The following is a 144179-nucleotide window of genomic DNA, read 5'->3' as shown; positions in this document are numbered from 1 at the left end:
TCCGGAATAAATGATTTCTATCTATTTTCGTGTTAAGCTTTTGCCTTAACCTGTGCCCCTGTAAAATTTTCGTCTATACGTTTAAGGGGTTAGGGGTAGTCAGAATTTTCAAAAAATTGGATTTTGTTTTGCATTTTATTAAAGTATAGTATCTTAAAAATATTGTGTGAAAATTTGAAATGAATCTGACAAATACTTTTCGAGTTATTCAACAATTAACAAAGGGCGCTTGGGCGCTCCGGAGCGTTCGAGAGCAAGTAACTAGGCAGCAGCTGTAAGCAACCGACTTCTCGGGTTTTATTGTTACGAATGTCCATTTTGATGTACATATAAGTATACCTAAATATATATATTCCCTATATGTACCCTATTATATATACCTATTTACAATTTCTAGGTAGTACAATTGTTGAAAAATATTTTTTTAAAACTATTTTTTAAGTAATTTACCATCGGACGTGATTCTAGAAAGGTTTCAAGACAACTTCGGACTTGTGAAAATATTAATAAGTAGCGTTCAGTGAAAGGAAAGAATGTGTTTAATCCGAAAACAGCGGAACGCGATGAAAGTATTCAGAGTACATCTTCTAAAAAATTGAAATAAAACACTGAAGATGATGTACCTGAAGACAGCAGTACTGAATTTCGAATAATAAATTTTATTATAGTATTCACTGCTATTTCTGTTATTTTATGGTAATCTATGTTGCTACGTCATCATGAATCCCTTGGACGTCCTCTATTTCGTGATCTCTGTGGATTCTCGTCTAAAGCAGCTCTGCTGCCTTCGTGCGTTGGTTTGCGCAGAGTATACCCTATCCAGCGCCAATTTCTTTGCCAAATCTCAATATTTCGCTAGCAGAAGTACTATTAAAATAATTTTAAAGTGAAAGCTTTATTAGTGAAAGGTAAGCCAAAAAAATTAAATGCTTAAGTCCCAATATAAAGGGTGGTTAAATTTTAAGGGCCGATGTTGAATGTGAACCACACCTAAACGTCAACGACACCGTTGGACTTCTTTCTTTGGAGTTATTTGAAAGAAAAGGTGTACGTCGATAGGCCAGCAACAATTCAAGAGCTAAACGATGAGATAATTTGGTGTATTAACGGCATAGAACCTCAATTATGCCTCAGCGTCATCGAAAATTTGGACCATCAGAACGACATTTTGTTCCATACGTAATTGAGCCATACCAGTATTAACATAATAAAGAGAAATGACAATAATTTCCTAAAAAAATTGTATTTTATTCAAAGTCAACACCGGCCCTTAAAACTTAATCATCCTTTATTAAATAAAGGATAGGAATCTGTTGAAGATGAATCAATCACTAGCACAATTAGTTACTAGTGAAATGAAATAACTGAAAGTTTCACTAATTCACAGTGATGGACAAAAGTCTACATACACCCCTTATTTTCGTTGTTTGGAAAGTCCAAAACGTTTATTGAAAAATAAATTGATACAGTTTTGTTTGAAACCTTTACCTAATCGCAATAAACAGAAAAAAAATCTATTCTTAAACATAAAATAACAAAGTTATGGGGGAACAGTTGAGAAAAGTCTATCTACTCTGCTGTTCACTATTTAGTTGGTCCAACGTTAGCGTCAATAACTGCTTGAAGCCAACGTGGCATCGGGACAACTATACCGATGTTATGCTGTTCCAGGCTTCTGAGTTCTTTGAGTATGGCAGCGCTAGAAACCTGATTTTTTCTAATTTTGTACCAAGCTCCGAATTATCCACTGAAGGTTTTAGATGCTCCAGTTAAGATTTGTATTTATAAGGATGCATGTTACCCTCAATGAATGCTACGTTGATTTTCGTAAGCAATTTTACGATTTGTAAACATTGTTGAGGCATACGTCTTTCCAGGATGAAATGCCGATGAATACTGAAAAAAGCTCATGCATTAGGTTGGGGAATAAGTTCGTAGCGTTTTTACCGATGACTTATTTAAGCAAAAAACAATAATTATATTAATAAGTTAATCAATTATACATTCGCCGTTGTTGTTTACAACCAATTTGTTGATGCCGATTCGCCAAAAACCGCCTGGTCTGGTGTCAAAGAAGTTGTTGAGCCAGTTTTTAAGGACCTCTTTGCTATCGAAGGTAAAACGCCCTTCATGTGGCTTGACATGGAGCAGAAAAGGTGGTAATCGGTCAGTGCAGGGTCCGGAGAATACGGCAGATGCTGAAAGACCTTCCATTCGAGCTCTTGGATTGCGGTTTGGAGTTCTCTGTTTCTCGGCTTTGGTTCTCTGTTTATGACCGCGAGTTGCTCGATGACGGGCGAGATGTTGAGAAGCAATTTGAAGGTGACTTTCTTTGAATTTTTCGTTGAGCTCGTGAGTCTCCCAGGCTCCCAAGCTACATTCCATTGAATGAAGGTGATTGAGAATCATTTCGCAGTTAATTTTTTTCGACAATTCACGCCTGGTTGGCGACTGTTCTTCTTCAAAAGTGATTTGAGACGTTCTTCATCGAATTCAGAAGTCCTTCCGCTGCGGAACGTGTCATCAACGTCAAAGTCGCCATTTTTGAACTTTGCAAACCATTTCCGTGCTGCAGACTCGCCTATGACACCTCCTCCATACACGTCGCAAATGTCCCGCTCGCTGCTTCGGCAGATTTTTGGCCTCGATGAAAAGCAAAGAAGAGCAGGTGTCGATAATGTTGATTTTCCCTGCTGGGTATTCCATTTCTGAGTACTTACCCTTCGCCAAACAGCAAACAAATCATTGTAAAATAAAAGAAAATATAAAAGCACTATGAACTTATCCCCCAACTTATTTCTCAGGAAAGCGCAGAAAAGATGGAGCTCAATTTCTTCATGTGCTATTTCGAAAACCCTTTGGCCCCAGTACAATATACGGAGGACTCAGAAAGTCCTTTGGACTCCTCGCCATTCAATTTCCAAACTCGTAGCTGTGTTTACCGGTCATTGAACGATCGGCACACACGCGAAAAAGCTAGGTTTACCATTTAACCCTCATTGCAGAAGCTGTGTGGACCTTTCAGAGAAGAAGACTGTGGACCCTGTAAATGTCCGGGTTTGGCAACTAGACGACTAAGTCACTGGGTGCTCCTTTCTTCGACAGCCTGAGGCAGTCCGCCAACCTAAATCCCATCAATCTTCTCCATTGTATCAACAGTTCTGGCTGGCTGTAGATATCTGCCTGTCGGAAGTTTCATAATGGTATCCAAACGGCACTTTAGTGCTACTTGAGGAGTGCCAGACTGGGACTTCAACCATTTAACCTACCTACCTCACCTACCTATTCCCCAACCAATATATGAATGTGGCTTGCTCGTGACGTTTATAAGAATGGACAACAATTTGAAGGCAAAAATGCTTTAATTCGAAACATTAAAACGACCTGGTCTGAAATTCCATAGGCTATCTGGAGAACAACCTATTAAGCTTTAAATAATAAATATAAAAAAAATGCCTATATTAATTATTGTTATTTTTTTAATTAGTGCCTCTATTCAAGTAAACCAATAAATCGAGCGCAACAATACAGCTGCTGAAGTTTTATTGCTGGGAAATGCCGTTATTTGGAATAATATTTTAATACATATTTATTTTCGAGCAAAGTACAGTCCTCACTTGAATTATCAGAAAACCTTGGATGATTAGATCAGATACAGCTGCTTTCATAACCATTTTTTCCATAAAAATGATTGCCTTTAATCAAGTGAATCGCGCTGTACTTTAAATCTTGCATTGCTCAATATTTGATTAATTTTGAAATGTAAATCAAAACTTAATAATATTTTAACTGCTCAATTGCTTAAGATTTTTTTGTAAATTTTTTTTTCTAGCATGTAAGGTACTTTGTACTGCATATTAACAAATAAATACATGAAATAAATAATTAAATAATTTGTTTAATATAGCAATTAGGTTTATTCGAGTATCCGCACTTCGCTGATATATAGCCATAATAGTTAAAAGCGGCATTGTGCAGCGTTGTCTGGTGGTCTAATTAAAAAAAGACAATAACTTTCAAGCAAATGTTTACTGTTCAATTCATTCATGACAATAAATTCAATGTAGAACTCAACTCTAAAGCAAATCAGTAGTGGGCCACTTCAGGTTGAAGTCTACCATTGAATGCGTGAATGCGGTTAGTGATATTTTAATACTTTCTAAAAGCTATTTTTTGTTTCTATTAAAATTTTAATTTTTACTATTTACAATTTTTAAAATATTCTTACTTACAAACTTACACTCATGCGACATTTGGGAAATAAATAAATATGCATCTCAAAATTGCTGACAGCGCTTAGCGACTCGGCGTGTGTCTAGTCAACTACTTGTATATCCATACTAACCGCATTCAACCAAGGATGATAGATGTAAAATCTTTTCACCATAGTACGAGTATTTAACTGCCTATGCCGAAGTTGATTTGAATTTAAATATCACACCTGATGAATTTCCATAGCTTGAAGTGGTTAATACAAATCTAATTAGCCACTGTGTGTCGTCATCCTCCAATCCAAAGCCCCTTCTTTCATTTTTCCATCCGTTTGGTTCTTTTCCCTCTGTATATCACAACGGACGAATTTTGATTCTTTTTCCAGTGGGTCCACGCATGGCCAGCAATTTATCCTATCCTATAGTATCCTAATTTAAAATTTGCTGGTCTCTTAGATCTGGGTTTCTTTGCCTTTAGATGCTAACCTTAGACGATTGCAGAGATTTTAGCTGCTGCGTCACTCGAAACCACGGTAACTAATTGTTTTCATTCAGGTTTTGATAACTTTACTGCGTTCAATCGCGGCGCCTCGACGTTGTAATTATAGCGAGAGGCAGGTTCGAGAACACTCTTTGCGATACTGCAAAGAGTTTTAAAATTGACAAAAAGATGGTGTGCTGGGCTAGGGCTGGATATAAACCCGTCCAAAGCAGCCATCATCCCTTTCACCAGGAAAAGAGTCTTACCAGAAATGGAGGAGATCAGCATAGACGGGGTTACTATTGATTTGGTCAGCGAAGTTAAGTACTCGTATCTTGGCCTTGTCCTGCATCCCAAGCTTAACTGGAAGAGGCATACTGACGCAACCTTGTCCAAAGCAACAAGAGCTCTCATGACCTGCAAACTGCTAGACGTTGGGATGTAGCCCAAGAATCCTGAGATAGATGTACATCATGATAGTAATACCAATGGTGACATATGGAGCAGTCGCTAGGGCATCGAGAGTCACTCTCTCGACGGTGCGGGCAGTGCATAATATGCATGTGCTTCACGGCTAATTTGGGTCCCAGGACACGGGGGTATCACTGGGAACGAAATTGTGGACCCATTGGCGAGAGAGGCTTGCCTTTAATAGGACTCGCGCCTTTCCTTACTATGGGACACCACATCATCAAGGAGAAGCTCAGTAGTGAAAAGCTAGGGCTAAGGGAGGTTTGGTTTTATATTTCGAAAGTATAGTAAAATTTTTGGAAGGATATTCCCAGTATTCGATTTAGTTAGTAAGATTCGTCACGCGACCATTCTCAAAAGTTTAAACTCATCTACATATCTCAAAACTACTCTTTTCGGCATGGTGATGTCAAAAAAAAAAAAATTCAACCGAATCGTCTGAAATTTTAATAAGTTGATGTTCACAACATCAATGGTTATCGCCTGTACTGGAATCATATAATTATTTCAATTATTACGTTTTTTTTTTATTAAAAAACTGAAAAAATCCGATTTTTAGGGTATCAAATTCAAAACCTCGGAAAAATGTTCAAAACTTTTTTTTTTCAAAATTGCTTTTTTATTCTAGTACGGGACGTAGCTACAGCCATACTGATTAATGCTTTTTGTTTACTTTTGTGTTTCAGATAAATAGAAGAGTCAAAATGGACAACACCGTCCAGGTCCAATTTTTCGGGAGGGTCAACTTCAGTGCTATTATAAAATTAAAAAAAAAAAAATCCACATTTGTATGTAAAATTAGTTAAATAAAAGGCCTTAAAAATTCAAATATCGTTTTTCATTTTTGTATTGTAAAAAAAATTCCTGGAAATACCCTAAATTTTCGAGCTCTAGACCACCGGACCCCTTAAGAAAGAAGAACTGCGTTTTTAATAAGAATTAGTTTTTAATATAAAATATATATAAATTAAACACTCTATTGGAAGATTTATAATTTTTGCAAATGGCATCGTACTTCAATCATATTTGACACCTGTGAACTGGACAGCTGCAGTCTATTTATACACACAGACATGGAATGAAGCTCGTAAAGGTGCAAATAAAGATGCCCATCAATCAAATTATTATTTTTTTTTTAATTCAAACAAAATTTTCTTATTTAGTAAAAAAGTTACTCAAAAACAAAATTTGATGATTAATTTTGCGCCACTTTATATAAAAATGTTATAGTTGCTCACCATTTTCTCTCATCAGTAATCTAACGAGGTTCCCTATAAGTTGCGACTACTGAGTTAAAAATGCTTACATATTTCAAAAAATAAAATAATAATAAATAAATTCGAAAATAATTAAATTTATTTCCTATTTCTAAAATCTTAGTGTTCCCCAACCTCGAAATTTTACAACCACCCTAAGACATTCTTTAAGGACCGTAAAAAGCAAAAGTTCCAAGTATATCTAATATTTTCTAATGACCCAATTAAGATAAAAAAAGTATTTTCTAAAGATTGATTGCCAGCAAATGTGAGCAATACTCGCACGTTAACATTGTGATTGGTAAAGAAAATCATCGAAAAATTTGTGCCATGTTTATCTTTTGTGTTAATTAATCATATTTTGTATTGGTTTTATTTTCAAATATCTTTTCATTTTACGAGCCTGACGGCTGGCCGCCGGCAATTAACTCTATAAATATGTACACATAGTAGAAAAAGTCTGCGTTCACCTATGCAAATATTCTGTGCATTAGAAAAATTTCAAAACAATAAATATTTCAGAAATTTTTTTTAATGAGTTTTATTAAGTTCACTTAAACGTAACTATCACACATATTTCGCTACCAATAACAAAATCAAATTTAAAATGAGATCACATAAAATTAAAAAGGCCATTCAAACTAAACGGAAAAAGTTTGCGTTCACTTCAATAATAATAAAATAAAAGGCTTAGGATCATAGAAATGTTTTAAAATTAATAGCTAGTTGGATATCCCCGGCTTTTTATGACTTCTAGGAGGCGTCTTTTCATTGATCCAACTAGGTTGGCTGTTATTTCTGGACTTATGGGTACCCATTCCTCTTTAAGCGCGTTCTTAAGCATTTCCTTGCTAGTTATTGTACGCTCTCGTATTTTTTTTTTCTAGAACGTCCCATAAGTGCTCAATGGGGTTAAGGTCAGGTGATTGTGGGGGTGTGCGAAGTTGTTTTGGAACATTATACAACAACCACAACCTAACAATCTCTGCTGTGTGTTTCGGGTCGTTGTCCTGTTGGAAAACAAATCTTTCACCGAGTCCCAGTTTGATTGCACTTTCTCACAAATTCGTTTTTAAAATATCGAGATAATCATGTCTGTTCATTATCGACTCAAAAAACTGCATATTTCCAACGCCCGAACTAGCCATACACCCCCATATCATGGCACCTCCTCCCCCATGCTTTACCGTAGGTACCAGATTTTGCTTTCCAAGTGCCGTTCCGTTTTTCCTCCAAATAATTTTACGACTTTTTATCCCGAAAATGCAAAACTTGCCCTCATCTGAAAAAATCACACTATTCCAAAACTCAGGTGGCTTGTTTACGTATTCCTTGGCGAAAGCCATCCGCTTAAGTCGATTTACTCGCGATATGAAGGGTTTTTTTCGGGCCACTCTGCCGTGAAATCCGATTCTTTTTCGAATTTTTCTTACTGTATCTGGATGTACTTTCTTTTGGTATTTTACTTCTATGTCTTTTGAAATTCGGCTTGCTGTTAGTCGTGGATTAGAATTCACAAGAATAGTTATGTTGCGTTCTTCTCTTTCCGTCAGTTTTTTTGGACGCCCAGAACGAGGCTTAGACTCCAAACAATTCGTTTGCTTGAAGTTGTTTATCACTCTTTGGACCGAGGAGTATTGCCTCCCAACAATTTTCGCGATTTCCCGATAGCTCATACTATTTTGCCACAAGCTTACAATGATTTTCCTTTCACCAATATCTATTTCTTTTCGCCTTTGGTCCATAGTAACAAAAAATGTATTTCTAATATCAATTTTTCCATCTTTAGATTTGTTCTTAACCGCGTCAACTACATGAATGATTTAAAATTTAATTTAACGTAATTGCCATGCAAATAATCGTCACTATTCGAAATGAACGCACACTTTTTCTGCTTAGCCTATTTAAGTAACTGTACTACAATCCCGTTATCTGAACACGACGCAGCTCAAACTCCAAAAAATTGTGTTCATAACCTCTATGAATAATTTTCTTTGAAATAAGTGAAAAGAAATAACTGAGAGTTTTAAGATAAACACGTTAAATTATTTTAATACTTTATAACAGTGGGTGAACGCAGACTTTTTCTACCATGTGTACGTGTCCACATGAATGTAAGTCCACTGCATACGCACTTGATTTGTGTATTGCGCACAGTTTCAAATTTGCAGCGCAGCGACTGCGTTCACGGCTGCGGCAGTGACTGCGACTATGGCAGCGATGTTGACGTTCACTTCGTAGCGGACAATAACCATATTGCCTTTATGTTTTCCCCCGCACACTAACGTACAAACATACATACATTGTGTAAGTAAATAGTTGGTACGCATCTGTTTTGTGCATTCTTCTGCGATGGCTGAGCGTACACTTGTGTTAAGTGAGAATTTTTTTTTAATTTTCAGGAGCTTTGAGCGGCAGTAGTTTGATAACGGCCACGTTTTTGTCAGCTCTTAGGATTCCGTAAGGGGAATTGGTGCATACGACATTAAGTCTATTTAGATTGTTTTAAAATGCATTATCTTGTAATATTTATTGTGTTAGGTTGAACTACACTACAAGAACCATATGTACTACCATACACTGATTTCAGTGCAAAATTGGGCAAATACAATTTGAAACCAAAAATTTAACTAAAAAAAAGTGCGTGCAGCGTAGTACACATGACAGAAGTGAAACTTTCAAGGCAGACAAAGAAAGAGGGAGAGACCCGAGAGAGAATAAGAGAGAGAGAAAGAGAAGGAATATATATCTAAATAAATTCGCAAAATTTGCAGAGAATATATATATATATATTTATATATTGTATAATTGGCAGGTACACCCTTTTTGGGTGTTTGGCCGAGCTCCTGCTCCTATTTGTGGTGTGCGTCTTGATGTTTCACAAATGGAGGGACCTACAGTTTCAAGCCGACTCCGAACGGCAGATATTTGTATGAGGAAGCACCAAGGAAATATAACACCAAAAAGTAGGCACAAAAATAGATTTCCTACAAGTTTGCACCAACAAACAAGCGCCAAAAATTAGGCAGTGTTATTCCTCTCTAGAAACCTCGAGGAAAAACTCAGGAAGAATAGTCTAAAGTGTATCTAAGATATATATAAGGTATAGCTCTCTCTCTCTATCATTTTAATGTACGTTATATCTTTTTTTTCTCTCGCGGAACGAAAATGCCCAAAACGTTGCATGACCTTGAAATTTTACTCTCCATTCTCGCTCGTCCATCGACGCCTAAGAAGTTTCACTACACAAAAATAAATCTATTTATCTAGTTTTTCTATTCATTTTTCCCTATGCGACATAGCACACGCATTATCTATTCAAGTACGTCTAAAAGCACTTTGATATTACAATGCAGCTACAATTTGCAAAAGTGGTTCAATATTAGGTATTAATTAGCAATTATCTATACCTACAATTTACCGACCATGCAATTTTATCTAGAATCTAATTTAATGGCTTTTATAACTCGGTATCTCTGGATATGACTAAATGATAGCAAAAGTCTTTTCTAGCAGCGGTCGCCGCTCAGCAGGCAATGGCAAACCTCCGAGTGGGTTTCTGCCATGAAAAAAGATCCTCATAAAAAACCATTTGCCGTCCGAAGGTGGTATAAAGCTGTAGGTTCAAATTTGGAGGAGGAGCTAGGCTAAACACGCAAAATGGGCGCGCATTTCACGAATATATCACAGTTTGAACTGTATACTGATATAGCGTCGCTTGGAATGTTTGAGCGAAAGATTCTACGGAAGATTTTTGGACCTTTGCTCGTTGACGACGGTGAATATCGCAGACGATGAGCTGTATGAGCTTTACGACGACATAGACATAGCGCAGCGAATCCAGCGGGTCCGGCTCTGAAAGTATTCGATGCGGTACCAGCTGGTGGTAGCGGAGGAAGAGGAAGGCCTCCTCTGCGTTGGAACGATCAGGTGGAAAAGAACTTGGCTTCTCTTGGTGTGTCCAATTTGGGCCGGTTAGCATGAGAAAGAAACGACTGGCGCGATTTGTTAAACTCGTCCAAAATTGCGTAAGCGGTTATCGCGGCAAATAAGAAGAAGAAGAGTACATTTGATGGTTTTGCATACCATTTAACGTGAACAACTCATTTCTTCATTTTTGTTTGTTTTCTATCTTTTTTGTAAAGGTCCCAAATAATGTTTTTCTTTTCAAGTGAGTAGTGAAGTTAATTTCCCTTTTTCGTGCCCCATAACGATTTTAAAAGAAACATTTATATTTGCAATTACAACAAGCAAGAATTTACCGAAACAATTTGCTTTAATTACACTAGTCTACAAGGAAAAGTATCCGAAATAATTTAAACTAATATCTGCTTCTCTGTCCATGCAAAATTCGGATTGATAACTAAAATTAATTTATTAGTTTGAGTTTTCGAGATATCCTAACCTAAAAGTGCAAAAAACCCCATTTTTGCCCATATTTGAGGTTATGTAGCCTTGCAGATGTTTTCTTTCACCAAAATTAAAGGATGGCATCTTTAAATACAATCCTTCTTTTTTCAAATGGCGTTTTGTTTGCTCAAATATCATTTTTTTTCGCAGAGATATCGCATTTTGAAATTTTCATGTTTCGAAATTTTCCTACACCTGAAAATCGATTAAGATAACATAGACATGATATAGTCGCTTACTAATTTTCTTGGGTTTGAGGGCCTGAAATATATGGATTAATAGTATGTAAATTTGGAGTTTGTGGGAAAGCCTGCTTGCGGTTATGTGGGTTAGCCTGCTCGCGGTATGATAGGGGTGGTTTCTAGGGGTTAGGGCTGTGTGTGACTCGGTACCCAAAGGTTAGATAGTGTAGGGATGTGGTGAGTCAGCACACTTATGGTGTGAGACAAAATTTTAAGAAAAATAAGACTCAATTCAAGAAAATTAGTAATCGAATATATCATGTCTATGTTATCTTAATCGATTTTCAGGTGTAGGAAAATTTCGAAACATGAAAATTTCAAAATGCGATATCTCTGCGAAAAAAAATGATATTTGAGCAAACAAAACGCCATTTGAAAAAAGAAGGATTGTATTTAAAGATGCCATCCTTTAATTTTGGTGAAAGAAAACATCTGCAAGGCTACATAACCTCAAATATGGGCAAAAATGGGGTTTTTTGCACTTTTAGGTTAGGATATCTCGAAAACTCAAACTAATAGAGCAATTCTGAGGCCAGATTTGGATTCAGCGCATCATAAACCTTCGGAAATATATAGTCTGGTTTCTGGGTCTGAATGTTGGTTAAATTTTGTCGGCCTGTGTTATCTTAACTAATAATGGAAATCTAACTTCGCTGCTTAAAAAGAAATTAAATAGTCAACGGGGCTTATTGTCCGATATTAACTTTCCGTAGTCACACTGCAGTGTGAGTCACCCACCAAAATATTTGATGGGTTGTAGTTTTTTTCTTCTAACATCTAGAAATATACCGTTGGCTGTATAGAAACGCCGATTTGACTCTTCGAAATCATGCAGTGGGTCCTCATTAGTTGGTGCGCACCGAATTTATGCAGACCTAGAAATTTATTGGGTGACATTGTACTTAGTATGTACTTAGTCCTGCCATAAGTTCTGTTACAAGTTAAGTCCGTTATAGATGTGAAATGATAATACCTTTTTTAATGGATTTAGTTTTATTTAATCATTTTATTGAATTCATTAAACAAAAATTTTAATTTTCATTCGAAATTTGCCTTTTTTACATGCCTTCAAACGATTAGGCTATTCAGCTCTTGCACCACGCACGATTTCCATAGATATTAACGTCGTTGTTTGAGACTTTTCAAATTTCTGTGAGGTCTTCGAAAGGCCATATTCTCCTATTCTGATCACAAACTGTAGTCCAATGGATTCATATCTGATCTTCCAGACTCCACTCTTCTGCGGCTTTGAACCCAGGAATATTGCTTTTTAGCCACTGCTGGCTGGTTGTTGCCTTCGGGGCTGGAGCGGAATTTTGCTGAAAGATCCAACGCTCTCCATTGAAGAGAGTACGGCTCAACTGCGGAAATGAAGAGATGTAACGCCTTTACAAGACACTGCATCTGTCGAGTCTAATTTTCTTCAAGCGCATTGCCAAAAGATGACCAGTTGAACATCGGAGGGCTTTCACATGGAGATCATTTCTAATTATTGTAGTATTGGCATGGATCTGGTCGATACATTCATTTCCCTGGCCATGATTTTCTGCTTTCTAAGGGGATTTCTGCAAATTCTTTCTCGAACGCCTTTTATGGCTGCACAGGTTCGAACCACGCGAGGACGACCATTTTGTTTTCTGTGTGTCACTTCAGACGTTTGGGAAAAACGATTGATCGTTTCACTGTAATGCGATTTTCCTTAGCTCCCCACTCTATTGTTAACAAGCGAAATTTGCCAAGAAACAGAGTATTTTAATCACAGAATTTATGGCAAGACTAAGTATGTATATTCTAGGTATATATGTATGTAAGTTAGTATATGCACAAGCAACTTATATTTGAAAGAAATAAAAATTTGTTCTAGCAATTAACGCATTTGCCGCACAATATTCAAAAATTTTTCGCTCTCAACACATATTTCGCTTGTATTCTAGGCCGTTAACTAATTTTCGATAAAAAGTGCACTTACACTTGCGCTGAACCATCGATATACATACATAGATATAAGCATACAAAACTCATTTATGTTTGTATGTGTGTGTACATCTGTATTCACAATTTGCTTTCCTCTGCTTGCATTCCAATAAGTTAGCGGAACAAATGTTATCAAACTGTAGCAACAAAAATATGAATAACAAAAATAATAACATTCATAATTACAAAACCAACGAGTGATTGTTCTGAGTCTCAGAAAGCGGAAAACAAATTCCTTCCTATTGTCTTAGTGATAGCAATCGCACAATGCAGTCTTTTAGAAATTTATATATACTTTATTTTACTTATTTATGTGCCTATTGAATATGCATATGTATCATACTAAAACTAATACTAATACTAAAACTAACATACTAATACTAATCTGCCACTCGAAGTGTAACCAACTTCAGACCGCTCCCTCCTATGCATCAGCTGTCTGTTAGTTGACTAAATGACAGTCCAGCTAATTTTTTTTCCAAGCTCGCGGAAACATTTTGCCGAGAGTAAACACGAAAAAAGAAAATTAGTAATGGGTTTCAAACGTAATAGTGGCTGGAAAATCACAACCATCGATTGCTCGTGCGCTCGAGCACCTTAAACTAAGTAAAGTATTTATTTATCGCACCATTACTCGTTACAATGATACTGGTAGCATCGCGAAACGTCATGGAGGTAGACATCTAAAGTCTGCAACGCCACGTGAAACGGTTCAAAAAGTGAAGAAGCGGCTTGAGCGAAATCCCCGACGAAGTGGCGAAAGAACTAAAAATATCTGACCATAGCATCCGCCGCATACTGAAAAATGATCTCAAAGTCAAGTCTTAGAAGATCCAAAGGGCGCATGATCTCACACCAAAGCAGCAAGGAGTTAGGCTTGAGGAAACGAAGGAGTTGCTTCGCTTGGCCGAAAGCGGTCAATTTCCGAACATTGTGTTTACTGACGAGAACATTTTTTAAATTGAGCAATTCGTAAACTCTCAAAGCGATAGGGTTTATTTGACCGACCGTTCATACGAGAATTGGAGTCAACGATTGACCACTAAGAGGTGGCACCCGCCACAGGTAATGGTTTGGGCCGCTGTAACCGCAAATGGGCGCTCTCCATTCGTTTTCATCGAGCCTGGCGTCAAGGTAAATGCGAAATATTGTCGAGAAAGTATTCTGGAAGTTGTTTTGAAGCCGTGGACAGACAAACATTTTGGTGACAGACCAGGGACGTTTCAACAGTACTCGGCACCGTCTCACACAGCTCGAGTGAACCACGTATGGCTAAAAAACACAACGTTCCGAACTTCATAACGTCCACAAAATGGCTCTCAAATTCATCAGACGCGAATCCGATGGATTATTCTTCTTTGGGCCATTTTGGAGATTCAAGGTCCGAACTAAAAGATTCATCAGTCTCGAGGCGCTGAAAAAAGCCATTGTCGACGAGTGGGCTAAAATACCTGCAAGTCACATTCGGGCAGCTTGCGATTCGTTTCTGTACCGTCCCAAGGTCATAGTCAAGGCAAAAGGTGATCATATCGAGCAAAAGTAAATTGATTCTTGATTTTGTATTATTTTTCACATTTTTACTTTGAATTGAATAAAAGTAATTTTCCAAACTAAATTTGTGGTCTTTTTAATTGGTTACACTTCGAGTGCCGGACCCTGTAGTATGGATTCTTTTCAAGCCCAAAGTGATGAAGTTATAAATGAAGCAAAATTACTCAAATTTGGAAAGAGTGATTAACCCAAAATGAAACACAAAAAAAGGTAGACGCTTGAAAATGGACATCGCTACTCCCGGTTTTTGGTATCTCGATAACTACGTAATAAAACTCACACAATCTTGCTATACATGTGCCACCTACCTCAGTTCAGCTCCAAATTCAAGGTTATTAAAATCGGATAAAATTCATGCCCACTTTTTTATGCTAAGACTAAATTTCCGGCCATCCGCCTGATGTTATAAATTATAACTCTCATTGGTGAAATGGTTGAAGTGCCAGTCTGGCACTATAACTCTCATTGTCCATGCGATTGTTTGATTCCAAAAATTAACAGGCAGTCAATATTAAATTTTACTAAATTATGCGTAGATCTATAAAGTTCGGTTCAGGCCATATTAAGCACTTTCTCACTTGTTTCGTGATAAATTTGCCACCATCGCACTTTACAAATGGTTGAAAATTCTTCTCTGGAGTGCAAAGATAATTTATTAAAAAATAAGAATTATTAAATGTTTGGGGAAAAATAAATCCATTATTTTTGTGTTCGGCACTATGCGCCCAAAAACAGCGCGATAGCAACTAATACTAATTTTTGCGTAAAATTTTTGTGCAAATGGGTTAAAGCTCATTTTTGGACGATCTTTAACTTCGATTATTTCTGTGATTTTTTTGACATTTGCTTTAAAATCAAAAATGCCTGACCAGAATCGACGAAACCAAATTTACACGAAATTACATATACAGCATCGGCACCATTCACAATTCACTCATTCAACTTGCATTTTCGCCTTTATCAAAGAAAAACTGTAAAATGTTCCGAATTTTTTAGTATGAAATGTCACCTTGACAACGAGCATGAATTTTAAATTGTTCAGATATCGATCACTACAGCCATCTATCAAGAAAATAATGGATTTCTTTTTCATCATACAATCAGCTGTTTATATGCATTACTTCAAAATAAAAATATTAATGTTCTAATTTTTTTTTTATTTTACATTGCGACTAGTTACAAAGAAAAATTTTATTAACTAACGAGCAATTTGTTTAGAATTTAGAAAATAAGGTATATGCAACAGTTAACGCTAAGGTGTGGTTAGTACATTAAGTCTTTGCGCTTTTTGCACTTCAGTCTTCTTCTCCAATTAGCTGGATTAACAAGAATAGAGGGCTCCGTATTAACGTGGTTTTTTAATCTTTCATCGTGGGCTTTTGCTATCTTTTTTATTGTGTCTGCCACCGAGTCAATATTTAGGTCGCGTTCAAGATCAGAGCTACGGATATACCACGGAGCACCGACTGCACATTTAATAATTTTATTTTGGAGCCTTTGTATGGATTGAATCTTACTTTGGCTGGAGCAGCCCCATAACTGTGCGTCGTAGGACCATACCGGCTTCAGCATTGTTTGTATACAATCATTTTATTATTGGTGGATAGTGCTGATTCCTTTCCCATAAGCCAATACATATTTCTGTATTTTAATTCTATTTCTTCTTTCTCTTTCTTTACAAGGGCGTTCTATCTTAGCTTGGGGTCTCGAGTCATGCCCAGATACTTTGCAGTATTTGAGTATGGAACATGTCTACCATTTAAATATATTGGAACATATTTGATTTTGTTTTGGGTGAAATTTATATGCACAGACTTGCATTCATTTAAATTAATATGCCATTTATTGGTCCAGTCAGATATTTCATTTATGGCTAATGGTAATTGTGATGTCGATATGTTTTCCGTGTTTCCTATCGAAAGAATAGCTGTATCGTCGGCAAAAGTAGCTGTTACGCAGTTTGAAATGCATTTGAAAAGTACGCTTCCCTGGGGAACCCCTGCTTTGATTGGTTTGAGACATGAATATGAATCTTCTTGTTTTACTCTGAAGTAACGGTCGGATAAATACGAATGTAGGATGTTGAAGTACTGCTTGGGTAGCAACGCATTTATTTTCTTCTGCAGCCCATAGTGGCATACTTTGTCGAACGCCTTGGATATATCAAGGAATATGTTCTAATGAGGAATTGGTTTAAATGAAACTATTAAAATTTCCTTTCCATAAAATTTGATTTTCCTTAATTTCGTTTCGCCCGCTTTCCTCTAGAAACGATTTATTTCACTATGATGCTTTTCGTCCTTTTTTACGACATAACCTCCAAATTTATAGGCCCTTTATCGTGTCTGTAAACGCAGTTTTGTTCTCGCAAGCCGTTAATATACTTTTGGGACGATATATTTAAAGGCCAGTTGAAGGCCCTTTAAAATTTTGTAGCCATATTCTGTTAGAGCTTGTTTTTAAACAACAAACCGTTGCTCGTCAATTTGAGTTGAAATTGTAATTGCCAAATAAATTACACGTGCGTTGCCATAGTTTCGTAGTTGACAAAATTTTGTTCGTCGGCGGAGGAAAGTTGTATCTCCTCGGTTAGGAAAGCGAACTCTGTTGGATGAGGATGAGAAAACGGTCGTACATAAGTCAATATTAAAATCTTCATCAAACTCTGTGCCAAACAAAAAGTTCAAGCTCTAATTTCTTTTCATTCATAAAAAATGTTTTGGTTCTGCTACAAGTTAAAGTGTTAAATGCTATAAAACATGTAAATGTGACTAGTTGTGATAAGACTGGTCTGAAACTAGTCAAATTTAACTCAAAGCTTGAAAATACATAAAAGCTGCCACAAAACATAAAAAATTTTAATATGCTGTACTTTCCAGCTAAATGCTATAAAACCTATAAATATGACTAGCTGTGATAAGTCTGGTCCAAAACTAGTGTAACTGAGTTTTAAGTTTAAAGCTGCTCAAAAGCGTGCTGCAAAACATAAACTATTTGTTTCTGCTGTAATTTCTAACTAAATGTTATAAAACACGTATATCTGACTAATTGTGGCAAGACCGGTCCAAAACTAGTCAAATTTAGTTTTAAGTTACAAAAAAGCATGCTGCAAAACATAAAATCATTTTCTTGGCTATAACTAAATGCTAAAAAACCTGTAAATCCGACTAGTTGTAATAAGTCTAGACCGAAACTAGTCAAATTTAACTCTAAGCTTGAAAATACATATACGCTGTAACTTCCAACAAATGTTATAAAATCTGTAAACCTGACTAATTGTAATAACTCTAGTCCGAAACTAGTAACAGTCAAATGTAACAGTAAGCTTGAAAATACATACACAAAAACATTATTTGATGTAACTTCCTACAAATGCTATAAAATCTGTAAATCTGACTAGTTGTGTCAAGTCTGGTCCAAAACTTGTCAAATTTCGTTTTAAAGTAAAGTTATTCAAGAACTGTCAACGTTCAGAAGCTTAAATAAAGACGAGTGACAGCTAATTTTAAGCTGTGGAAATTGTCCACAAATCTTAACAGTCTTATGCCAACAAATCACACACAAAGCATGAATCAAAATATACACTCGAATCACTATTCCAAAATCCATACGACTCTCACTACTATACATACATTTTACTCTATGCATTTATAGCCGCTGCTACGATCGCAGTTGCGGATATCTGCGTTAGCTAATGCTACTACTGCGAAGTCAGCGTCAATTCTGAAAGTGAGCGCACAAGTGTTCGAACAAACGAAAGTACTATTTTCGAGGGCGGTTGACCGGCCGGCTGTCAGGCTAAATTTATTTTAATCATCGTCGTGAGTTGTTTTGCCTGTGCATTCATATGCATGAAAATACGCATATGTATGTATGTATGTATGCAAATATGTGTGCACGTGTTATATACTTGTATGTATGCGTGCGTTTGCTCATTGAAAAGGCGGGCAAAAATAAAAATTAAATCAAATTCAAAACATTGCTCTGGCCTGGCGGTTTTGCATGCGCAGACATACACCCCTACCTACGTTTGTATTAGGGAGGTCAGTCCCGGTGTTTCACAGGTACCGGAAATGCCGGGATTTGCATGCATACGTCTCGGGATACCGAAAATTTTGAAATAGGGAATTGAAAGAAGTAAAAATTTATTTACTACAAAATTATAATGCAATAAAATCTTTTCAATTACCAAGAAACTTGTTTTAATTTACTTTCCCGGTGTTTCACAGGTACCGGAAATGCCGGGATTTGCATGCATACGTCTCGGGATACCGAAAATTTTGAAATAGGGAATTGAAAGAAATAAAAATTTATTTACTACAAAATTATAATGCAATAAAATCTTTTCAATTACCAAGAAACTTGTTTTAATTTACTTTTAAAATATGGTGTCAATCGATTGTGGGAATGTTTAGTAAAATGCCGCACGCTTTGAAAAAAAGAATTAAAGGGGGGATAGAAAGGTGAATTCCCATTCTAAAATAAGAAACCAAACTCTCGGAGGTTTATTCTTTTTAAGTAATTTGAGGTTAAAGTAGTGTAATTTAGCGTCCTAAGCTCCTACTAGGAACGATAATTAGTGCAGAGAGAGATTTTTTCATAGTAATTCTGTAGTTTTTCTTAAAACATCATCCAAAAGTATACATAAGGGTGGTTAAGTTTCAAGGGCCGGTGTTGATTTTAAATAAAATACAATTTTTTTATGAAATTATTGTTATTTCTCTTCATTATGATAATATTGGTATGGCTCAATTACGCGTGGAATAAAATATTGGCCAAATGGCTGCCGCGGTCTCGGCGGCACACTTTCAAGGACCACCAAATGCAATTAGTTCCTTATCTAAAGGGTGGTTAAGTTTTAAGGGCCGGTATTGATTTTGAATAAAATACAATTTTTTAAGAAATTATTGCCATTTTTCTTTATTATGATAATATTGGTACGGCTCAATTACGTGTGGAATAAAATATTGGCCAAATGGCTGCCGCGACCTCGGCGACACACCTCCATCCTATGGTCCAAATTTACGATAACGCTGAGGCATAATTGAGGTTCTATGCCGTTAATGTGCCGAATTATCTCATCCTTTAGCTCTTGAATTATTGTTGGCTCATCGACGTACACCTTTTCTTTCAAATAACCCCAAAGAAAGAAGTCCAACGATGTCGTTGAGGTTTAGGTGTGGTTCACATTCAACATCGGCCCTTGAAATTGAACCACCCTTTGTATTTGACTTGGAAGGAAAGACGTTCGGTTGATGGTCGGTATTATTACCAGGACACAACCCAAGGGGTCAGCAAATGAGTACCATTGGAATCATTGAGGACCCAATGTGCCTGTCGTGTCTGACGGTGTTTGGGTTCCGATGTCGTGAGAATGAGTAATATTTGTTCTCTAAAACTGGAGGATATTTACAGATTTGCCAGAGAATCTGGAAAATTCTCACAGGACTGCCTTTATGTCTGTCTCTATTCTTTCCTATCTCTTTCTCTGATACTTTTCTTCTTCCCTCCTTGACTATCTAACCTCTTTCCAGGGCTCTAAACAAAATGTGTTTTTCGGCCTGAGTGTTTTAGGAGAAACCAATTCTCCTGGTGCTCTTTGGCTCGACCTTTTCAAATTTCAATTTCAATATATTTTCAAGGAATAAAAAAATAAAATCAAATTAGCAAAAAGTAAGTGCTATCAGACACCTGAAAAGGTTCCTTTGAGTTGTCTCAAAAAAAAAAATTGCAATTCTGGAGCAGAAACGTTTGATTACATCAAATAAACTGCTGGAAATAAAAAAAAGAAAATTTGAAAACATTTTGCATAGAAATTCTGATTTAGGTTTTCGCCACAACATTTATTGGCCCTTTGAGCCTCGAAAAAATATGAACAGTGCATGCAAAACCCCAAACGATGTTAATTTTTTGCTGATTCCAACATCGAATGGCATTTCAATTCACTGACGGCGCCTCATACGGTGGTTATTGGGAAATTGGTATAAAACGCATAAAATATCACCTCAAACTAGTTATTGGCGACACCTTACCGTCTCATAAAGAGTTCATCACGCTATTAACTGAAGTAAAGGCCCGCGTAAACTCCTGTTCGCTGTGCGATAACTCTGGCGATGCTTGTGATCTAGAGGTGCTTACTTCTGAGCTTTTTATTGTGGGTGAGCCTCTAAAGTTGTTCCTTATAAGGCTTCTCAATCGCACAGAGTGGACATAGTCGTGATGGAATAACCCGTACAACTTGTGGGTAGCGGGGTGGCAACAAAATGGTACGGAAGGCCTAAGTGGATTATTGGAGAAACACCACTTCAACCAACCAACGAAGTAAGGATTGGATGATTCTAAGGTCAGCACAGGAATACGCAAAATACTGCTTTTTACGCTTAGCGCTGTGGATTGGAGCATTGTTCTGTTGATACGTCTTAGACTCAGCGTAAAATTCTTCAGCCAAATTCAATAAAATATTGCTCAAGATCTCTACGTAATGTTTTGCATTCATTTTATACGAAAATAAAGAAATTGGAGTATTGCCACAATAGCTAAAAATAGCTAAAAGCATCCCACGTAATAAGAAAGCCACCGCGGAAGTATCGAGACTTACGCGTTTGTCGTGATTAAATTTTTATCGAGATAAATTTTTTTTTTTTCACTAAAACTGATGGATTGCCATTCATCATCCAAGTACTTAAAATTATCGGCGAATTCAAGTCTAGCTCTTAGTGGTGTTCGTGTAAGCTTCGGTACAGTTAGTCTATTTCGATACTTTAAATTCGAATCTTTTCTCAAAATTTGCTGCCTTCTTCTCTTCGTAGCATTGAGAGAATGCTCATATCTATAAGAAGTTTGGTTAGAGCTCAGGTTTTAATGATAGCTAACCGTTTTATCTCTCCGTTACACCTGTCATCAATCTTAGGCTTCGGATCAGTTTTAATTTTTCCATATACAGCAGGGGTTTTCAAAAAGTTGAGGATGGTATTTTTATCTCGATTTACTCTTAGTGCTATTTTGCGAACTGAGACTGTCGATTCACTATGAGCTAGAATACTAGTCACAGGACAGATGGCCACGGTATTCCTTACGGAAGTCTATGCCATCTTGAATGGGGCGTACTGGCGAATTGAGAAAAAGTGGCTGGGTAGCAGTATTGGAATTTGTAGTGACAGTCAAGTCATTGAAAGCCTTGCTAACCCACGCTGCTCTTCGAAGTTAGGCGGTGAATGTAAGACAAAACTGAACAAGGATGCAAAACACAAGAAAGTTTGTCTGATTTGGGTGCCTGGACATTTTGGTATTAGAGGCAACGCGTTAGCTGGTAAACTGGTTAATGAAGGCTTTGCAAGAATGCCACTAGGCCACGAACCATTTCTAGGTGTCAATTCCGCATCGATTTAACTATATGGATTGACGACTTCATGAGGTCTACTCATAGAAGACGTTGGTCTGGGTTGAACTCGTGCAGAGTAGCCAAGTACTTTGTGAAAGAACCAAACACGAAAATAGCGACCTTTCTCGTTAAACTCAGCAGAAAGGCCCTAAGAGTACTGGTGGGTGTAATCACAGGGCACAACGCTTGTGGGGGTCGTAGACAGCCCGATATGCCTATCCTGTCTTGTGGTCGACGACACTGCAGAGTATTTTCTCTGTAGCTGTCCGGCGTTTTCCAGAATCAGACTTAGGATATTGGGTTGCGGTATACTGAGTATGGATAAAGTTCATACTCTTGCTCTTCCGGATCTTTCAAGATTCATCATCAATGAATCTAAGAGATTTGTGGGAGAGTGACCTCAAACTAATTTATCCGTCTTACCACCCGTATTTTATCTTTCCTATCTCTTTATTCTTTCTCTGAAATCTATCCGGGTGTGGTACAATGGTCTCCTGGACTTGTCCAACCCCCCACAAATCTAATCTAACTAGCACGCTCCTCGATAGATAGCTGCATTCCTCTTGGTGTAGTGTCTTAAGAAGTTATTTTTGTCGCATTTGTTTTATTATTTTTTAATTATTTATTTGCTAACGGAAACTACTCAACTTACTTTAAGAAACTTTTAAATTGTGAAATGTGCAGAAAAATATCAAGCAATCGCCACTACAAGAACTAAAATCTTAACGAAAGCACTTTTCCCTCATAAATATTTCCTTCAAAAAACTCAAATTTCAAACAACGTTCAAACGTGGCGAGACTTGAAGCAAAATACAAAATAATTTAAAACTACCGCTAGTGATTTCAATTTTAAAAATATTTATTTATTTTGATTTCATATTAAAAAATTCATATCCCAAGGAAAATTTCGAGATCCCGAGACCAAAACTTTTCGCTAATATTGACATCCCTAGTGTGTATAGATTTATTTTCCCCAAGTGCGTGAGTGTATTTCATTTGTTGCTATTTATGTAGTTGCTAGTGGAGCGGCTTCTGCCGCTGCCAATGTAAACAACACTGCTGTTGTAGCTGCTGGCGGGAAGTTCAAATGGCTTCAACCGCTTGCATACATATGTGCATGTGTAAGTGAGCACTGCTCTTTTGGTGCAGTTGTGCGTACGTAGATGGCACTTCAGAATAAATTCGCAAATAAATACATAAATATTTATCTTTTTTCTTTTGATTTTTTGAGAACTCCTTATTAAAGTTTGTAATTTCAATATAGAAAGAGAAAATTTGCTTTTGATTGAAGTATTTTTTTTAAATAATATTAACACAATAACATTTGTGGAACAACATCAAGACGCGCACCACAAATAGGAGGAGGAGCTCGGCCAACACCTAACAGATGTGTACGCGCCAATTATTTATTTTATTTTAACACAATAACAAATAATATTTAACACAAGAGTCATACGTTTGAATTCTCTTATCAGTCATTTTATGTTATATTATTCTGTTCGGTTCACAACGGACCCATTTCGTGGTCTAAGTGACATCGCCGTTTCTATAGGCGACGAGGCTGCTAGAACTATTCTGTTTGACTACATTATTTTCTTGCATGTGCCGGGTCAACAACGCTGGGCAAATCAAAACTCAGTTCGTCAAAATTGTAGAGAGCACTTCGCCGCTGTTGGCTCTGCGTTATCGGAACGACCCGGATTTCTGTATATCTGCTCAATTACTGTCACTTTAGTAGCATTCCCCAGAAATGGATGAGGAATTTTTATGCTGTTGCAACAACAACAGCGCACTTCGTAAATTTCACGCTTCAATGCAATAGATTAAAACGCAGTTCATTTATTATAGGATGATTTGAATTTGTTGCAGATGACGATTTTATACAAAAACTTGGGAATGCATTCGTGTGAAATTCAATTGGATCCAGAATATTCAAAAAATATTTGTCATTTATTTCGTGGCTTCTCAGATCAGACTCTCAAAATGTTCAAAGATTATCTGTTTTTTTATAGAAAAAATTTATTTAGGGGCGAAGGTTTCTCGGATAAATATCTGAGTCAATAAACAAAAACTTCGAATTTGGAGAGAAAATAACATAAAGTTTACGAAACATGGGCCGCTTGCTGCAATCCAGGGCGAATCTAATAAAGGAAATATCGGTAAATCAGCTGATTTGCTTTTTTTTTCGCCGTGTCCATGTGGCTGTCAGCCCAGAATGAAGCAAATCAAATTCAGTTTTTGTTTTCTATTTTGCCAATGATTTGTTTGACAATCAAACGTACAAAACATTGTTGTTGGTCTAGTCCGCCTTGCTGCAATAATTGTACAAAAATATAATTAAAAACACTCTTCTTCTTCCTATTTTTTGACAGGCGCACTTGGACAGGCAGTCAAGTGTGTGATCGTGTGAGTGCTTGGTTTTTTTACTTGAACGTATTGGCGGGCTGGCTATTATGGCAAATTAGAATTTTTATGGTAACTTAAAAAATAATACAAAAAAAGTGCGAGTAGCGTAGAAACAGAAGTGAAACTTTCAAGGCAGACAAAGAAAGAGGGAGAGACCCGAGAGAGAATGACAGAGAGAGAGAGAGAGAGGAAGAATATATGGAATATCTAAATAAATTCACAACTTTTGCAAAGAATACAAATAGACAAAATTTACACAAAAAAGGGGAAGAGTCGGCCGGTGTAGGTAAACGCCGAACACAAACAATACGTGCTACTCCGAGCGTTTATCACCCGCACAAACGCAGCGATTCCAGGACCGCAGCAACGGCACAAATTACAGCAAGACAATACCAATAAATCCGACGCCGGAATGGAAGCACTTTATAGTACGCACAAGCACTAGACAGGAAAGGGAAGTAAGCGCCAAAAAGTAGGCACCAAAAAAAAGCGCCAAAAAAATTGGGACCAAAAAACGCCCCAAGCAGTAGGCACCAAGCAAATATAACGCCAAAAAGTAGGCACCAAAAATATATTTCCTACAAGTTTGCACCAACAAACAAGCGCCAAAAAGTAGGCAGTGTTATTTCTCACTAGAAATTAGCAACCACGAGGAAAAACTCAGGAAAAATAGCCTAAAGTGTATCTAAGATATATATAAGGTATAGCTCTCTCTCTCCTTTCCCTCTTCGTTATATCTTTTTTCTCTCTCGCGGAACGAAAATGCCCAAAACGTTGCATGGCCTTGAAATTTTACTCTCCATTCTCGCTCGTCCATCGCCGCCTAAGAAGTTTCACTTCAAAAATGGAAAATAATATCTTCGAATTGAACAATTTACAATAATAAGCATTTTTAATATATATCTTAGCTATAATTACACTTATTATTAAGAAATATCTTAATTGTTAAGTAATTTTTAAACTTTTTGATACGATATTCTATGAAATTTATTCCATTTTTTGTACAACCATGGAAGAGCGCAACGTATAAAAGATCGTTTCGCAATCAGCTGATCTCAGCTGTGGGCATTTTTTGGCAACCAGCTGAGAGTGTTTTCCCTTATGGATCTGTACAATGGCTGCGATTTACAAGAATGTGCGAGTATCGGGGTCTATACGAATCTATAGAAGGTGGTGTGGTCTCATCTGATTGGCGCCTGATTGGCAATATGAGAGTATTTTATCTTCTATCCGCTCTTATTTCTTCAGCTGAAATTTGATAGTAGATCATCAAATGGTTGTATTTGTAGGATCGATATCACCGTGCATAGATTTGTCCTTATCCGAGACCTTATTTTTTACCTTATATTTTATGTATTTATTAAATCATTAACGCTGCATAGCCAATGATATTTTTTTATCCGTTTGTTTTACGTTATAGTTATACGTCAAAGCGACTCACATTGGTCAGTCAGGGTTAAAGGGGGGTTGGAGAGCACTTAACAGCCAATAGAACACACTTTGGAGCAATGACCAAGGAATATTTAACATTCAACACGAGTGACATTTATGTAGACATGCGAGGATGATAGATTATCAGGTTGGATGGCCTAACTATGGTGACAGACAATTGTTAGAATAATTTCGGTTATCTCTTTAAAAGATCGTTATTCGGCTCTGAGCAAATTTGACCGAATCAGCTGATAGGCTGATGTCACTTGGAATGTATTTACATATAAACTGAGATTGTGTGGGTGATATAGAAAAAGCCTCAACCAATGACAAACCTCTGACGCACACAAATCGGACAATGATGAGGATGCTTCCTGCTGAAGAAAAATTCAATAAGAAGAGACTTCAACGAAAAACTCCAACTGACCTCTTGCAATGTAATAATAAGAATGCAATTTGTGTACTTATCTATTTTATCCCAATAACTAGTTTAAAAATGAATTACATATTCCTAAATGATACCAATGAGCAATGGCCTTACAGTAGCACTTAACTTTCCAAATATCTGTAAAACAAATTACTTATTGTCATATAAACAGGTGTAATTGCACTTCGTTGTCCGTCTGAACAACGACTGATTGGACGAGAGTGTTAAATGATCGTGTAGCATTCGGCTGTTGAATCTCGCAAATGACGTGGCAGCCGAAGTTTCCTTTATAATTTTCTTTTTTACCATAGTTGAAGAGCAAACCTTGTGGCAGAATTCAGCCTGCTCATTTCACAAGCATTCACACACTCGTCTATCCAATCGTAAATAAACCGCTTTCATAGCCCCGGTTAGATCAACTAATCAGCTGATCCTTTCACATTTGTAGAGAGCGGGTTAACGGTCTGACATTGGCCGCACCTTCTGAATTTTTTCCATCATCGGTTACGTCAACCAATCAGCTGATTCTTTCAGATTCATAGCGAGCCGGTTAACGATATGGTGTTCGCCACACCTCTAAAAATCTTTTCACCACGATAAACACATTAAGTTCTTAAAAAAAAGCCGTACGAGCCATACACATTTAGTATCAGAAGCAAACAATTTCTAGCGATCGACAGATTCAGGGATTTTTCGAAAAGATGTTGGTCGATTGGCTGCAAACATATGAGGCAAATTATTTAAGGCAGGGTCAAGGAAATTATTTGGAAGAAATAAATAAATATGCCAACATTAATAATTAAACCTTCAAACAAAAAATAAATAAATAAAAACCAATAAATAAATAAAAAAATAAAAGCATTAAAATAATAAAATAAAAATAAAAAAATTAAAACAAATAAATAAATAAATAAAAATTAAAAACTAAATCATCATCCCTCTATGTTCATTGTTCGTTACTGTTTTGACCTGATTTAGCTCCTAACTATTCAAAAACCGAAAAATATCGCTCCAGGGACACCTTTCTGGTTCTCAGAAGATATTCAACGTATATCGCTTGGTAAATTACAGGTCTCTGAGTTAATTATTCCTTTTGCGTTACCGCTCGAAATGCGCGATGTACTCAAAATACCTTGCGTCGGCAAAACTTTTACTGTTTGTTCTAATGGGAAAGAATGTTAAAGGATTACCAAATTATTTATTGTCCTCAAATTTTAATAAAAAAAATCATTTATTTCGGATTATTCCTTTCTTGGGGATAAGAGAGAGTTTTTGGTCGCGGATTATTCCGTCGAATGATGCAAAAGGGTTAAATTTAGCAACTATAGCGAGAATTGAAAAATGTTGACATAAGTGAATGAAATATATGGGCAGAATAATTTAAAATTGTAAAATTTATAAACGGTAATATTTCAATTGGGGCACAGAGTTATGGATATGTTAGGTTAGGTTAGCCTGGTTGGCAATAAGCCGCGCATAGACCTTTTGGTCCCTAGCGATACCAGATGGAGACCGACCTCTATGAATACATCATGTAGGATGTCAGCGCTTTTGGCGAATCTAGGTAGGGCTGGGAGCTCCGCTTTTGAGAGTTATGGATAAGGGAAACCACATTTTTTAAATTAAGATAACTGAGGAGGGATATCAGTTTCTATATTTTAGACTGACCTGCTTAGAATATCAAATTGCTAAAGTCGCTAAAACTTACTGCTTTGGTTTATTGGGTACATTTGTATTTACACACAAACGCATGTTCTCTGGCTCCTCGTCTCGTGCGGTAAAATTATCAGCGAGGCAGCCAACGCTGTAGCAGTGGCAGCAGCAGCAGTGGTAGCAGCAGCAATGGTAGCAGCAGCAGTAGCAGCGACGGCAACTGTGAACAGCCTGTGGCCGAACAGATGCACGCAAATGCTCGAGTGCTTGACTATAACATTTCACGATCATTAGCCGCTCAGTTTAGTCGGTGAAACGCACTCGCCGTGAATAGTCCGATCATAAATACAAAATTTAAATTACAAAATAACTGAATAAAATTAAATTTGAAACTAAAGTAAAATATAAAAAAAAACTAACACATTTTTTTTTACATATGGTCGAACACCCCTTCTCGATCAGCAATCGCAGAGAACGCAGCTAGCGTAAAGAATATCTCTCCCAGACGCACTGCAATTTTCCGCTAAACTTTTGCTGAATTGTCACCTTTAAAGCTTGTTTTGGTTTCTTTTTTTTTTTTTGTTTTTGGTTTTTGCTCTACATAAGCAGACATAAAACGTGAATGTGAAACGCATGAAAATCGCGTGGTATCGACAAGAAAACTCAGCGGCAGCGAAGGAAAACGAAAGACAAACGCCGCACAACGTAAAAGAGGCTCAGTAGCTAACAAAAGCACGCCAGCTGCTGGCTGGTTGTTAATATTGCCTTTGCAAAGCAAAATTCTAAGTGATGGTTGCAGTGAAAATTTAGGAAAAAGCAGATACCAATACGCTCAGTCGCCCCTGACGTGTTGTGTTTGGGGTCACTACGCACACATACACGCCGCGCTAGTGGCGTCGCTCTGCCTTCACTGTCTTCCACGAAGATTCTCCATCCATCCATTGAAGGAGTTGTTGGTGTGCATTGGGCTATAAAAATATCAAGGCGCCGGTCAGTGCTGAAGTTGTTGGAACGAGATTTACGCATAGTTGTTTTTCGTTGTTGTTTGAGCTATTAAATTTTGTAGTAAATAGCTGTGAAATTGAGCGACAGAAGAGACCGCCACCGCCACCGCCAGTTGGCCGCATTTGGCGCCAATGAAAAATCACAACAGCAACGTAGACGCAGACGCAGAAAGACGAGAAGCAAAAGCCAAAGAGTGGTTCGCATTGAGTGTGAAAAGTGAAAGTGTAATGAAGTGTATTTTCTAATTTGCAACAACAAAGAAACGCGTAAAATCAATGAATAATAAACGGACGGAAAATAAAATCTAAAATAATTCAAATATCAAATTTGAACTAAAATAAAAAACCAAAAAATTTAGAATCTGTGTATATTTTTATACAAAAAAAGAAAACAAAATTAACAAACTGTGTATATTTTAGTCCAAAAAAAATAAATAAAAATAAAATAAAAAAATCGTGCTACAAAAGAAACTTTGTAAATTTTCTACTCAAAGATTATATTTCTTGTTAATAAGAAAAAGGCATCACCGAAAAACATTGCATTTAAATGAACTGAAAGAAAACGAAAATTGTTTTCAAATTTTCAATTGTGTTTAAAAATAAATAATATAGAAATAAATACCTTGCACTACTCAGAAAGCCTCATCAAATTTGACAAATACAAATTTCAGCTACTTGTAGTAAAACGATTGCAACCAGAATTGTCCGAACCAACCAAACAGCCTCATAAATAAAAAAACTTTTTAAGCGAATAGAAACGCAACGATGACAGCAAAAACGAAGCCGGAATGTAATGAGAAGGTGAAGGAGACTATTAGCGAAAAGACTTTCAAAGATATACTCACCGAACAGTTAGAACGCATCGGAACGGGTGGCGCTTATGTTTGGTAATTATTTTCTCCATTCTCTGATATTTTTCTATTCACTCGCAATACAAATATGAGTGAATATGTAAATAGAGCATAAAAACAAATAAGGAAAGCTACATTCGGTTCGGACCGTAATTTATATGCTGGTGCACATATTTGGAAAAATTTAGTTTCGGCTGGGTACTCATTTTTTGAATCAAATAAACTCATAGGCAACGAGAGTTAAGGCTTGTAATTTCAGGCAGATGGACGGAAATTTAAACTTAACATATACTTAGTCCTGCCATAAGTTCTGTTACAAGTTAAGTCCGTTATAGATATGAAATTATAATACTTTCTTTAAGAATTTATTGTATTTTTTGTTAAAAAAAAAAAACCATTTATTGAAGTATAAAAGTGAAAAAATATTTTATTTAATATATTGTCCATCGGAAGCGGCAACTTTTTCCCATCTTTCAGGCAATTTATGGATTCCATTCCAAAAAAAACTTCCCATCTTCTGCGCCGAGAAAGTCATCAAGCCATTTTTTAATACATTTAACATTGGTGAACCGTATTCCAGAAAGGTGATTCGGTATCGACCGAAATAAGTGGTAATCAGAAGAAGCTATGTCTGGGCTATAAGGCGGGTGAGATAGAATTTCTCATCCGGCATTTTTCAAATAATTTTTGACTGGTACTGCAACATGTGGCCGAGCATTGTCATAATGGAAAATCACTTTCTCGTGTCTGGTCACCCATTCTGGTGGATTTTCGGCTATTGCTTGCTTCAAACGTATCAATTGTTGCCTGTATAGCTCTCCCGTGATCGTCTGGCCCGATTTTTCTGATCCCACCACCTTCAAACCATGAATATTCGGCTTGGGTGTCGATTTGGCTGGTTGGCCTGGCTTCATATATACTCTTTTACGCTTTGGGTTGTCGTATTGAATTCACTTTTCATCGCCAGTGACAATACGATGCAAAAACGATTTCTTTTTGTGGCGATTAAGCAGCATTTCAGTCATGCAAAATCGTCTCTCGACTTCAATTCGTGTGGCACCCAATTTCTCTGTTTGTGAATGTATCCGGCTGCTTTTAAACGTTTAGAAATGGCTTGTTGAGTGACTTCCAATGTTTTTCCAAGTTCTTCTTGAGTTTGCCATGGATCTTGCCCTCTGTGTCAAAATCACCAATTTTAAATCGTGCAAACCACGGCTGACATACTTTAACCTCGGGAGTATATTCAGGATAAGCTTCTGAGCGTAAACGATGTGCTTCTGTTGCACTTTTCTTTAAATTGAAGAACAAAAGCAAACCTCCCCGCAAATGCTGTTTTGTTGGAACGTAATTTGACATTTTGACTGTAAAAAAAAATGTGTGTGTTTACAAATATTCACTGTGATATATCAAATTGATTTGATTTTTTGGCGTGCTTTAACATAGAATAGCTGTTACACTACATAAATAGAGATGAGGTTAGTAACAAATACGAATTTATTTAGTTGTACACCGATAGTTCTATTTAATTATGTAAATATTAAAGAACAAATTCATTCAATTTTCGTTCGAATCGATCACCATTTGCTTTTACATAAGCCTCCAAACGATTAGCCCATTCAGCTGTTGCAGCACGCATGGTTTTCATGGATATTGACGTCGCTGCTCGCTGTTCGAACCAAATATTCTTTGAGACTCTCCAAATTTTTGTGAGGTCTTCGCATGGCCATTTTCTCCAATTCTGACCACAAACTGTAGCAAAATGGATTCAGATCTGGACTTCCAGACAAACAATCTTCTGTGAATATTGCAGGATTATTGTTTTTTAGTCATTGCTGGCTGGTGTTTGCCTTTTGGGCTGAAGCGGAATCTTGCTGGAAGATCCAAGCTCTCCATTGAAGAGAGTATTACTGCTCAACTGCTTCACCACGCCTTCTAAGACATCCTCCGGTACACTTTTGCCACGGAAATGAGGAGATGTAATGATTTTACAAGACACTCCCCATCAAACCATTACGGAGGCTGGATGGTAGCCACGCTGAACCCTTGGAACAACATTTTTTGGCGTCTTTGGAAGTTTTTGCATAGATTTTATCGTTTTACTTATTAAAAACTTCTTCAACAGTGAACATTTTCTCAGCTGTGAAAATAATATTTTCATGGCTGTTACCCGCTCGCCACCAAAGAAGCTGCTTGCATCTGTCGAGTTTAATTTTATTCAAGTGTGTTGTCAAAAGATGACCAGTTGAGCGACGGAAGTCTTTCATACGAACAAAAGCAAAAATAACGGAACTTTTTTCTGCGAATTTGTTCTCGCCATATGCATTGTAAAATTTGTCACAGAATTTATGGCAAGACTAAGTAAAGTGGGCGAGGTTTTTAACCGATTACTTCATAATCCATATGGACCAAGTTTGGGCGAGTTTTATTAAGTCCTTTGTAATATTTCTTAACGTTGCTCAACCGTAAATCGATTTAGGTTGTTAGGCTCGGAACTGAATTGTAGCTGGACAGCGGGTATTGGGTGGACGGGTGGGAATCAGCTAATCCACTTCTGTCGAAAAATTCGGTCGGTTAAACAAAATTGCGAGGGCCGGTTTTCAGCTGGCATTTTGTGGTTACAATAAAATTTCTTTTGTAGTAAAATCTTTTCGTTTGCTATATTTCTGAAGCAACTCGTTGAAGCTCATTCTTACAAAAACCAAAAACTTCTTTCTAAATTATTGATAAATTGTACGATTTCTTACGCTAATCGAATATTATTTGCTTTTTATTTGCATACTGTTGGTTCTAAGCAATGAAATTTCATGAAAGAATCAAAAAAGCAACCCTGAGTCCTCAACCCGTAGGAGAAAATAGGGATAGATAATTAGTAGCAAATCCAGGGTAGGTTAGGTTAGGTCGGAATGGTTGCCAAAGGAATAAGCACACTTGGACGAAGATAAACGGATTCGTCCTTTGTGGTACCATTATGAAGGAGGTGAAAGAGGAAGACCGATGGAATACACGGAGAGGGCGGGGAGAGGTGGTGCTGGGATGGTTAGGTGGGTGGGTTTAAAGTGTGTGGATTACGAACAATGACTGTGCTGCGTGCCCAACGTTCACTGAGTTGGCGCGAACTCCATCTTTCCACGAGCAGACCGCAGGTAGTCAGGGGGATCCCAATTCTCTTCCTTCGCGGGGAAATCACCTCACATGTCCCTTGTCTGGCCAGCTCATCCGCCTCCAGGGCAAGTCTAGAGTTTCTTGCATAGTTTCTCAGTTTTATAGATTTCCAAAGTACGTAGGTATTTTGTTCAGTATGCAATGAAATTTTAAAAATAAATATTTTAGTCCTGTAGCAAACAAAAATTTTGAAATAAGATTTATTTTGGAAAATGATGCGAAAATTATTCTGCAAGTGTATTTTTATTTATTTTTTATTTAATATCAATATATGTAAGTGGCCTAATTTTAGCTTAAATATTTGTTTTATTTTTTTCACTTGAAAGTTCGAAAGCCTAAGTGATTAGCGAATCGGAAAATAGCAGTATCCGGTTTTGTTTTCGTTTCGAGTCATCGCCATTACAAAACTAGGCGTAGATATCCTGCATTCGTGCATGCATATCATTTGTATGTTTGTATGTATGTACATATGTATGTGGGCAAATACATAGCAGAAACACATGCACGACAAACAATTTATAAAATGCTTTATTTTCGTCGCTAAAAGTTTTCATTTTTTTTCAAATGTACAATTCATTTCATTTTACTCGCACGCCTATGTATATTTATTCATATTACATGTAGATATGTATGTGCATAATTATATGAATGTGCATACGTAACTTTGTATTCAAAATGTTTTCAAAAGCAAGCTTGTAATACATGAATACTCTTATGAGCAGATATTTTGCCTTTAGTACACAATGCACATTGATTTCTAAACGGTCATAACTCAAAATCAAAATGGGAAATATAATTTTATATTATCGTATTTACATATGTGTGTATGTGTGTGCTTTATGTATGTGTGTGTATAAAGGGACTTTCAAAAGTGATGCCTAGATGTGAGTAGTGAATGTCTTTAACATTTGTCAAGCAGACAGGCGTACAATTTCAAAGTTATTGAAACATTTTAGGAAATCAGACGACCTTTACGAACATCTTAATGCAAAATTCGTGATATTTTTGATGGAAGGTAAAAGAAGAACTGGCAGACCAAACTACACGTTCTGTTGATAATATTTCAGTTGTAGCGCAAAGTGTTGCTCAGCAACCTTCAACATCGTCGATATCTCGACATTCTCAACAATTCGTTCTCAGCATTCATGCATCGACGGTTTGGCTCACTTTACATGTAGACCTGTAGTGCTCTTGGTGGAAATTTAAATGATATCATTTTTCATAAATTTGATGATGGAGAAAATTATTCGCGCCGCCAACACCTCCGGCACTATTTTCTACAAAAGTGCTGTTCGCTTACGCTGATGATATTAACATTGGTGATTTTTTATGAGCTATAGGAAAGTTTAAAAAAAAACACACGTAAAATTCAGAAAAATGCATGAAATTTTTATTTAAATCGATAGTACAGTCCATATAATTTAATGTTTGAAGATTATTTCATGCAAATGTTGACCGCGACTGCGCTTCAAATGATCCATCCGCTTAGTGCAATTTTGGCATACTCTTTCCAATGTTTCGACCGGTATCTCACATGTAAATGCTTTAATGTTGCCTTCCAATGCGTTAATTCAAGCAGGCTTGTCTGAATAGGCATGAGCTTTAACATAGCCCCACAAAAAATAATCTAAAGGCGTTATATCGCACAATCTGGGTGCCTAATTGACAGGTCCCGAACGTGAAATAAACTCTTCTCCGAACTCGCCTCTCAACAAGTCCAATGTTACGCGGGCTGTGTGGCATGTGGCACCGTCTTGCTGAAACCACTAGTCATGCAAGTCAAGCTCTTGCATTTTGGGCAAAAAAAAAGTTGGATATCATTTCACGGTAGCGCTCACCATTGACAGTTACGTTACGATTCGCAGCATCTTTGAAGAAGTACGGTCCAATGATACCTCCAGCCCATAAACCGCACCAAACTGTCACCTTTTCTGGATACATTGGTAGCTCTTGCAATTCTTCTGGCTAATCCTGACTCGAAAATCGACAATTCTGCTTATTTACATACCCATTGATCCAAAAATGAGCTTCGTCGCTGAACACAAATTTTAGACTTTAAACTTAACAGAACACGCATTTTTATAATAAAATTCAATGATTAGGAAACGTTCGTTTGTAAGACGAATCATGGTTAAATTATAGACCAAACTGAAGATGTTTGACAGTGAAACAAAACACGAAACGTGCGTCAGCTGTTTAAACCAACTGTTTAAAAAGATAATAGCTAAAAAACCACCCTTTAGTTAGCGCGCAGTCAGTGCTACTTTCTCCAGTCTTGAAAAAGAATCCCGTCGGATGGGTCTTGCGGTAAATGAGGGCAAGACAAAGTACCTTATGTCTACAACCAAAAAGTCTAAGCGTATTGGACAACAGGTACACAGCGTACACCCTTTTTGGGTGTTTGGCCGAGCTCCTTCTCCTATTTGTGGTGTGCGTCTTGATGTTGTTCGACAAAATGGAGGGACCTACAGTTCCAAGCCGACTCCGAACGGCAGATATTTTTTTATGAGGAGCTTTTTCATGGCAGAAATACACACGGCGGTTTGCCATTGCCTGCCGAGGGGCGACCGCTATTAGAAAAATGTTTTTCTTAATTTTGGTGTTTCAGCGAGATTCGAACTAACGTTCTCTTTGTGAATTCCGAATGGTAATCACGCACCAACCCATTCAGCTACGGCAGACAGCAGGTTGCAATTGACAATTACAAGTTCGGCGTAATCAAGGACTTTGTCTACCAACATCAGCCAAGAGATCCAGTGAACTGAGATAAAGAGATACAGTAAATGAACTCTCCCTAATAGTTGCTACTTTAGGCTGGGTAGGCAATTGAAAAGCAGAACCCTCTCTCGACGCACGAGGAAAAGCTCTTTCAATCACTCATCGTATCGGTCTTTCTGTAGGGCGCTGAGTCCTCGGCATTGACGAACACCGGTTGGACAATTATTAGGAGCTTTCAAGAGAAAAAGTCTTCGCAAGATCTATGGTCCGATTTGCGTGAATTATGCATATCGGAATCACGAGCTGAACGCCGACACCTTCCTCTTTTTCTTGCCACTCTTCTAGCCACCTTTTCTTTGGGCACCCTCTTTTTTTTCTCCAGTTGGGCGAAAATCTAGTGCCTTTCTCCCTTGTCATTCTAGCCACATGTCCCAGCCATCTAAGTCGTTGAGACTTAATAAATCTTATTACAGTTTCTTTCTTAACTATTTTCTTCCAGTTCGGCATTGTGCCTAATGCGATAAGTGCCATCTGTCAGTCTAAGCGGACCATAGATCTTTCGGAGCACTCTTTTTTCAAAGCACATTAGCTGTTTTGTCTCCTTAGCTTTCAGCGTCCATAGTTCACAGCCATATGTAAGCATGGGTCGTATCAGTGCTTTATACAGTCTTAATTTTGCCCACGCGATAATGTTTTAGATTCGATCAATTTTGGATAAGCATTATATGCTTTGTTGGCTGCCGGTATACTGTCATTGATTCCTACCGTCTTGCCTTGGTTGGCTGATAATGTAATGCCCAAGTAGGTACGCCGACATCGACGCATTCAAATTCAGTGGCTGCGTTGACTAGGTCAATGTGAGCAAATGGACAATAACGCTCTAGCAAAGAAGGTGCTCTTTTCGAAATGCACTGGTGGTACTCCGAAAAAAGGCGCCTCATCTACATACGTTGGAAAGACCAAGTCAACGACGACCTGACCGCCTTTGGTGTTTCTAAGTGGCGTCAACGCGCGCAATACAAAGGCGATTGGCGCAACATTTTGGCAGCCGCCAAGACCGACCATCAGTTCTAGTTGCCCGCTAAGTAAGTAAATAGAAAAATAAGAAAAATAATGAAACCTGAAAGAATCGGAAGCTTTATATGTTTTATTCAAAAAAAATCTAGGCGTATCTTTTGAAATACCCTTTACAAACCATATATGTATGTATGTATACGCAACCATCGTCTTTTGTTTTTTTAATATTTACGTAGATATGTTTTGTGCTCATTCTCAACCATTCGAACTTGAAATATTAAAAATTAACAGTTTTTTTAAACAATCAGCTCTAAACAGACTAAGAGTGCGGAACAGAAGAAAAACTTCTTGTATTGTTAGCTTTACAGCGTTCAATATCAAGCCATTCTGATCCATTAACGAGTATTGTACTATACTATAAAATGTTGAGAATCATTACTCGTAAGAGGGGCTACGTCAGCTATAACCAAGGTGAATCTATTAAAGGTGGTGTTGGTAAATTTGATTTGTTTTTTTTTTATTTCGCTGTGTCCTTGTAGCTGTCAGCACAGAATAAAACAAAGCGAATTAATTTTTTATTTTTTACTTTTCCAATACTTTGCCGTGACAAGCAAACGTACAAAATATTGCAGTTGGTCTAGTGCCACCACCTTTAATAAATGCGTCTTGGCTATAGCACAAACAGAATCAAATCGCTGAGCGAACTTCGTCGGACGGAGCGTTACCATCGGGTTATATTCGTCGCAACATTCCGCTCAGTTAAACAGAATCAAAAATTCAAAATCTTTTTTTTTATTTAGTAAAAAATTTATGCAAAAACAAAATGGATGATTAATTCTGCGCCATATTGCACTACTACTCGTAAGAAACAAGTCTCAAAATATTTAATCTATGACAGTGTTTGATGAGATAATAAAGGGTGGTTAAGTTTCAAGGGCCAGTGCTGATTTTGAATAAATAAAATTTTTTTAGGAAATTATTATCATTTCTCTTTATTAAGATAATATTGGTGTGGTTCAATTACGTATGGAACAAAATATCGGCCGATGGTCCAAATTTTCGATGACGCTGAGGCATAATTGAGGTTCTATGCCGTTAATGTGCCGATTTATCTCATCCGTTAGCTCTGGAATTGTTGCTGGCTTATTGACGTACACCTTTTCTTTTAAATAACCTCAAAGAAAGAAGTCCAACGGTGTCAAATCACATAATCTTGGCGGCCAATTGACATCACCGCGACGTGAGATTATTCGGCCATCAAATTTTTCGCGCAAAAGAGCCATTGTTTCGTTAGCTGTGTGACAAGTGGCACCGTCCTGTTGAAATCGCATATCGTCCACATCCATATCTTCCAATTCGGGCCATAAAAAGTTCGTTATCATCTCGCGATAGCGAACACTATTCACAATAACTGCCTGACCGGCCTCATTTTGGAAAAAATACGGTCCAATGATGCCGCAGGCCCATAAACCGCACCAAACAGTCACTCTTTGTGAGTGCATTGGTTTTTCGGCAATCACTCTTGGATTATCATTCGCCCAAATGCGGCAATTCTGCTTATTGACGAATCCACTGAGGTGAAAATGTGCCTCATCACTGAAGATGATTTTCTTCGAAAATTGGTCATTCACTGTTGCCATTTCCTGTCACCATTCTGACCATTAACGACACTTGAAATGGTCAAGAGGCTTTAGTTCTTGAGTCAATTGCACCTTGTAAGCGTGTAAATGCAAGTCTTTATGCATAATAACGACGACGAATTGAGATGGACGGCTCTTCAACCACACTATCGCAAACAGCAGCAATATTTTCTGCGAGCTATACGAGTATGCACTGGTGTTTCCACATCTCCTACAGACCCGGTTTGCTCAAAATTTTGCACAATTTTCCCGATTGTACGCACATTTGGACGATTAAATTGACCGAAAAAATTACGAAGTGTGCGATATGCATTTTGATTTGAACACCCGTTTTCATAATAAGCCTGAATAACTTTAACGCGTTGCTCGATTGTCTATCTTTCCACGGTTCAAATTGAGTTAGTCTGAAATTGAAAAATGTCAAATAAAATGCTGAAAAAACTTGACGTTTAGATGTGGTTCACATTCAAGATCGGCTCTTGAAATTTAACCACCCTTTATATGACAAATACTTGAGCATTTTATAAATAAAAAAATATTTCCCAAAAAATATGTCCTCGTGGGTAAGAAAAACAGGTGTACTACACGACGACCAGATAGCAATGATAATTTTTTAAATTGTTATGTTTCAGCAGCTGTCAAAGTTACCAATGCCATTTAGCTGTCAAAATATTCAGTAAGATTTGCCACGCTTGCTGTGTATGTGGTAATTATTAAAAAATGTAACCGAAATTCTAGGTCAGTTTTAAATACGGAGATTTTTGACAAAAAATCATCTTCCTGGATGAATCATATTTTTGGCTCAGCCGCTAAGTCAACAGTGCAATCAACAAGAGCTCGACTAATTACCAATGCATCCACAAAGATTGGCTGTTTGATGCAGTTTATGGCATGGCGGAATCCATCAACGGATTTTATATCTTTCGAAATGAGGAAAAAACACCGTTACCGTCAATGGTCCTTAGTATAAAGCGATATCAAGCAACTTTTTGCGGACAGAGCTCGACAACTCGATACGTACTATGTATTGTACATATATTCGAGCTATCCAAAAAGAGGGCGCTACATATCATACAAGTGACGCAACACTAGAAGTTATGAAGAAGAAATTTGACAACTGGGGCGTGGCACGGCGAGCGTTAATCTATTACCCGATTTGGCTTGGCGCTTACACACATTGCTTTGAGTTTGGCCGAGCTCCTCCTCCTATTTGTGTTGTGCGTCTTGATGACGGTTCCAAGATGGAATCGGGAGTCGGCTCTGTCAAGGCTCTGACGACACCATGGTGCAGAACGAAATTAGTAAACTGATGTAAGGAAAAGATCAAATCTCTTGGGTGTGCAGATAACATTTCTCTGACCCGGGTTCAAGGACATAGAAAGATAGGAATTAAATTGCTAATGAGCTTGCCAGGAAGGGGACTGAATTGGTCTTAAAGACCTCCTATCCGGTCATTGGCATCTTCTTAACTGTTGTTAAAGGCCAATCGCACATCTTATTTCTCAGAAAAGTGCAGATCAAATTGAGGTTCATTTCCTCATGTGCTATTTCGATAACCATTTTTCCCTAGTACAATATATGAAGGACTCAGAAAGTCCTTTGGACTCCTCGCCATTCAATTTCCAAACTCGTAGCTGTCTTTACCGGTCATTGGACAATCGGCACTCACGCGGAGAGGCTAGGGTTCCCATTTAACCCTGATTGCAGAAGGAGAATGTTGGGCACTTTCTCTGTAAATGTCCGGGTTTGGCAGCTAGACGACTAAGGTCACTGGGTACTCCTTTCTTCGACAGCCTGGGGCAGTGCACTAACCTAAATACTATTAATCTTCTCTATTATATTAACAGCTCTGGCTGGCTATAGATATCTGCCTGTTGGAGTTCTCATAATGGTATCAAAACGGCTATTAGAAAATCATTTTTTTTAATATTCGTTGTTTCATGCTCGAGGTTTCGAACTCGGGCACTACCGAATGGTAGTTACACACCATTAGTCTACGCCTGCATACGATTTAACGCACTTCGATTATTTTCTCTGCGGCTACATCAGGCCCTTACTTTACTAGCCAACCACTTTGGACGAGTTCGAAACGCTATTACCGGATTAACGTCGCACATATTGGACCGAGTCGTCAATAATTCTACCGATCGCTTGAAGCACTGCCAGTGAAATCGAAGTTATCATTTGGAAAAAGGGCTTTTCATACATAATGTTGTGAGCGCTTCATGTATCTTCAAAATAAAGCCAGAATCAATTTCATATCTCATATCAATTAAAATTTCTTTTTCTATCGTTCGATAATTGATTTGTCATAGCGCCACTACTCCTGCGATAAGAAATTAGTTTTTGCAATAAATCAAATATAAGAAATAAAAAATCAATTTGTGCCGGTTTAGAAGTTATCGTGTGGCATGTACAATTTCAAGTGGCTTGTCATTGCGAACAAAAAAAAATATTATTTTTGCCAAATTTTCTTCATCACTTATTTCCACTTTCCCTTTATTTTCGCTCAAAATATTGCCAATCGCCGTGTAAAGCAAATTTCATCACACCTTCTAATTGGCGCAGCAATGCGTCGCTATAAATTATTTAATACACTAAATTCTAGGTGTAAAGTATGCCAAATTAATTGTAAAAGCCAATTTAATCCATATTTACAGATTTAATTTTTTATTTATTTTTATGTAAATTACACGAATTGCCTTCCGATTTTTTCACGATTTATTGTTTCGGTATAGGCACATAAATAATTAATTAAATCGCCTCTTAATTGTTTTATAAATATTCAACAAGGTTGATGCATATAAATTTACATAAAAATGTACTATATCTATATATGCATAAATATTAAGGTGAGCCCATTATTCGTCGTTATGCCAGGTCACAGACAAATGGCATGCCGTGAATGGTATGTCGTGAGTATCTTACCGATTTCAAGCTATCTCCTTAAACTTGTCACCAGCTGCAGGAGCTGTCTTCGGAATGTGACAGTGTAAAAACCAGAAGCAGGGAAAGCCTGGACGTTTACATTATCACCCTTCAGTGCAGACCCGCATAACAAACCAATCTCATTTCCATCATCTGGAGCTCTACGCACTCAAGTACGTCAGTTTGTCTCTTTCTTCACACGTCTCTCGTGACATATTTCGTCGTACAAGTTTTTTCCGGCTGGCTAAAATGCATTTTCCTCTCCGACAGTAGTGCGCAGAGAACGATAAATATGAATCCATTGATCGCTCGCTATATTTTATTCAGCAGAAACCAGAAGCAAGCGTTGAGTTGTTGAGCTTTTCGACATTGAGTTCCCTTCTGACGTCAGATAGGGTGCTTTCTATGTCTTCATTGTATCAGTGAAATATTGATACGTTGGAACCCTGTAGACGTTTTGGATATTTTTTTTTTATTTTAAATATCAAACACAAGATGATTTAGTTTTGAGTTTGTCGAAGCCAGGAGCCTAATTGATATGTTTGTGTTCGAGCCTGGTGTATAATATGGATTAAAGTCGATTCACATAATGGAGATTTAATCAGGAAGGCAAAATTCCGCAACCAAGAAACTTATTGAACAGCCTAGTATACTAAAGGGTGATTTTTTAAGAGCTATAGGAAAGTTTTTCAAAAAAACACACGTAAAATTCAGAAAAATGCTTGAAATTTTTATTTAAATTGATAGTACAATCCATATAATTTAATGTTTGAAGCGTATTTCATGCAAATGTTGACCGCTACTGCGCTTCAAATGGTCCATCCGCTTAGTCCAATTTTGGCATACTCTTTCCAATGTTTAGGCCGGTATCTCACATATAAATGCTTTAATGTTGTCTTCCAATGAATTATTGAAGCAGGCTTGTCGGAATAGACATGAGCTTTAACATATCCCCACAAAAAATAATCTAAACGCGTTATATCGCACGATCTGGGTGGCCAATCGACAGGTCCCGAACGTAAAATAAAATGTTCACCGAACTCGCCTCTTAACAAGTCCATTGTTACGCGTGCTGAGTGGCATGTGGCACAGTCTTGCTGAAATCACATGTCATGCAAGTCAAGCTCTTGCATTTTGGGCAAAAAGAAGTTGGATATCATTTCACGGTAGCGCTCACCATTGACAGTTACGTTACGATTCGCAGCATCTTTGAAGAAGTACGGTCCAATGATACCTCCAGCCCATAAACCGCACCAAACTGTGACCTTTTCTGGATACATTGGTAGCTCTTGCAATTCTTCTGGCTGATCTCTGATCTTCACTCCAAAATCGACAATTCTGCTTATTTACGTACCCATTGATCCAAAAGTGATCTTCGTCGCTGAACACAATTTTTCGATAAAAAAGTGGATCTTCGGCCAACTTTCCAAGAGCCCATTCACCAAAAATTCTGCGTTGCGGTAGGTCGTTCGGCTTCAATTCTTGCACCAGCTGTATTTTGAAAGGCTTCACACCTAAATCCTTTCGCAAAATTTTCCACGTTGTTGAGTAACAGAGGCTCCATTGCTGCGAACGGCGACGAATCGATAATTGATGGTCATCATTAACACTGGCCGATACAGCTGCGATATTTTCTTCAGTTCGCACTCTACGTAAGCGTGTTGGTGGTTTGATGTCCAATAAAGTAAATTTGGTTCTAAATTTAGTCACAATAGCTCGAATAGCCGCTTCAGTGGGTCGATTAAACTGACCATAAAATGGAATAAGCGCGCGGTAAACTTTCTTAACAGAACACGCATTTTTATAATAAAATTCAATGATTTGCAAGCGTTGTTCGTTTGTAAAACGGTACATGGTTAATTTATAGACCAAACTGAAGATGTTTGACAGTGAAACAAAACACGAAACGTGCGTCAGCTGTTTAAAAAGATAATAGCTAAAAAATCACCCATTATAATATGATCTCACGTTTGGCTAAGTACAAAATTTTTGCATTTTTGAAGATTTGTCAATTTTCATCGAAATTCTTAACTTTTTAACCAGAATATTTAGAATTTTCTGGTGCGCAGTTTTATAACCCATTGTTTCGTATAACAAAGTGCAAGTGCGTATAAAAAATGTCAATCATCTACCGTTTATGGAAGAATGAGCGTAACACTTCAGCGAAAAAAATTTCAAAAAAACGAACCTCCCTTACCATCTTTAATTAAGCTCTTTGTTCTGTGCATATCCTATTCATTGAACAAGCCATAAACAGCCAAGTGTGAACAGTCTGTTAAACAAGTAAAATCTCACCTAATTTGAAATTATGCGCTTAATTTGAACATTTCTCTCATATTTAAGGTCAGGAGTGTAAAGTGTGTACATACGACATACAAACATAATTTAATTTTTTGTTTTCCAATTCACTTTTGACAATTGTCAGTAGATATAGCCCGTTAAATGGCATCGACCGTCAGCGCACGTAATCTATTTCACGAAATGCATTTCGATTTAATTGACAATATCTATGGCGTGCCAATAGCTTTCAATAAAAGCTGTGTTTATTTGTTAACTAATCGCTCATCTGTTTTACTGCAATTTTTTTATTTTTTTTATTCGATTATTTTTCTCAGCTATTGAAGCTCATGTGAGTACATACCCGTTAGGGAAAATTAATTCTGTATCAGAATGGAAGTGAGTATAATATTGATATTCCAGACAATATTGCTTTAGTATTTCGCATTTGAGCAATAAATGGAATATATTTTGCAGAATTCCTTCTCTTTGGAGCAATTATACTCAACTTCTTTCTTCTTCTTTTTAAGGATGCGATCCCATTCTGGTAAAGCCTTGTATCTCCTCTTTTTTGACTGTATGGTCAAAACGAACCAGCATCTCTATTTTTGATAAATAATAAATATTTTCATGAAAAATAAAAAAGCCTTTAATGCTCCAAATTAAATGGTCAGCTGCCTCTCATCAACTTTTTCACTGTTTTTTAGGACAGTACACTTTTCCAATGTTATGCTTTTGTCACTTCCATTCGTTTTCGTGAAATTCGGCATACTTCAACTTGCAATGCAATGCGCAGACAGAACTGAGTATCCAGGCCACTGTAGAAATTTCAAAAAATCATTTTCTTTTGGCTTTAAAGATGATCTTATACCTTCAAAGCGGCCGCCGTAGCCGCATGGTTTGGTGCATGACAACTATTTGGGAGTACGTAGGTTCGAATCTCCGTGCATGAAGTAGCAAATAATAGAAACAGTCTTTTCTAATAGCGATCGCCTCTCGGCAGGCGATGGCAAATTTCCGAGTGTATTTTTGCCATGAAAAAGCTCCTCATAAAAAAATATCTGCCGTTCGGAGTCGGCTTGAAACTGTAGGCCCAACTGTAGGCACAATATAAAGACGCACACCACAAATAGGACACCAAACAATTATCAGAAGTTTACGTGCCAATTATTTATTTATTTTTTAATACCTTCAAAATGGATCAAAGGATCAAGCTCCAAAAATATCTAATACATACTACCTCTTCTTTGAATTTTGGCGCAGCTCTAACCAGTCCGATGCGTACCGTACCGAAAGCTTTGAATGCGTTTTCCTTGAAACTACATTTTGAAGTCGGCCGGACTCATAATTTGGACTTAAAACCTTAACTTTTAATAATCACATTCTAGTTATATGGAAATGCTCGTTTTGTTATAAGCAATATTTTGACGATGTTTTGGAAAATTTTGAGCTATAAAAAAAACCGGAAAAAACCTGAAATTAAAAATTCAAAGTTCCAGCTGATTTGGACGTGTGTCCCTCAAAAAACAAGGCCTAATGTTATAAAGCATTTCCGCTACGCACAAACTAAAGGTTTGCGGATTTTGGATTTGAAGGTATTGTCAATTGTTTACCAGATTTGCTATTTAGTTATGGTGAAAAAGAAAATTGTGAAGGGAATTTTGGCTGTCACGTCACTTGAGGAAGCGACAGCCGAATTCTGCACAATCATTTCACATAGATACCAGGTTTGCTTGTTAGGTATGATGAAAAAAATAATGGATTCTACGTCTTGCGTTTTGTGTTTCACTAAGCTAAAGCTAAATTTTGTAAAACACAAAACGAATGACATCGGCATATCTGACAAATTCTCTCAGAGCCGAACAACGGTCTGCTAAGTAGGCGGCCGCCGTAGCCGAATGGGTTGGTGCGTGATTACCATTCGGAATTCACAGAGAGGTCGTTGGTTCGAATCTCGGTGAAAGCAAAGTTAATAAAAACATTTTTCTAATAGCGGTCGCCCCTCGGCAGGCAATGGCAAACCTCTGAGTGTATTTCTGCCATGAAAAAGCTCCTCATAAAAATATCTGCCGTTTGGAGTCGGCTTGGAACTGTAGATCCCTCCATTTGTGGAACAGCATCAAGACGCACACCACAAATAGGAGGAGGAGCTCGGCCAAACACCTAACAATTATTTATTTTTTATTTTTTTTATATGTATCTAAATTTTAGACGCCAGTAACAATCAAATTTGTCATAAAATATTGTTACCCTGTCTCGATAAGAATGGAATAACAAAATAGAAAAAAACCACTCAAATGAACGCTGCAGCCCCCATTTAATATTCAAATGCATGTAAACCCCACATAAAAACGCTGTGAAAGAGGCGTTTGAAATGAGTTTGGGTTATAATATTTGATATATGGAATTTGATAAGTGATTTGGCTGGTATTCGCGCTTAAATACGGTAGTGGCAGCAAACCCAAAGTAAGCTGTGGTGGAAACGTTGTATGAGTCACGCGCAAATCCATTCGACTACTTTGAAAAATTTTATATATAATATGTACATATATGGTTTATGGAATGTACAATAAAGGGCCTTTTGCAGACGTTTTATTTATTTCATCGTCTCGCTGAAAAAAATTTACACAATTTCCCTATTTTTTCCGCCGCCAGACTGGCTAAGCCATAACATATTTTAGTGACATTTAACATACAGGTATTGAGTGCCAATTGGATTTGACGATAACCTTCACATGTGGCCAAGCAGTTCGTTTATTAGAAAGCGGCGCTAAAGTAATATACTATGTATTGATTTCTGAGGGATACCCGATCTGTTTTGTTTTTATTTAGGATTTTCTAAATTTGTATAAGTCGCTTTTTTTAGACATAGTCCTGTATGACGAAGCAGAATCGTAAGAATCATTTGCATTCCGATTCGGTTCGAAAAGTGGATTGATATATAAGCTGGCGCAAAATTAGGTAACTGCAAGGCCAGACTGAGATTTCCATCGCTCAAAAATTTTTTTTCTATTTACTGAGTCCGGCACTCGAAGTGTGATCAATGAAAAAGGCCATACATTTAGTTTGGAAAATTACTTTTATTCACTTCAAAGTAAAAAATTTGTGAAAATAATACAAAATTAAGAATCAATTTACTTTAGCTCGATATTACCACCTTTTGTCTTGACTATAGCCTTGAGACGGTACAGGAACGAATCGCAAACTACTCGAATGTGACTTACAGGTTTTGTGGCCCACTCGCTGACAATGGCTTTTTTCAGCGCCTCGAGACTGATGAACATTTTCGTTCGAACCCTGCTCTCCAAAATGGACCAAAAAGAATAATCCATCGGACGCACGTCTGGTGAATTCGAGAGCCATTGTGTGGATGTTATGAAGTTCGGAACGTTGTTTTTTAGTCATTCTTGATTCACTCGAGCTCTGTGAGACGGTGCAGAGTCCCGTTGAAACGTCCATGGTCTGCCACCGAAATATTTGTCTGCTCACGGCTTCAAAGCAATCTCTAGAATGGTTAGGTTAGGTTAGGTAGTGATGGTTACCCAGAGAGTGCGCCCATTTGGACGAAAGAAGTTTGGTTCATCCTTTGCGATACCATTGCAAGAGGGGGAAAAGAGGTGAAGCAAAAGGACGGTAGGACGAAAGAGAAAGGGGTGGGGAGGGTTGAGTGTTTGTGGATTATGAACTATGGACCCCTTTATGCTGCTGATGAAGTTCATCAGATTTTTGTTATCAAGACCTGCTATATCAGCAAGCGTAGAAAAGAAGTGAGAACCAAGATGCTTAAATCTTAGTCCCGTGAGAGCTGGGCAGCTAAGGAGCAGGTGCTGAGATGATTCCACCTTATCTTCCATACAGCTGACGCTAAAAGGACTCGAAGTAATTTCGAGTCTCACGGCATGTGTACCCCGCGGACAATGCCCCGTAAGGATGCCCACGACATTTGAGAGATGAGATTTTGTCATCCTCAGAATATCCCTCGAACGCCTGCTGTCCAAACGTGGCGAGAAGGACTTCGCGACCTTACACGTTCGTGTACTTACCCAGCGCTCGCTGAGTTGGTGCAAAGCCCATCCTTCCAGTAGTAGAGCACAGGTTGTCAAGGGGATCCCAATCCTCTCCTTTCGCGGGCACACCGCCTCACAGGTCCCTTGTCTGGCCAGCTCGTCGGCTTCGCAGTTTGCAGAAATGCCACTGTGACCAGGTACCCAAATTATCTTTATACCGAAGAATTCTGATGCAATCGAGAGAGAGACCAGGCATTCCTTGACCAGTTTCGAATGCACAATAATAGAGCCTAGGACCCTAATTGCCGCTTGGCTATCGGAGTAAATATTTACCTTCTTAACAGTTATTACGCAAGAAAGTAGCAAGTCGGTCAAAAGAACCCTACCGTTTGGAGAGTTTACAAATTGCTAATTTTGAAAAATCTTTTCGTCAGAAAACACAAAGTTCGGAAATTGACCGCTTTCGGCGAAGTGAAGCAACTCATTTGCTTTCTCAAGTCTAACTTGTTGCTGCTTTGATGTGAGATCATGCGCATTTTGGATCTTGTAAGGCTTGACTTTGAGATCATTGCTTAGTATGCGGCGGATGCTACGGTCAGATATTTTCACTTCTTTCGCCATTTGATTGACACTTCGTCGTGGCTTTCGTTCAAGTCGCTTCTTCAATTTTTGAGCCATTTCACGTGACGCTGCAGTCTATTGATGACCACCTCCATCACGTTTCGCGAAGCTACCAGAGTTATTGTAACGAGAAATGGTACTTTAAGGTGCTCGAGCTCACGAACAATCGCTGGTTGTGATTTTCCAGCCAAATATAGTATAATGCAATCTCACCATTACGTTTGAAACCCATTACTGATTTTCTTTTTTCGCTATGCCATTTTTCGCTGCAGATTCAAATTCAACAACGGTATATTTCACATTAAAACAAGCGTGATTTCATGTGAAATTTCAGCTTTCTATAAATACTTTTGACTAGGGGTGTATGTAAATATTTCTTTTGAGGCTAATGACTTTTTGAATTCCAAATGAGATCAGATCGTTTATTTTTCATTTCAACGACAACTGAAGACAACATTTTGGAAACCAAAATTTTTTATCAGCATCAGAAAAAATGTGCATATGATCCAAATGTGTAATAAACCACTCTTTTCGAAGGTAACTTTTTAATAAATTCCCAAGGTGACACAATTTTTACAGCTAAAGTAACAAATATGAGCTTAAAACGTAGTAGTGAGAGTCAAAATGTACATTGTTTTTGTTGTTAATAGAAAACATCAGTTAGTAAGGCATCAAATTAAGAAACGTGAAGAAGAGATGTGAGAATATAAGTAGCAGAGGTAAGGAGAATGAGTAAGGAAATGTGTACTATATTGTTGTTAGTGGGAGCATGGGTATGCGACTACATGCAATTTTGATAAAATTTCAAATGCAATCGATATATTCCTATATATAAGCTTATGTATTTATATATATTCTAGTATTCTTCACTTGCCTTGCGCGCATCTTGATCATTTTCTGGTTGAATGATTCCGTATTTACGAGAAATATTTTATTTCATTTTCGTTGCCATTGTTGCTAATAAGAAAACAAAATACGGAAGAAAGCGTCAAAAAGAATAAAATAATTTAAATCATATTGTGCATTTCATTCATTCATTCAATTTCATTGATTGCCGTATATGGGAAAAAGTTATTTTTACAGAAACGTAAATGACACCGCGAATTATAGTGACAACCAATTATTAGATAAAAGCCTGTTGTAATTACAATATATGAACGCATGTATGCACAGTAAAACCTCCCATGGACGGACAATCATCGTCAGTCAACTTTTCTCGGCCCAAGAGAGGTGTCCGCTTAAGGGAAGGGCAGGTTATTTCAGAACTTTTTAATTATTTAATATAATTAATAGAATAACATTTCTATCATTCAAACAAAAATGTGTATGTATTTTTTCAATAGTGCATATTTCATAAGCGCGCATTTAAAGTAGTAATGACTGCCAATTGTCGTAACTATTTTTATTTTTTCAAAAGGAATCTATTTGTAGATGACTATTTGTAGGGCACTAAGCCTTTCCTTTAATTCGCCTCCACGCCATACCTCATTTTTAATAGCTAAATTTTTTTTTTAATGCTCTGAAGAAAAGGCTTGTCTCGTCAGCATTATAGGGGTATAGTATTATATATCTGTAGGGATATAGCCGACTAAAACTTGCTGAGCATTTTGCATCTCCACAGCGGGAGTTTCACCAGAAATGCAGCGAAAAGTTATGTTGTGTTTAGTCCGCTGTTTTTGTAGTCGGTCATTAGAAGCTGAAAAATCGTTTACGTTAAGTTTTTCGCCGATTTCTTTTAAATTTGTCTATATTACTGGCCCAGGTATGGGAATATTTTGCTTTCTCACTTTGCGAAACCAATCGCAACACATTTCATCAATTTTTTTTACCATCTACATTCTCAAATGATTGTTTTGTTGCGATATGGCCCCCACAAATCCATTTTCTCCGGGAACCAGAGTGCAGTACAATGGACTTAATGTTGTCTGAGTGTTGTACTTTCCAATTTTTCTCGACAAAAAAAAACATTGATTATTTATTTTGAATGCTTTAGAGTCACCAGCTGGTCTTGCGTGAAGAATCGCAAGCATGGTGGCTCAGTCAATTCGAATTTGGTCCAATCGACTATATAAAAGTAGGAGTCACACTCGACATCATGCCGTTCCTCTCTGCGGGCTGCTACAAGCTTCTCAAGCGATGACAAACTCAGCAACGGAAGGCCTTCTGAATTAGATGAAGAACGTGTAAAATTACTTTTGAAGTAGAACAGTCGCCAACCAGTCGTGAATTGTCGGAAAAAATGAACTACGAAGCGATTCTCAATCACCTTCATTCAATGAAATTTACCAAAAAATTGGGAGTCTGGGAGCCTGGGTGACTCACGAGCTTACCGAAAAAAACAAAGAAAGTCGCCTTTAAATTGCTTCTCAGCATATCGCCCGCCATCAATATGAAGAAAAGAAAGAAGTGGGTGGCTCCAGGAGATACGCCAAAGCCGAGAGTCAAGCCGGGTCATCATCCAACGAAGATCTTGATATGTGTTTGGTGGGACTGGGAGGGCATGGTGCACTGGGAAATGGTCGAAAAGAATGCAACGGTCAACATGGAGCTCTACATTGTGCAGTTACATCGCGTAAATGAGGCTATTCGACTGAAAAGACCTAATTGACATGGTCAAACTATACTCCTTCACGACAACGTCGGGCCACATGTTGCACAAATCGTCAAAGCCGCACTCCAATAGCTCGAATGGGAGGACCTTCAGCATACGCCGTATTCTCCGGATCTTGCACCGAGCGATTGCCATCTTTTTCACTCCATTTTTTAAGCAATTTTATTAAAACCTTTTGGCTTATACAACTAATATTCTTCAAAATAAGACCCTTGAGCATCTATACACCGCGGTCCTTCCACTGCAGGAAACATTTTTTAAACTCATCCGCCGGAATCGCGTTCATTTCGGCTGTCACAGTTTTTTGACAGCCGAATTGATGGAGTCGAAACGCCTCCCCTTCAGCGCCCTCACACTTTTAAAACAGCTTTCACGCGCGGGGCGATGTTGACTGCAGCGCTGTTGCCAGCGAACTGGGACCGGTTTCTAGTGGAAGGGTAAGGTCCAACAATCATTTTCCCCCACCAGCCGATTCGGTTGATCGCTTGGCAGACGCTCTGCGCGGGAAGGCTCATTACTTTTCAATCAAACCCTTTAATTGATAACCTTTTTGATTTAATTATTGTTTTTTGTTTGAATAAAAGTTTTTGGTAAAAACGCTACGAACTTATTCCCCAACCTAATACCAAGCACTTAATTGAAAAGTAAAAACCAATCAATAGAGTTTACATTAAAATTTGCCTCAGTGTGAGTTGGTAATATTTTACCTTTTTCCACAATTCTCACTATCTTCCCAAATTAGTATTTGAGCCAAAGACGTAAAACCTTTCCGCCAAAGGTGTTCCAAAGGTATTATTGGAACCTCAAAGCCCAAGTATTTAATTGAACAACTTCAAAATGAGAAGTATTTATATCAACATTTTTTACATTTTTAATCTAAGTGCGAAAGTTGTTCTGTCAAGTTGTGACAATTTCGTTAAAAAATCAACAGTCTAATCGCTTGAAATGCGAACAATTGTTGGGCACGGTTTAATCAATAAAAGTTGTTGTAAATATTTTCACCATTGTTATGACGGCGTATAACTTTGCGTTTTTTTTTTGTAATTTTAATAACATTTCGTTCCATTTTTAATTAAACTACACTATTACATTCACGTGCTGAACTAATTTCCCAGCAAAATCACCCTGCAGTGAACGCAGCTGGTTCTGAACTAGCAATTCGATGTTAAACTTCGTTGTTCATCACTAGTCCCGCGCCGATCTATGGTACTTTCCTACTGCTTCCACTAGCGCCAAACGTCGATAGCTGTCAAAACTGAATGATGCTGTAAGCGAAATCCCTACTTGACAGACCCTGCATAATATCAAGTTTTATTATGCTATTCTATAATTTCATTGCGCAAATGTTTTCAAAGTGTCTAACTTGCTTTATATCCACTAATAAAGCCAGTGCGAGACCAGCAATTAAACACATGTCGAATCTCGAGCTTCCACATCTCACTTCAACCCGCTACAGTAGTCGACTGGGCTACCTATTGCCTTCATATATGTATCGGGTGTTTTTTTAGCTGCATGCGAACTTTCGATATTATTGCTGTTGTTGTAGCAGCAAAAACATTCCCCATACATGTACGAGGAATGCTGCTGGAGTGATATTCCTTGGCCGAATATATAGTAAATCCAAGTCGTTTCGGTAACGTAGAAGCGACTATCGGGCAACAATCGAAATCGATAACTATGGTTTGACAGCTGAGGGAAACTGTGTTGACATTTCCGTTTAGTAACGTTTGGCAAGTCATCATGAATATCTTAACGCCAGAACAACGCTTCCAAATTGTAGAAACTTTAAAAAAAACAAAAATAAACAAAATCTGTTCGTGAACTTCATAGAGCGAAGTGTTGAAGAAGACGCCGAAATGTCGATTCGCCTGATTCTCGTTCTCAACTTGTTTGCCTTTGTCCTTCGACTAGGTGGGAAATTTCACGTAAGAATCTTGGCTTAGGTTAGGTTAGCCAGGTTGTTTGTCTAAGACAGGACACTCGGTGGCCCTAAGGCCCATTGTAATACCTGCATTTGATTTCCATCCCCTAACTAAGTTGCCTAAACCACTTAGAACTTTTTAAAAATGTAACTAGTCCTTGCAATGAGACATTGTGCAAAAGGTCTTCAAAGAAATAATCGCCAAGATATTTGGCACGGCTTCTTTGAAATGCAGGATATTCACAGTGAAGATGTTGAACCGACTCAAGATCTTCTTCATCTACACAACTCCTGCAGAAGTCATTGTAAGATACACCTATTCCACTGGTTATGGTGCCAACAGTCCAGTGACCCGTTATAACATCGTGAGGACGCTGGTAGTTGAACTGTCGAATCCAAGCAGACATTTTGTCCTTTTAAGATTCAGTTTTGGCCAGAGCGCTTTGGAGACCCTACAAGTGATAGTCAGAGACCACCGTCTATTGGTGTCCATGATTACGCTCAAGTTAATTGCAGTGTATAACTCGTTTAGAGGAATATTTATGCAATCTACCATTCGTTGAAGATCCAGCTCAGAGCTTTTCCTTGCACACTCATCCGCTCTTTCATTTCCCTCCACTCCAGAGTGGCCGGGAACCCATCAAAGTGTGGTGTTGTGTTGTTGGATAAGCGAGAGCAACCTCCCGCGTTCTTTAATACATCTTGAATTGATGCGTGCTGAGGTCAGTGCCTTGATTGCTGCATGACTATCGACAAAAATGGTAAGGTTTGCCGGAGGTAGATAGGTAGGTGAAATGGTTGAAGAGCCAGTCTTGCACTCCTCATGTAGCACTAAAGCGCCGTTATAATACCATTAAGAGACCTCTAACAGGCAGGTATCTACAGTTAGGCAGAGCTATTGATATAATGGAGAAGATTGGTGGGATTTAGGCTGGCGCACTGTCCCAGGCTGTCGAAGAAAGGAGTATCCAGTGACCTTAGTCGTCTAGCTGCCAAACCCGGACATTTACAGAGAAAGTGCTCTACAGTCTCCTTCTCTGAAAGGTCCCAACAGCTTCTGCAATGGGGGTTAAACGGTAAACCTAGCTTTTCCGCGTGTGTGCCGATCGTCCAGCTACGAGTTATGAAATTGAATGGCGAGGAGTCCAAAGGACTTTCTGAGTTCTCCGTTTGTTGTACTGGGGCCAAAGGGTTTTCGAAAAAGCAAATAAAGGAATGAAACTCCATCTTTTCTGCGCTTTCCTGAGAAATAATTTGTGCAGTTCCCCTTTAACAACTGTCGGGGGATGCCGGTGATTTGTCGGAGGTAAGTCCATTAGTCTTATCGTCTTTGCTGCTTTGTCTATAGCGTAGATCTCAGCTTGGAAGACGCTACACTGGTCTAAAGGAACAATTTATGAACCTTTGAAAAACCATATTTACAGCTCCTGCAAGAATTGAAGCCAAATGATCATCGTTTGCGTCGCACTTTTACTTATTGAACTCATTCAGGATTATTATTCAGATTTACTGGAAAATGACGTCTGAAAGTGGACTAATCGCATGGACTACGTAACTCGTAGCTGCGGTGTGAATTTGCTAGATATGATATTTGAAAAAAAAACTGCCATGAAATTATCTACCAGATTAAAATTAAAAAAAAAATTCATTCCAACGCCATTTCTATTTTGTATTATCATGTAAGTTCCCAAGCTCTTAAAAAAACACCCTTTACATATGCACATGAATGAGTACATACTATGACAGCTGATAAATCTATGTCTAAATATAAATCAGCCATTCGAGCACACATAGTAAATGCGGATTCCTCATAAAATGTGATAATATTGATGTACATAAATACTTACGAGTGTGCATACATACATTTGTATGCATGAATATAAAACATACTGGGCTTTTTACTTTACTCTGATGTGGTTTAAAGTGCAAATCCTACATTGATAAGAGGAAAGTTTCCTAAACTCATTCGAACACACTTACATACATATTTACAATTCTATTTGTTGTATGTATGTGCATGTGTGCATATGGTAAACATTCTTTTGCAACATTATATGGCCACATGTCTAGAAAATATTTACTCGACTGCATAACATTGCATATTTCCCCATTTGAGAATGTTTCCGTGCATTGTATTTGGGGCGATGCTCAGACAAGTATTCTCCTATTCATGCGCCTACTTGTTTGTATGTGTGTGTATGTGGCGAAATAAGCTTAACAAATGAGCTCGTGAACGCTGCGATTATTTGATGAAATGTCCATTGCGATGCGATAATTTATCTATTCCCAGAAGTTTGCAAGTTTTAGTATTAACACAAATTGAATACTGAAGGATGCTGGAGTTTTATGAGATAATCCGGAGATGATGTGATATGAGATGATCCTAAAACGGCGATACTTGAAGAGTGGAACCAAATTAGTCCAGAATTCACAAAAAATTGTTTAACTCTATGCCACGTAGACTTCAAGCTGTAATTCATAATGAAGGATACCCAACAAAGAACTAAATACCTTAAGGGGTTAGAGGTAGTCAGAGGCCCGAAAAAATGATGATTTCAAAAAAATTTTTTTTTGCTAATCAATTGCTTTATTTTACAAAAATAAAAACGTAGCATTAAAGTATCATGTTTCGACTTGACTTCAGCAAAATTACAAAAAAAAAAATTAAAAATTGTAAAAGTTATCGCTGTTTGTGTGGAGCCCGTTTCTCCAAAAATCCTTTGCGGCGATCACCACAATTCCTTGGAGATTCATCTAAAATCAATCGGACAACAGAAATTAGTTTTATTAATAGACTAGCTGACCCGGCGAACTTTATTCCGCCCTAGAGGCAATAAAAAAGCAGATTTTTGGTTTTATTAAGTTAATTTTTTTATTAATCAAGTATTTCAATGAAGCTTTAATAGATTTCATTCCTCAGTTAAGCACCTTGTGATATACGACATTTTTTGTTTTATTATCAGGTGCAAGAACAAACAACGCAGATGGTTTCCGACCCGTGAACATGCCACATATTATTGACCATGTGAAAAACATTGATTTTCTAGTTTCAGACCACAAACTTTCAAGGATTGGCCTTGTGATTTGTTAATGATCATAGCGAATGCAAGACGGATCGGAAATTTAAGTCTTTAAAAGATCGGTTGGGATCATCGGGATCCTCGGAAAGAGAACTTCTTCACCTTCGATTTTTCCTTTTAGTATCGTCGCGTAAATCACATTGTTCATCAATTTTTTTAGCACCAAACGCGTAACAAACGCGTACTACGGAGCCAACTTTTAGGCGTAAATTGTGCGGTGGTAAGCCAGGCACATCCAAAGAATTTAAAAATTCAATTGGATAGTTGGTGGCTTCATCTTCATTTGTCCCACAGTCAATGGATTTGAATGAATGCATTGATTCAATGATATCATTTTTAATTATGTTGTTTAGGTCATCTACATCTTAATTCTTAGCCGCTAAAATTGCTCGCTCACTCAACCATTCATTATTTTTGTAGTTATTAATGATGTTTGGGAATACTTTATTGATAAGTTCGTCTTTCGATGAGACAAAGTTACAGAAATTCTGAGAAAATGAAATCAATCCGCTCGATTCGTCGACAGGTACTCGACCATTACCGATAGTCAGTAATTGCTCAGAGAAATCTTCAGTAGATGTATCATTAAGTAATGCAACTCTCATGTTTGTTGTCAGCTGAAGTTTCTTCACATAGCGCCATAGATTCGATGATTGAGGCAAGCGCTTCTTTCGTCAGCAGCCGTTGATCTTGGAATTACTTACTGGCAGTGTTTGGCGTAAGTCGCCAGACAGTAAAATCATTGCGCCTCCAAAAAAGTCAATAATGGTAATTTCACTCTTTCACTAAGGCAGCACAATCCGTGCGTTTCTCCGGAAAACTTCAATGCGCCACAATACTCGCAAACAACGTGTCAAATCAGCACTTGATAATTCTCTTCTTGTGCGTCAAAAATGATCTACTTATTGATCTCTGTTATTCGCTCGACGATTTCGCATTGCCAACCGAGCCGTTCCACGGGCTGCCTCGCTTTGCTCTTGTGGTTGAGAAGCTCGAAGTCGAGCCATACTAACGCGGCGCTCTTCACGGGCAATTGCTTGTGCTTCTTCAGTCGTTTCATTCGCAATGTTTCGTATCCTTCTTGCATTATGGCTTTGTCGGGAAAGATTCGATCGTCTTGGTCGCGGCATTGATAATGATGATTCAAAGAGAATACAAATACTGTCATTATATATTTCTGACAAAATTTATATTATCAAATTTTCTACTTAACCATAGACAAAATTACGTTTAGCTGTCATTTACGTTTTGTTATACCACATTTTATAGTGGCTTCACGGAAACGCGTTCGAATGGGATAAAAAGTATCCTATGTCCGTCTCCTGGTTCTAAGCTATCTCTCCACTTGTGCTTGATCGAAGCTTTTTTTCAAAATTAAGATTTTCGAGAAAAAAACCGACAGTTAATTGTTAAAAAAAAATCGAAATTAAAAAAAAAATCATTCAATCAGGCACGAATTTTTTATGTTTTTCAAAAGCAGTATAAATTTTATTGAAATCTACAAAATTTTAAGTTACAGTGATCACCAATGCAAAAAACATAGTTTTGAGAAAAACGCATTTAAAGTTTTGCCCGAGCCCGAGCGCCCTGTGTTAATTGTTGAATAACTCGAACAATATTTGTCGGATTCACTTCAAATTTTCACACAATATTTTTAAGATATTATTCTTTAAGAAAATGCAAACAACATCAAAAAATCAAATTTTTTGAAATTACTGACTATCCTTAACCCCTTAACTGTATCATTTAAGCTGCGGCGTGAATTCTCTATATTTCAAATTTGTTTTTTGCACAACAATGAAATAAGTGTACACTTTTTTTCTATTTGATGTTGAGAAATGAAATAAAGTAAAGTAAATAAGATTTCTGCATACTCTGTTTTCCCTTTTCGCAAAATATTGTGAAATATACTATAGAACACTTTACAAAAAAATCGTATCTGTATCAAATACATTGTTTTTTTTAGCACACGCATTTAAAAAGCCGAATAGTGTGAAACTTGCCTTTCGGCTCATCCACTAAAAACTCATCCCAGCACCGTTTCCCTCCCACCGCAGGGCAAACCGTCAAGTATCACTTCACGGGCGGGGGAGCGGCCTATTGCCTATTCATGGAGGTCTTAGCTGTTGTTCAGCACGGCGAAGTTTTGTATCAAATAAGGTGTGACTGACTGTATATATGTATGTAATCCAATCGCGTAAAATCGGAAGTTTCTTAATATTTTTTCTCCTTGTTCAGTCCACTCGAGAGCATAGGGCCTCGACAAGGACCAGTCTTGCGTTGGCTTCGTTGGTCTATTTGATTTCTGGCATGGTAGGTGATTAGCCTGCCGCTACTTAATATTTATTTATTTACATATTAATATTCGCGTGATATCAATTATTTGTATTTTTAGGTACTTCCGGCTATGGCTTTTAATTTTTCTTAAATTAGTTTTAATTATTATTAATTTAACTTTTTTTAATTTTATTATTAATTTGATATATGTATGTAAACAAATATTGAAATTTTTGAAACTTGCGTCTTCTGTTTTGGTCTTAAAAAGGGTGTAGACTACGCGACCAATCTTATCACATTTATGTACGCAACAATAGAAGAGTTAAATTGTTTTTATGGTACATTTTATGTACTCATATGAAGTTATTCTAAAAATTTTTATCTTTTAATATTCCATGCCACTTATTTTATAGTCTATGGTAGTTACAGCCTCACAGACTAGATTACATACTGAACAGTGAGTTATATAAATTAAATTTAGAGATTTTATTGAACTCAGTAAGAGTTCTAAACATCGTTGCGTGAGCAAAAAAGTTTGCTTTTATTGAATGTAGATAAAAAAGAGGAGGGCAACGCAAGGCATATTTACTACCATTGTTCCCAAGTTAATCTGTTAAGTGGTTTTTTGTCTTCTCGAAATCTTGTAGTCTGACATTTTTCTTAGCTTTCTTTTTTGTTTTAGTTTTTTGTTTTTCTTGTATGATGCAACAAACGCTTCAAAACGCCAAGATTGAAAATTGCATTGACAGTTTGGCACTTTGGCACGAACTCCTTGTGGACAATTTTCTTGGAATCACACAATTTTATGTGACTTCAAAATTACAAATAGTTTCGAGCTTTTTAAAGCCCTTAGTAACCAACTGAATAAAAACAGTAAACAAATACACAAATACACAAAAAATTCGGGCAGATCTCTCTATCCGCAAACTGAAGATTGAGGGTCGTACCAGGACAATCTTTCCAGTAGGCAGGTTTGAAACGACATAAAAATATGTACCGAGGCTGTTAGTTCTGTCTTCACTGACGACTCTAAGATTGGATCGGGCGTCGGAGGGCGGGTTTTCTCTAAATCAGCCAATTTATCTATTTCCTTTCTACTGCCAAATACTCTTAATGCTTATCATGCAGAAGTTTTGGGATCCAGACATGCAAAATGCTTTGGGAACGTGGGAGCCAGGGAGATATTAACATTTTTTTCGATAGCCAGGCCGCAATCAAGGCTCTGACGACGCCATGGTGCAGATCCAAACTAGTCAACTCCTGTAAGGAGGGTATCAAATTTCTTAGGTGTGCAGGTAACATTTCTCTGACCCGGGTTCAAGGGTATAGGAACATAGAGGGAAATGAAATTGCTGATGAGCTCAAGAGAAAGGGGGCTGAATTGGTCTCAGAGACCTCCTAACCGGTCATCGGCATCGTCTCAACTGTTCTTAACTGTTATTTTTTATTTTAAGGTTAATAGGCAAGAAAAAAAAGAAAGTACCGAAAAGTACAGACCAAATAGAGCTCCATTTCTCCGTGTGTAATTTCGAAAACCCTTTGGCCCCAGTACAATAGACGTAGGAGTCTGAAAGCCTTGGGGCTCCACGTCATTCAATTTCCAAACTCGTAGCTACGTTTACCCATCATTTAACGATCGATACAGACGCGGAAAAGCTAGTTTACCATTTAACCCCCATTGCAAAAGCTTTGGAGGCCTTTCAGAGAAGGAGACTCTTGAGCTATTTCTCTATAAATGTCCAGATTTGGCAGCTAACCGATTAAAGCCACTGGGTGTTCCTTTCTTCGATAGTCTGGGGTAGTGTACCAACCTAAATAGGGTTTCCCAATAACAGGTGTTAGGTGTTAAACAGGAGAGATGATTAACGATTTTTTATGGCCGGAATTGGATGGTATTGATCTGAACAACGTTTATTTTCAACGAGACGGCGCTACGTGCCACACAAGCAACGAAACCATTGAACTTTTACGGGAAAAATTTCCGGACCGTGTCATCTCTCGAAGAGGTGATCACAGTTGGCCACCGAGATCTTGTGATTTAACACCTTGTGACTTTTTTCTTTGGGGCCACATGAAAGAGAAGGTCTACGCCAACAGCCCAGGGTCGATTCAATACCTCAAAGATGGAATTCGTGAGGTTATCGAGGACATACGGCAGCCACTTTGCAATTCGATTATGGAAAATTTCATGAAAAGGATATTGCCCTGTAAGCGTGTTCGTGATAGTCATTTGCTTGATGTTATTTTCCACTATTAACAGCATACCTTCCTCTTTATAATGAAATAAACATCCGATCATTTAATATATATTAAAAAATAACATTTGTCTTTGAATATCAAAAAAACACCTTTTATTAAATAACCCTTCACTATCAATCTTCTCCATTATATCAACAGCTCTGGCTGGCTGTAGATATCTGCCTGTTGGAGGTCTCATAATGATATCAAAACGGCGCGTTAGTGCTACTTGAAGAGTCCCAGATGGGTCATGAACCATTTCACCTACCTACCCACCTACACTCGGCTACGACGGCGGTTAGTTATATGACTTTTCGATGCATTACTTACTATATAAAAAACAGCTGAACATTAGAAAGTCAAAAGAGGCTAACACGTTTATTATATTGGAAGTTTTTTTGTTCAACAACTGCTATTTTTATAGAAATTCGTTTCATTTGTTTTAGTAGCAATAAATGTCATGCCACTGTGCATTTCTCCTTATGTAAATATGTAAGTTAGTATACCAGACACCTATAAATACTTTCAGGAACTGAACTTATGTAAGTGCGTATGCATTTGCATTTTACGTATTGGAAATTATATATGTACATATGTATGTATGTATGTAAGTAAGTTATCTCCAAAATTTAATGGCGACTTGAGAAATACGGGATTGCAAATTGCAAATTGTTGTTGTTTTCGGCTAATAAGCTGTCTTTTGTTTATTTTTTTTTTGGTTTTTGCTCCTCAATACAGTAATTATTCATTAAGGTCTGTCAGCCTGCATACAAATTAATCTTATTATTAAGGCAATCATGTGGCAAACAAATGCTCATTGTCACAACCTTCAAAACCACAAAATGTGCGATTAACCGCAAAACGTAAAATGAAAATATTAAATTTCAGAAAAAGATTTTGTTTACCCATTCGAAATGTAAAAGGTAAGAAAAAAGTAAAAACAGTTGCCTAAGTGAAATGATTTGTAAATTTCCGCAACGATCATTACATACTAATGAGTGCTGAATTGCGTATGAGTGAAATTGTTGCGTATGTATCTATGTACAATAGATATGTATGTATGTACCTATGTACGTCCCAAGAGGGCACGGGTTTTGGGGTGCAAACCAATAAAGGATGTCACTTTTCTCACATTTAGCACGACAAGTTAATTAAAAATGCAATCATTGCTCGAGAATTAGACTCCAAACAATAAAAAATAGTGTCGGCCAAAACATGCAAATTATGCAGTTTGTCGTCGTGTTTTCACACCAGTAACACAAGTGAACTGGTTTACCAGTTATTTACGGCATGACTATATACAATCTGTGCGGTTTAAGAACCTCTTATTACGTGTTTGACGTCTAAGCCAGACAGTTGTTCGAGACCCTCGAACAGCGGTTGCCCAGGGTTAATATTCTGTCCTTCCATAGGGCAGGACATTCACAGAGGAAACTGAAGATTATTTCCTTTTTTCTCCGGTTCTTTACAACTGTGACAGTATGTATTGTGAGATATACCCATTTTGGCCGCTTGTTCTCCGATAGACCAAAAGCCGGTTATGACTGCCGTTAGGCTCCAGGCGTCCCGTCGTTTCATGTTTAACAATGTTGACGATTGCTTGAGGTTGTAGGTGGGCCATAATATTCTGCTAATTTTGCGTGTCGTCTGGTCGCTCCATCTACAATCCGCGATTCGAAGGTATTTTAGGGAAATTGCGTTCTTGACTGCACCTAATGGTGTAAATACCAGTACTGCAAGAACGTTATTCATGGCAGATCCCTCTCTTGCCAGTTCATCTGCTTTTTCGTTACCTTCAATATTCCGATGTCCCGGGATCCAAATTAAGGTAACTTTATGGTTTTCACTCAAGGTGGAAAGGCTATTCCTACTTTGATCCACCACCATAGAGGTCGTTGTAGCTGAATCCAGTGTGTGCAGCTTGGCTATCCGAAAAATAGCGATATTGCCCTTAAAAGAGAAATCTGCGATTAGTAGCCTTCAAGCTTCCCCAATTGCCAGTACTTCCGCCTGAAAGACACTGCAGGCATTAGGACGACACACAGATTTTTTCAATTTTAAGTCTCTGAGAATATATGCCAGCTTCAACACCACAATCCATTTTACTGTCATCTGTATAGGATGTAGTATCGAAGTTGTTTAGTGAGAATCCCTTATTCCATTCCTCTTTAGATGGAGAGAGGGTGGCAAAATTCCTATTGAATGTTACCGACGAGACGATGTAGTCAGTCCTCACCGAGGTTAACTGAGTTTGTCGCAATAATAGGCTGGCATGACCATACGTTTTTTCTTTCCAGCGACCCGCTTCACTTAGCCTAAATGCACTCATGGTTGCCGTCTTCTTAATGTGTAGGTCTATTGGGGTAATGTGTGTCAGGGCGTTGAGTGCCTCCCTAGGACATAAACTGATTGCACCGATCGTTATTGCACAGGCTGATCTTTGTATTCTGCCGAGTAATTTGATGTTGTATTCTGTCTCTAAAGCTTTCCACCAAACCACCATACGTTAAAATAGGTCGAATAACCGCCTTATACAACCATAATGTATGCTTAGGTTGAAGACCCCATCTTCTTCCAAGCATACGTTTATAGGCATATAAAGCAATTTCTGCTTCCCTTACCCGTTCTTCTATGTTTAATTTCCAGTTAAGTTTGGAGTCCAAAATTACCCCTAAGTATCATACTTTGCACTGGATGAAAGTGAGAGGGTTTGTCCGTTAATATTTTGTAGGGTAAAAATTGGTACCTTATATCTGGTCGTAAATAACATGAGTTCTATTTTACGCGCGTTAAAACTTAGGCCACTGCCTGAAGCCCAAGAGTTAAGCTCGCCTAGCGCCCTATGAGTGATCCCACTGATCGCATTGGGAGACAGTCCTGATGCCATTAACACCACATCATCATCGAACGCACGCAACCACTTTTACCCCGCCTGCATTAAGTTTTATTAAGATTTTGCTAATCACACATAACCAAAGAAGTGGAGATAGTACTCCTCCCTGTGGAGTACCCCTATGGACTCTCTTAGTTATCTTGATATTACCCATATTAGCTCGAATGGTCCTGGTTTCTAGCATAGATATGATCCAATTGCTGTTAGAATTTTCCACCCCAAGTCTATTAACGCCCGTTGGTTAGCATCAGTGCTGATGCAGTGCTTACTTTTCTCAGAGGTTGTTTACTCTCTTCGGAAATGGGTGAAACGCAATTCTAGTTTGAAATTTTGTTTCTTGTTTTTGTAGCTAATAATGACCAACTTACGAGAATGAAAGATCATTTTAATTATTGGTCTACCCAAAGCCTACTTAAGAACTACGATGCCTTGCATGAGCTGTATTTTATAAGCACGTAAGCCAAGATCCATGGCGGTCGCCGTAGCCGAATGGGTTGGTGCGTGACTACCATTCGGAATTCACAGAGAGAACGTCGGTTCGAGTCTCGGTGAAACACCAAAATTAAGAAAAACATTTTTCTAATAGCGGTCGCCCCTCGGCAGGCAATGGCAAACCTCCGAGTGTTTTTCTGCCATGAAAAAGCTTTTCATAAAAATATCTGCCGTTCGGAGTCGGCTTGAAACTGTAGGTCCCTCCATTTGTGGAACAACATCAAGACGCACACCACAAATATGAGGAGGAGCTCGGCCAACAACCCAAAAAAGGGTGTACGCGCCAATTATACATACAAGCCAAGATCCTTACGCAAAAATTTCCACGTAGTGGAAACACAAAGGCCAAAAAGTTGAGAACGACGACAAATCGCCGTTTCGGCGTCTTCTTCCACACTTCGCGCTATGAACTTCGCGGAGAGATTTTCAAAGTAAATTTCCATAAATGGAAATATTGTTCTAGCGTTAAAAGAATCATGATGACTTGCCAAATCTCACTGAAGAGAAATGTTGTTGTTGTTAACATCATAGGTAGCCCTGTCAGTGTAGGCATATCATCGTTCGTCTTCGTCTAGCTCATCTAAGGGTAGGCCCAGGAAACATGCTGTTTCGACAGGTTGGGTCCAAAGGGAGAGGGGGTTAGATGAGTCGGTTTGAGGGGGCATGTGAAGAGGTGGTTAGTGTCGTGCGGGGTACCTTCACATGCCGGACATGTGTTTAGTATGTCAGGGTCGATTCTGGATATGTAGGAGTTTAACCTGCTACAGTATCCAGAACGTAGTTGTGCCAGTGTTACACGGGTCTCACGGGGAAGCTGGAGCTCTTCATATGCGATAGGTGGTGGTTGGACTCCGATTACGGCATTCACAGGACGGGAGTTCAAGAAGGTGGTAACGGTCTCCCGGTGAATGTCGTTTATAGACTGTCTAAATACTGTCCGGTCCAGTAGGTTACGGTCAGTCTTGTCCTGGATATCGCCAGCGTAGTCAAGGAGGTGTCTCCTGACGTGCCTGGGAGGCGGTTCGGGCTCAAGCAGGTGTCTGCAGGGGTGAGACCTACGGTAACATCCGAGCAGGAACTGCTTGCTGAGCAATTTGTTGTGCTCCGGAAATGGGAGCATTTGAGGACCTTGTTGCGATTTTGGACTTTAGTGGCAATTGCGGTTGTATGTGCAGAGAAGGAGTGCAAGCTGTCAAAGATTACACCCAAAATTTTGGGGTTATTCACAATCGGAATTGGTGTGTCGTCGACTTTTACCTTAAGGGACAGCTTGACCTCCTTTGTCCAGGTGGTGAAAAGGGTCGCCGTGGACTTGGTGGGGGAAAGTTGGAGATTCCTCGCAGTGAAAAAGCGAGAAAGGTCGGTGAGGTAGTTGTTCACTTTGGAACACAGGCCATCGATGTCATTGCCCGACGCCATTATCGTGCAATCGTCAGCGTATGAGATCAGGGAAACTCCCGCTGGTGGTTGGGGGAGCTTCGAGATGTAGAAGTTAAAAAGCAAAGGTGAAAGGACACCACCCTGCGGTACGCCTTGCTTAATCTTCCTCTGCTTTGACATTTGATCTCGAAAAATCACAGACGAGTGCCGACCGCTCAGGTAGTTCGCGGACCACCTCTTCAGCCCTGGCGGGAGTGTCGACTGATAAATGTCATCTAGTAGCGTGGAATGGCTGACTGTATCGAAAGCCTTCTTTAGGTCCAACGCTACTAGGACAGTCCTCTCGCAGGGGCGGTTTTGGTTAAGCCCGCGATTTATCTGGGCGTTTATGGCGGTGAGTGCAGTGGTGGTGCTGTGCACTCGTCGGAAACCGTGCTGATGTGGGACTGGGGCCAGGTGTTTCGTGTAGAGTGGGAGTAGGTGGGCTTCAAGTGTCTTCACTACTGGGGAAAGGAGAGTTATCGGCCGATAAGACTCCCCTTGGTTGGCGGGTTTCCCAGGTTTCAGTAGTGGGACCACTCTCCCTGCTTTCCACTTGTCAGGGATGATGAGAGTGGCCATGGACAGATTGAAAACCCTTGTGAGAAATCCTACTCCCAGGGGTCCCAGATGCTTCAGCATCAGCGCGTTTAAGCCGTCAGGGCCAATATCTTTCGATGATTTCGACTTGTTGATGGCCCCCTGAACCTCATCACCGGAGAAAGTAAGTGGCGCACTGTTGTTCGTCAGTTTGTGCAGCCTTCTGGTAGCACGACGCTTGGTTCTGTCGCCCGGAGGATGCAATATAAAAAGCCGGCTAAAATAGCTCGCGCATCTCTTCGGGTCCGACGAAGTGCAACCGTTGAAGGTGATAGCCACCTTGTCGTTGTGCTTCGTCGGGTTTGACAGAGACCTAACGGTGGACCAGAGCTTACTCACCCCAGAGGTGAGGTTGCAGGTCTTCAGGTGCTCAACCCATTTAGTCCGCTTATGCTGGTTTACCAGTTGCCGGATCTCCAAATTGAGATCCCTTATGCGGGGATCCCCGGGATCGGCCTGGCGTAGGTGGTCACGCTCGTTTGCTAAACTGGCTGCTTCGGCTGGGAAATGAGGACGAATGTCCTTATAACTTCCAGCTGGAATGAAGCGAGCCGCAGCAGCTGTGAGCACCTTGCGGAATGCGCGTTCGCCTACGCGCACATCAGTGGGGATGGGAAGAGCGGCGAAGGTTTCCTCGGTGAATTCCGTGAAGCCGGCCCAATTAGCTTTTTTAAAGTTAAAATAGGGCCGGTGATTCGCGGAAACGAAGTCGGCAGGTCTCTCGATCGAGACGATAATGGGCAAGTGGTCTGATGCAAGCGATAGCATAGGTCGCCACGTTATGCTATTTATCAGACCAGCGCTAGCAATTGTTAGGTCAGGCGAGCTACTGCAATTGCCCACTACACTAGTGGGGGCGTCGTCGTTCACTGTGCTGAATGTCGAGTCGTCTATCTGTTCTACCAGTTGCTGTCCCCTACGATCATTTGGCAGGCTTGAAAGCCAAAGATCGTGATGCGCATTAAAGTCACCTACAACCAATCGGTTTTCACCTCTGATGAGCGCACCTATATCAGGGTGATATCCTGCCGGGCAGCAGGTGACAGGGGGTATATATATGTTAAATATTTCGAGCTCGGAATCGCCTGACCGGACAGCTATGCCTTGACATTCTAAGGTGCTGTCCCTGCGGTCGATTCCTTCATCGATAATACGATACTTCACAGTGTGGTGGACTATAAACGCTAGGCCGCCACCATTGTCTCGCTCGCGATCGTGTCTGTGCACGTTATAGCCATCCCTGGTGATCAGAGATGACCTAGCGTGCAGCTTTGTTTCTTGGACCGCAGCTATCTTAATACTGTGCCGGCTCATAAAGTCGACTATCTCGTCGACCTTACTCGTAAGTCCGTTGCAGTTGAATTGGAGAAACTTGAAGCTTCTCGGTGAGGTCAGTGTGATTCGGGGGGTGAGGGACGCGTGGTGTTGTCTGCGTTGGGCCTGCTGCGCAATCCACTGTGGCTGTTGCGGCCTAATGGTGGTGGGCGGCCGCGCCTCCGAGGGCGGTAGTGGGTGCAGAGCTCTGCAGCAGGGGGCAACGTAGGCAGTTGTCCACTCACGGGTGGTGCGCAGGTCGGAACATCTCCGAAAATGACACCAGCCATTGCAGGAATTGCACTGGACTGTTACCAGTCAACACCGTCTGCCATTCTCAGCTATCAAACCATAATTATCGATATCGATAGTTCTCATGCAGTTAAAAACACCCGATATTAGAATTATTTCCATAATCTCATAAGTTATATTTTACAACTTTATGAATTATTTACATGCGAGTAGCTGTAAAAGAGTTGAGCATTTAACTCTATCAGACTGACCTCCAATTGGAATAGCAATTTCAGTGTATGAGTGCGTTTGTGTGCATCATTTGTTTCATTATATCTATGAATATTCCTCATAAATCCACTGGGCTTTATGAGCTTTGTTTCTCGACTAAATCAACGTTTTTAATTTATGATAAAATAAGGAAGTTCATACAAATAATTGCTTACCTCTTAATTAATACCTTTATTTGTTCAGTCATACGTACATTGAACTCGGAGGGCTGAACCTACAACTAAATAGGAAATATGTACATACATATATTGCATTTATCACCTAGAAGCTTGTTATTGTTTTTCGTATTACTCAAAAAGCCTATAAAAGTAACTTTGTGTCAGATATTTGATGTTCTTTAGATGATCCATCAAGTAAATATTTTAAGCGCTGATATTATGATTTTTCTGGCTCATGCACTTAAATAAATACCTTTATTGTAAGTACGCAGTATTTGTTGTTTTGAAATGGTTTTGTTGTTGTTAATTTTAACAGTTCACAAAACCCTGCCCAGCACAGTGAAGTCATCGACCGTCGTCGCCATCCATCTCATCTAATGGTAGACCCATGAAACTGGCTGTTTCGATAGGACGAGACTAGAGGGAAAGAGTTGCAAGAATAGTGGATAGTGAAGAGGTGGTTAGTGTCGTGAGGGATAACTTCACACGCTGTGTATATGTATGTATATGGAGTTTGTCTAACTCATTTCTGAATAAGTAGGAGATTAACCTGCTATAATTTTGTGCCAAAATAACGCATGACTCACTACGCAGCTGAAGTTCTTTGTGTGCGATGGGTGGAAGTTGGATTACGATAATGACATTCGTGGAGTGAGAGTTCATAAAAGTAGTAATGTACTCTCGGTGAATGGTCTTTGATGATGGTTAATTTCTATATATACAAGGTGGCGCAAAATTTAATCATCCAGATTTGTTTTTTAATAGCTTTAGGTAGGTGGGTAGGTAAAATGGCAAGAGTGCTGCCACAGGCACACTTCAAGTAGCGTTTATATGCCGTTTTGATATCATAATGTGGACCATTACCTGTGTAAAGACAAATTTTTGGAAATAGAAAACCTTCTACAGCCATCCAGTGCTGTTGTTGTAGCGGAGGAGAGAAAAGGGATCTAGGCTGGAGAATTTCTTCAAGTCATCCCCAAAGGGCACGCTAAGAAATCTCAAGCGCCTAGCCGCCAGAGCCGAACCTTCGCAGATAAAGTGTTCAACAGTCTCTTTCTCTGCAGGATCCCCAAAGCTTCTGCAATAGGGGTTGTATGGAATTCCAAGCTTCTCCGCATGAGTACCGATCACCCAATGAACAGTGAACACCGCAATGAGTTTGGAAAATGAATGGCGGGGGATTCCCATCACCTTAAGCGTTCTGTTTCTATCGTATTGGGACCACAGTGCTTTCGAAATAGCACACGGTGAGACAGACCTCTTTCTGACTTGCGCTTTGTTTTTAGAAAAAATTGTGTAGTTTCCGTTTAACAACACACAAAGGGGGAGAGGTGGACAGCTGAAACCAGTTCTGTCGACCCCTTCCTGGCAAGCTCGTCGGCAATTTTATTTGCCTCTATATTCTTGTGCCCAGGAACACAGGTAAGGGAAACGTTTCAGGCACGTTCAAGACATTTGAGTTCCTCCTTACAGGAGTTCACCAGAAGAGAGCTGCAATACGGCGACGACAGGGCCTTGATCGCAGCTTGGCTATCGGAAAAATATGAATGTCTTCCTCCCAACAGCGATCCCGAAACATTTTGCATGCTTGCAGGATCGCAAAGACCTCTGCTTGAAAAACGCTGCTCGTTTCCGGCAGTTTAAATGAAACCAAATTGCTGGCTGATTTAGAGAAAACCCCCGCTCCCACTCCAGATTCCATCTTGGATCCGCTTTACTACTAAATAAAAAAATGATTTTGAGTGATTAAAATATTTATTTTGACCTTTACGCACCCCATTGCCCGTTTGTTTGCTGTCACATATAATGGACGCACGACGCTATTTGCAAAAATTATAAAGCTTCCAATAGGGTGGTTAATTTTTGTACCTTCTTGCATATTTTTCAGTCAAAATATCTTTGTTTCTTTAAAAAATTACTCAGATTAATTTATGGAGATCAGATACGGTGGTTTAATAAAGAACTCGGACACCCAAGTGATATGGTTTTACTTAAAAAAATAGATATTAAAATTAAAATCGAATGCGTTTATGCGTTACATTAATTTTCGTTCTTCAAGCGTCTTTTTCAAAACTGCAAGAAAACGTAAACAAACTTCAACTCATTCGTACATAGAAAATACAAACATAAAAACTTAGTAAAATATATGAGAAAAAAGAACTGGGACATTTATATAAAGTAGAGTTAGGCAAATAATATTTAAGAAAAAACAACATAATTAGTCGGCAAGCCTTTATTTTCTCGCACAGTATTCAGCCTTCTTTGTATAGATTCGGGCAACTTCTTGCAAATTAAAGGATCCATTTTCCTTCACTCTTCTTTAATAGCATCTTCTGGGCCTTTCTTATTTCTATTAACAAGGTTTTTCAGTTGGTTTTCCAAATCAGCCCACAGATGTTCAATTATATTGATGTCTGCAGATTGTGGAGGTGTTTCAAGTACTTTATTGCAGTTGTGCATAAGCCATAGACGGGAACCAAGTACCTTACGCTTGGGATCGTTGCCTTGATAGTACTGGAAATTGTCCTTCATTCCCAACTTTTCAGCACTTTGGACCAAATTTTCTTTCATAATTGTTAGATATTGTTTGTTATGTACCACACCGTTAATGAAGCTAACATTTCTAGTACCAGCAGGAGACATACAATACCATATCATTAACGACCCACCCCCATGTTTAACCGTCGGACTTAAGTTTTTTTCCAGCAACTCTTCAATAGGACTTCTGTACTAATATGATTTTCCATCTGACCTAAATATGTTAAACTAGCTTTCATCTGGCAATAAAATGTGCTTCCAGCACTCGAAATCCTTATCCCCATGACGCTTTGCGATTTTATTCTTTTGTGTCGGTTAATCTCGCTGATGAAAGGTTTTTTTCGTGCAGCTTTTCCATTATAATTATTCTTTCGCAAAACTATACGTACACGAGGTGTGTTCAAAAAGTATGGCGAATTTTGTGTTTTTTCAAAAATTATTTATTTATTCATAATATCTATTTTGTCCCCTTCAAAGTAATCCCCATGAGATATTATGCACTTGTGCCAACGTTTCTTCCAATCTTCGAAGCACTTCAAAAAATCACTTTTTTATCTTGTTCAGCTCCTCCTTCGATGCCGTCTTTATCTCGTCAATCGTAGCGTAGCGTCGTCCTTTGCTGGGCCTTTTCAGTTTCGGGAACAAGAAAAAGTCACAGGGGGCCAGTTCTGGGGAACACGATGGCTGTGGCATCATTAGTGTGATGTTTTTGGCCAAAAAGTCGCGCACAAGCAACGATGTGTGAGCAGGGGCGTTAACGTGATGTAAGACCCAATTTTTGTTCTTCCACAAATCCGGGCAAATTGCGCATAACTTGCAGGTAATATTCCTTATTGACCGTTTTACCCTGTGGCAAGAACTCACTGTGGTAGAATGCACAACGCCCCTCCAATCGAAGAAAACGGGAAGCAAAACTTTTACATTCGATCGAACTTAGCGCGCTTTTTTCGGTCTTGGTTCGTGCGGCAGCATCCATTGAGATGATTGAGCTTTGGTTTCCACGTCATAACCATAAACCCACGATTCGTCACCAGTTATGACCCTCTGGAGCAAATTAGGGTCGACGCGGAAAGAATCCAACATCTCATTAGGAATGTTCATGCGATGCTGCTTTTGGTCGAAATTGAGCAGTTTTGGTATGAATTTTGCGGCGACCCCTCTCATGTACAAATCATTGAAAAAAATCGAATGGCACGACCCAGTCGATATGTCTAAAATTCAAAATTCGCAATACTTTTTGAACACACCTCCTACTTTGGGGTCGTAGTTAATATTAAGGTGTTGGGTGACTTCTGTTGCGATCTTAGGAGCGTTCAAATTTGTATTTCTCGTAATTTTTTGCACTATCCACCGTTCATCTGCATCCGAAAACATTTTTGATTGTCCCGATTTCTTCCTATTTTCCACGGATTAGGTTTCTTTGAAACATTCACGTCGTATATAGTCGAACGGTGCCTATCCACTATTTCTGCGATTTCTCGAACGATTTTACCCTTTTCATGATGACTAATAATGAATTTTCTGACTTCAATTGAGCTGTCCACGCTGTCTACCCATGTTTATAATTTGGACTTTTATTCCACAAAACACGACTGCAATTTTATTTTAATTTATAGCTTTTGTTTTTTTCTTTGCACTTTTCTACCGAGAGCTAATTGATTGTGGAATTCCCTGTTTTAAAGTGCCAACTAATTGCATTAATCGGACATCTGGCGACTTCTTTTTTGACATGAATTTTGCGAATGCTGCATTATAAATTTTTTATAACAAGGAGGTGATGGATTTGTAAATTATTATTACTATTTTTAAAATCTTATTTGAATACCCAATAGAAAAAAAAAATTAAAAATTTAACTTGCATTTCTTACAAAAACTTTGAATTTGAAGCTGCATGCCATGTATGACTGAGTTCTTTATTGAGCCACTGTACGTTATGAAAGTATACCGGTTGAGGGTTAAATTTTGATCAAAATAAAAGCTAATTAATTTTGCACTCAAGTTGTCCTCCTTAACGGCAGACCTGCCACTATCAAAGAACACATATACAGCCACGTATGCAGATGATAATGTTGTCATGACCAGGAGTACCCTTCCCTCAATTGCTTCTGATTAGCTACAAGAAAACCTTAACAGTGTTAGCGACTGGATGAAAAAATGGCGCATAAAAGCTAACGAAAGCAAATCGGCGCAGATAGCATTCACTTTTCAAAATGGCTCATGTCCTGCCGTATCTCTTAACAACGCTCCTATACCTCAAACAGACAATGCCAAATATTTAGGTATTCTATATATTAGACCGGCGTCTTACTTGGCGATCGCATATGTTTTTACAGCGAAAGCAGCTTGGACTTAAATTGCGATCACTTCACTGGTTAATCGGCTACAATTCAGCACTTACACAAGACAATAAAGTGCTTATCTATAAATCTATTCTGAAACCGGCATGGAGTTCAATTATGAGGCTCAGCTGCAAAATCAAATCTAGAAATCATGCAAAGATTTCAGTCAAAGGTGCTCCGCATGTGTGCCAATGCGCCAAAGTTCTAAAAAACAAAAAAACACCAGTCTAACGGTTAGACGCGATAAAGTGAAACCTAAACCGTAAAACAAACTGAGAGAGAATAAGACGAAAGCAGCATTAGGAGCAAGATAATTATAGGTTCATTATAATATTGCTATAAAGTTCATATTTTATTTTCTTCATTTTATTATTATTCATCCTCAATGTTTTCAATTTCAACAAATGATACGAGTTGCTTATGATAGCTAAAATATGATACAAATGCTTTGGTTTCGATGTTGTCAACATGTCTTTGAAATACCGCGTCAATGGTTGTTTTTGATCGTGTTGTCGATTCAGTGCGATTGTTACACATTTTTAAATTGAATGTTGTATTGAGAACGTCAATTAAAGGAACCGCTGTGCCCAATGCAAAATTTACGTTAAAATCGCCACTTAAAATCATTGGAACTTTATTGTAATCTTTTCTAAGTATCCGCGATACTTCTGGTGTATACTTTATTAAATTTTCGTGAATGAATTCCGTGATGCTATTTATTGATTTTTTTTTTCTGTCGATATTCACGACACTTTTCTGCATTATTTTTCGGCATAATTGCGGTAAATATTTAAAAATGAAAATATTTACGAATATAAAAATACACACGCGGTTGCTATTATGAGTGTCCCCAGCAAAACCTGCGTGACCGAAACTCTAACACAATTACATTTTTTTGAATGTTACAAACACATATGCACGCAGGTTTTGCTGGGGCGTGACCGAAACTCTAACACAATTACACATATGCATTCGTATTTGTTTGAAAATCGACTTTTTTTTGGTTCTCCGTCACCTTTGGAAAATGTGTAAACAGTAAGCAAACTTTATTCATATATTTTTCCTCATTTTTGCATCAGTAAAATTAAACAAACGCCGTAGCCGAATGGGTTGGTGCGTGACTACTATTCAGAATTCACAGAGAGAACGTCAGTTCGAATCTCGGTGAAAACACCAAAATTAAGGAAAACTATTTTTCTTATAGCGCTCACCCCTCAGCAGGCAATGGCAAAACACCGAGTGTATTTCTGCCATGAAAAAAAGCTCCTCATAAACATATCATAAAATAAAATAAAATAACTGTATAAAAGAAAATTTGTTCTTGTGATTCGAACCAAGGATTTTGGATCGGAAGCTCACATTGCTAGCCGCTCGGCTATCGCGCCATGCTGTCGGCGCTGGCCTAAAAGTTATTTAGTTCGTCGCTACGTGTATATGTAATATTCGTAGCCAAGAGTGTCTCTTTTTTCGTTTCACTTTTTCTCAAATCACTCCCAATGATTCTAAAGAAGTTTTCACTTCAAAAAGTTGTCCTGAAATGCCGTACGCACCTTGTATAATTTTATTTTATTAATGCAAATTTTGGTCGAATGCTGTTACACATATTCGAAGTATTTCGAAAGTCAACTACATAGAATAAGGCTATACGTAATAAAAATATTCCAATGCGGAAGTTCAGAAATAATTATTTATTCACACCTCGACAATTTTAAACTTGTACTTATAATATAAAATATTGATTTGTGTGCAAAAAAATTACAAATCTGAGTTGTTTTTGTTGTTGAAATGAAACCCGTAACAACAACCAGCATGAAAATTAAAACATCCAACTTTTTTGCGCAATATTTCAAGTTCACCAGCTGGCGGTGGTGTTTAAGCGCATGATAAATAATTATACAAAAAACTAAAATATAATACAAGTTTTCATATATGTACATACATATGTCAACTATAACTGCGAACTGTCACCGCTAGTCACCCACGTTGTAATTTGTACGTGTTTTCATTTGCATTCCAGTCACGCAGACGCCTGCGGTTAGGAGTGAATATTAAATAATTTGTTTACGCACATAATTTCACATTAATTAAGGATTTCTTCATAGAAGTAATATCGCACTTAAAAAAAACTATAAGCGTAATACACCTGTGTGCAAAATAATAGTAGTGAAATGAATTAACAATTTCAGCCTTGAAATTCAACGGAGAATCTCTCTTGCCAAAAAGTGCTACTTTGGGCTAAGTAGACAATTGAGTAGTAAAGTCCGCTCTCGACGAGCAAAAGTAACACTTTATAAGGCTTTCATCATGCCCGTCTTATCATATGGCGCAGAAGCGTGAACGATGACAACATCCGATGAAGCGACGCTTGGAGTGTTTGAGAAAAAGATGCTGCGGAAGATTTTTGAAACTTTTAACGTTGGCAAGGGCGAGTATCGTAGACGATGGAACAACGAGCTGTATGTGCTTTAGGTAGGTAGGTAAGATGGCAAGAGTACCCTAGGTACACTACAAGTAGCACTTACGTGTCGTATTGATACGATAATGTGGAACACTACCTGTGAAAGGATTTAAGGAGGAGTGACCAGTGAACACCGCAATGAGTTTGGAAATTCAATGGCGGGGGATTCCCATCACCTTAAGCTTTCTGTTTCTATCATATTGAGGCCATAGTGCTTTTGAAATAGCACACGATGAGACAGACCTCCATCTATATTGCGCGTTTTTTAGAAAGAAATTGTGTTGTTTCCCTTTAACAACGCCTAAGGGGATACCGATGTCTGCGAAGGGGACAGCTGGAACCGGTTCTGCCGACACCTTCCTGGCAAGCTCATCGGCAATTTCATTTCCCTCCATATTCCTGTGCCCAGTAACCCAGATAAGGGAAATGTTTCCTACACGTTCGAGACGTTTGAGTTCCTCCTTACAGGAGTTCACGAGAAGAGAGCTGCAATACGACGACGACAGTGCCTTGATTGCAGCTTGATTATCGGAAAAAATATTAATGTTGCCCTCCCAACAGCGATCCCGAAACATTTTGCATGCCTGCAGGATCGCGAAGACCTCTGCTTGAAAAACGCTGCTTGTTCCGAGACCGAAATGCTGGCTGATTTAGAGTAAACCCCCACTTCCACTCCAGACTCCATTTTGGGTCGGTCAGTGAAAACAGAGGTATCTATATCCGTACCGACTCTCCCCTCTTTCCAATCTTGTCTGCTCGGAAAGATAGCCCTAGCACAACCCTCAAAGCACAGTTTGCGGATGGAGAGGTCAGTGCGAATAACAGAGAAGGAAAGAGAGATCTGATTCAAGATGCTACTATGTCCTGCAGGAAGTTGTCTCCAAAGGCCAATCTCCTTCAGCCTAATAGCACTCTGAGCAGCAATGGATTTAACCTGCAGAGGAAGTAAGTGCAGAATAACGTTGAGCGTAGCAGTGGGACATGTTCTACAAGCACCAGTGATGCCCACACATGCAGTTCTCTGCACTCTCTCTAATTTAGTGCTGTTGTAGCCCTTCTGAAGAGCTACCCACCAAACTAGGCAACCGTATGTCAAAATTGGCAGAACCACTAAGTTGTACATCCAAAGTACGACACGTGGCTTGAGACCCCATTTTTTGCCGAACATAGATTTGTATGAGCTTTAGTGCAGCGAATAAAGATCCGACGTTGGCTGGTTCATGTCGCTCGAATGGATGGAAAGGCTCCGGCTCTTAAAGTATTTGATGCGGTGCCAGTTGGTGGTAGTAGAGGAAGAGGAAGGCCTCCTCTGCGTTGGAAAAATCGAGAGGAGAAGGACTTTACTGCACTTGGTGTGTCCAACTGGCGCTGGTTAGCACGAGAAAGAAATGACTGGCGCGCTTCGTTAAACTTGGCCAAAATCGCTTAGACGATTATCGCTCCAATCAAGAAGAGAAGATGAATTCACTAGTTTTAACTATTTTTTTTTTTTTTGTATTTAATATTTTTTTATGTTTTCATAAAAAAATCCATGCAACTTAAAACTTCAAACTTTGTATTGTATAAAATTGACCAAAAAAATAAATTAACAAATTGTAAAGAATGCATCAAATTTCCAACATGTTCAAATTTTTAATTTTTTTAATTTGGGTATGCAGTTTTAAAGTCCACTCAATATTAATATAACGAAATACGAGTTTCACGTGGCGCAAAATTCTCGTTGATTTTTGAAATTTTTTTCGCTGAAGTGTTAAGTATTTTCTTCCATATAATACATTTTCGAATATGTGCGAATTTTGAGCGACTTCAAACTGAGACTTTCTCAAATTAAAATTCAATTTACTATAAAACTGCATACCTTTAAATTTTCTAAAGATTCTTCAACACGAATTTTGAGATACTTCAAACTGAGACTTCCTCAAACTAAAATTCAGTTCGCTATAAAACTGAATACCTTTAAATTTTCTAATGATTCTTCAGCACGATTTTTGAGTGACTTCAAACTTTGACTTTCTCAAACTAAAATTCTGTTTACTATAAAACTGCATACCTTGAAGTTTTCTAAAGATTTTGAATAAAATGCTCACAATTTTTATGACAAGATTTTCAAATTTGCTACATTTGAATGAATTTTATACAGGGTTGCCCATATTCGACGGACCCGACGGATTTCGATGACTCTTTGGGCCCATTCCAATCGACGAGGGTTGTCCGCAGGCAACAATCTTTGCGTCAATTGAATCTTATACGGGAATAAATACAAATCGATGCGGATAATTCGTTGTAAAGGGGTCCGAGCAATGCCCAACTGCTGAGAACGGCGATTTTGGGATGTCCTTGGCGACCCCTTGGTCGGTTTTGATTTGGCGAGCATCACCAGTCGAAAACCTTTCGAACAAACGTTTAATGGTGTTCTTAGAAGGCGCACTTTTCACATTATTTAATTTTTTATACGCACGTTGCGTTTTCACAATTGACTTCTTTTGTTAAATGTAAATTTCAACAATTCCAACGCGGTATGTCATTAAGCGATCTGACGTCTCTGTCAAAAGATACAGGGTTGCCAGATGGGTCCGTCGAATATTGGCAATCCTGTACAAAGTTTGGTGTCATAAGTTATATGGTTTTTGTTGTAGGAGCCACTATATTTCTGTTAGAACAAAAAAAAAATTAAATACAAAAAAAATTAAATGCAAAAATATATTAAGATAGTTACAACTTTGTAATGCGCAGCGCTACTATTATTTTGCACACAGATGTGCATGCATGAATAAAAAATCATATTGTAAGAATTATGGTAATTGACTGATTGGGCAATACCCAACCGGAATTGTCGAAATATGTACATATGTACGTATGTAACCAAGTGACATTTTCGCTTTATATTCGTGCTCTCGTTTTTTTGATGGCCCTCGTATTAAGTACTTTGGCTTAATTATTCTTACAGTTAGGCAAATCCAGATAACCTCTGGTTACAACTGAATGTCTAGATGTCGAATTGTCTACGTTTGCCTGGGTTTTACGCATCATAACTCTAATTCAATTAGCGCTGATTAGATTTTATTTCTACAAGGTTGATTTATTTTTGTGTTTAGTAGGTCGGAGACGTAAATGGATATTACGGCGTAGTTGAATACCGCACGAAAGTGGAAATGTGTTTTATAGTATTACTCAATCGGTATGATTTGGGAAAAATGATAGGGCTTTCATAAGGCGCACGACAACTATATTTGATTGCCATGATTGCCATACCTTTTTTCACGTCCCTAACTTCTGTGTTTGAGCTTCGTTGGCGTTTTAAGGGCAAAATTCAAAGTGAAAGCCCATGCGAACTCATCCCACTCAATCATTGTATACCCACACTAGGTCCGAACGGAACTTTTTCCACTCATATTCCGCCAACGGATGAGTGAGTGGGGTGCAACATTTGGAGGCAGGGCATGGCAAACATGTTTACGGATGACTCGAAGTTGGACGGAAGAGTTTGTGGGGAAGAATTCTGCGAGGAGCTCCTCATCAAGCTCAAATTTAGGCGTCCGGGCTACTGTAGTATTTTCCAAGCGGAAGCAGTGGACTGGTTGCGCAATTCGGCAATTACTGTAAGGGATGTAATTATTGTAAATATGTAAATAGAGCCTTGGGTTCATTGTTTCCGCATTCGAAATTAGTTGGGGAATACCTAGCTTCTCTCTCGATTGCATCCGAACAATTCGATATCAGCCTCATTTGGGTTCTCGCTCACAACGGCATAGAAGGAAGCTGCTGAGCATATGAGATGGCTAGACAGGGAACTCTGGTGACGGTTTCACCGCAAAATGGGAGGATTGAGGTTCCCTTGAGAAACTGTGGTCTGCTCCGGGAAAAATGCGCTAGTGCGCTAACATGCAAAGTCGCGAGATTTTTCTGGCGACGGGAACATCGAGGATGCTCCAGGGAACTTCTAAGGCTAACGAAGCTGCAGCTCTCGAATTTGGTGGGTATCCTTACCGCACATTGTCCGTTAGGTGTCCATGCGGTGAGACTTGGAATTGGCTCAAGTCCGTTCTGCAGAAGCTGTCTGGAGGATGAGACGCAATTATCTCAGCTGCCTTGCTCTCGTCGGGCAAAGATTTGGACATCTGGGCTCTCACTTTTAAGCTACACCTGCGGATATTGCTGGTTTAACTATCACACAACTGGTGAAGTTCATCAGTAGCTTGAAGCAACTAATTGCGAACGTAAATTAGCTACCGTCGGCGTCGTCATAAGTGAATGGGCATCATCCTCTAATCCCAAGGCCCCTTTTTACCTCCCTCCTCTCCTCGCCGGTATGGCATCACAACGGACGAATTTTGAATATTTGTCCAGGTGGGCTCCTCGCAAGGGCAACCATTTATCCTAACCTAACCTAACCATCCCAATGGAAAATTTGGGTATTACAAGACAAAAAATATGTGTGACTCGCCCTAATTATTGATAAATTAAATTGAGTTTTCCGAAGACGAATAAAAAACACGATGTGTGATACTCATCGTTTTAATTCCGAATAATCAAAATAGTGATGACATATTTACCAGAGATGTGATTAACTGACATACGCATTGTTACATTTGTAGGGTTGATATTCAAAGTATCATATTTCAACAATTATGACATATCTGAGTCTACCAAAAAAAATGTTTCACTTCTATGTGTGCAAAAATTTTATTTTATGTACTGACTCATAAGTCGCCAGAACTGCAAATACTAAAGTATACAAACATACATATTGTACATACATCAAATTTTAGTGAGAAGTATAAATCAACTTAAATGAGGAAGTAAACGATCATTTGACTAATAAAAGTCGCAGACAAAAGTTCATAGAGAAAAATCAAAGAAAAGCATAACGTCAATTAGCCTGAAAGCAATTAAAATTTAAAGACTTTCTGTATGAAATTTTATGAGAAAATTACTAGTAATCGTTTTTGACAGATTTTCAGATTTTGCTAAGTAAAATAATTGCCTTACTTAATACTATACTTGGTAATAGTACGAGTATAATCGATCGAGATTCGCCTCATTATCGGTGATGAGAGATGCTAGCGAAATGGCGAAATGTCAGGTTTGCTATTTAGCTATGATGAAAAAGCAAATTGTGAGGGGAACTTCGGCTGCCACATCACGGGAGCATTCGCCAGCCAAAATCAATATATTCACACACTCGTCCAATTAGTCGTTCTTCAGATGGCAACGATGTGTCGTTGGTTGATTTATTCCGTATATCACCAACAGAATCTCTTTTTTTTTTGTTAACACACCTCAAGTAATGTCAGCCCATCAGCTGATTCTGTCAAATTCGCTCAAAGCCGAATAACGGTCTGTTAAAGAGCTGACCTGTGAAATTTTTTCACCATAAAATTGTGCGAGCAACGCAGAGAAAAATATGAATTGCGTCGGGAAAAAAGTCTTGTCTAAATAGTCAAGTCTACTTGTAACTTATAGCCATCGTGGAATGACTTATTGTGTGAAGGGTCGAGAACCGAATTTATTAATTCGGCTGTTTTTCATTTGCTCCATTTAATTCCAAATTTCTTTTCTCACAATCTCCATACATTTACGGATAGGCCTTTAAGTTTTTGCTCACGCTTGTATTTCTGAAATAGGTTTTTAAAAAAGGAAGGAAAGAACGATATGTTCTTATAGTGCTGAGATAGTCGTTAGGTTTATTCCATAGACTTTACTTTTGAGGGACTCCCACAGAAAAAAGTCCATAGGGGTAAGATCAGGCGACCTGGGTGGCCAGGATATGTCGCCGAAACGAATTATCAGCTTGTTGGGGAAGAAATCATGCACTATCGCCATTATCTCTCTGGTCGTGTACGGCCTAACGCCATCTCGCTAAAGCCATGTGCGTGTCCTGAAAAAAGGATGTTCTCTCATTATTGGCAGAAAATAATCCTTCAGCGTTCGGCGATAAGAGACTCGTTCACAGAAATTGTTTGTCTTTGAGGATTTCAAAAAATATGGACCAATTATTCCACTATTTTACTATGCACAACTAGGACTTTGGGACTGTGAAGTGACTGCTGATGTTTTAATACTGTGTTTCATCCTTTAGGTGACCAATAAAGGCAATTTTGCTTATTTGCAAATGTTAAGTTTAAGTACTTGCTCAATTTGAATTTTGAAGGAGTGAGACCTAAGATCCTTCCTGAATATTTCAGCTGCTTTCTTGCGCTCAGACTGACACGGATTATTGGGCAAGCATGTAGTGACGTGTTCGATATTTTCATTTCTTCTCGTTGTCCTGCTGGGTCTCGGCCGTGAGCTGTTAGCCACCGAACTTGTTTCCCGAAACCTTTGCACCCATGACCGAATCAAATCTGCGCTTGGGGCATCACGTAAACGTCCAACACTTTAACGTAAGCAAAATCTAAACGGGCAGTTGCATAGATGACTAGATGTGAAATCCTTTTTTTCGTAAGAGTGCTGTACCTATAAATGTGCATTTTTTTTAACATTTGTCAGTAATGCCACACGGGAAGAAATGTAGAATGGCTATTTTTTTACCAAAAATTTTGAGTTTTTAGTTTCCACACCACCATTGAGGTTAGTACCATATTTAGTGTGCGGTTGCTCAGTAGGCTGATATCACTCGTATACACCTACATACAAGGTGAAGTCCAAAACTAACAAGACTGAACTAAAATAGAAACGACAAGAGCTTTGCTCTGATAACTTCTAATTTATTTACTCAAAATAGTCCCCTCTGGTCTCGATGCACTGCTTTGCGCAATCTAAAAGCTATTCGAAAGAGTGTTTCAGGTCATTGACCGGAATGTCCTTCAGGATGTCGGTACAAGCGTTTTGGATGATCTCTATGGACTCAGAACGTTTTTCTTTCATGGCCAAGTGCAATTTTCCGAATAGGTAGAAGTCACAGTGACCCGTATCAGGTGAATACGGTGAGTGAATGATGGTTAAAATGCGATTTCTAGTCAAAAAATCAGTCACAATAATAGATCGATGGCATGGTGCATTATCATGCAATAAGCGCCACCCTCCTCCTTCGCGGTATTCAGGGCGAATTCGCCGAATGCGATGCTACAAACGCTTCAAAACGCCAGGATAGAAAATTGCATTGACGTTTTGATCCCTTGCAAGGAACTCCTTGTGGACAATTCCCTTGGAATCGTAAAAACAAATGAGCATCGACTTGATTTTTGACTTCTCCAAACGTGATTGTTTGGGTGGTGACTCGTCTGGGGCCTTCCATTCGGCACTTGGCGCTTAGTTTCAGGTTCATGTTGGAAACACCACGTTTCATCACCAGTTACAATGTTGCAAAGGAAGTTCTCATCTTTTCTCGCCTCTTTAATGAGGTCTTTCGAATGTTGAATTCTGAGCAATTTTTGGTTCTTAGTGCACTTGTGCGGAATAAAACGTGGACAAACCTTTCCTGAGCCCAAATGATCACTTAAAATGCGATAAGTTGATGTTTTGGAGGTATTCAACTCAGATTCCATGAATTTCAACGACGAATTCGATTCATTTTTTATCAATTTATGAACAATTTCGATGGAGTCTTCGGTGATTACTGCTTGTGGGCGGCCCGTATTTTCATTGTCATTTATGTCCTCACAACAATCTCTGAAACGTGTAAACCACTCATGAAATCTGGCACGAGATATACAATCACGCCATAAACTTTTTTCATCAATTCGAAGGTTTCCGTAAAGGTTTTGCCGATTTTAAAACAATTTGATATTAGCTCTTTGTTCGAAACTCATTTTTGTACCGTTGACACAAACATACTGACACTTTAGACGCAATAACTTCCCTTCCACTGAACCGAATGTCACCAAGGTTTCACTATAAGTCAGCTAGGGATGGAACTTCCAACGCATTAAATCATTAAAAAGATGGCATTATCAAAAACATTTTTATGACACCAGTCTTGTTTCTCTTGGATTTCGCCTTGTATAATGCGCGTATAATTGCTTCACGTCTAGGGGAAGCAAAAGAAAATTGTATCCAATATCTATTGGTATCTGCCATGTTTTCTGCTCCTTAAAAGCTACCTGTGATTCGAATGCGGTCTAAAGCTATAGTGCCCTCATATGGTGCGCTTGTATGATAGTAGCAACTGGCAAGATTACCGCAAAGAATACTGATTGTAAATATTTTAAATTTTTTTTTAATTTAAATATATGCATAACTTTCTTGCAGGACACTATTCTTTTTATGCGTCTTACCAAATATCCTTAATGGTTTTCATGTCTCCTCATATACGCTGCTGGGCCATTTGCCTGAAGATCAGTGGTGCGTTGTGTCCGATCTTCAGTCCACCAATTGGTCCGTTGGCGAACAACGGCACATATCACAACATAATCTCGACACGCGTGGCTGTACAATATGGCATTACGATTACGAGCAGCTGAGTACGATGACCTACGAAGATGCGCTCAACTATGTTGAAAACCAAGCTGAGACCGGCTCACCAGCAGAGATTCCGTGCCTTTCACGTGGCGTATACGCTTACTCGGATGCCGAAACCACATTCGTGGCCGATTGGGATCTGGTGTGCGATCGTGCTATACAGCGCACCTCAGCACAGGTGGCCATATCGTTGGGCAAATTTTTTGGTTCCTTCTCTTTTGGCGTTTTTGCCGATAAGTGAGTATTTTAATTGAATAAAATTGTGACAAAAACCACAATATTGCATTATTTCACAGATTTGGACGTAAAACTTCCTTCACATTGGGTGCTGTCTTTTTCATAGCGTCCAGCCTTTTATGCACATTCTCACCCTGGTATTGGCTTTTCTTAGCGGGTCGTTTCGGTTTGGGTGCCGCATCGTCGGGTCTTTTCTATCCGGCTTTCACAATGAGTAAATACATGAACGCATTAATTTTTTGTTTTTAATTTATTAAAAATCAAAATTTGTTGTTGACATTTTTCAGTCGTGGAAAATATCTGCTTGCGCCACCGTTCCTGGATGTCAATCGCTTTTTCGGGCTCTTATCCGGTTGGTATGATCTTGATGGCCATTGCTGGATATTTCGTGCCTCAATGGCGTTATCTGCAGCTGACTCTCACAGTACCGTCAGTTTTGTTGATACTCAATTGCTTGTAAGTTTGGCTTTGTTCGCCTTTGTTCTTCTTATTTTATTTGGTGCCAAATTTTATTTATTTATATTTATAAAACTATGTATTTTGCAATTGCTAATCTATACGAGTATACATATCTATGTATGGATGTGTGTACGCAAGTTAATTAAATATTTTTGTATTTATTCTAATTTCATAAATGCTACTGTTTATTTTTGATAAACGATGGCTGCTCTAATGTCATTGCACTGCGTTGTGGCTGCTGTTTATGATGGATGCTGTTATCATCAATGCTCTTTCGCGCACTTGCCTTCGCACTCACACATTTTCCTGTATTCAGTTTAATGAATGAATCGCCACGTTGGCTTATAACGAAGAAACGCTACAATGACGCCTACCGAATCTTATTCAAGCAGAAATGTCACTACGAAATTCAGAAGGAATCCATTGAAGCCATCACCGATAAGCAGGCCGTAAGTTGTTATTTTACATTTCATATATGTATGTATACGCATACTTGTGTACCTACATAAAAGGGCCTTTCAAAAAGACCATTCGAAATATATTAGGCTAGAGAAATATTCGATTTTTAACGCAATTTGTGTTGTGTTCAGTTCTTACTGATATATGGAAAATCAATGTGCAAGGAGAAAATTTCTTCACAAAATCAGAGCGCCATTCAAAAATATTCTGCGCTCTGTAAAGGATGATCGGATTGAAGGTACTTTTTCCAATATGGTTTTCTTGACAGATCCCGCGTGACTACTGTCAAACTGCATATAAAGGGTGGTTAAGTTTCAAGGGCCGGTGTTGATTTTGAAAAAGTACAATTTTTTTACGAAATTATTATCATTTTTCTTTATTATGATAATATTGGTATGGCTCAATTACGTATGGAATAAAATTATCGGCCAAATGGCTGCCGCGGCCTCGGCGGCACACCTCCATCCGATGGTCCAAATTTTCAATGACGCTGAGGCATAATTGAGGTTCTATGCCGTTAATGTGCCGAATTATCTCATCCTTTAGCTCTTGAATTGTTGCTGGCTTATCGACGTACACCTTTTCCTTTAAATAACGCCAAAGAAAAAAGTCCAATGATGTCAAATCACATGATCTTGGTGGCCAATTGACATCGCCGCGACGTGAGATTATTCGGCCATCAAATTTTTCGCGCAAAAGAGCCATTGTTTCGTTAGCTGTGTGATAAGTGGCACCGTCCTGTTGAAACCACATATCGTCCACATCCATATCTTCCAATTCGGGCCATAAAAAGCTCGTTATCATCTCACGATAGCGAACACTATTCACAGTAACTGCCTGACCGGCCTCAGTTTGGAAAAAATACGACCCAAATACGTCGCCGGCCCATAAACCGCACCAAGCAGTCACTCTTTGTGGGTGCATTAGTTTTTCGGCAATCACTCTGGGATTTTCATTCGCCTAAGTGCGGCAATTCTGCTTACTGACGAATCCACTGAGGTGAAAATGTGCCTCATCACTGAAGATGATTTTCTTCACGAAGTGCGCGATATGCATTTTGATTTGAACGCCCGTTTTCATAATAAGCCTGAATAACTTTAACGCGTTGCTCGATTGTGTATCTTTCCATGGTTCGAATTGTTAGTCTGAAATTTAAAAATGTCAAATGAAATGCAGAAAAAAACCTGACGTTTAGGTGTTGTTCACATTCAATATCGGCCCTTGAAATTTAACCATTCTTTATAATTTTTTTCAGTACATATTCATTGACATTTCGTCATGGAAAGACTTACGCCTCAACAACGTTTATAAATCGTAAAATTGTATTGCGTTGGCAACTAATTAATTGCGGATTTTTTTTAGAAAATCAAAGACAATTTTTTCATGGAACTAAATAGCTTTATTCTGTAATGTATTGCCCATTTTGATCAATGACCTTTTGCCATCTTTCCGGCAGCAGCATAAACCCACGTTCATAAAACTTCTGGTTTTTATTAGCAAACTGAATCAGGTACGATTTGCTAATTGAAATTTTTACCATTCAAGGAGTTTTGTAAAGATCGAAACAAAAAGTAATCAGATGGTGAAAGGTCAGGACTATGTGGTGGATGTGGCAAAACATCCCAACCAAGCTCAAATAATTTTTTTGGACTGGCCAAAGGTGTGTGTGACCTTATCAATTCGGGCCGCTTTTCTTCAACTGCATCGTTTAATTTCGTTAGTAGTTCAATGAAGACATCGGAATTGATCGTTCGGTTTGGTGGTAAGAGTTCAAAGTAGACAATTCCTTTGTAATCCCACCAATTTGCTAACAAAACCTTCTTTTGATGAATTTCAACTTTTTATGTTGTTGGAGTTGGTTCACCTAGCCTGCTGCACGATCTTTCCACTTGATATTCTTGTAAACAACCCATTTCTCATCGCCAGTTATCAGTCGTTTTAAAAATGGATCATTTTCATTAAGTTTCTTTAGCAAATCGCAGCTCTTAATGCGTTGCGTTAAATGCGTTTCTTTCAGTTCGTGAGGAACCCATGTATTATCGAGTTTTTGAACACAGCCAAGTTCTTTTAAAGGGTAACACCACTGTACACGCGTAAAATAAACACGATTTTTAAAGAATTTTTTTGTATAGAAGGAAAGGGAAAACAATTACTCTGATTTGGGAAGTTATTACTTATATACTAAAATACAAAACTACAAAGTTTGATCGAAAAATTTTACAAAATGGCGGCATTGGAGACATTTTTGTAATGTGGTTTCTCTTGAAGGAGCTCCGCGGCACGCAGCACAGAGGGTGCAAATTTTAATCTGGAACAAAGAAACATTTTTTTTCTTAATCTAGATAAAAATAGCTAGAGAAACACGTAGGGGATTTAAAAAATATTTATTTTTGTGGAATTAGCAAGCATTTGAAGGAAAAAACTCTATTTTGGTCTAAAAAAACGGCACTTAAATAATTATAACAATCGTTTAAATAAATCTATCGAAAATCCCCTACGCTCATCTCTTAAGAAGGTTATTATACAGACGTAGTGAAAAACCTGATTAAAAATATTTAAAATTGTTTGAGTTATGCTGCGTGCCAATTTCAGAAAACGTGTTTTGAGAAAAACGCGTTTAAAGTTTGGAAATTTGGAGAAGTCGTTAGGTAGCAGTCACTAACGCTTGGTAAAAAGCTTAAAATATTTATGAAATAAACTTCGGTAACGTATAAAACTTTTTGTTCTGTATTTTAAAAGGTTCAAAGAATTTTTTAAGCTTATAAAAAAAATCAGTTTTTTGAAATTTCTACAGTGGTGTTACCCCTTAAGTGATTTTCAATGCTTGTATGTGATACATGAAGTTTCTCTGTAATCTCACGTATTGTACTATGACGATTCGAATCGATTATTGCTTTGATTAGGTCGTCATCAAGTTCAACTGAACGACCAGAGCGTTTTTCATCTTTGAGTGAAAAATCACCAGAACGAACTTTGGCAAACCAATTTTGACACTGCCGTTCTTTTAAGGCTTCGTCACCATAAGCAGCACATAATTTTTTATGAGTTTGCGATGCGATTTTCCCTTTGCGGAAGTAAAAAAACAAAATATGACGAAAAAGTTCCTTTCGATTTTCCATTTTTCAACGAACGCCAAACGAAAACTAGCAACCGATAAAAAAACTGTTTTTACTGATTGACAGCTGAGTTGCCAACTATCAAATAACAAAATGTGTTTTACATTTGTACTACGTCTGCAAACCTAAAAATTCAACTGAAGCCATCTATGAGTGAAATCCGCAATTACTTAGTTGCCAACCTAATATTACGAAAATCGACGCTCTGTGAGAAGTGTTCATCGTGCGCCCATGCCAACTTAGCGATATTCAGCGATGAGACCTATTTTTGGCTAAATGGCTACGTCAATACGCAAAATTGCCACATTTTGGGCTGAACAGCAACCCGAAGCCATTAGCTTCACTGAACACAACCGTGTGGTGTGCCCTCTGGGCTGGAGGAATCATCGGCCCATATTTCTTCAAAGACGAGGCTGACGCCAATGTAACAGTGCATGGCGAACGCTAACGCACCATGATAAACGACTTTTTGATGCCTAAAATTCAAGCTCGTGATCTCCACAACCTATGGTTTAACAAGACGGCGCCTCTTGTCATACGAGGGGCGTTCAATAAGTACGCGTGTTAGAATGAAGACACCATTTTTTCAAACATTTTTATTTTTCAACATAGTCCCCTGTTAGAATGTATCTTTCTTTCTTCGCCCAACGCTCCGGCCATTTTTTAGCCCCTCCAAAAAATAGATTTTGCCGAACTCTACAAAAAACCTCTCTGTATCGACGATGACTTCTAGGTTTGAACTACATTTCTTTCCCACGAGCCATTTCTTCATGTTAGTGAACAAGAAAAAGTGGCAGTGAGCAAGATTTGGTGAGCACAGGGCGTGCGCCAGCAAATTATAACACAATTCATGCAGTTTGGCGGCAACAACTCCGGATGAATGTGCCCGATGCGTTATCGTGGTGAAACAGCACCTTCCTTATCGCCAAATGCGGCCGTTTTTCCTTCAATTTTTGTGAAAGCGTTCCAATAACTCACTGAATTGTCCAGTGATCGTTCTTCCTTTTTCTAAAAAATCCATGAGGATGACGCCTTTCGTAAGCCAAAAAATCGTCGCCAGATCTCTACGGTCGATGGGACTGCCTTCGCTTTCTTTGGAGCAGATGCACTGAGAGAAATCCATTGTTTTGACTATTGCTTAGTTTCTGGTGTGTAATGATGGATTCAGGTTTCATCAACGGTGACAACTCGACGCAAAAATTCTTTCGGCCTCTTATCCGGTTAGTATGATCTTGATGCCCACTGCTGGATGGCGTTATCTACAACTAGCACTCACAGTACCGTCAGTTTTATTGTGACAACTCGACGCAAAAATACCTTCTGATCTCGCTTAGATAGCTCCAAACGCTGCTTCGAAGCTAACAGCCGCATTCTATTGTTGTCCACCCGTGAGCAATCGCAGCAGCCATCGGGCCAACTCATCATGTAAAATATTAATTGCCCTTTCGGTCGACACACTTATGGCCTTTGTTACTCCACGCACTTTCGTTCGTCGATCGCCGAGAATCATGTTGTGGACTTTTTGCATGATTTCCTCGGTGACCACGTCTGCCGGGCGTCCTGGTCGCTCCTCATGAAAAGATGTCGATGTTCGCCCACGTTTAAGTTCGTTGAACCAATATCTAACTGTAGTCATAGATGGCGAAGCGTCCCCATAGACAGCATCCAAGTTTGCTTTTATCTCCTCGCATTTTTCCCCATCTAAATACAAAAAGCGAATTACTTACTTTTTCCATCTTAGCGAAAATCACAAAACACGCTCGATTAGCAAGACACTGACTCTAGAAATTTCAAACATTTCATTTTCAAAATGGACTGCTTACGAGCAACAACTCGTTCAAGAGTTTTCATCGGTATGTTCAGGACTATGGTAGTATGACATGGAATACATACCGCTTAAGTCAGGACATGATAGAGTATTTGACGAAATCCGGGATCGAGGTGGAGAATTTACAAAGCTTTATTTCTTATGATGTGGTGATTTAAACGGAACTCATGTTTTGCACAGAGTTAGCGTTTGCTAAAGAGTTACAGCAGGGAGAATTTTTGAATAGTCCCGACGCAATCGATTACATTGCAGACCTCATTATAAAACAGTTGGCAGAATTTGTTTCCAATGAGCCCACCTTCCTATGGATGGATGAAGTGTCCAGAGGAGGCTTAGAAAAGCACAGTACCAGTATGAAAGAGCTTCTCATAAAAAACCATCTACCGGAATAGGCTTAAAACTGTAGGGCTTCCAATTGTGGAACGCGCGCTACAAATAGGAGGAGGATCTCGGCGAAACACCTAACAGAATTGTAGGTGCCAATTATTTTTTTATTTTTTCAAAATAGTTTCATATTGGCGAAACTTCGCCATTGGTTTTAAATTTAAAAATTAATTCACAAAATAATTATGTGATTATGGATTATGAGAAATAATTTCTTGTTTTAATATTAGACTTGGCAATTTCCGCTAATCACTTCTATCTATACTTTATTTACATTCAAATATTAATTAAAATTTATTTTTTAAGCAGTTCACAGTTTGTTTCCATTTACCATAAGTAACAGAATACTATTTTGCTACCATTTTTACCGAAAAAGATTTAATTTTTTCCTTTTTATGCACCTTCTTAAATACAACCTTTTGTAAGGGAGTGTAAAAATTCGAAAGTCACTAGTGAGCAAACCTTTAATAATTCAATCATGATGCTAACACCAACCTCCCTCAGGAACGCCCTGTGTCATCAAACACGGGTACTTATTAAACCGCTCTCGTAATTTGTTTAAAGCAGCGATAGAGAAGAATTCATGCTTAACAACTGGCAGCCGCTAGCATTTGGCGCATTTGTGCCCCTTCTATCGCAGTACCAATTTCATTATTTAATAGCCACACTTCGCATTCATCCAGAATTAATTTAATAAAAATATAAATATTTATTTCCTTTTCTAGGAAGCTCAACCTGAAGAGAAACTTTCACTTTGGACTAAACTGAAGGAGGGTCCGCTTAAACAATTTAGTGAGCTTTTTGGCACGTGGAAACTGCGCCGCCTCATTTTCACCTCTTACTTTATGTTCTGTGTAACCTCGCTCAGTTACTATGTAACGGGTACGTCTTCCACTCGCCTAAACCATTTTTCTATGTATTTATATAATTAAATTGAACAATTCAGCACTAAATGCCGCCAATTTATCGGTGAGCCGATATCTCTATGTTGCCATTACCGGCATGGTGGATCTACCCTCATATCTGGTGCCCATGATAATGCTACGTTTCTTCGGACGTCGTACAACTACAGCGTCACTATTTATGCTGACAGGAGTGCCATTGCTTTTGGTGCTCGTTGTGCCCACAGGTGAGCGGAATTTGAAACATTTTTACTCATTATTTTAAGTTCTTTTTATGAATTTCACTTCTGTTCCGTTTTAGGGGAAATCATTTGGATCATTTCATTTGCGATGTTGGGTCGTTTCGGTATTAGTGCCACATATTCCATAGTCACTCTCTACACCGCCGAACTGTATCCCACCGAAGTGCGCAATTCGGCATTGGGCACATGTTCGACATGGGCACATGTAGGCTCCATTTCAGCGCCTTATGTAGTGGATGTGCTGGTAAGTCAAGAGAGTAGAATCATTGATTTCTCTTGGGATTATAACAATTACATATTTATTGCATTACTTCTACATATAAATATATGTCATTTATAGGGCTTGCTCGGCTGGTATATTCCAACAACAATTTGCGGATGTTCCGTTTTAGTAGCTGGTCTGCTTACGCTCACTCTGCCCGAGACGAGCACTCATAAGTTGTCGGATCGCGTTGAGGAAGTTCCCTCCGAATCGGAATCGGACCCGAGTTCCGATTCAGAAACTGAAGACAACACAACTTCGAATGTGGCTAAGGCGAAAGAAATTGAAAGCAGTGATAAAATTTAGTTTTTAATTGTTATTACATTATTTTTTGAAAATTGTAATAGTTTTGCAAAAGTTCCATTGATTATCATTTAAGTGAGTTTATAAGGAAAGCAAAAACCGAATGCATCATGGCTCGTGTTGTGATCAAAGGTGTTGAATAGTATTAGAATTTTAAATACAAATGTATGAATTTACAAGCAAATTAGTTTGCGCAAAAAAAATAATAAAAAATCACTAATTTATTCGTACATAAATATAAACATAAAAAATGATGTATTTAATTTGCAAATTTTTAATGCATGTGTACGTATATAGTCACCGTATTTTCTTTTGCAGGTAAATTTAAAACTCTGAATCATTCATTAAATATTTTTACAGTTTTTTATTTTCTTTAAGAACGCAGGAGGTCGCTCTCGCTCATCCAACAACCCAACACCACACTTTGTTGCGTTCTCGGCCACTCTGGAGTGGAGGGAAATGAAAGAGCGGATGAGTGTGCAAGGATAGGCTCTGAGCTGGATCTTCAACGAGTGATAGAGGGCATAAATATTCCTCTAAACGAGGTTAGGTTAGGTTATGGTGGTAGTCGGTCCGTATGACCAACTAACTTATTGCACCTAACCGAGGTGAAGGAGCATAACAAACTGCTCAGCAAACAGTTTCTGCTAGGGTGTTACCGCAGACCTCACCCATGCAGTTACCTGCTTGAGCCTGAGCCACCTCCCAGGCACGTCAGGAGGCATTTCCTTAACTACGCGGACGAGATCGAAGACAAAACAGACAGACAGCTACTGGATCGGACAGTGTACAGACAGGCCATAAACGACATTCATCGGGAGACCCTTACCACCTTCTTAAGTTCCCGACCCCCGAATGCCGTTATCGGAGTTCAACTACCACCAATCTACCTTGGCACAATTACGCTCTGGATAATGTAGCAGTTTAAGCTCCTACCTATTCTGAATTGGCCCCGACACACCAAACTTATCTCCAGCATGTGAAGGTACCACGCACGACACCAACCACCTTTTCATATGCCTTATCTAACACACCTCTCCCTCTGGACCCAACCCGTCGAAACAGCTAGTTTCCTGGGCCTACCGTTAGATGAGCTAGACGAAGACGGCCGGTGATTAAATTGCACTGACAGGGCAAAGTTACTGCTACAACAAAAACAACAACCAACTCACTTAGACCTTACAGATCCGTTGTGATACCACTGTGCGACATGGGAATATTGTTTGTTTATTTTCATGAAACCATTTTGAGGCTCTTATAAAGCTCAGGATTGGCCTAATCCCCGCGCCAGATAGTTCTGTAAGATAATTGAAAAAGTTTTTACCTAGACAACCTGCTCTGAATTTAGCTAAGGCTGGACAATTCCAAAGAAGTGCTCAACTGTTTCATCCTCTTCCATATCTCTACAATTTCTACAATATTCATGGGAGAATACTCCTAGTCTCAAGGAATGCCTGCCAAATCGCCAGTGGCCGGTGACACAAGCCACGACCTTTGAGATATCTTCTCTTGAGAGGCTAAACAATTCCTTTATCCCTTTTTTGTTTATTTGCGGCCATAGTAGCCTGACTGTTACACATGTATCTTCATAATGTTGTTTTTCATTATTAATTTACTCGTGGCCAAAGGTATTCCAATGGTACTTTTATCACGGAACAGTTGAAGAGCATTCATTATCTTTTCTGGCTAGTTCATCGGCTCTACAGTTTCCCTCAATATCTCTGTGTCCCGGAACCCAAATAAGGCTGACCTTGAATATGACGCTAATATCATTTAGGGCTGCTCGGCATTCCTGTGCAACCTTTGATCTTAGTATTCATTGATTTAATGGCCGCTTGGCTATCCGAAAATATATTTATAGTCGTTTTTGTTACGGCATGCGTGTTTCCATATGTAGCCACTTCTTTTATAGCTAGAACCTCTGCCTGATAGGCGCTGCAGTAGTCTGTTAGTTGAACGGATTCTTCCAGTCCTAATTCTTTCGAAAATACTCCATAGCCAACTTTATCGACTAGTTAGAAACCATCTGTATTAAAAATTAATTCCCCTTCTCCATGGTCTTGGTATCTGCCACTCTCTTCATGCCGGTATACTTGTCTTGAAGAGCTTGTCGAAGGTAAGTCTAGGAACTCTAAACGAACTGTATGCTACGATTGACTTGAGCGTAATCGCGGACACCAATAGAAGGTGGCCTCTGACTACCTCTTGTAGGGTCTCCAAAGCGCTCTGGCCAAAACTGAATCTTAGAAGGACAAAATGTCTGCTTGTATTCAACACATCAACTACCAGCGTCCTCACAGGTGTTATAACGGGTCAATGGACTCACAATGACTTCTGCAGGAGTTGTGGAGATGAAGAAGAAATTAAGTCCTGCACTTCAAAGAAGCCGGTTCAAATATCTTGGCGATTATTTCTTTGAGACCTGGGAAATTTGCAAAATGTCTCACTGGAGGGACTAGTCTCCCTTCTTAAAAAGATCTACGTAGTTTAAGCAACTTAGTTAGGTAGTTAGGAGATATAAATCAAATGCAGGTATCACAATGGGCCTTAGGGCCACCGAGTGTCTTGTGTTAAACAAGCAACCTGACTAACCCAACCTATTTAGTTTGTTAAGAAATATCTCTTATAGCCTAGACAGACGATAGCGTTAATCAGGATTAACGACTTAATTCGGAAATATCTCAAGAATAAAGGGGTTACATACGTTCAGCCACGCCAAAAATGCGCTAAGAGAAAAACTGTTTTTAGAAGGGATAGCAATAGAAATAAATATAAACAATTTTTTATACATTATTTATTAGAATTTAAACTTTACTAATATTAAAATTATTTAAATTTTTCTTTACAAAAATTAGTATGCAAAAAATCACGTGACCCAAAGTACAGTGAAAAAAATCATCATTTCTCCTTGAAATGTTGATGGATCTATAAAAAGTAAAAAAAAAATCGTTTAAAATAAAGTTGTAGTTACAGGTATAGTCTGTCGAGACGGATATTTGAATTTCGAAAAATTTTTCTGTTTACGGCATTCAAAAAAAAAAAATATGCGTTTTACGTCACATATCACACTTTAATTATGTTTATAAATTTTTTTAATAAAAATATCAAAAATCCGGTTCGCAGACTATAGAGAAAAAAGCACTTTCGAACTAAAAAAAAAAACAATACGCATCAAAAAATATTAACAACTGTATGAGTTATCATGCAGACCGTGCCGGAAAAAGTAGTTTCGAGAAAACCAATTTAAACTTTCAAGTGCCTCAAACGAAGTGCAGCTAAATATACGCACAAACTCTCGTCGGACAGTTACATTTTCTACCATAACTTTGAATCTATGGAGAATTTTTATAATCGACTTCCACAGAAATACGCCTAAAACTATAAAGAATAATAATCTGTAAGAAAAGGAAATTGATTTTCAGAAAATTCTGGACGTATGTAACTCCTTAAGTGCAAATAATTTGGATTGACAACTAGACTTAATTCTCATAATTTAGGCGGATTAGAGGAGCTTTCGGTGGCAATAGTACCGAAAAATTACAGTTAATATCCACGATGAAAGATGGTCCTATCGTGGTCCCGTTACTTTGCACTCAGCGACTTTGACAATATCAGCTAATTTTAGGACGTCACCCTAGCCCAATCGATGATCAGTGTGACCTGATTATCATTTTCGTAACTTGATTTAGTATTTTTTTCTTCTCAGACTCGAATTATATTAGCGAATTAAATAATGCAAAAAAGAAGAAAATTAATTTTCAGTTATTTTTTAGCAAAATCGAATGATATGGAATTCGAGATCTCATAAAATTCGCGCGGAGTCTATGTAATAGGTGCACTAGACTCGTAATTCGTTTTGAATATTTTGAGATAAAAAGGGTAAAAGTTTCATTAAGTACTCGCCGGAAAGTAAATGCGTTGCAAAATAAAATTAAACACAAAAGAGAGCGATAGAATCGACATTCAATCATTCAAGCGACTTTAAACCAATTAATAACAAGCGGGAGCTATAAAAGGGTTATATTTAAGAAAATTCTTTTGTACCCGTACTATTCTTGTGAGAGCGCTTCTCCGATATCAGAGTTCAAACGCTCACATTTTGGCAGGCAAGATGGAACTCTGAACGGTACGGTAGATGGACAGCGAGACTAATACTCGATCTAAAAAAATAGATAGAAAGAAAGCACGGTGAGGTTAACTATTACCTCACACAGTTTTTGTTCGGACCTGGGTCCTTTCGCAAGTATTTGTGGCGAACGGGAAAAGTGAGCCTACCAAACTGCATATACTTATGGAGATACTGAGTGTGACGATGCGGAGCACACCTTCTTTAAATGCGAGAGGAGGAACATAGAGAGAACAGGTCTGCAAGGAGCTATGGGTGTATTTACACCTGAAGAAATAATCGAGAAAATGATGATAGACGAAGGAAAATGGAATGCCGTCGCAAATTTCGTGGAAGAAATTATCCGAAAAAAGAAGCGTGAAATGGAAAGTTATGCTGAAGAGCATTGAGCATAGGTTTCTCAAAACAGGCGACCCTCGACGCATGGTGAGTAAGTGTCCTTCCTAGGACGCCGTCTTGGCCCTCTACCTCGAAGCAATGCGGAATCCTGAAAATCCCAGAGAAAAGGGGGGATATTTTTAGTGGAATCACCACACGCGCGGTAGCGGCGGTTACTTATGGTGCGAAGGCATTTTTAACCCAACCACACCGCCAAAAAAAAAATTCTTGTGATAGCAAATTGTTGATAAGGTCTCCAATTAATAAAAAATTATTTTAGTTCTTTCTTCCTGCCATTTTTCTACCCTCTTAAAATTCAAACTCAGTAAATTCAATGGCTTTTTGAAATTTATAAAAAGGTTTTAAATGTTAAGAAGAGTTTAGAGGAGAAGATCTAATATTCTAACATATCCTTAAAAGGAGCAAAAAATTACAAAGATTTACACTTTCAAAACCTCAAATTTTATAAGAATCAAAAAATGTTCACTGGAATCTTCTCAGCATAAACTTTAAATGCAAGAGGGGCCTTTTGTAGCTCCTTTTTAATTACAAAAATTTCTTTTTTAACTAAAGTTATATATGTAAATGAAAAAGGCTCAACAGCGATATCCAACACTGTCTCTGTACATGCAACCGTGTGATGCATCTTCTAAGCGAATAAATCATACGAGGTTTGTTCAAAAATAAGGTACATTTTCAAATTTCGCGGGTTACGTACGTTCCACTTTCGATTAAAAATTTTTTCTATGTTGTATGTTATATCGTCCCCTTAGTATTAAAATAGCCTATACATTTTTTGATTTTTTGAGAAAATGAATTTCAAACTTTTCGTCGAAAGTAGCTCTCACTCAAATCTCGTTATGTCTGTAAATATTTATTATTTTTGACGTTTGTTTTTAAGACTGTATAAAAATGAGTCTATTTTGTTAACTGGCCAATTTTTATTATTATAATCATCCTTTTAGTGAACAAAAAAGAGGTGTAAACTACAAATACATCAGATAGGCTATTTTATTTTTTAATGTTTTCTATTAAGTTTCTGATACGTTATTTTATTTTGTATGGTATACACTATTTTATTCAGGAAATACAGCAGAATAATAAGTAAATTGAATATGAATTTTTATTGCTATAAAATTATAATTAAAACATAAAACATAAAAGTAAGATCGTAAATTATTAGCATGGTCTTTATTTATTGTCGTCTTCGTCCTCTTCTTCGAATCTGCCTGGTTCATCTAAACAATCGCGATTATTCCCTCCTCGTAAATTCAAAAAAAATGTATGTGAGCCGGGAGGAATTACATTTTTTTTTGCATAAATCTTTGAGATCCTTCAATTTTGTGTCAGAAATTCGTAGTTCTTTTTTATATTTGTGAGTTAATGTAAAATTTGTGACTCCTTTCTTTTTCATTCTCGAGCCATCTATATCAATCACTTTGAAGTCTTCGTTCCATTGTTCCTTGTATAACAACTGTCTCTTTTCACTTTTTTTTACTTGGAGAACCTTAATTTTAAGCCAATTTACCGATTCATTGTTGACATTTTTCTTCAAGTTATGGTTCAATTTTGAGAACGCCGTTTTGATTATTTCTATTTGCATTTACATACATGATAAAACAATGTAAGCATTGCATAGGCTACTTTTTTTTGTAATTTTAAAACACATGTTAATTGTTCTGAGAATATAACGGCCTATAAGATTCATACAAATGAACAAATTGAAAATATTTGTTGAACAACAACGTGTATCATCATCGTCATTTTAGGTGTTTGTGTCATGACAAAGTTTTTTTTTTTCCTAAAAGTTAAAATAGAGTATGTGAGTGTACATTACTATTCTATTGAATAAACAGAAAATTTAGTTTATGTAAAAATAGCGTATATGCGTTTACATGATTTTTAAGGAAAATAATTTTATACATATTTATACTATATTTTTTTGACTGACGTTTTGACCCACTTTGTGGAACTAGAATTTGACAAAATTTTGACCACATATAAAATCGACGATGGAGAATCCAAAAATTCAATAAAAAAATAATAGCCTATGAGCACATAGGCTATTGTTATACTAAGGGGACGATATGTTCACGGTTTCGGCAATATTGCATGTTTAGTTTGATTGTGAGAGGCATAAATAAGACAAGTTATTTGCGTGTTCGGCGTTTTTCTGCTATCGAAAAAAATGGATCAAAGAAGTTGCATCAAATTTTGTGTAAAAACTTATGTTAAGTACTCAAAAACACGTTAAATGTTGACAGTGACAGTAGTCTATGTCTAAGTGCACTTGGAAGAGAACTATCGAAACGAAGAACATAAGGCTGCAGGGAAATTTTCCAAAGAAGTCAAAGTCATCGCTAAGGCATCGTTACCGTTGGAAGCGTTTTGTCGAGGCACTATATCCCATCAGGAAGGGCAGCAATTAAGAGAGAGTTAAGTTGTCCTGTCCCACACTTCTTTGGAAGTTATCGGTGGCAAAAAAACACAGGACACGGTAGTGATCGTTGCTGGTAATTTCAAAAGGATTTTGTCCAACGCGTAATGAGCGTCTCAGTGCATTCAACCTATAAATTTACTACAAATCGTTATCATCACGAACTCTTTCCTCCAAATCGATTAACATAATTATTCGCGACATAATTTTTACTTTAATTATACTTCTTACACTTATATAATTGAAATTTGTTTTGAAATTTGAATAACGGACTAGTAAAAATTTCATGGCTGCAGTGGAAACGGAACACTTTTGCCATGGCACAAACGAGAATCGCAAAATAGTCGTTTGTGAAAATACAGAGTGACAAGTTTCTGTGAAAACGAAAATGAAAACTTTTTCACTTCACTTCAAATTCATATCAATTTACGTTCTCTGACTTCATGTTTACATAGAACGAGAATTGAATCCATGATCTGACTTGGAGCTGTCGAATTATCGATAGTTGAGATCATCTTTAGTTTTTAATAGTTGATGTATGACTGTCAATACTATACAATATAAGCACAACGAATTATTTTGACGCTACTGTATGTCAAACTTGTGTATTTACGGGCAATCAAATCTCATTTAAGGATTTTTTTAATTCGCAGCTCAACGAATTCTTTGAGATTTATCTGAAGATGGAGGCATACAAAAAAAATTTCTTGCTGAACTCGGCAGCTGCTAGGAAATAAGATATACAATAACTAAATAATGAAAAGAATAATGAGATGGCGCCTATCGTGGTACCGTTACTTTGCTTTCAGCAAATTTGACATCGAGTGAAGTCGTATTAGCACCAGTATGGCCAGATTACCATTTCGATTGATTTAGCATTTTTTGTGTGTTATTTAGTCTCGGAGTTTTAGTTCTTTCTTCGTGACATTTTTCTAGCCTGTTCTAATTAAAATGTACTGTTTATAATTTTGCAAAATATACATTTTTTTTAAATTAGTTCAATAATTCACTCCGTTTTATTTAGCTTTACTTTTTTTTAACATCTGGTCGCAATGCCCGCAATTGCGGTTGTTGTTGGTGTTTTTCTCCTTTCAGCAGACAAATCTCTCTCTCGCTACTGCAGTGCCTAACTTTGGATATAGAAACGCACTAAAATGCCCATTTAAAGAAAATCAAATACCAAATATTTATTGAATTACTTAAGGAACTTTGTATGCGTGACAAATTGTCTTAAAAATGTACGTTTTTTTAAATAAATGTGTTATAGCTATGTACAATTTAATTTATTAGTTTTTTGTTAAGAGAAACTCTTTTGTCAAGCGAAAGATTTTTTTTTGCTATATTTGAGGTTATGTAACAAGATAAGGTACTTTTTTTGTAAAGGTGTCGTTATGGGTTTTTAGTATTTTCTGGTATTTTGCTGCTTTTTTTACTATGAATACACCTCTTGATGCCTTATGTCCCACTAAGGAATGAGGATAGGGAAATGTGTAAAAAGGATTTCAATGTTAAGCAGAGTTGAGAGAAGAAGACTTAATATTCTTAAGACTTAAAATTTAGTTTTCACTCTAAAATATCAAATTTTATAAGTTCCAACCAATTTTCATTAATACGAAAACCTTCTCAGATTGACCTTTTTTATTAATATAGTTACAGTTATATAATATATATATAGATATATAATTGGCGCGTACACCCCTTTTGAGTGTTTGGCCGAGCTCCTCCTCCTATTTGTGGTGTGCGTCTTGGTGTTGTTTCACAAATGGAGGGACCTTCAGTTTCAAGCCGACTCCGAACGGCAGATATTTTTATGAGGAGCATTTTCATGGCAGAAATACAATCGGAGGTTTGCCATTACCTGCCGAGGGGCGACCGCTATTAGAAAAATGTTTTTCTTAATTTTGGTGTTTCACCGCTATTAGAAAAATGTTTTTCTTAATTTTGGTGTTCACCGAGATCCGAACCTACGTTCTCTCTGTGAATTCCGAATGGTAGTCACGCACCAACCCATTCGGCTACGGCGGCCGCCGTATATAATACAGTTTGTTTTTTAACTTACAGTTTCGGTAGCTTTAAATAAAAAAAGAAACAAACACCAAACTGAAACATTTTCGCATTTTGCGTATAAAGCACTAAATTTATTGCGAAGAGCAAATGGTTGGCAACACTGCACAATTCAGCTAATGCGGCGTCACGCACTCTCTAATGGGCACCATCTATTTTCTATCACTTTTGGAATAACTATAATATCTTCAGGTCATCTTGCGCTTGTATTCATGAAAAAGTTCCTGTCAATTGTAATTTGAAAATTAAACAAATTTGATGTAAAAAAGCCGATAGTTCCAAAACCATCGATATATCAGAATGCAGTTGGTGTTATCGTTAGTATCGGCGATTGTTTGACAGTTCTTCCCCGCCAAGCCTTTTTAATCGAACAGAACTTCTTATTGGTCGCCATTAGATCGTTTTTACGGGGGTTTTAGTGTATATAAGAAAATTTTTTACTTTTTAAATAATATGGACCGACGGTAAGATAAGTGCAAAAAAGGATCGTAATTGAGAATAATTAAATTTTGTCCATGCAGGGCTTTAGCGCAAAGAAATAGAAAACCGCAAGGAAACAATGTCACACCTGATATGGCATTGCATGCGGTCCACAAGGAAAATGTGCAAAAGTCTAATGTAAGTAATTTAATCAATATTTCAGAACGTAAATGCTTTATTGAATATATTTGCGGCAGGCCCCTCTGGAAAAAACATTGAAAGAAAGTAGCAACAGTACAGGTCCGGGTATTGCTAAAGGCGAATGTACCACTTGTCTGAAGGCAGCAATATGTGTGTGCCAGCGATGTGGTGATTTTTACTGCTCACCGGAGTGTCAACGGAAGGATTGGCCAAGACATCGTTACATATGCTTTCCCGTTCCGTAAGTTTATTTTATTTATTTTTTTGGGCAATGCACAATTTTAGCTAAACTTTTCATTACTACCACGATGTATTTGGTTGGGGGGCGTGGTACCTTGCACCACGCCCAATAGAAAGAGCAAGGTCAGACTATTATAACGATGAAAGCTCCAACCTCCTAGGGTCCCTATAGAATTAGAATACCCATGAAAAGCTTAAAATTTAGGTTTTTTATAACCGTATTTGCATCTTGTACTGAAGAGAAATGTATAAAGCAATCGGTAACCCAGCAAGCATTTAACTTAGATTTTATAATTCAAAGTATGAAAATGTATTATCGTAAAATTTATAATTGATCCTCGCGAAAAATGTATTATTTTTATAAAAATTTTATTTAATAAAAGTTTTTTTTGTTTTTTGTAACATGTATGTATGTATATATGTACATTTTCTAACAAAAAAACGCCGCAGTCGAAAATTTTGACTAAAAATAGCGCAATTTTTATTCCAAATTTTCAGTATTTGTAAAAATAAATATTTAAAACTCAAATGGCGCCACTTTATAGAAATAATTATTTTTGTAATATGTATATATATATATATTTTCTAACAAAAAAGCGCCGCAGGCTAAAATCCGGCGATTTTTTATTACAAATGTTCAGCTTTTATAATTTTTTTTTTTTTAACATATCTACATGTACATTTATAAACAGAATCACGCGATTTTTATTCCAAATTTTCACTATTTATACAAATATTTTTTTTTTTGTAACATATAGTATATACACATTTTTAAACAAAAAAAAAACGCCGCAGGCAAAAATTTGGAATGAAAAATCTGTTTTTATGAAAATGTTATTTAAATGCGATTTTTTAGTCCAAATTTTCGCATAATTTTTGAAAATAATTTAACTTTTTTAAAAACTACAAAAGTTCTATCGAACATTATTGTTGGTTACTGGGTTATTGCGGTTTCGCTTTTTTCTTTTCTCACTATCGTTTCTTTGACAGTTCGTCCCGCACATTTATTTTGCACGGCATTACAAACATATTGAAGAGCATTTGTAATAATAGAATTTTAATAAAATTCTTAGTATTATTGAGTAAACATAGCTTTAAATCAAATATTGAATTAATAGGGAGTGTTTATAAGTGAATATTGTTACTTGTCTGTGTTGGTATTTAAGGAAAATAAGCGTCTGTAGTAGGACATTTTTCAAGCTTATGCAAAAATTTCGATCCACGGACTTAGACATTATAAGCAAATATATCGTGGTAGCAATGGAAAGCCAACCCACAATTTTTATAGGAATGTTTATATATATTAATTCTTAAGTTAAGCGCGTATTAATGGACCAATTCGTAGTTAGGAACGCCATCACCAAATATTCACTTTCTAAAGTTTGAAAGGTTTTTGCTATGATTACGTACATTAGGACTATGACACAGGGACTTTTTTTTTTGGAATTTGAGATGTGTTTGGCGGGATTTTACATCCACAAAAAGCCTGAATGTTCAACGTTTGGTATTGAAAAATACCTATTTTCGGTATGTAAAACTAAGTGCTCTGGTGCATCAAAGTTTTGAGAGTGAAATTATTTAAAAGGAAAGGTTGGCAGCACTAAGAAATGAAATAAAAGACTTAAAAACTTCATTGTTTTTAAATATGGAAGCGAGGTCCGTGTATGAATCAAAAAAGCTGTAATTTGTTCTGATGTGATAAAGGAGTGGGCAGTTAAAGATTCTGTGAACGTACGAGTTAATTTCACCGCACATACAAAGATCAGTGTTATTGGCCCCTATTTTGTGCAAATATACGCTGTCATAAGTACATCCTACTAGTATTCTATTTACCATTTTGATAATTTTGACATCAAAGGAAGCTTTATGAAACCAAGGTTTTGTCGACAAGCAATCATGCAGTTTGGCAAAACGGTTTGGTTTTTCTTCTGAGAATGAACGAAAGCCGTCATACCAATCCCTGAATATTAAATTTTTTATGATTCTGAGTGCCTCTTCAAAAGTGAATTCTACGCTCAATATTGAGCCGTAGCAAACAGCTTTTTTTGCAATAGCATCGGCTCTTTCATTTATTGGAATACCAACATGTCCAGGCGTCCAAATCACCCGAACACTTTCAAAACCGTATTCATTTACGTTTTGTTTAAAAAGAGTAACACAGCAGTTGTTGGAGCTTGCTTTCTTGAGTAGCAGACATGAACTCAGACTATCAGTAAAAATACAGATCTTACTCATTTTGCATTCCTTCGCAATATCTAAGGCCTTAAGCAAGGCCCACAATTCACCAAAAGTGGAGGAGGTTCGCATTTCTATTTTAAACAATTGCTCCGTGTTGTTTGTAACATTAAAAATGTCACACCCAACGGCATTAAGCTCAACAGACGCATCAGTTGCCAGAAAATCGACACCATCACGCTTGAGTTCATCGATTTTTTCAGCAAAAATAGCTTTAATTTCATGATTAGAAAATTTGCTTTTCGCTCTAGACAAGGAGTCATCTATCACCACCAAGTTTTCACAGTTTACAGTCATTAAATTTACATTGGTATTCTCAAAAATCTCTTCAAATTTTTTGAAAACAAAGCTATAACTGGATTTAACCTCTGCGGAGTTTTCAATCATTTTGTAAATGCTAGAGTTTGTTTGGTTTGTGTGTTTTAATTTCACGATTTCTTTCGCAGTAAGCCAAATAGATCTTTCAGTGGGTGGTAACTCATAGGCAACAGCATACATCAAGGGAATTGGTGTAGCTGGAGGAACCCCTAAACTTCTCCTAAGGAAGCAATTTTGAAAGGTAGTAATCTTTCTGATCACAGTCTTATTTGCATGACCGGTGGTGGTCCTACAATACTCAATTTTTGATCTTATAAAGCTTCTATAGAACTTCATAACAGTCTGAGGGTGTAACCCAGCCCTGACAGAAGTCAGCATCTTGAAAAAATTTAAATTGAGGGCCGATTCCTTGATTATCTGATCATAGTGCGTTCCTAGGGTCAGTGATGAGCTTATTACACGACCAAGGAACTTAATACTTTTTGTCTGTTTAATCATCACACTGCCAAAATTATTGTTCAGAGTTTTACGGTTTCCCTTTGCAACATACATCAGGTTGCATTTCTCAAGGTTGAATGACAGATTTAACGTATTTGCCACAAGATTAAACTCTCGAACTTTACTGTGGAGATTGGCCTCCGCCAAATCAAAATCTCTATGATATGAGGCAATAATAAAATCATCCGCAAATTGATGGATGGAGGTGCAATTATCCTGAATATCGTGGAACTTAGCCGTATAGACATTAAAAAGTATAGGCGATAAACAGCTACCTTGAGGTAAGCCGTCATTTACAACAACCGAATCCGTACCAATTTTTAGGATTCTATTGGATAGGAAATTCTCAATACAGGACGTATAATGACCCTCTATGCCTTTTTTTCTGAGTATACCTTGTATGTGAAAAACGTGTGGTGTGTAAGGTTTTTAACATAAAGAGACATTATGAGCTGCACAGGAGTGATTATGATGAATATGTAGGAAAAGAAAGGAAAAGTATATACAAATCCTTAAGTCTAAACGAATGTCGGAAAAATTCAAATTATTAAAATTTTTTTTTAATTTCTTAGGAAAGCGAAGATTACGTTGTAGATGCAAAGCGTGCAACTTATGAAATCGCGTTAAACCTTGTTCGTGAGAATCGTGCATTTTCGGATGGCGAATTGGTGAAGTCTTGTTTATTAAAAGCAGTAGGAATTTTGTCCCATTATCTCGTAGAACTATAAGCAGACGAGTAGATGAAATGGCGGAAATTACAGAATCGCAGTTAAAAGAGCGTATAAAATCATTCACAGCGATTTCATTGGCAATTGACAAAAGTACAGATATATCCGACATAGCCGAATTAGCGATTTTTATCCGAGGAGTTGATGCCCACCTAAATATATGTGAAGAACTTTTGGACATTATTCCAGTGACAGGGACGACTAAAGGTGAAGATTTATTTTAATGTGTTAATGAATGTACTGAACGTATGGGTGTATCATGACGAAAAGTGGTTTGCGTTGCCACCGATGGTGCGAAATCCATGAGCGGATGCAAACAAATTTCTCTAATCGTTTTTGTGTACTTTGTCATACTGTGCGCATTGCCATACGCGTGTGATTTGAATTTGAGAGCAACTAAGTACTCACTCTGCTATGATAATTTCCTCAATGTTTTTTGAAAAAATCCTCTATTTTTTTTTAATGGAAACATGTATAAATTGTTCTTTTTAACAAAATAAAATGTTTAACATCCATTGTTTAAATAAAACATGGCTGGTTGAGATTACTGTTCGCTGTTGTGACCAGCATTCTTTAAAAAAAACGCACTAACATAAAAACATACGATATACATACATACTTATATGTAAACGAAGACAATTTTTTCATTCAGAAAAATATACACCGATTTGTCAGTACAAATTTATCTCCACATAGTTTAGCAACTATGAAACTTTGACATGCGAATGTTCAAACTTCTTGAATATAAAATCGCCTATGCTTCTTGGTTACAAAAATTATAAAAGTAAATAAAATAGAAATTTGCAAAGATGATGTTAATATTCAAAGAAGCGTTTACAATAAAAGAAACCAAAAGCATTTTATTATTTAATATGAACGATCAACACTTCCAAATCCCTTAACATGGAATGAAGTCCCCTTATCTGGTAACTTTGCTATTGGCAAAGCTTCACTCTCTTTTTTACAAACACATATGCGTTGATCAGAAGTGATTAATATACGTACACGCCTATTGCTTGCCCTTCTGATGTAAGTTTGTCGCCCCCCCATCTAGCACTTTCCTAGCACGCTCTGCTGCGAGCGTGCCACGCTGCTGCCCGTCCCTATTGTAATTGATTGATGCACATAGCAGCCGATCTATCCTTCCTGTACGCAAAAGAGTTCCTGGGGAGGGCGCGACTCCCATCAAAGGCATCGGTGCTGAGGGCCGTTTTTTGGCATTTAGCACCGTGACCACTTCATAATACTGAAAGGCTAGCCTGGATACAGGAGTTGTATTGGGTAATTCCTGCCAGACAGCAGAGTTGGGTGGTACCTGTGATTTCAAATGCTTAAGGTACACATCATTATTGTCTGAGTTCCACTTAGAGTCTGCAGAATATCCATTTACTCCTCTAAGACATTTAACAAAATTCCACGCCTCTCTCGAATTTGAATTACAATTCAGCTCCGCTATTTTTTCCTCAAAATTTTCTTTTTTGGCCTCTTTTACTTCAGCTTGCCACACCTTCTTGCGTTGCAAAGCTACTTCCAAATTTTCCGGAGATGGGTAGTGTCTAGCTTTTTTGTAAGCAGCAACAAGTAGACGATAGGACTTGGCTAGTCCCTCATTCCACCAAGCCTTTGGTTTGCATTTCTCAGGCCAACGGAAGGTGGCAGCAGATATTCTTGAAGTTTATTTTCAATCATTTCAAAAGATGGATCAAAGGAAATATCCCCTAAGGCATTTAGAAGCTTCTTTTTGGCCAGAAATTTGGGATTGTTAATACTAACTTTGGAGAACTCTATTAGAATTGGGAAATGGTGGCTACCACCAAGCTGAAAAGGCAGAAGATTCCAAGTACAGTTGGTAGGAGCATTTGTGAAGGTTAGATCCAAAACCGACCCATCGGTCCTGTTTACCAGGTGTATAAGCTTAAATCCGCTGTTTTTTAGTAAAAAAAAAATCCCTTTTTTTTTATAGAAAGTAAAAAAATAATTTATTCAAAGTATTTGCCCTCGCTAGCTATACATTTTTCCCATCTCTCGGGCAATTTGTGTATACCACGCCAAAAGAATTCTTCATCTTTCGAGGCGAACCACTCGTCAAGCCATTTCCGGACGTCTTCGTACGAATCGAAGTGCTGTTCGGCGAGCGCGTGACCCATCGATGAAAACAGATGATAGTCCGAAGGGGCCAGGTCTGGTGAATAAGCGGGAGGAGGTAGCACCTCCCAATTGATTGTCTCCAAGTAGTTTTGGACCATTCTTGACGTGTGCGATGGGGCGTTGTCGTGGAGGAAAATCAGCTTCTCATGTCTTTGTTCATAACGAGGCCTTTTTTCACGCAAAGCACGGCGCAATTTGATGAGTTGTTGGTGGTAGCGATAAGAATTAACAGTTTCACCAGGTTTCAACAGCTCATAGTAAACGACACCCTGCTGATCCCACCAAACGCACAGCATCGTCTTGCGTCCAAAGCGATTAGGTCTTGATGAAGAAGTTGATGGTTGGCCGGGATCGACCCATGATTTTTTTCGTTTAGGATTCTCGAAGTATATCCACTTTTCATCGCTAGTCACCACAAGATGCAGGAACGACTTTCTTTTATGCCTAGCCAGCAAGATTTCGCATGTGTTTTGGCGTCGCTCCATCTGTCTATCGTTCAATTCATGGGGTACCCATTTTCCGACTTTTTGGACCTTTCCCATGGCACGTAAACGCATGGAAATCACTGGTTGAGTGACACCTAACTGCTCGGCAAGCATTTTTTGCGATTGGGTATCGTCCTCATCCAAAAGAGCCTGCAATTCATGGTCCTCAACTTTTCTGGGCCGATTTTCACGCTTCTTGTCACTCAAGTCAAAATGGCCGTCTTTGAACCGACGAAACCAGTCTCTGCAAGTTGTTTCCGATAATGCACTGTCACCATAGGCCTCCACAAGCATTCGATGCGTTTCGGCAGCCGATTTCTTCAAATTAAAGCAAAAAAAGTAGAGCTTCCCGCATATGCTCTTTTTTTGGCACAAAATTAGACATGATTACGGAAGGAAAAAAGTGTGTTGCTGTATGAAATCACTGATGATGTGCAGTGATTGATGTAAACAGGTGTCGAACCCATGCAAAAAAAATATGGCATTTCTATGGTAACTTGATATGCTCACTAACGCCATCTACGAGCAATCAGCGGATTTAAGCTTATACACCTGGTAGATCTCTTTTAAAAGTAAAACAAGAATTGTTGAGACACCAGAAATCGGATGAATTTACAAGTTCAACCAATTTCTTACCTCTGGGTGAATTTAAACTGTCACCCCATACAGTCGATCTGGCATTGAAATCCCCACAAATTAACACATTTCTAAAACCGTTTAGAAACTGAAACAACCTTTTGACTTTGGTCGCAAATTCATTTAAGTGTAGACTTGGAGGGAAGTAGACCCCACAAATTACAAAGTTTGGGGTTAAATTAACCGTCTTTGCAACAATTATATCCAGATTAGAAGCAAACGTTATGCTCCTGAATTGAATCTGTTTTTTCACGGCTATGGCAACATCCCCATAGCCATCTGGTCTGTTTTTTCTAATCATATTAAAATTGATAAATTTTCTACATTTATTTTCATTATACTCAAATATTTCACTAAGACAAACCACATAAACACGATTATTATTAATATAATAATCAATATTGTCTATATTTGTCTTTAAGGATTGGCAATTATATTGCAGACATTTCATCTAATGAGTCTACTGATGCCGAACCGCACTCAAAAAGTGCTACGTCTCGATTAGCCAAAATCTGATCCCTCATACCGCTCAGTTTGGTGACCTGGGCAAGGGTCTCAGTATCATTAAGTCTTACACAAGTAGCTTAGCTATCTTCACTAGCTCCCATAACACCTTTTCTAGCTGGGAAGTAATTTGATAGTCTTGTCTTTCAAAGACTGGAACCACTCGAGGCTTGGTATTTTTGTTCAAGACCTTATCAGGCTTGACAGAAGACTGTTTGGGAATTGTCCCTTCTTGACAACTGAGCTATATTTCTTTTTTGTCAAGGAACGATTTGCAGGGCGGTATACAAACTTCCGTACTACCACAGAGCAAGCAGCGTTTACCACTTTTACTTACAGCCTTTTTGTGTGTGTCCTAATCTTCCACAGTTGTAGCATTGTCTAACAGATGGAAAGTAATGTTCTACTTGAAAATTTGTATACTCAAGCTTGACATTTGCTTGAATCCTCCGGATCACGTCTAAGAAAACGTTGTACGAAGTTTACCTTGCTAGCAGACTTTATATCTCTCATGATTTCTTCATTGGAAAGGTAAAGCGCAACTCCTCGAATTACGCCATATGTTTCAAAAGCCGTTCTGGGAATGAAAGGCTTTAGCTTCATTTTTAAAATGTCATTATTGGTGACGAAATTGTTTGCCGATTTGGGATTGCAGAAGAATACCTTATATAAGGTGACACCAACTGCTTCAATTATATCAATATCCTGTATTTTTAAATGACGGATATGCTGATATAGACTCATGCCATTTCTAATTTTGATATTTTTGAATAGGTCACACTCTGAGGTGTCTACCAAAACAAAAGGTTTGCCTATAAAATTGGATGGATAGTAAACGGAGCTATCAGATTTATTTGTATTCTGGATTTTTTTGGGAGTTGCATTTTTTTCAACTGTACCAGTTTTAGCATTACAAATATTTTGCATTTTTACGGAGTCTTTCGAAGATTTTACAACCTCACGCTCCATCATCTCCTCACTCTCATTTCCATCTGACTGAAATCCACTCTTCTCAACCGAAGCATGTGGCTTGGTCGGATCAAGAATATGTCTCACTCTTTTTTTCTTAAATATATCGCTTTGACCTTTATTTTTAGTCTTTCGCAGATTTGTATCCACTTTTTCACTAGCAGGTTTATGGATCAGAGATTCATTGCTAGCGCAAAATTCCTCAAAATCCTCTGCTGGACACAGGGACTTATTGACAAGTTTTGATACAGTGGCTCACAGCTTATATCGTGTGCCCGTTTATAAAAATAAAAAAGTTTAATATTTTTGTATAAACTTTATTTAGAAAAAAAACTTAAACGTACATTCAAAGATAAATTATTTCTTGTTACAAACATACATAAATAAACTTAAATTATTTCTTCTTAAGTAATATATTGACAGCAAAATCAAAATTATAAGTAAATCCACGTCACACCTTATTTCGTGTGCTTAACCAAACTAGAAAAAACATGACTTTTTTTTTTAATTTATTAAGTTTTTACTAATCTAATATTTTGTAGGGTAGCCTTTTTGTTTTAATACAGCTTTTAACCGGGATTGCATGGAGCTAACAAGTTTTCCAGTGTATTCAGGAGATATTTTCTCCCACTCCACTTGCAATGCTGTTTTTAGATCTTGTTTGTTGCTTATGTTATGTTTTCTAATTTTTTGATCCAGAATATTCCATAAATTCTCAATTACATTGAGATCAGGTGATTGTGCTAGCGTTTTTACCACATGAGGGCAATTCCATATAAGCCACCGTTGCACTAATTCCGACTTATGCTTCGGATCATTGTCCTGATAGAACCTGAACCTGTCCCGAATGCCTAATTTTTCAGCACTTTGTAGTAAATTATTTTTTAATAAATTCAAATAAACTGTTTTATCCATAATTTCGTCGATAAAAACCAAGTTTCCGACACCAGCTGTTGACATGCAGCCCCAAACCATTACATGGCCCCCACCGTGTTTTACTGTACCACGCAGATTCTTCGTTTCCAGCTCCGCGTTGCGCTTACGCCAAACGAAAGACTTTCCATCGGAACCAAAGAGGTTGAATTTGCTTTCGTCGGCGAAAATAACGTCATTCCAAAATGTTTGGTCTTTATTAACATGGTTTTCGGCAAACTCCACCCTTAATCTTCTGTTACGCTCATTAACAAACGGTTTGTTTCGAGCTGTACGACCATGGAAATCAGCTTTGCGCAGAATTCTTCTTATTGTTCCAGGATTACATGACTTACCAAGTACTTTTTCAACCTCTTTTGTCAAAGCTGGCGCACTAATTCGTGGGTCTTTTTTAATTTATCTTAATATCCACCTTTCATCAGCTTCTGTAAAAATTTCGTTTGGAGCTTGGCGGCCTTTGTCAACCACTCTTTTTTCACGAGAAAAGCGTTGAATAATGTACTGAACTGTGGAAGTACTTAAATTTACAATTTCAGCAATTTTTTTCTGCGACTTTCCATTTTTGTAATGCGTAATCACTAATTCGCGCCTTTCAATCGACGTACGACGACCCATCACGGTATTTTTAAATTAAGCTGGACAACAGACTACTTTCAATGTGTAAACTAAATATGGATATAATCTAATATACTATGCAAAACAAATTTCCTATAATTGCTAACCGGTTTACTGGCGCCGATAACGGTAAAAGTGAACACACGAAATAAGCTGTGACGTCAATTTACCTAGTATTCTGTCTTTGTTGTAAATATTCTACTAAAGCAGAAAAAATTTGAATGCATTTATACATGTTTGTAATTAGAAATAATTTATCTTTGATTGTGCGGTTTAAAGATTCAACGGGTTCGATAGTATTGATAGTTTTCCAGCCCTAAGTTCCAGATCGGACAAAATACTGTTACTGATTGTCTCGTGATTCAGCTCCAACAGCTACATAGTGAGGTATCCCAGTTAGGGAGCATATTATTTATTGGGCTCAGCAAGCAGTTCCTACTGTAGTGTTACCATAAGAACCACCTCTCCAGGCACGTCAGTAAACATCTGCAAGACTTGACTGACAACGTCCATGACTACACTTAAGAGTAGTGCGTTAAATAGGACTGGGTTTTCATTATTATCTACAGAGGTATAGTAAATTTTTTACTTTTAGCCGGTTTTATGGATGTTGTTGTAGCAGTAATATGAAACCCTGTCAGTGCAAAGTAAATCACCGGTTGTCTTGGTCTAGCTCATCTAACGGTAGGCCCAGGATACTTGCTGCTTCGACAATTTGGACCCAGAGGAAAAGGTAGTTAGTATAGTGCGGGGTGCCTTCACATGCTGCACATATGTATATTTGGTATGTCGGGTTAATTCTGGATAGGTAGGAGTAGCTGGAGCTCTTCGTCTGCTGTGTGTGGTGGTTGGACTACGATTATGGCATTCGCGGGTCGGGAGCTTGAGAAGGTGTTAAGGGTCTCCCGATGAATGTCGTTTATTGTCTGTCTAAATACTTTCCTGTTCAGTTGTTGTCGATTCGTTTTGTTCTGGATCTCGTCGGCGTAGTTGAAGAGGTGCCTCGTGACGTGCCTGGGATGCGGCACTGGCTCAAGCTGGTGTCTACATGAATGAAACCTGCGGTAGCTAGCACCCTAGTTTGTTGTGCTCCTTTACAGGCAGCATCTGAGCCGTCTCGTTATGTAGGTGTTGTAGAGGCGACATCAGGAGACATCCCGTCGCTGTCGAAATAGCAGTGTTTTGGAATGTCTGAAGCTTTGTGCACTGCGTGTCATTAGTTCCAAGCGACCAGACAGGCGCAGCAAAGTTTAGCTCCGGCCGGCCAATTGTCTTAAATGTCGACAAAAACATTTATATGTCTTGGCCTCAAGTATTTCCGGCTAGCGATTTGAAGACCTTGTTGCGATTTTGGACTTTAGTGGCCATTGCGGTTGTGTGCGCAGAGAAGGAGAGCAAAGTGTCGAAGGTTACTCCCAAAATGTTGGGGTTGTTTACAGTCGGAATTGGTGTGTCTTCGACTTTAGTCTCCTCTGCCCAGGTAGTAAAGAGGGTCGCCGTGGACTTGGTGGGGGAAAGTTGTAGACTCCTCGCAGTGTAAAAGCGAGAAAGATTGGTTAGGGTATGGTTCACTTTGGAGCACAGGCCATTAATGTCATTGCCCGACGCCATTATCGTGCAATCGTCAGCGTAGGAGACTCCCTCTGGTGGCTGGAGAGCTTCGATATATAGAAGTTAAAAAGCAAGGGTGAAAGGAACAACTTGCTTTATCTTCCGCTATTTAGAGATTTGGTCTCGAAAGATCACTAACGAGTGTCGACCACTCAGATAGTTAGCGGACCACCTCTCCAGCCTTTGCGGGAGTGTCGATTGTATAATATCATCTAGTAGCGTGGAATGGCTGACTGCGTCGACAGCCTTCTTCAGGTCCAGCGCTACTAGGATAGTTATCTCGTAAGGGCGGTTGCGGCTAAGCACGCGGGTTATAAGATTGTTTATGGCGGTGAGTGCTGTGGTGGTACGAGTACTGTGCACTCGTCGGAAGCCATGCTGAGGTGGGGCTGGGGTCAGGTGTTTTTTGTAGAGTGGGAGTAGGAGAGCTTCAAGTGTCTTCACTACTGGGGAAAGGAGAGTTATCGACGGATAAGATTCCCCTTGGTTGGTGGGTTTCCCAGGTTTCAGTAGTGGGACCACTCTCCCTGCTTTCCACTTGTCAGGGATAATTAGAGTGGCTAAGGACAGATTGAAGACCCTTGTGAGGTACCCTACTCCCAATGGAGGTTTTTTAGCATCAGAATGTTAAGTCCGTCAGGGCCAATGGCTTTTGATGATTTTGCTTTATTGATGGCCCCCTGAACCTCATCGCTGCGGAAAGTAAGTGGCACACTGTCGTTCGTCAGTTTGTGCAGCCGTCTGCCACGAAGCTTGGTTCTGTCGACCGGGGGATGCAGTGTAAAAAGTCGGCTATGATAGAATCTCTTCGGGTCCGACGAAATACAACCGTTGATGGTGATTGCCACCTTCTCGTTATGCTTCGTCGGGTTCGACAGGGACCTAACGGTGGACCAGAGCTTATTCACACCAGTGGTGAAATTGCAGGTCTTGACTCGTCGGAAGCCATGCTGATATGGCTGGAGCCAGGTGTTTTGTGTAGAGTGGTAGTAGGAGGGCTTCAATAGTCTTCACTACTGGGAAAAGGGGAGCTATCGGCCGATATCGGCCAGTTTCTTCCAGTTTATTAAAACAATATATCATTTGATTATTGGGTATGGGAATAAGTTTCCGTCCTTTTTTAACCAAAGTTACGAATTATTTAAAAAATTAAATAATACTGGCCATTGGAAGCTACAACTTTACTCCATCTTGTAGGCAGAGTACGGATTCCTCTGACGAAAAATTCGAATTCTTTTGACTTGATCCATTTATTGCGCCTGTCGGAAGAATATACCGCTCTCCAATAATGGCTGACTGCATTGATCGGAACAGATGGTAATCCGAAGGTGCAATGATGTCTAGGGAATACGGCGGATGGGGCAAGATTTCTCAATTCAGTCCCTCTAAATGTATCTGCACCGCATGACCAACGTGTGGCCTGGCGTTGTCATGCAGCCAAATCGGTTTGTCGTGTCTACCCGACCATTCCGGCTGATTTTTTTTTGAGAGCTCGATTCAAACGCATAAGCCGCAGTCGGTAACGATCGTAAGTGATGGTTTCAGATGAAGGAGTTCATAATAGATGCCACGCTTCTGATCGCACCTGATGCACAACATAACCTTTGAAGCGTGAATATTTATTTTCGCTGTCGATGGACTTGGTTTACCTGGCAGGCTCTAACTTTTTCGACCCTTAAGATTATTATAATAGATCCATTTTTCATGCTATTGTTGTTATTGCAGCATAAATATTCCCCATACATATACGGGGAATGCTGCTGAAGTGACAGTCCTTGGCCGGATATAAATGCGGGTCGTTCCGCTTACGTAGAACCGACTGTCGTGGGAACGATCCATTTTTCATCGAAAGTGACGATGCGATGCAGAGAACCTTTTCTTTTCTGCCGTTCAAGAAGCATCTCTCACGTCACCAAACGTCTCTCGATATCCTTCCCCTACATTTGATGTGGCACGCAGTTACCTGCTTTCTGGACCATTCCCATCGCGTGCAAACGTTTACCGACGGTTGATCTCTCAACAACCAACTCTTTAGACATATCATCAAGGGTTCGACATGCGTCTTCATCCAATAATTGTTGTAGTTGAGTATCTTCGAATTTCTTTGGTGTCCCTTCGCTCGTTCGATCTTTATCGCTCACGTCGAAATTGCCACTTTGGACGCGTCAAAAACACTCTTTACAAGTTGTGTTTGATGGAGCCTTATTACCGTAAATATTGATCAATATACGATACGTTTCAACTGCACTTTTCTTTAAAAGGTAACAATGAAGCAGAACTTCCCGCAAATGCTGTGTTTTCGGGTCGAACGAACGAAAACATTTTTGATGCCAGATAAAAAAGGATCTTTACGCTTCTCTTACAACTTCAAATCACCAGTAGAGTACTAGAGCGAACAGAAAAATAGTATCACCAGCGTTCACACGACAGTCGATTCTACGTTACCGGAACGACCCGGATTTATATCCGGCCAAGGACTGTCACTTCAGCAGCATTCCCCATATTTGTATGGAGAATGTTTATGTTGCTACAGCAACAACATACCTCTTTTACGAGGGCGGAAACTTATGCCCATATCAATATTTTTTTAATATTTCAAAAGAATTTGCTGATTATTTTGAAGTTTCTTTACAGAAATTCGATAAAAATGCATATACAGTGTTGGAAAAAATAATAGAAACGACAATCACTCCATATTTCATATAAAATTTTTAGTTTGTAAGTATGTACCTATTTATGCAGATACACACTATGTAATACTGTTTGATAACGGTACTTTATTTTGTCTTGTTTTTATGTGCATAATCGCAAATATTTAGGCTCAGTATTCTTTTTGGTGCAGAACCGCGTGTTTTAGTTGGAAAAAAAAAAATAGAAGCGTTTCGGAAAAATTTGAATAGCTACAGTTAAAATTAATAGCATACTGTTATTTTTAAACTGTTTGATATTTTGTTGGAAAAGTATGTAAAAAATTATATTTATTATTGTCTTGTTCATAAAATATTTCTTATCTTATGAATATTGCATTCAGAATGGGACGTGGTAAACACTGTACTGTTAATGAAAGAGAAATTATAAAAAAACTAAAAAGTGATGGCCTTTCTATGTCACGGATTGCCGATTTAATGAAATGCTCAAAAAAAAAGGTGTTTTCTGCGATTAATTTTAAAATTACAGAGGAAAAACGGGGACGAAAGCGCGCAACATCAAAGAAGTTTGACCAACTGCTTAACGAGAATCGAAAAAAAAACATTTTTATCCTCAGAAGAATTGAAAAATGTTTTACAAGCGCCAGTAAGCAGTTGAACAATCCGAAATAGATTAATATCTGGGGGATTAAAGGCCTATAGTGAAAGAAAAGTACCATACCTTAGCAGAAAAAACATAACCTGCAGATTACAAATATTTTAAATATTTAATATTAAATAAATATTAAATATTTTAAATAATGTTATGCTTCCATATGCCAAAGAAGAAATGCCATTGATTTGGGAGTTTCAACAAGATAACGACCCAAAAACACTCCTCTAAACTGGCGAAGAAGTGGTTCCAGGATAACAATGTAAAGTTAGTAGAATGGCCTTCACAATTCCTGGACTTGAATCCAATAGAGCACCTTTGGGGCATTCTGAAGAAGAGAATTGCCGCCTATAAGGCCAAAAATAAAGCAGATTTGTGGGGAAAAAGTCCAGGCAGAATGGTTTAGTATAAACCCATCAGTTTGTGCCAAGTTAGTGGACTCAATGAGCCGGCGTAGCACCGCAGTCATTAAAGCCCAGGGTGCAACAACCAAATATTAATTTGTTTACAATTTTAAAAGTTTTGTTTAATTATCTTAAAGAAAAATACTTATGTTTATTAGCTTTAAGGACGTCGTTTCTATTATTTTTTCCAAGGACAATAAAATGAACTTCATGATTTCTTTTGTACAAAAATGTAGCAAGAGTTCAGTACCTCTATTTTTATATATAAAACTGTTTCTTTATAAAAAGATATGAACTTCAACAGCAAAAATTATTTTGCAAGAAATATACCCAAAAGAAAGAAAAATTCACATCGTTTCTATTATTTTTTCCAACACTGTATTTTATCATTAAAGAAATAAAGAACACTTATAATTATCTAAATTTTTTCATAAAGCGTAACATCTTTTAGGTTTTTACAAAATCCTCCCACTTAACTTCCATTAACTTATTACTCAAGTACAAAGAAATATTCCACAAATTTTTATTTATGACAACAGTGTTGTCATTCGGCGTACAAACTGTTAAATTTAACGCAGTGAATAAAGGTTACCTCATATTATCGTTACATTTTCAATAAATGCGTTTCTTACAGGCCTTTGGTGCATCCGTTAATGACTGCGTCTACCGATGCATTGTATCCCGTTAACAATCCATTGCTGACCGTAAACCAAATTCCCAATGTTCCATTAGGGAGTCAGCAAAATGTACTCTATGAAATGTTCAATTTAAATTTGGGCATGAATAATCTTCAATTTCAACAGAATTGGCAAAATCAAAATCGCATTATGAATGGACTCCAACAACACCCATACCAACAGCATGGGCAGAGCAATAGTAAGGTTTCACCGCAGAATGCCAATAAAGTGCAGAAATCCAAAGAGCCTACTGCCACTGTACCAGTAGCTGAGTTGCCCAAGACCAACAGCCGCGTCATATTGACTGGTTTACGTACGCCAAATCGTTGCTACATACGCGCTCTGAGTTCAGAAGAAGACGATGACTACCTATTGAATGCACGCAAAATCGATAGTTACGGCAAGAACGCAGCGCCGCTTAGTAAAATACCCAAAGCGCTCAGTTATGCCATAGCGCCACTTCAGGGCATCATGTACCGGGTGCAGGTGCAAATAGTACGTAACCCCGACAACATTCGCGTGCTTTTCATCGACCGCGGTATACTTGCCACGCGGCGTCTGAGCGAATTGCGCGAAATTAACGACGAAATTCTATCACTGAAACAACATACATGCCTGATACCGTTACGCAATGTTTCCAATTATGTACTGAATGAAAAATTAGCGAAACAATTTAATTCATTCGAAAATTTAGAATTTCAAATCAAATATGATCGCGTGGAAGATGGTGTAGAACTTTTATATTGGCAAACAGGAAAATCACTAAATGACGAAATTGAGCAATTGTGCAAAGTGGAGGGTGCTCAAGTTTGGGCAGATTCTATGCGCTCGAAACAAGAAAACGAGAAAAAGAATAAGAAGAATGAAAAGAATGCAAATTCCGAAGAAACGAAAAACAAAAAATGTGAACCCCAAAATTCAGTTGGCAAGGTCGTAAGTGCGGCTAGTGAACACGACGATCAATTTTATGCCACAAATGCAAGTACACAAAACTCCACTGTGAATTCGCAGACAAGCATGGGACAGGAACAGTCAAAGCAGCCGAAAAATGATGTAAGGGAGCAGAACAAGGAGGAAGAAGTAAATGCGAAAGTTAAAGTTGTAAAAACCGTGGAAAAACCAGAAGAACCTACGATGATTGCCGTAAGTGGGGGAAAATTTAATTTAAAAAATGTAATACTCTAGATTCCTCTACTTGCAGCCATTCCAGACGCACTATTTCAAAGTAGGTTGTCCACCATTCAAGGCCATTGTACTCGATGTTTCCTGCTTGGAAATTGGATATATTGGTTGTATCGATCAAAATGATTTGTCCTGCCTACAGACAGTTCATCAGCAGCTGAGTTCAATTGATGTGTCTGACAAGCCGTATGAGCCCAAGTGAGTATCGAACAAGTTTTAAGATATCCAAAGGATCGACCCTTTGAATTTAGCAGCAAACTATAAGTATATTAATAATTTTAAATAAAACAATAATAATAATTGGCGCATACACTTACATATGTTAGATGTTTGGCCGAGCTCCTCCTCCTATTTGTTCCTATTTGATGTTGTTCCACAAATGAAGGGATCCACAGTTTTAAGCCGACTCCGAGCGGTCAATGCTTTTTATTAGGAGCTTTTTTTATTATTTTATTATTTATTTTAGATTTGCGTGAAGCCTGTACATATAGTTATCACTATTCAGTGCTGTCTAAAGATCAAAGAAAAATTATAAAAACTAAATAAAAATTTATAAAAACTGACGTTGAAAGAGAATGTCGCGGTTACAATGAAATATTTATTGTTGTACATGTTAATACATCCCAAGATCTTTTGAGAATTGTTTTTGTTGGAGCTTTCTAGCACACTTACATACTTAACCCTTTGGGGACGCGTCTCGGCATATAACCGCCCAAGTCGTTTTACCTTTCCGGACGCGTGTCGGCATATAGCCACCCAAATTAGTTCGTAGCTGCAAGGCTCGCGACGTCTGTCGTTCTGAGCTATAAGATTCGCATAGGTATAGTAAAAGAGTAACATTTTCATTCAAAGACATTCGGGGCCATTAGCGACGAAGTCTTATCTTTCTTATAATGTAAACTTACGATGTGAGACGACGGTAGAGTCAGAACGAATTTCACAGCAGGCTTTTTATATATTTTATCCTATGCACGAAGGCTAAGCGATCTAGAGATGATACGTTAGATAGAGGCAGTTCTGACGAATGTTATTAGGTGCACAACTAAGTTCTCGCTGTTTTTTTTTTTATGAAAATACAACTTTATATGGTATAAAATGGTTACAAGTGAATCATTGAAAGTATTGCCCATCGCTGACTACTACTTTTCCCTCATCTTTCTGGTAGATCTCGTATACTGTCACGGTAAAAGTGTTCATCTTTTGAGGCTATCCACAGATCGAGCCATATTTTGATGACTTCATATGAAAGGGAGCTGGTCAGCTAGACCATGTGCCATCGATCGGAACAGGTGATAATCGGACGGCGCAATATCTGGAGAATACGGCGGGTAGGGTAGGATTTCCCATTTCAGTGTTTCCAGGTAGGTTTTAACGGGTTTGGCAACGTGCGGCCGAGCGTTGTCATGCTGTAGAATCACTTTTTCATGCCTCCCCGCATATTGCGGCCGCTTCTCGTGCAGTGCTTGGCTCAATCGCATCAATTGAAGTCGATACCGATCCCCAGTGATGGTTTCGCTTGGTGTTAACAGTTCATAATAAATAACACCAACTTGGTCACACCAAATACATAGCATAACCTTCGCAGCGTGAATATTCAGCCGAGGCGACGACGTAGAAGTATGACCGGGCAGTTTCCATGACTTTCTTTTCTTTGGCGCTGATCTATCTCCATGGCCGTCTCCGGTTCCTGGAGACCATCGTTGCACTTTTCATGGGACCGACAGTAATGAAGTTAAAAGATAAATGCAACCTGAATGAATGTGGTCAAATATACTTTTAATGAGCCTTATTGAAGCATTCTAAGCTAAAGTGTGTGTAACACCTTTGTTTGTTAAATTATTGGCTTTCTTAGACCCAAATAATCCTGTATTTGCATCATAACAACCAGAATAATATTTTCGAACTTTACGGATGTGCCCTTCCTTTTCTTGTAATTTATGAAAGATTTTTTTCTTCCGCAACTGGAATTTGTTCATCTACTCGCTGTGTCAATGGTCACCCGTAACTGAAATTTTTTTTCGGTTACTTCTTGAAAGAGGGATGTGGGATTTGATCGCTGATAATATTACATTATTGCATACTTAGAAAGCGACCGCTGAAATATCGGCGCCTTGCTCAACATATCAACCGCATAATCTAAGTACTAGCAGGAATCTCCTTTTTCTTTCAGACAAAGTCACTTTCACTATTCAATTCCGATAATTATGATGTTATATTTGACTATTTGCTTCATAGAAACTAGTAGGTGATGCATTTTAAATTAACAAACAACAGAAACTAAATACCAGAACTGCGTTCCATTCACCAAGGATGTAATGTGGAAACCGATTCTCCCAAAAACTGACGGATAATGATTCATCTTCTTCTTCATAGCATCAGAGTCCTTGGTGAATCATTGCTTCATTCATAACCTTGTCCCATCTCACTTTATCTAAGGCTACCGCCTTCCACTGCCGCACGTTCAGCTTTGCAAGGTCATCTTCAACGTCTTCGAGCCATTTCTTTCTAGGGGCGTCCTCCTCTTCGGCCTTCAACAGGACGTAGTTCAACAGCCTTTCGAGTTGTTCTCTCCTTCGGCATTTTGAACACGTGTTCGTCCGTGCCATCTTTTCCTCTGAAATTTTATAAATCTTATCCCAGTTTCGTGTTTTGTTTAATTCAACAGGTACCGTCTTGCAATCTTACAGGTCCATATATTTTCTTTCAAATACCATTAGCTGAGTAGTGTCAGTAGTTTTAGCGTCGACAGTTCGTAACCATAGGTAAATACGGGGCAGATCAAGGTTTTGTATATCCTTAAGGGGTTAGGGTTAGTTAGAGGCCCGATTTCAATTGCTTTATTTTACAAAAATAAAACCATAACATTAATACAAGGTGGCGCAAAAGTAACCTTGCGATGTTTTTTGACTGTAATTTAAAAAAAAATGAAAAACTTTGATTCTTCTTGTGGATTATTTTTATTTGGTTTTTTAATTTTTTTTACATCAAGTCGAGAATATGATGTCATGTAAATGGCCGCCGCCACAGTTGATTGCCATTTGAGCCCTTTTTATGGCATTTTCCATCACTTTGGCCAAAACTTCCGGCGATAGGTCCTCACATTCTTGACGGATATTGTCTTTAAGAGCTGCAAGAGTCTGAGGCTTGTTGACATAAACCCGCGACTTCTAAAAGCCCCACAAAAAGGAGTCTGGAGCGGTCAAATCAGGCGATCTTGCTGGCCAGTGCAAATCGCCAAAACGGGAGATTAGGCGTCCGGGAAATGCATCCTTCAGCATATCGGTTGTGGCACGTGCAGTGTGTGCCGTTGCACCGTCCTGTTGGAAACACATGTTTTCCAATCCCAATTCATCAAGTTGCGGCAAAAAGAACTCGTTGATCATTGCTCTGTAGCGCTCACCATTCACAGTAACCGTTTGGCCCGCGACGTCTTCGAAGAAAAAAGGTCCGATGACTCCTCCAGCGAAAACAGCACACCAAACAGTGACTTTGAGCGGGTGTAATGGCTCTTCGTGGGTAACACGCGGATTTGCAGTGCCCCAGAAGCGTAAATTTTGCTTATTTACGTACCCGCTAAGATGGAAATGGGCCTCACCACTCATGATTATTTTTGATGAAAAATCATCTTCCTCTTGGTGGTGATTAAGGATGGCTTGAGCGTATGTTAGACGCGATTGGCGATCAGCAGCTAACAGCTGATGCACCGTCTGGACTTTGTACGGAAACATCTTCAAATCTTGTACCAAAATTCGCTGTCGACTGATACCCATTTGCGTGGCACGTCGTCTGGTCGATATCGACGGCGCTTCCATGACATCCTCGGCTACAGCAGCAATATTCTCTGCAGAACGGCTACTCCGGGGTCTGCCACGCCTGGCAGCATCTCGTGTTGTGCCAGTCTCTTCGAGGCGAGCGGCTAAACGTCGCAGTGTTTCACCGACCGATTATTGGTCAAATAAATAGTCAGCGATATTCCGCGTTCTGGAGCAGTGTAGCGTAACATTGTTTATTAACGTGTATTTCGCATGTGTTTACTACACAAATGTCAAAACAGAACTCACATTAGGGGCCAATCGCAAAATTTATGGCATTTTCTGATAGGAGGATTACTTTAGCGCCACCTGTTACATCCTGTTTCGACTTGACTTTAGCAAAATTTAAAAAAAATTAATAATTGTAAAAGTTATCGCTGTTTGTGTGGAGCCAGTTTCTCCACAATTCCCGTGCGGTGATCATCACAAGTCCTTGGAGATTCATCTAAAATCAAGCGGACAAGAGAAATTAGTTTTATTAAAAGATAATCTTGTGCCTGATCGAAGTTTTTTTTTTTTCAAAATTAACAATGTGGCGTCCTCAGGAAATATTTTTCAGATTTTCGCGAAAAAAAAAACCAACAATTAATTGTAAAAAAAAAATCGAAACTTTTGAAAAAAAAAATCGTTCGATCAGGCACGAGTTTTTTATGTTTTTCAAAAGCAGTATAAATTTTATTGAAATCTACCAAGCGGTAGTTGTAAGTTACAGCGATCACCAGCTCAAAAAACATAGTTTTCAGAAAAACGTATTTAAAGTTTTGCTATCGATTTATGTAGTTATACGAATTATTTAATTACTTACACTGTGTGATCTATTCCTGGGCCATATAATAGTTCTTCAGCCGTCATAGCACCTTTCAAAATATCGATTTGCTGTTGCCTACGTAGCATCCTACCTTCACGAGTGTTATCGTTAGCGCGCTTATCTGTCACTTTTATACGTGCAGCTGCTAGTTACTTGCTCTCGAACACTCCGGAGCGCCCAAGCGCCATTTGTTAATTGTTGAATAACTCGAAAAGTATTTGTCAGATTCACTTAAAATTATCACACAAGATTTTTTGAAAATTCTGACTACCCCTAACCCCTTAACTTTTGCTCGTGATATAATAATTTAGACTTAAGCAGCTTCGAATTAGAAAAGTAAGACTTATTTGCTACTAAAACTCTATCATTTATAGCCAATGATGTAGCCTTATTGACTGATATTTTACGAGGGGTGCCTTTTATATGTCAGGATTTGGCAACCCTGGTGTTGCAATCTGGCAACTGACAGCTGTATCGCAAAGTTTGACATTTTTTGGCTTTTACGTACTTGGAACGTTTTGAAATATCAGCGCTATTTGTGTTGTTTACAGTAACTTAAAAGATTCATCTCGGTTAAATCGTGAACATTTTCGTGCGATTATTTTTTACAACTTTCGACGTGAATTAACTCAGCAACATTACATGGATGAACTTTTAATTCATTTTTTGGCGATGAAGCTCCATCAAGGACCAGTGTTTATCGATGGTATGGTGAATTCAATCGTGGTCGTAGTTCACTCCAAGACGAATTTCCTGAAGGTCGTTCAAAATCAGTTGTTGTTCCGAAAACCATTGATGCTGTGCGCGAACTGATATTGCAAGATCGTCATGTGACCTATCGTGAGATTGAGGCAATCTTAAGCATTAGTGGGACATACATTCAATATTGCATAAACATTTGACTGTCAAAAAAATTGGTTCGCGTTGGAACCCACACAATTTATCAATCGCTCAAAAAAGGCTCGTGTCGATTGGTCGAAGCAAATGCTCAAAAAATACGATCACGTCTATGACATCGTGACAGGTGATGAATCATGGATTTACGCGTATGAGCCCGAAAATAAACAGCAGTCGACTGTATGGGTGTTTCAAGATGACCCAAATCCAACAAAAGTTGTTCGCGCACGAAGCATTTCCAAGCAAATGGTCGCCTGTTTTTTCGGAGAAACTGGACATTTCGCAACCGTACCACTAGAACAACGCAGAACAGTAAATTCTGAGTGGTACACAACCATTTGTTTGCCAGTTGTCTTCCAAGAAATTAAGAAAACCAATCGCCAAAAACGGATCACTCTTCACCAGGACAATGCGAGCTCTCACACATTGGTTCAAACAATTGCATTTTTGAGCACCCAAAACATCGAATTAATGGGTCATCCGCCGTATAGTCCTGACTTGGCACCGAATGACTTCTGTTTATTCCCGTACGTAAAAAACAAACTGAGAGGTCAACGTTTTTCGATACCTGAAGAAGCGGTTGCGGCATTCAGAATGCATGTTTTGGAGGTACCTCATTCAGAGTGGCAAAAGTGCTTCGAGAATTGGTTCAAACGCATGCAAAAGTGTATAGATTTTCATGGAGAATATTTTGAAAAACAATAAAGTGATTTTCGATGATTAAAATTTGTTTTTGTTCTCTAATCCCGACATATAAAAGGCACCCCTCGTAATACCCAAATATGTAAATTCTAGTCATAGTCATAGTCTCCGATCAGCAGTCATAATGCCTTAAACCGGAGCTTGATCGGACCGTAAACTTCGTTTTCTCTGTGTTAATTCTTAGCTCAGTATTTCGTATTATTTTTTTCTAGTTTTATAAACGCACTCTTTAATTCACTTCTGCCTTTCGCCATAATTAATATATTATCTACATATGCACAAAGCTGGAACGGCTTGTTGTATATAGTCCCATTTTCTATTTATTTCGGTTATTGCTGCGTGTAGGACTAGGTGAATTATCAATATTAATAAAGCGTCTCCCTGTTTAATACCCGATATAATGGAAATGACTCTGCAAAACTTGAATTTATACCTCTAACACATGGCCTGAAAAGTCCTGGGCCTAACACATAGATGGCACTAGTTTGATGGCATTCGCCTCTTTTTTAATTAGTACCAACCTTAGAAAGACAACTGCTAAAATTTAAAAGTATTTTATTCATTGGTTCGAAAGTTATTGTGCTAAGAGTGACGCTACTTTTGCTTTTTCCAAATAATGGATGAAAAATAATTTCGTATTTTCGCTTCTTGATGGGGAAAAATACCGTTCAAGGCAGTAGTCTGCTTTACAGGCTTCAAAAAATCGATTTTTTTGTTTTGTTTTAAATCTCTTCCAAAACTATCCAAGAATATGTCTTTAAAATTCCAGAGGCCAATTCGACATATTTTCGAAGCTAGAGCAGTTTTGGTGGCCGAGCGTCGAGCAGGTGCGAAGGCAGACCGAAAACTTTAAAGCGCGTTTTCTCGAGTTTTCATTTTCACAAGTGTTAGAAAACGGTGCCGGCGATAGCAAAAAGAATATATGTTCGATCGAAAAAAACCAAAGTGATCTAGCTTCAGTATTAAATTATCTTCTATTTGAACTAAAAAAGTTGGACAAAAGTATTATTTAAACTACTTGTTTTGCAACTTAAAGTCAATTTTTTTTCTTAAAAAAGTGAATTTTTTTTTCAAACTTCGAAAAAATTTGGAATTTTATAACTTCTTCGGTATTTTTTTAGTTCATAAAGAAAAGAAACTTATAAAAATTAAAAAAAAATTTGGTTCGACTGTTTCAGATGCATCGCACGACCTCCATCACCGGCACCGATTTACAAGTGCAGACTCCAGGCGCTCCAGAAAAATACTTACAACTTTAAAAAATTTCAATATTTTTTTAAAATAAATATTGTTTTTTAAACCTTAAATATAGTACACTATCGTCTTAAAATTCCGTTTACCGCAATCATTTCCTTCCCTTTCAAAAAAAATTGCTAAAAAAACGCTTTTTTTCGGCTTCTAAAGCAGACTACTGCCTCAAGCGAAGCAATGGGTTGAAAAGTGTTATGGGAACTCTGCTCCATCACAAACAACAACAAAACGATGGTTTGCTGACTTCAAACGTGGCCGTAGAGACACCGATGATGCACAACGCAGTGGACGTCCAAATGAGGCGGTAACACCAGAAAACATCTAAAGAATCCACTAAATTGATTTGAATGGTCGAAAAGTGAAGTTGCGTGAGTTAGCTGACATCGTGAAGATATCAAAAGAAAGGGTTGCATGAGCATTTGACTATGAGAAAGCTCTGTTAAAAGTGGGTGCCGTGTTTGCTCACTGTTGACCAAAAACAAGACAACGGACCGAGTCAAAAATCACTCAAAACAATGACAAAACTGCATGAATTGAACTTCGAATTGCTCACACACACACACCGTATTCGTCAGATTTGGCTCCCAGCGACTACTGGCAGACTACGCAGACCTATAAAAACTGATGGCTCTATTGAAGAGGTTATCGCTGCAAAACTCAGGCCTATTTTGAGGCAAAAGATAAATCTTTCTACAAAAAGGTTATTAAAATGTTAGAGCGGCGCTGGAATGATAGCGTTGTTCTTGATGAAAATTACGTTGAAAAATGAAGCTAATTTTGAACAAAAAAAACGTGTTTTTTGTTTGGTTAGGCCCTGGACTTTTCAGCCCATGTGTTATTTCATTTGTGGAGAAGAAGTTATTTTTGGTTTATTATTTATTAGTTTACTTAACCATATATGAACACTTTGTTTTTCAGAATGGATGAATATTGCATTGCCAAGTTCGAGGATATGTGGTATCGTGCCCAAGTAACTGACATACCCGACAAGTCGCACTACACTGTGATGTACATTGATTTTACAAATGAAGCCACTTTGACTAGCGCCGATATACGTCATTACCCGGCAGACGTGACGAATGCGTGCAAAACTAATTTATGTTTAATTGATGGTAAAGAAAAAACTCGTTAATATGAAATAAAACTTTAATTGATAAAAATTTTTTTCACCCATACAGGATTGCCCTCCAACTTCAGTGATGCACTCACAAAATTTCTAAATGAAGAAATTAGTATTCAAAGCTCCATCACCATCGATAGCGTGAACAAGATCGATGAACAAGTCGTTATTATTGAATGTAAGAGTCTACTAGAGAAAATACGCAAAAATAATTTGCTTACTTAAATTAAAAAAAACAAAAACAAAAAACGCAATCGCTAAGTCGATATCAGCTCTGTGAGGCCTGAGTAATAATTTAAAAACAAAAAAAACGCTTAAGCCTTGCAGCAAAACTAAAACCACTCCGTTTGAAATGAAAATGACCAAAAAAATCTAAACAGTTATCATTTAAAATATATTCTTGTGGGAGCTACTATAGTGTCTACCAGATAAAAAGCTTCAGCATGACTAAAATTCATGACATGACTAAAATGAATTTCCTTCCTTCTGCCAGTCACCAGATTTGGCAGCTGTTGCTGGAAGGAATTTACACAGGCAGTCAATACAATTGATTGCCATAATAAGTGATTTTATATGATGACTAACTCCAAGTTTTTGAAGCTGCCAAAGATGTAACCACTTTGGACACACATATTCTGTTTATTTCGCATTGATTGGATAACTTCATCATTTATGGATGTTTAATCCTATTCATATTACATGCGTATATCATGACATATTAGACGCAGGACCTTTACATAGAGGTCCGAGAATTTTATTTTGACCGAACGCCTGTTTTAAGTTCGTGTAATCTTTTTAACAGCTAAACAAATTCTCATCTCTGTAAAACGAGATAATTGTCGACGTGATTTTAATAACAAAATGTGGCTGAACCTCAGTTCTAGTTTGCTTTTTATGATTTCTGATTTTTCTATTTTCTGATTTTTTTTTTACCCGGTATTCCCTTTACCATTATCGGCTTTGTAAGCTGAATTCGTATTCGGCAAATGATTGGCGTAAACGTTAGAATGTATGCCACAAAATATTTATATCACTCTATGATATTACAAAAACTACGTATTTTGCAACAATTACCCCATATTGACAAGTGTTCTTGTAATGTTGTAATGTCTATTTTAAGTATTAATGAATATTACAAATTCGAAATGCAATTGTAGCTGGCTCATAAAATTCTGCATAGATTCCTTAACTGACAATACTAGTCATTTCTAGCAGGTAGCATGCACCAATGTGTGTTCATGGTGAAAATAATGTTTGTGTTGAATATGGTGAAATTTATTATTATACAAGAAAAAAATCGTTGGACTCAAATTATTTTGTATTGCGCTGCATGTTTTTTACATAAGGATTACACTTTTTTCGTTTAAATTTTCAATACAGTTTTATATATTATTTTAAATGCCTGTATACCGGGTTGTAAAGAAATCATTGTATGCCAGAATGTAAACTTGAGTATCAGTTTCAATAATGAATAATAAAATTTGTGACTTATTGGACTATATAAAAAGTGTTAAACAGTGTGTGACATGAGAATTTCCTCGTATCGTCAAGTTCATGCTTTCCCTTTTGTTCTTTTCCTCCCGAACATGTATGGTAGTGAGTAATTCCAGTTATTTTCTTGACCATGGCATAGGCGTAATCAAGGCGAATTCATTAAAACAACATTTTGTACTTTAGAATGTCATGTCAAAGTAGTAAACATAGCATGAATTCGTCTTGTTTCATTCTAAACATGGCGAAAGAACAGAAAAAAAACAATAAATCTGCTAATTTACCGATACCTCTTAAGAATGATAGAATAACGATTGCGCCTTCCGAATTCGCCGTGTCGTAAGAGCGGATGAATAAACAAGCAAAAGGAAGGGGATTTACTTGTTTGGGAGGAAGAAGAGTAGGCGAAAGCAATGGAAACAATCAAACACAAGAAATTATACGCATACACACACATATATATATTTTCCTGCCACGGCGTCTTCCGCATAAAAACGCAAACAAACAATTTGAAGCCTTTGCATTAATTTGTGCTTTCACGATTTAACACACAGCACGTCGTTTTCATTAGTTTGATTAGTTTAAGGGGTTATACGCAGTTATGAAGCAAATAAAAGACGGGTTGTCAAGGATTTATCCTGAAGAAACTTCAGAATATTTTAATTTGAAAATTTTTGGCGGTTATAAAAGCATCCTTCAAGAACGTAAAAAAATTTTTTATTTATGAAAATGTTGATTATAGAGCGCGCTGCAGGCGATTTCTGGAACCTCCTTTAAAAAAAGACGATTTACGGTTTACATCGTAACTCAGGATTGGATTATCTGAAATGAAATCTCACAAATCGCAATATTACCAAGCCATTTACTGGATTTTCACAAACATGTAATTTCTCCTACTTTTGTTTGTTTGGTTCGTTTATTTTGTATTGCGAACTGAGCTGACGTCAGACTTGTCAAAATCGCGAAAAATAAAGTAACTGTTTTTTAATGGCGCCACCTGAGATACTCTATTCGCCTTGGATACCATCTTTAATATATTCGCCTTGTGTTGAAATTATTTGAAAATGTTCATAATAACTTTTGAATTTAAATTCATTGCAGAATTTCAATTTTCAAATTATGTAGAAATTTGAATGCCAGTAAAAGTAATTAAATTTTTTGCTGACAACCGAATGTGCACGGCAAAAGACAAAAGAAAAAAAAAAACAAATCAGCTGGTCTACTGCGAAAGAATGACCACGGAAAATATTGGGTGGACGAAAAAAGTTATAACATCAAATGCATATTAGCTATCAAAACAATATTAAATTTCTTTTTTTTGTATTTTGTAAATATTTTTTTTTTTTTAAAGGGTGTTTTTTTAGAGGTTAGGTTTTCAAGATGAAATAAAACGTATATAATTTAATGTTATGGCCAAGAATTTAGCTTTATTATAAAGATAAGGGTTTGCCATTATGTTTTAAAAATGATTTCGGGCAAGTGGCCGCCGCGGCTGGCTCGAATAAATTCCAGCCGAGAGGCCCAATTTTCGACCACTTTTTGCAGCAATTGGGACCGTATGTCAGCAATAACGCGCCGAATATTCTCTTCCAAGACGTCAATCGTCTCGGGCTTATCTGCGTAGACAAGCGACTTCACATAGCCCCACAAGAAATAGTCCAGCGGTGTTATATCGCACGATCTTGGAGGCCACGCCACAGGTCCACGGTGCGAGATAATGCGCTCACCAAAAGTTTCCTTCAATAAATCGATTGTTGCGTTGGCTGTATGGCATGTAGCGTAGTCTTGTTGGAACCAAAGGTCGTCCACATCAACATCGTCCAATTCAGGCACGAAAAAGTCATTAATCATGGCTCTATAGCGCTCTCCATTGACTGTAACATTATGGCCGGCTCCATTTTTAAAGAAATATGGACCAATGATTCCCTCTGCCCATAGAGCACACCAAACAGTTACTTTTTGAGGATGTAACGGCGTCTCAGCAATGGCTTGTGGATTAATATATGTTCACTCCAAATGCGACAATTTTGCTTATTGACATACCCATTCAACCAAAAGTGAACTTCATCGCTGAACAAAATTTTCTTGTGAAAATCGGGATCGGTGGCCATCTCGTTTTGGGCCCATTCACCGAACGTGCGACGCGCTTGATGGTCGTTCGGCTTCAATTCTTGCACGAGTTGGATTTTGTAAGCCCGCAAACCAAGATCGTTCCGCAAAATCTTCCATAAAGTGGATGGGCTCATCTCCAATTGCTGCGCGCGATGGCGGATGGACTCATTCGGGTCTTCTTCGATACTCCGCTCCACAGCAGCAATAGCGTCTTCGGTGCGCACTGTACGACGTCTCTGAGGATGCGTATTATCCACTAGAGCAAACGTGGTGCGAAACCGATCCATGGTTAATCGAATTATTGACTCTGATGGACGATTATGTCGACCGAATATTGGACGCAGCGCGCGATGCGTCGTGCGAACCGAACCATTATTTTCGTAATAAATTTGCACGATTTGCAAACGTTGTTCAGGTGTAAGTCTATTCTTTATGAAATGGCAAACCAAACTGAGCATAAATCAAGTGACAGCTGTCAAAAAGACCCTCTACGAAAAAAGTAGTGCCAACTTAAAAACTTAACCTCTAAAAAAACACACTTTATATTTTTTTTGTTGTTTTTTTTTTTGAATTTTTTTTATATGAGCATTTTCACGGTAACGGGCGCGACATTTGTACGCTTTTCAGTGCGTCCAAAACAATGTAGACAAAGTAAAAGTTTATATAATATATATTGATATTGTTTTAAAGGGCTGACGGAGTGCTAGATTTTAATATATACGGGAAAGATCTTTTACAAATAAGTACGTAGTTATAAGCAATTATAAAGTGATGCGGACGCGACAAAAAATAGAAGTTTTTTTGAGGCGCATTCAGAAATATACAAAATTCAGCAAATTAAGGATTTTTATATATATACAATATATATGTTAATAAATGCGAACAGATGACTGTTATTCGTAGGTTTATGAAATATGATAATTTTCTCTTCGTGTTTTTTAATTGAGTATAGAAGAAATACGGACGCGACATAGCGGACGCGACAAAATTTTCCATGAGCTAGGAAATAGAATTTTTTTCATTATAACACTTCAATTTTATTGAAAATAAAAACTTAAGTAATATTACAGTAAAAACGACTTAAAAAATTAAGAAGAAAGTTATTAGTTTTTAGGATGGTCTATTTTAATTATTTTCTTAAATGAATAGGCCGTCCGAGCAACTTCAATACATTTACTGTCGAAATATGAAAACCAATGCATACTTTTAACTCCTTTGATATTTGGAACATTTTGCCATAACTCTGACAGTTGATTAGAAAAACTATCAATTTGTGTTCCAGAGATATACAAAATTTTCACTCCATCAATGTTGTTCTTAGCACATTCATAGAAGCATAAGGCATCACCGAGAATGATATTTCTTGCTTTAACGATTTGCCAAAATTTTCGTTTAACTGCGGCACCTATTCCGTCTACAGCACCTTTGACATGTGAAGTGGCGAAAAAATTCCACTCTAAGATTCCGCAATGAAATTCAGCTACAAGTCTTGGAATACTAGAAAGAATAAATTTATTTTTGAATTGGGAAATGCTTCCATCAGAGAAAATATAAATGCTGGTAACTCCTTTGTACTGGTTTTGTAAGATATTGATAATTTTGGAAATAAAGCAGTAAACGTCGAATTTACTGTGAGTCAATCTATCACTGATAACAGCATAGGACTTGGTTTCACCAAGAACCCAAGCTATGCACGTAAACACTGTTACTTGGTTATAACTAAAGTGGGCATCTTGAATTTCGTTTTGGCATGTCAAGCGATAATTTTCAGCAAAATCAACTTGAATAACAATTTCATTAGCTGCTAAATTTTTCTTTTTAATTTCAAAGTAATTTTGTTGGTGACGTTTAATAAAACAATGCATTTTAAAAGCTGGTAGCTGAATCTCTACTAAGTCGCTTAAAGGACCAATAGTGTAGTTTAAAGTTATGCAATCGTCTACTTTTCTCCACTGTTTCCATTTGATTTGTGTATCAAATTGATTAATAAACTGTATTGGAGCTAGATCGTCTTTAATATCGCGTACACAGCTGTCACAAGTATTAGCCATGCACTTTTCATGCATAACGTCGCAGCAAACTGATGTAAGAAATAAATCAGCTTTGGCAGGAATCTGTGGCACAGCCTTCTAGTAAAAAAATAAAATTTGCATGGTACTTACAGATACACACATTGTGTCGTAAATTATTGATTAACTGAATGTACATAAGTTGGCTTAAAACGAATAAAAATAGTTTTGCAGACTTTTTTCCTCGGTATATTCGGCTTTGAAGAGTTGATATGCTTCTGTTAAGGTCATAAGAATAAAACGTTTTGAGACTACTTTCCCATTGATTAGCATTGTATCCTTTCTCCCAGGAGCTTGAACGCGATTCCATGATCTTGCAAAAAGAATTTTTCAATTAATTTTTCACACATCAGGCTTTTTGATGACTTGGTAATTTTTTCACCCATCGTTTCTGTTGGCCTAAGATATAATAGATTTGATATAAAGATTTGAGAATAGCTATTTTTCTATTCAGATTTTTAGATAACGTACGCTCAACTTTTTTTTATTGCTCTTCCCATCGTTTGCTTACATTTCGCAATTCAAACTACCAATATTATTTACGCTCTTTTTTTGCCGCAAAACTTGTTGCCTAACACGGTCCTTTTCTTTCTTCTTTTCTAATAAATTGCTATCACTTTTCATTTTTTGCGATAATCTTTTTCGGTACTCTTGATTTCGTTTAGCTTCTTTCTTCTTGTCTTCCTGCCATTTCTCGACGTTTTCTTTCATTTTCTCTCTATATTTCGTTGTTATTGCTTTTCTTGTTTCTTTTGCCGTTTTTGCCATCTATAAAATTTTAATCTTGTGCAATTTCTACGACTTTATTTAAAATTTAAGGTTCGCGGTAACGGACGCGACGAATTTCAAACACCAATAAATTTTATTAATCGTTTTTGTCGAGAGTCAATGGCTACTTTTCTTAAGTGAAATAAGTTATTTGCTTAAAGTCTGAAAGCATTTTATACTTCAACACTTTTTGCACTAATGAGAACAAAAAATATTATTTTTCGGTAACGGACGCGACATACGAATATAAGCAGAAGTAATCAAAAAAAAAACTACCGTTATTCGATCTCCACTAAGTCTCTCTGCTTGTTAAACATTATGTTACTATCAGTAGAAGATTTTTAAATTATAAAAACATCATAGTATTGCTTTGAATAAGGGAATATTGCAAGGAAAAAAGTTGGTATATTTGGTCAAAAGAGTTAGATTTTTGTAAATTGTGTATATTCGTTGTATATTTCGGCTCAAAATTAAAAGAAAAGAAAAATTCTTTTATATTTATAAAGTATGCACATTTGAGATTTATTATTCATCAACAAAAAGTTCTCAGGAACAGTTTGAGTTTTGCACTCGTGGTTGACCTTTTTGTGAAAATGCCCATATGTTTTTTATTTTTTTAATTTTAATTTACATATATATTTCTTTATTAAGCTTACTATGTTAAACAAAAAACTCATATAAATTTTCTTTGTTGTAAACAAAATTTCAAATCATCAACGCAAGTAGTGCGTTTCCTAATTCAATTTTGTGCTGACAACCGAATGTGCACGTCAAAAGAAAAAAATCAAATCAGCTGGCCTACTGCTAAAGAATGAGCACGACAAATATTAGTTGGGCGAAAATCGTTATAACATCAAATTTTTATGAGCTATCAAAGCAATATTAATTTAATTGTTTTTTTTTTTAATTTTTATTTTATTTTTTAATTTTTTTATTTAACTTTTATTTTTTTTAATTTTTGTTTATATAATATTATTATTTTTTTGCTTTATTTAACTTTTATTTTTTTAATTTTTTTTATTTTTTTTTTTTTTTTTTGAATTTTTTTTTTTGAATTTTTTTATACAATACTAGCATTCCCCAGTGGGCTTCGCACCACCATACATAAAATGTTTTTTTATATTGAATCGTCTGGCGTGCTCCCCAATTGGTGTTTTATCGGCTTTTATTATTATTTCGTGGTCATCGGTGGGCATCAGATCGATAGCCACTTTGAACAATTTCACCAATTCATTGTGTTGATGGAACATTGTTTGCAATTTATTAACGATTGATCTTCTCGTATTCGTCGAAATTGCACAGCGCTGATCTAATTCACGATTCTCATCACCAATAAAATATATTTGCAAAAATTGATGGCCACCATCTGGGAATAGTAGCAAAGACCCAGCTCTATGGTATATTTGACCTTGAATCTGTAAAGTTCGAGAAATATATGTAGATAACGGATCTGAATTTTTAAAAACTCCGAACACAAGGACGGCACATAAATTAAATATGATATTGTTTATTCCAAACGAAGTATATTAATAAACTTAAACGTGGGCATAAATCCATCTCTTATAATATTTGTTGCTCCAAAAGATGTCATTTGAAAGCATGAATTGTATTTTTTAATGTTTAAGAGGAAATGCTTCGACGTTGGTGAATTGCCAAAAACCAATGAATGCAAAGGTTCTGGCGGAAGTTCTAGCACCGGCAATTTGACTTTCCCACCAGCACAGCACATACCAGGCGTTTAGTTTCTGAATTTAATTGCTTTGCAATGTATACATTCTATATTCATTTGGCCAATGTAGGCATGCATGCTGTAATCAATGGTGGCATCGTAATTGAAAGACGCGCCGTCCATTTGACGTATATCATAAACGGACGTACGCCCACGATGGTTTCTTGGTGCTTCACTATTAACCGACTGATTTCTCCGTCTGTGTCGTTGTGTTTCCACTTAATTTCGTCGAACATGATCTTCTTCACTTTGTGATCACATAAAATGTCATAACTCAGGAACGGCTGCACCGATTTCAATCACAAACCACCTCCTCAAAGATAGAAAAGAGCTCTAAAATTTTCGGGTCAATCGGTTTGGCGGTTCTTGAGTTATAAGATTACCAAGGAAATGTAACTTCTTTTTATATATATAGATTTATTTTTTTGCTTTTTTTATTTTTTTATATATATTTCTTATTTTTTGTTTACAATACTTTTTTATTTCAATTTATATGGTTCTTTATTAAGCTTACTATCCTAAACAAAAAACTCATATAAATTCTCTTTGCTATAAATAAAATGTCGCAATATAGATTTGACTCCTCTCATTAGGCGATGGAGATCAGTTTTTGTTACTGTATTTGCCGCTCTCTTCCAATTCATTTTAAACTGTGTCATTTTTAGTTTCTTTTTTTCTGTCTTAGCAATTGCCCATATTTTCCAATGGCTCGCAACTGTGTACAGTTTTGTGGGTTGTGATCTTTTTGAACTGTATCTACTCCGTGATTTTCATACCAGTTCACAGCAAATTGGCTATAATGATACGCTGCTAGATCGGATCAGAACAGAACTGAGCCTTTATGTTGTGCTATAAATAGCAGAAAACGTTTTTGCAAACACTCCTCCATATAAATTTTTTGATTTTTAATGTCCAGGGTAATGAGCATTTTGCTTTTCATACTACACTGACAGATGGCTTGGCAAACCAAACATTTTTTAAGGCACTTGTCCAATATTTTTGGTTTAAAGGCACCTGGGACTCCTCCTTTCTTCGTTGCAGTGTTCAACTTAGCGTCCTGAATCTATTTAAAGTTTGTTTTGCGGTATGTTTCATCGTCTAAAGCTACCCACTCAGCCATATTTATGAATGAATATCTTGACTGTATAATTTTCGCGCACGTGCCTTGGCACTCTTATTTGGTTTATCACTTCGATTGGGTTCTACAATATTTTTACATGATCGTAAAGCTTCACTTTTGCACACTTCTTGGATCGTACGGAGCTCTTTTACAACATCTCGAGTGAAAGTTCAGCTTTTTTCGAAATAATGACACCATTCTTTGGCTTTTTTTTCCGACGCAAGTACTTTTTTTCTTCTACTGCCTGGCCTTCATTCCATCGCCAAGGTTTCATTAAACTTTTTTAAAACATAATTTACTTTTAAAGCAGAGTTTGAGTTTTTGTAGTTTATTCTTTGAATGCTTACAAGTAACTGACAATGAGTTCAAAAAATGGAATGCAATATAATAAGTAGAATGTGGAATGTAGAACAATTCAATGATGTATCAAAAAGTATTAGTATGCAAAAATATATATATAATACTAAAGACTACGTTGGTAGTGAAAACTACTTCGTTGCGCCAGCACCTCCCCTCGAAGTAGTAAGACTATTCGTCATTCCTAGTGCTGTTGAACATTTACAATGTTTAACGCTGCTTAAACTTTTTGTTAGGACGTCTGCTGGCATGTCTTCAGTCGGCATGTACGTAAGCGCGATCTTTCCGCTGTGATAACATTCTTTGACGAAATGATGACGCACGTCGATATGTTTCGTACGAGAGCTGTAGCCCAAGCCCTGAAAGAGTTTTTGCGCGATTTGGCTATCGTTGAACAATGTTACCTTTTCATATGATATGCCTAAGTCTTTTAAAATGCCTAGAAGATACATAGCTTCTTTCGTCGCCTCTGTCATAGCCATGTATTCATATATATATAATTAATATGCGTTTACCTTTTTTTTTAGTAAAAAGCCATGGATCTTGCGTCGAAGCCTTCAAACCCAGCTGCTTTAATTTAGCTGTTAAATGATTATACCACATTAAGCCGGACTGTCGCAGTCCATATAAAGCTTTCTTCAATAAACATACAGGATTCTGCTTCTGCAACGCTGAAAACCATTTGTCAGTGGTCTTTTCGACATTTTTACTATGACTTGTCACACCCTGAGAACCCACTGGTTTACCTGATTTTACTTTGTTTAAAATTTCAGCTAGCATTTCGGGAACTTCCATATACATGGCTTCCTCAAGCTCTCCATTGAGATATGCAGTGACCACGTCCATTTGGTGAATTTCCAAATCCATTTCAGCTGCTAGCGCTGCAAGTAAACGTATTGACGTATAGCGCGCGACCGGTGAGTAGGTGTTGTGAAAATCCTCTCCTTGACGTTGAGCGTAACCCTTGGCTAGGAGTCGCGCTTTCTTCTTACCATTTTCTTTCGTTCGAAGTACCAAACGGCTTCCGACTACTTTGCGTTGGTTGGGTTTCTCGACGATGTCCTAAGTCCCGTTTGAAATTAATGCCAAATATTCATCCTCAATAGCCTTTTCCCATTCTACTGCATCACCGCTAATATTCGCTTCGGACCAACTTGAAGAAGTTTCATCTATAAGAGAATTCGTGAATTTCTACTTTATCGTCTTCATGGTCAATGTCAAAATTATTTTCTACAGATATGTCTTTAGATTGTTGGTAAATCTTTTTCGGTCTTCCCCGCAAACCTGTCTTTGTATTTTTCGGACGACCTTTAACGCGTTTAGTGTTCGTTTCAATAAATTCATTGTTGCATGGTTGCACTTCACTCGTTGCGTCGTCACTGTCTTGTGGTGGTACCCATATTTTATTCGGATTAGCTTCAATCTCGATAGTGTCACTTTCTAATTCAAATATTTCTTCATATTCGTTTTTAAATCCGGGTTCGTCTATAAATTTCACATCACGACTAATTATTATGTTTCTTTTGTCTTTTGACCATAAACGGTAAGCTTTAGATTCTGATGAATAACCCACAAATACACATTGTTCAGATCGAGACTCGAATTTACCTTTTGACTTTTGTTTATTTAACACATAAGCTTTTGAACCAAACACTTTGAAGTGAGTCACGGTTGGGGTTTTACCAGTCCACGTTTTATGAGGGACCTTTCCCGTACATTTTTTAACACACCGATTTCTGATGTAACACGAAGTATTTATTGCTTCTGCCCAGAACGAAGAAGGAACACCAGCTTGCTTCATTAGGCACCTAGTCATCTCTACAAGTGTTCTATTCTTGCGTTCAGCTACTCCGTTTTGCTGTGGAGTGTGCGGTGTCGTTAAACGTCGTTTTATCCCGTGCTTTTGTAAATATAAGTCGAACTCTCGATTGCAATATTCGCGCCCGTTATCGGATTGTAGCGCCTTTACTTTTTTGCCTGTAAATGTCTCTGCCGCATTTTTGAAATTTTTCGGATTTTTGTTTAATAAAGTAAATTTCACACCAGCGCGATTTATCGTCAATAAATGTTACAAAATAGTTTTTACCACCATTCGAGGTACACCGCATTGGACCACACACGTCACTGTGCACTATTTCAAGTAATTCTTCAGTACGATTGTCGGTACTTTTCGGAAAAGTCGTACGTGTTTGCTTTTCACTCGTACATACTTCACAAGCCAATAACTTATCTTTCGTATTTATTTTCAGTCCATGCACATCACCGGTTTTTGCCATTTCCTTTAAGTCACGTTCATTCAGATGGCCCATTCGACAGTGCCATAGATCTATTTCACTTTTGGTTTGAGATATAAATGCACTATTTTTAAGATTTTTCATAAAGTATAAATTGCCACTTCGTTCTGCAGTGAACAACACGTTTTCGTTTTCATCAATAACAACTGCATTGTTTTTGCGAAATGTATGTTACTTCATACCCCTTATTTGTCATTTTCGATACCGATAGCAAATTAGTGCGCAAATCTGATACATAGAGTACGTCTTTTATTCCTTTCGCAACCTTTTTCGTTTACTTTTACTTGTACGTCACCAGCACCAGTAAATATTTGTATAGTTTTTGTTAGCTAAATTTAACACTTGATTTACCTACCAATCTCAACAAAATTGTTTTTGTCAGCACTCATATGGGAAGTATGTTACACCCACTGTCCAAACACCCGCTGTCATTTCCATTTGGACACAAAAAAACAGTTTCTATTGCTCTTAAGGAGGAATTTGTCTCTTCGATTTTGTTAGCTCTTTGATTGTTTTGATTTTTTGAACGACACTCTTTTGCATAATGTCCGCTTTTGCCACACTTGTAACAACAAAAATTTCGTTTGGTTTCTGCGTGTTTTCCGCCGTTACACCGATCGTTATTATTTCTGTTCTTGTCATACACATTTGTTCTTTGCTTATTTTTTACGTATAAAGCATCACACGAAGAACGAGTGCAGTGTGAGACGGTGCATTATCGTGATGCAAAAACCAATAGTTGTTGGCCCATAATTCTGGTCTTTTTAGACGAATTGCTTCACGTAAACGACGCATAACGCTCAAATAATATTCCTTTTTAGCAGTTTGGCCAGGTGGAAGGAATTCATAATGCACCACACCACGAAAATCGAAAAAAACTGTCATCATGACCTTTATTTTTGAACGACTTGACGTGCTCTTTTCGGTCTGGCCTCGCCTTTAGCACGAAATTCGCTTGATTGGTCGGTTGTTTCAGGGTCGTAAGCATAAATCCAAGTCTCAACTACCGTAATGATGCATTTGAGCTTGTCCTGATAGTCTGAAAGCATTGTTTCACACACATCAACGCGACGACTTTTTTTCCAAGAAATTGAGAGTTTTCGGTACCCAACGAGATCGAGGGTTAAGTGCGATAAATTGAATTGAAATTTTTATTTTAATTTCCAATTTATTTATTTACCACAAGTACTAAAGGGTGATTTTTTAAGAGCTATAGGAAAGTTCTTTGTCATCGGTTTCGGCTAGGTTTTTGTCATAAATTGTACCTTTACACGTGTTAAGTGATTCGTGGAGGGACACAGATATTGGGCATAAGCCACCAAGATTTTTATTTTCATGAACTTTTCAGCCACCTTTTTCGATAAATAATAATAATCTAATAAACTGCCGTCCTTGAGAATTCTTACGGAGCTGTACTCTGTACTTATTTCGTCAAGGGCTTTCTTTTTAGCGAACACACTATACTTGGAAATTTTGTTGTTTTCTTCAGAGGATTTTATAATGATGAATTTTGGATAATTTTGGTTAACAGTTTTGGTGATTGGCGATGGTAGGGATGGGTAAAGGTCTTTATTTGCACTGGTTGCTTTTTTTCGTTTCGATTTGGGGGGAATTGACATACTATCAGATAGTATGCCAAATCGGTTCCCCGAGGGGAACGGAATATTATTTTCCATTAGAAATCAACACTTCAGGCTTTTAGTTGTATTTTTTTTTTAACTTCACAACAAGAAAATAATAGAAAAGTCAATTGCACTAAGCACGTGGAGAGTAAGAACTCTCTGAGAGAGAAGTAACGCAGCGAAAATTAACACAACTATTCGGTACGAAGTGTAGTCGACGACTGAGCGCTGAAGGAATTGCGAGGAATCCTTCGCATTGATGGTGGCGGTGTGAATAAGGCGACTCTCTTTAATTGTGTATTAAAATAGTTAAATACGCAATGTTTTACGAGTAAAGGCGCTTAAAGCCACATGATTTTGTGACATAAATCGTAATACGCCTAAATTTGATACATTTTAGGTTATAAAAAGTAGCATTTGAAAAATATTGCCATCAAACGGTTTCTCAAATGCATGAAAAGCTCCCATCAAGGCTGCTTTCTCATTTTGTGAACTACGTTTAGTATTTATCTATTTCATATGACTTGAATATCTCCCTGAATTATCCGGTTATTGACCTAATAAAGGAGGTCTTACATTTATCATCGTTTCATGGTTAGATCTATTGAATTGAATAATGGCCCATTCCTGTGTAGAAGACTATTAGAGAATTACCAATTCCCTTGTAATTTCCTGCCAAAATTAATAATTCACTATAGGCTATTTTGTTATTATTCCTTATTTTAAGGGGGTATTCTGGTCTAGACGCCTTAATTTTAGATATTTTTAATACTAAGATAGAAAAGAAAATGAAAAACATTTTTACTTTCCATTTTTTTTATGGTTTTTATTAATATTGGAAAATTATATTGGGAGGTTGAATTAGTTTTAAAGGTTTTTTTCGAAGATTTGGGGCTTTATTGTGAAAAAACGGTACAAAATATTTTATTCGAAGTATTGGCCATCGCTAGCTACAACTTTCGCCCATCTTTCGGGCAATTTCCGGATGCCGTTTCTCCAAAATTCTGGCCGCTGCTTGGCTATTCATGACTCAACCCATATTTTGGTAGCCTCGTACGAGGAGAACCGCTGGTCCGCCAAATCGAGACTCATATGCCGGAACAAATGATAATCGGAGGGAGCTATGTCTGGACTATACGGCGGGTGGGGTAACACTTCCCAGCCAAGCGTTCCAAGGTATTTTTTGACAGGTTGAGCAACATGCGGCCGAGCGTTGTCATGTTGCAAAATAACCTTGTTGTGCCTTTTTACCGTTACCCGATGCAAAAAACCCTTCCGATTTTGTCGCTCGATCAGCAATTCGCACGTAAAAAATCGCCGTTCGACGTCGCGCAACTTCAACTCGTACGGGACCCAATGTCCTTGCTTTTGGATCATTCCCATCGCTTTTAGACGCTTGCAAACGGTTGATTTATCAACGCCCAATGATTCAGCAAGCTCTTCTTGGGTTTGTCAAAATTAAAAAAAAGAAATAATAAAAAATCATGGAATTAGTAGTGAGCTAAACCAAACAAATCATAAAAATTCTTCTTTAGGATGTCGCTATCGGATTACGACAAATCAAAGAAAAAAAATTCACAAAATGGCGTCAACTTGAAAAAAAGAGAGGGTCTTTTTACCTTTTCAAATTTTTTAAAAATACTTCAAACTTAAATTTTTCAAAATCCGAGGCAGGCACGATAGGCAGATGTATAATATCAAATTCTCATCAAACTTCAAAGCGGTCGGTCAAGTAGAACTTGAGATATGACGACCATCTCAAAAAAAGTAGTTTTGAGAAAATCGCGTTTGAAGTTTGAGCAACAATTCCAATAGAATAACTTAGATCATAATATTTACTACTCACTCTGGATTAATTGGCGATATATTTCCAGGTATATATTATAGAAGTATAAAGTATTTGTATATGTATAGAATAAATAAAGGTTGTGTGGGATACAAAAGATTTTCTGGAAAGAACGAGTCCTCAAGTCGTCCGGTAACATCTGCCGTTCATTGTGCGATTCGCTCCACTCGCCTGGCTTAGACGCCACGTCACAAAATCCGCTGTATCTCCGAAAATAATTCGAATTTTGAAAAATCCGTTGAAGGGCATTTTTTTGAAGGGCTAAACTTAGAAAATGTGCAGAAAAAATCAATTTTTTTTTTCAAATTTCTAGACCAGAATAACCCCTTAATTAAAACGGCATTGCCCAAGAAGTTGTGAAATTCAATTTCATATTCCCCAATGAAGTGGGCTCAATTTTGGCGGTTTTCGTTTCGGAGAAAGCGGTACAAGAAGGTGGATTTTCAAGTAGACAATATTATTGTTGATCAGAATCATTTTTAAATGAAATTTTAAACCCTTCTCCATCATGAAATTTGCCTCTTATACTTTTACGATAAATCATCTGGCGAGGTTCTGGTTAAATATTTTATCATCAATAGATCTGTTCACGCAAAATTTATCGAGGAACTAAATTTTCGAGAATTAACTCTCAGAGAGAAAAATATCAAATACAAGTAGATGAACGCAAAACCAGGAACAATTTGGAAGTTTTACGATTAGCTGATTAAATTGTTGGCGGGAAAAATCACAAAAATTAAAAAAAAAAATCAGTTCAGCTACCTCGTATTAAATTAAAAAAAAATAATAATAATAAAGCAAATAAAATGCAAAATAACGTGCTTCGGAATCACAAGATTTTATTTTGTCAACAATAATATGCCCCATTTCATCATTGCTGTCAGATGAAGAAAATCCCATTAGCAATTTTATTTTTAACACACTTTTATTAGGTCGGGTTGTATGTATGTATGTAACGGAATCTTTGAGCTTAATTTTCATTTGATCGACTTGAAATTTTGCATACCTATCAAGGACCGATGACAATGCAATAATTTGATAAAAGTTTTCCATTATCCTTATTAGGATTGCCAGGATTAATATTTTCTTTTTTTACCTGTGGGCAAAAAGTAAGGTGAATTTGGTTGTAAAATGAAAAATCTTTATTTATTCTTGTAAATCAGTTTCTCAGGCTCCCTCCACAAAATAAGTTCTTCATCCCGATTACTTCTTTAGCACGGCCGATAACTGCATAGCTTTAGACTCACAGTCGATAAGAAAGGAATTAAATATAACACGAATATATCGAATCATTTATTCACTGACTGCAATGATAACAATAATTTTCATTCATAATAAAAAAAAATTGTTAAAGAAACTAAAAAACACGCTTTTTTGCTAATCGAACTAAAAAGTAGAAAATAAAAAATAGTTTAAAGAAACTAAAAAACACGCTTTTATTGCTAATCGAACTAAAAAGTAGAAAATAAATTTTAATGACAAAGGGACCTATAATGAAGTA

The 144179-nt window shown here is 37.9% G+C and overlaps 2 protein-coding genes and 1 long non-coding RNA gene across 4 annotated transcripts; 2 read left to right on the top strand and 1 right to left on the bottom strand.

Annotated features, from left to right (window-relative positions):
- The first annotated feature begins 28191 nt into the window (after nucleotides 1–28191).
- LOC128855823 (organic cation transporter protein) lies at nucleotides 28192–91830 on the top strand. The gene is made up of 9 exons (XM_054091023.1): nucleotides 28192–29785; nucleotides 83170–83616; nucleotides 83676–83830; nucleotides 83904–84072; nucleotides 84392–84524; nucleotides 90588–90744; nucleotides 90809–90991; nucleotides 91066–91250; nucleotides 91347–91830. The coding sequence occupies exons 1-9, from the start codon at nucleotides 29664–29666 to the stop codon at nucleotides 91572–91574; spliced, it is 1779 nt and encodes a 592-aa protein (XP_053946998.1). The 5' UTR covers nucleotides 28192–29663; the 3' UTR covers nucleotides 91575–91830.
- On the bottom strand, nucleotides 91453–98730 carry LOC128855824 (uncharacterized). 2 transcript variants are annotated; one of them, XR_008453766.1, is made up of 3 exons: nucleotides 98451–98730; nucleotides 95616–95731; nucleotides 91453–91536 (listed from the first exon to the last, which is right to left on the bottom strand). It is a non-coding gene; the product is annotated as an uncharacterized LOC128855824 (long non-coding RNA). The 2 variants fall into 2 exon arrangements; XR_008453765.1 differs by lacking the exon at nucleotides 91453–91536 and adding an exon at nucleotides 94410–94496.
- Nucleotides 98731–100930: 2200 nt separating this feature from the next.
- On the top strand, nucleotides 100931–129304 carry LOC128855822 (uncharacterized). The gene is made up of 7 exons (XM_054091022.1): nucleotides 100931–101040; nucleotides 101098–101194; nucleotides 101254–101438; nucleotides 117456–118641; nucleotides 118700–118878; nucleotides 127069–127262; nucleotides 127329–129304. The coding sequence occupies exons 1-7, from the start codon at nucleotides 101030–101032 to the stop codon at nucleotides 127493–127495; spliced, it is 2019 nt and encodes a 672-aa protein (XP_053946997.1). The 5' UTR covers nucleotides 100931–101029; the 3' UTR covers nucleotides 127496–129304.
- Nucleotides 129305–144179: the final 14875 nt, after the last annotated feature.

The sequence above is a fragment of the Anastrepha ludens genome, chromosome 2 (genome assembly GCF_028408465.1).
Source record: "Anastrepha ludens isolate Willacy chromosome 2, idAnaLude1.1, whole genome shotgun sequence".
Lineage (NCBI taxonomy): Eukaryota > Metazoa > Arthropoda > Insecta > Diptera > Tephritidae > Anastrepha > Anastrepha ludens.
This window is presented reverse-complemented; position numbering and strand designations above follow the sequence as displayed.

What these genes read in the sequence shown, in the direction of transcription:
- LOC128855823 (XM_054091023.1), top strand. Translation starts at nt 29,664, where the DNA reads ATGACAGCAAAAACGAAGCCGGAATGTAATGAGAAGGTGAAGGAGACT. An exon ending in TTGTTGATACTCAATTGCTT is followed by an intron (nt 84,073 to 84,391) that starts GTAAGTTTGGCT and finishes TCCTGTATTCAG; the next exon opens with TTTAATGAATGAATCGCCAC. An exon ending in CCATCACCGATAAGCAGGCC is followed by an intron (nt 84,525 to 90,587) that starts GTAAGTTGTTAT and finishes TTCCTTTTCTAG; the next exon opens with GAAGCTCAACCTGAAGAGAA.
- LOC128855822 (XM_054091022.1), top strand. An exon ending in AAAATGTGCAAAAGTCTAAT is followed by an intron (nt 101,195 to 101,253) that starts GTAAGTAATTTA and finishes TATTTGCGGCAG; the next exon opens with GCCCCTCTGGAAAAAACATT. An exon ending in AAGAACCTACGATGATTGCC is followed by an intron (nt 118,642 to 118,699) that starts GTAAGTGGGGGA and finishes CTCTACTTGCAG; the next exon opens with CCATTCCAGACGCACTATTT.